This window comes from Triturus cristatus, chromosome 9 (genome assembly GCF_964204655.1).
Source record: "Triturus cristatus chromosome 9, aTriCri1.1, whole genome shotgun sequence".
In the NCBI taxonomy this organism is placed as follows: domain Eukaryota; kingdom Metazoa; phylum Chordata; class Amphibia; order Caudata; family Salamandridae; genus Triturus; species Triturus cristatus.
In genome coordinates this window covers 400,197,055-400,341,233 of record NC_140592.1, presented here as the reverse complement: position 1 = coordinate 400,341,233, position 144,179 = coordinate 400,197,055, and the positions used below count along the sequence as shown (strand labels likewise).

General features: G+C 45.3%; 1 protein-coding gene across 1 annotated transcript; it reads right to left on the bottom strand.

The window, feature by feature from the left end:
• Positions 1 to 36,757: 36,757 nt before the first annotated feature.
• LOC146798035 (protein FAM98A-like) lies at positions 36,758 to 138,303 on the bottom strand. Its single transcript, XM_085625269.1, has 8 exons — positions 138,109 to 138,303; positions 132,828 to 132,976; positions 130,326 to 130,460; positions 119,596 to 119,780; positions 78,479 to 78,559; positions 59,148 to 59,264; positions 41,874 to 42,044; positions 36,758 to 41,656 (listed from the first exon to the last, which is right to left on the bottom strand). Exons 1-8 carry the CDS (start codon positions 138,147 to 138,149, stop codon positions 41,504 to 41,506), a joined length of 1,032 nt encoding a protein of 343 aa, XP_085481395.1. The 5' UTR covers positions 138,150 to 138,303; the 3' UTR covers positions 36,758 to 41,503.
• Between the last annotated feature and the right edge of the window lie 5,876 nt (positions 138,304 to 144,179).

Below are 144,179 nucleotides of genomic sequence, written 5' to 3'. Positions count from 1 at the left end.
TTATGGTCTATATGACCGAAATAAAGAATTTTTGGAATTGGAATTGGATAACCATGAGAACAAAAGAACGGGGACATTCCGATAGATACATGGTCAGAATTATTGTATGCAAATTCTAAGGCCCACAAAAGTTCTGACCACTCTTGTTCACAACTATGTATCATACAACGTAAAAATTGCTCAATGGTTTGGTTAGTTCGTTCTGTTAAACCATCCGTTTGTGGATGATAACTGGATGATGAGCGAATGTCCATTTGTAGGTTTTTTCCCAATTGTTGCCAAAAATGGGAAATGAACTGGGGATCCCTATCTGAAATGACAACTGAGGGAATTCCATGTAATTTTACAACTTCTTTCATAAAGATGTGAGTAAAATCTTTAGCTGTGGGTAATTTCTTCAGTGGTATAAAATGAGCCATACGAGTGAACTGGTCAATAACAGTTAAAATAGTAGTATAACCAGCTGAAGTCTTTGGCAATTCTACAATAAAATCAAGAGATATGGTATGCCAAGGTTGTGGAGGTATTGGTAAAGGACGTAATAAACCACTAGGGGATTGATGTATAACCTTGTTCTGTTCACATACAGCACATGTTGTGACAAACTTTTTTACATCTTCAAAAACGGTTGGCCACCAAAAAGTTCGTTTGATTAACTGATAAGTTTTCGTGATACCAGGGTGTGCAGACAAGATGTTATCATGATGTATATGCATTACCTGATCTCGTAAAGATACATTTGGTACAAATATCTGATCACCCATATACAAAAGATCATTTCTAAACTGTAACATAGGATATTCAGATTTCAGCTCTTGCAAAGTCTTAGTTTTTAGTTCTTTCCTTATTTCAAATATGATGTCTTTATCAATTATGCCAACTTGAAAACATTAATCGGGTAAGATTTTTTGTGACATTTCTTGACTTTGAAGACAATCTTCTGTAATTCCGATTCTGGATAAAGCATCCGCTTTATTGTTTTCTTTTCCAGGACGATACGTAATGATAAAATTGTAATCATTGAAAAACAAAGTCCAACGTAACTGACGAGCAGAAAGGGCTTTGGCTGATCGTAACGATTGTAAATTACGATGATCAGTATATATTGTGACCGGGTGACGAGCACCCAACAAGTAATGGCGCCATTCTTCAAAAACAGCTTTTATTGCCAATAATTCTCTGTCAGCTATGGCATAGTTTTGTTCTGTAGAAGTTAATTTCCTAGAATAATAGGCTATTGGATGCATTTGGCCAGTTTCTTTATGTCGTTGTGACAAAATTCCTCCAATAGCAAATTGGGAAGCATCCGCTTCAACAATGAAGGGTTGGGATGGGTCAGGATGCATTAAAATTGGAGCTGTGGTGAATTGATTTTTCAATTTTTGAAACGCCTGCTCGGCAGAATGATCCCATTCAAATTTTGCATGTTTTCGTAATAATGTTGTGATTGGGGTTATAAGTTTTGAAAAATCTTGAATAAATCGTCTGTAAAAGTTGGCAAACCCTAAAAAACTTTGGATTTGCTTCACAGATGTTGGACTAGGCCAGGTGAGTATAGACTGTATTTTCTTTGGATCCATTTCGATTCCAGATGGGGTAATAATATAACCCAAAAAGTCAACTTTAGTAACATGAAACATGCTTTTCTCAAGTTTGACAAACAGGGAATTTTGTAAAAGTTGTTGAAGAATGGCCCTTACCTGTTTTACATGGTCTTCTTTGTTTTTTGAGTAAATCAAAATATCATCAATATACACCACGCGACAAATGTCTAAAAAATCTCGTAAGACTTCATTGATAAAAAACTGGAATGCTGCTGGGGCGTTGCAGAGTCCGAAGGGCATGACCTGATATTCGTATAGACCGAATTTAGTACGGAATGCGGTCTTCCATTCATCTCCCTCTCCGACTCGTACAAGGTGGTATGCCCCACGCAGATCCAGTTTTGTGTATATTGTGGCATCTTTTATCTGGTCCAATAAAGTGGGAATCAATGGTAAAGGGTATCTGTTTTTGATTGTCACATTATTCAAGGCGCGATAGTCTATGCACGTGCGCAAATCTCCCCCCTTCTTCGGTATGAAGAAAAGAGGCGAAGAGACTGGAGATTTAGAATGCCTAATAAAACCATTTTCCAAATATTCATCTAGATAGGTTCTCAAATGTTGATTTTCTGACTCGGTAAGCGCATATATGCGACTACAAGGGAGAGTTGCACCTGGCACGAGATCTATCCGACAATCGAAATCTCTATGAGGTGGTAACGTGTTAGCCTTTTTTTTTATCAAAAACGTCCAAAAGATCTGAATATTCAGATGGGACTCCTTGAATGGCCAACACAGTTTCAGATGTCTTAGGAAAATCATAACCATGAATTAATAATTCTGGGACATGATGTGGTAAACAATTGGCTTGACAATGTTCAGATTTAAATAACAAGGTTTTCTTTACCCAATCTATCTGAGGATTGTGTAGAGCTAACCACGGAATTCCCAAAATTAAGAGAAACTGTGGAGCATCGATTATGTCAAAGGATATATTCTCGGAGTGTGCTGAAGAAATCATGAGTAATGTGTCAGTCTGAAATTGTATGGGGCCTGATGTTAACTCTTTTCCATCTACTGCTCTTACTATTTCAGGGTTCTCTTTTTGCACTTTTAAAAATCCTAATTCACGTAAACATTTTGTGTCTATGAAGTTGCCCGTAGCTCCAGAATCAATTAAGGCGTCTATTGACCATATCACAGATTTATTGTCAGAAGATTGCAAAGTCACCTTGATACTAAGATGATTGAAGTCATAGTAGGAACAGTAGAGGCCAAACTTGCCTGCTTACTCGACAAAGCGGCCTCATCTTTTGTCGAGTATTCTAGTTTTCCGAATGATCTAGAAGAGCCACCTCGTTACTCTTCCCTTTTGCCTTATTAGGACGGGTAGGACATTCTTTGACGAAGTGTCCAGATTTTCCGCAATATAAGCATTGATTTAACTTTCTACGTTTCTCTTTTTCTTCTTTTGTGAGAGGGCCTCTCACAGTGCCAATCTGCATTGGTTCTCCCATATCTAGTTTGGGGGAAGATTCATTTCTCAGTGTAGATTTATCCTTAAAGACAAACAGTTTGGAGTCAGTCTTGGTCTTTTCTCCTTTTCGCTCACTCAGCCTGTGATTTAACTTAACTACCAGATCTATAAATTCCCCACAGTCTTCAGGTGGGTCTAAGATTTGAGTAACCATGTCCTTTAATTCATCTCTTAGTCCTCTGAAAAATAATGACACTCTTTTTTCTTCTGGCCATTCAGCTTCTATAACTAGCCGATTGAATAAAGAGATGTAATGAATTAAATCGGATGATCCTGGTTTTAAATTAAGAAGTGCATGATCGGCCGACTGAACAAAGACATGTTTAGCAAATAATTTTTTCATGGTTTCTTTAAACCGTCTGAGATCATATAGTAATGGATCATTCCTATCCACAAATGGTACTGACCATAATGCTGCATCTCCCCCTAGATAAGATAAAATGAAAGCCACCTTAGAGGAGTCGTCAGGAAAAGCTGTAGGTTTGGCTATAAAATGTAGGTGACATTGATTCATAAAAATAGTAAATTTTGCGCTGTCTCCAAAAAACCGTTCTGGAGGAGCCAATGGAACTGAAATTGGTGTTACTACTTGAATTTGCATAGGGGTAGAGGCTGAAGCACTATGCAAAGTTTGCATATTTGGAGTAAAACTAGATGGTTTTAAAATGGGCTTGTCTATAGAGGGACCCCTCCAAGGGTTTACACTAGGAGAAGCTGTGGCCTGCATATTTGTTTGTAAGACTGAAATATCTCTACGTAAGGCTGCATTTTCTGTTTTGATATCAGCTAACAGTGCAGCTATATCTTGTAATGAGATCTGCGGATTTTGATTCATAGCGTCCGGGCGAAATGTTTTACGTGGGCTTAGCCTTCTGTCAGGTTGTGCAAGCACTCTCTTACCTTCAGGAGCACTTGATTGTTTTCGCAGAGACGCTATGAGCCAACTTCCTAGAACTCTACTGGATAACCTATGAATTTTAATTTACACTAGGCTACTAAATAGAGCCCCGGGAGGAGGGCCGGATACTGGACGCACGTTGAAGTCCTGTTGTCGACCTGCGAGGCAACAGAATATATGTATAAACAATGCGATCCTAAGTTTCTGTTTTTTGCGCTAAGTGTTTATTCTAGTCTTTTAATCTTACTATTGTCTTTTAATTAACAGTACGTATTCCTACCTGCGATCTGGGGATGTCTTGATATTGCGTCCAGCAGTCTTGTGAAGGTGTTGGTATGCAGATTGATGAAGTGTAGTTGCGACTACGCGATGCAGCTTGATGTTGAAGTGCTTTTATCTAAATAAATAAACACAAAACCTTAAATTCTATTCTCACATTTAAATATCAGTAAATTCTTTCTTTACCAACTACCTCACTTACTCTTGTATGATTGCGCCAACAATTCTTTATGCCTTCACCAGACCTGTAAATACCAGGGCAAAAACATACTACACAAAATGCATGTACAATACTTTTCTTAACGTCTTTTTCTTTCAACTGAATGTCCAAGGTCTAGCCTATGCAAAACATAAGCAGAAAGTTCCAAAAATTATCGTTTTACTCAACATCTGTTAAGTGGCTTCAAGCTTTCTTGCGTTGGGCGCCAGAAACGAAAAATGGTTACTTAGCTCTTCTTTTCTCTGAATTTCTCTGTCCTAGATCCCTTGAGTGATGCTATGGTGCCCTCTTGTGGATGAAGACAGAAGACGCGGCAACAACGGAATCCAGGTGAGTTCTTCGTCGAAGTCAGGAGGCTAAGCGAAGGAAATGGCTGGGTGTGGCATTAAATACCCATGCCACACCCAGAACACCCAGAACGTTCCCTACGTTGCTCACGCACGTAGCGCGAGATGCATCATTCCGATCCCGGTTAAAGATCGGGTCGGACTTAATTGCAGTGCGCTTCACTTGCTGCGCCCTGGCTCTGCATTCAAGGCACCAGATTGGAAAACAATGCTGAAAATATCCAACCTATGCTAAAAACGGACTCCAAAAGCATTAACAAAGAAATTAGGCATATCAAATAAGAACACGAATATCACTAAGCATTGGTAACTGTTATGAAAACAACCATCACTAATCATTGGCAAATAGTAGTTTACATACATCGTGAGTCATATACCAATACAGTATTAAATCATACCATATGTTTACACCATGTCATAGGTCACACCTTAAGGAGTGCTGGTTGCACGGGACAGGGGCGGGTTTCAAAGGGGGATAAATCAAGGCGCTTTATGCGAAAGCGTGGCCTTGATTCTTGTATTTGCTTAGGCTTCATGACAATCCCTGCTTTGGAAAACATAAAAAGGCACCACCCATCGTTTTTATTTGACCCTCTCTAAAAACCGTGACGTGCTAAATTACCTAAAATCTGCTGGGACAACTGGTGAAATACCAGGACTCCTGGTCACTCTAGCTCAGACCCACTGAGCTGCCCTATCTTACACCCAGGATAACCACAAAGCCAGGACAGAGAATAGACAGATCATATCTAATGCAGGGACACCCCATTTCCCTGTCCACAGCTCTACTGCACTGACAAGCTCAGCACACACTGCAGTAACCCAAGTGATCCCCATAGGCAGACATGAGCACCCACCCAACCCTCTCTCAGTGCCAACTAGGTAGTAGAACACAGTACAAGTAGTGTAAAATACATACACAGTTCAGTTCAAATAACTTTATTCGATTCATGTGAATCATAAAAGTATGTCATTCATACATAAAATAATTAAACAAGACTTAAAACTTTCTATACAGCAATTGGGATGAGTACATATATTCATTTGCAGTTTAAAATGTTAAGACAGATTTTTATAATATTCAACATTTTCTCAGTCTATCACAGGTTTACAGAACAAATTTAAAACCTAAAATCACTTGAGGCCCAGGTCCCCTATCACAATTCACATTGTTTCCTAATTAATAAAGCAGTTCTAATGAAGTTGAGCACAGCGCTGCAAATAGCAGCGGTGGACAAAGAACGTAAATAATTACAACCTTCTTGATAAGAACAAAGGCAAATTTCCTTCAAGATAGGCTTAATAAAGTGTGCCTTTATGTCTTTAAATAGCGTGCAAAACAGCATAAAGTGCATTGTGCTTTGTTGGGCTAAATTATTGCAGGGACAGGAAGTCTGTCCCTCACACCAACTTGCCTGTTTAGGAAAAGCCACAAGAAAGTGCAATGGGCAAAGATGAAACCTGGTCAAGAGGAAACGTGATTGTGTATGAATAGTAAAAGACAAATTCTTAATTCATTATAATATGCATTTTTTATAGTTAATTTCATGTTAGATTGTATGCCATCAGGGTTATCATAGTAGTTTCCCAAGCCAATCTTATTAAAAGTATCTTTCACATAACAGAGCCAGGAATAGACAGGGTCTTTTCTAGACTCATACAATCTCTAATAATCACCCTTGTGAATGATAACTCCTCCGAAGTCCACACTTTCCCCCATAGAATCTGTGGGGCGAATGTTACTCTATCTTTAAAATAGTCCAATCCCACTTCAGAGTGACTACAGTTTGTGGGAGAACTAATGGGAACCATCAGCAATCTTTTTTAAGAATTTATTTTCCAGAATTTGTATCTGGCTGCATTTTTGATTGCCCAAATACCCCTGCCCCATAAGTTGCTACTGACAGGCATTTTGATTTATATAGAGTTAGCATTTCTGCCACCGGCTTATGTCCCAGCTTGCACGCAAAGCGGAACAGACCCTCTATTATTCTACTAGTGTGTTGAACCCTGGCTGCAATCAAATGGTCCCAATTCAGTTTGTTGTTAAAAACATTCCCCAAATATGTGAAATTAGGTACCTTATCAATAATCTTTTTCTTTTACCACAAATGTTCTTGTTTTTGTCTGTTTTGGACCACAAACCATGATAAAAGACTTACTGATCTTTACTTTAAGGTCCAGTGCCGTCATAAAATCAGTGAAGGCAATCAAAGCTTTTTGAAGGCTATCGGCTGTTAGAGCCATCAAAACTGTGTCATCAGCATATGACAATAAGGGAACCCGCTTACCTCCTATGTTCAGATAATCCAACTACTGTTCTAGTAAAAATGTCTCCACCCCATTTGTATATAAAAGAAATATATACATCCCTGTCATACGCCCTCTGTAGATACAATATGCCTGGTCTTCTATCCTCCTGGTCCAGAACGTATAGAGACAGTGGTTGACGCATGCAACCTACATAACAGGGTAATAAGGGCTTCCTCAAAGCCCATCATTTCCATAAGTGTCCACAGCTTCCCCCTGCTGACTGTGTCAAAAGCACTGTATAAATCCATGAAGGCCAGGTGGATTGATCCGCCCTTGGCCTTCATGTACTTACCCATGACTAGGGACAAATTAAGACATTCTTCGTTCATTCCCATTCCCCTTTTGAAACTGTATTTTGTGTGGGATATAAAACCAGAATCATTGGCGAGCAAGAATTACCCTCCCCAGGACTTTGCATGTAGCATCAATTAGGGATATAGGCCTGTAGCATACAGGATCATTCCTGTTACCTTACTTATACATCGGTACCACCACTGCCTCTTTCCATGAACTAGCGATACGGCCCACTATTATTGCTTTACAAACATTTACCATCAACGGTCCCCATAGTTGTGGGTTGCCTTTGAACATGTCATGGGGGACCCCATCTGGCCCTGGGGCTTTTGCCAGAATACCCCTTGTCAATGCGTCTTCAACCGCACCAAGGGAGATAGATAAACTGAGTTGGTTCACAGTTTCCGAATTAATAACTATTTTATCTCTTTGATCTTGCGGTGATACATCTTTTGGGTAGAATATATTTGAAAAATTAGCTACCCAAGCTTCCCCTTTTATTGTCAATTCCATGTTCCTTACATCATTTGTGAAAAGGGGACGATTTATGACTTCCCAGAAGCCCCTTAGAATCCTTGAGAGCGCTAGTTCTCTCCAGATCATTCCCGGCAAGTCTTCTTAATTCGTCCTTCCTATGCCCAATCGCTTGTTTATAAGTTGGTCTCGCAATCCTAATTAAATCCTTATCACGGGGGACCATATGCAAGGCTTTTTAAGATCTTTTTGGGCCCTGGAGCACTCAGCATTAAACCATCTTGTTTCCTGTGGTTCATTTCTTCTTATGGATCTTGTCAAATTATTGGCCACATCTTTACAGATTTCTTCGAAACACTGCATGACCGTCTCCGGGGTAGACTCATCGGGTAAGCATGTCATAATTTGACCAAAATTAGACTTCACAATGTTCTCCTCAAATTGTACAGCATTTATTTTGCTCCATTTTAGTCTCACCCCCTGGTTGGGATTATATTTCAATGGGTATTCATCACCGTTGCCCTTTCATGCCGTTCTATGCAAGCTAGGAACAAGAGGATTGTGATCACTAGTGGGGTTAGGTTCTACCACGAAGCTGTCTACCAGGTGAGAGAATTTTCTAGATATCAGCATAAAGTCGATAGTACTTGCCCTGCCACCACCCAGGAATGTTGGCTACTGTATGGGTGGGGTACAGACCAAGGTATCAACAAAGCATAGGTCATTAACTACAATGATGGTTTTTAATGCTTCACCCTGCGGAGTAGGTTTAAAATGGGAAAGCGGTTGGTTTTCAGTGTCTAGAATCCCACATACCATATGCGTACTATCCTGACATAAAGTACAATTAAAATCACCCACCCAGATTATACACACAGGAAAACATTTAGCCACAGCCATATCAATTTCCTCTTTGAGAGTATTAATGACCCCACAAACATTTTAATCAAAAATATTGTAGCACCAGTTAATCAGTAGTATTGAGGCATGAATCAAGTTAGAGATCAGAATGATCTGGTACCAGGGGGAATCCACTAAGTTATCTATCTTTATTGATCCATATTTAACAGAGATCAAGGTCACTAAACCTCCTTTTGCCCTCCCTGCAGTGGATGGAGTTGCCTGAACGTTAAATGAACGGAAACCATCAATAACATCATCCCTGCTCCATGTTTCCTGGGTGCAAATGATATCAAATGTCTCAACATATTGCAGCCAGGCCTCATCTGATATTCTAGATCTAATGCCCGCAATGATCCATGAAATCAATCTCAGTGAGTGAGCATTTTGATGGTGTGCAGCTGCCCCTACCCCACCAGTACTAACAGTGGGTTGCACTACTGGCACAATGTTTGTGTCCCTAGTAGCCCTCCCTTCACATTCTAAATGCAGGCGTAGTGGGTGGTTTAGGCTGCCCTCTAGATCAGATGAATGAGAAAAGTCCACCGTACCGTTTAATAGATTGGGGACTATCTCTTATTTGTTATTCGGGATATCCATTTTCCCTGGACCTCTCAAATTTGGGGCCAGTCCATCTATGTTACCGAGACCACTTAATGCCTTGTAACGATTTGGGTGATAACCAGCATTCCATTTACCCACCTTGGTATCTTGTCTAGATCTCTCCCTTTCTACACCAAACCACGGGGGTCTGGGTGGCTGTTAAAAGAAGCCCAGCGGTGGAATAGAAACCCCTCCTTGAACACATGGACCAAGTGTTTGTCCTTTCTAGGATTGTTTTAACTAGGCCTGGGGATCTAAAGGTTAGTACTATGCAGTCACCTGAAAATTTCTTGATGGATTTCCCCACCCACCCAATCCGGCGTGCCATTTTGAATCCCGCAAACAGCAAGTCATCAATCCCCATCCTATCACTCAAAAAATGTAGTGACTTGTTCCTCAATAATGACCAGTGCTCTGGAACACCGGGCAACAATAGGGGAACATTAGCTAATATTACGGTATAGGCAGTCGCTTCTGGTGGTAAATGAAGGTTAGTGTGTGGGTCCCCTGGGGTTCTTTGATCAGGTAACATACCTTCTATTATACTTGGGATCTGGGGTCTCATTTTCTGTGTAATTACCACTTGGAACATTTGCAATCTGGGCATATGTAAGGGTTGGATCCTTTACCTGAGAAGGGTTCTCAGCTCTATTCAGTATTTGGCCTGCCACCCTTGCACGTGACAGGTCATTCTGATTACCAGTTGTATTAGGAGGTTTGTGTTTGCCCATAATCCCATTCTTAACATTACTCTCTACCCCGTTACTTTTTGCCATATTTTGGCTACTGCTTATCACTGGTTTTTCAAGATTTGATAACCTGATCTCATTGTCAGTCAGCCATTGCATCAGTGGGTCTAAAAAAGCTGCAACCATGGTTTCTAGCTCTTTCCAAATATCAACCTCAATTGGGATTGTACCCCCCCTCAACCCCCCCCCCCCCCCGAGATCATTACAACATTGGCTAGAGCAGGCTCCTGAATATGCTCTATAACGGCAAGTTTGTTCCTGCGCCCTAGAGGCTTAGGCAGCAGAAAATTGTATTTTGACCCCGTGTAACGACATTTAGCCTGGTCGATTTTCCAGGATTATCTCATGTGTCAGGGACATCTATAAAATAGGAGCAATTCTGTTATTAGTATTTTGGGGTTCAAGGGATAGTCTCCGCTCTGCAAGTTCGATTTCATGAATGAGTGCTGACTCAGTCAAGGGAAAAAGAACAAGCTAATAACAAGCATGAATGTTTAGAATTATATTACGACATCCTACACTTAATCAAAGGACATAGTGCTTAAATATTATCCAAAAATATATTTTTATTTTGTTTTGCATAATATTTTATCATTTTTTTCAGAGTATCAAAAATATATCTGGGGGTTGCGTAACTAGTTAGCATGGAGGAGTCTCGATCGTTATCGGATTTAACCAAACAAATCGCTCCACCAACTAAGAACGGCCATGCACCACCAACCACAGAATCGAGAAAGAGCTATCAATCTGTCAATTGCTGACTCAGCCCTTAATAGAAAAGCGTCCAATGTCCCCAGTATACCCTGCCCATTTCCAGATTTAGGCCTACTCATGTTACCCTCACCCTAGGCAAGGCTACAGGGAGGCGTATTAGTATCACAGTTCAGCGTTGGTTTAATCCAATGCGTTGGTTAAATCCAATGCCGTTGGTGGAAGTTATTAACGTGGCCCAGCCTGGCCTCCTTCGGCCTCTGACGGGCGCAGACAGGAGCCCGCGCCTGGTTTTCAAACTCCTCCTGGCGCTCTGATTGGCTGAATTGTGGCTGGCAGCAAATTCGGCGGCTCCGGCCGCAGGAAACACCAGGCAAGGAGTAAGTATCAGCGGGACCCCTTGAACTTAAAATACACAAACAGTTAAATGGGTAATAAGCTTCTGTTTATAAGCAGCCTTTCCAATGATCAATATTCCTTCTGGTATTTTTCAATAACCGTAAAGGCTGTAGCCTCCCTCCAATGGAACACTGTGACCTTGTAGTTCAGGTACAGTGTCAGGGGGGAGAGGGGGAAAGATGGCGCAGGTAGCAGGCCGGTGCGTGCTCTCTCCAGTGAGGGCCCTCACCGCAGATCGAATCCGCCTCCACCTTGTTCTCTCAGCGCTGTCCGATATCCTCCACAGGCTCACCTGACCCAGCAAGACGCGGCAGTCTCTCGACACGGCGGAAGCAACCCACCCAGCTACCCAGCCTCAGTCTCTGCCTCCTCGTTATGGCTCCAATGCTCCAACACGAGCAGACAGCCTCAAAGCAGGGTATGGGAAGGCCGCATCGCCCCGGCCCGGCGTGAAGTGACTCCAGCAGCGGTGAGGGTCAGGCTGCTCCGGCAGTTTGGGAACTGCTCAGCATCCCGCCTGAGTCAGGAGGGGGCGCGGTTCGGTCCGAGTCGCCGCCTGCGGCCATAGCTGGCAGCCCTCTGGTTCCAATCAACGCAAGGGCAACAAGCACCTCCAACCAATTACTCACTACATACACAAAAAAAGTAAATATACATGTACAAAAATAGACATTTTGCAGGGAAAAGAGTTGACAACAAAATGTGATGAAGGAAACCAACAGGCGGGCTAAGCATACATATCTGACAGAACGACACAACAATCTCAATACATTGACAGAGGCAGAAGTGCTGTATACTGGGCATGGGAGCAAGCGGAGGAAGCACAGGATTTTCATCTCCTGTTCCATAACCCTCCCTTTCAGATTTCCCTGTGGACCATGCTTCTACTGCTCCACTGAAACACACCTAACTTTCAGTACATAAAAAACATGATGGTACACAGGGAAACCCAAACACAGCATCGTCCAAGCGCACATACTTTTTCGTAGGCCAGTCATCCAATTCCATCGTAGACTTGTTTTCACTAAGGCTAGGCACCCAGTAAAGCAGCAGCTTTCCACTCTTCTGTATCTCTGGATGTCAAATGAAACCTCAAAACCACTCAGCCATGCAACTTCTCCAATATTGATGAGTTAGGGTTTGATAGAGTTTGATGGAATTGAATTGCTAGTGGAAATTCAAAGTAAGTAGAGTCCGATGGCTGAATTTCCTTCACAATAGGAATAGGATGACGGAGGAAATATAGCCAGCAGAGTCTAATCCTTATTCGGAGTTTCCTCCTGAAATTGGAGGGTTATCAGTCCTCTCCAAACTCTAAATGCAGCCCTTAGTGTAATACAAACTTTCTTTTGAACACTGGGCAAGAGGGGACTGAGCAAGGGTGCGCTGTAAATCACAGCTGGAGTTACAGTGGGGGCTGGAGCCGCCATCACTGCCTCCTAATCAAAATCCTTCACCCTCAAAGTCTTGGCAAGCGTCTTCTGTTTCATTACTTGCTCCACTTCTCGTCTTCTGTTACCTCCCCTCTTATTCCTTTTCTTTTTGTTTACAGCTTCTCTCTGGCATTGTTCTCCTCCTTCTTGACCTTCTCTTTAAGAATCTCTAACTCATGATGTCTAATATCCAACAACTCTGAACTGCAGAAGATAATGGGTCTTAGATGTAAGGGCTTAGGAGGTGTTATTCATTGGGATGAATGGACTGTTACCCGCCACGTAAATAACAGAATTGAATCCATAAACTTGATCTTCATAGGTCTAATATCCGATATGCTGCGGGCCTTAGCTAAATTTGTGAGCTCTTCCACAATCCTTGGTCTTAAGGACCCAGATTTATCTACTATGTTAGAGTCTTTCATTGTGGTATAGGCTTCATTTTATAATAGTTTGGGACTTTGAGTTATGTTGCTAAATTTTATAAAGTGCAAACTGATATCCAAAGGGTGTCCTGGTGCTATGAGCCAAACTAAAAAGGATCATCAACAGCAGCTAGAAGGGTCAATGGAAGAGGAAGGTTTTAAGTGCTTTTCTAAAGGCAGGATGGTGATCGATGGCTTTGAGGGAATAAGGGAGATCGTTCCATAGCTTACTGTCTAACAGACTGAAAGCATGGCCTCCATGCGATTTCCTAAAAGCAGGTAATTTTCCATTATTTTATGAAGCAGAACTAATTAAGCGGGCAGGGAGATATTTATGAAAACTATCGTACAGACAGGCAGGCCTGAGGCTGTGCAAAATGAACCAGTCAGATGGTTTAAAAACGATTCTCCTCTACTGGAAGCCAGGCGAGTGCACATCTGTAAGGCATGGTGTGTGTCCTTCTGCCTATACAAACGAATAAACGAACAGCCAATTGTTTATGGGCACCAAGGTAAAGGCTGTTGAGGCAAGTTCTTACCCTTCATCGGGTAAATAGGGAAACATTTTCTTCAGCATTTTTAACTAGAAGCAGCACGTGGTTACAGTCTTATTTATCTGGGTGGACCATAAGAATATCATCTAGGTAGAAACCCAGGTTTTCACTACATTTGTGGAAGGTGGAGGATGCTCAAAGTTGGAAGGCCACCAGATGTTAGACCAAACCATATTGGAGTGCCCTAGGACTAGAATTTCTGTTTCATTCAGTGTTCATTTTTAAGGCACTGCCATGCATTCAGTTGACAACAACTGGTCAGCATTGTTTGAAGGATGTCAAAATATGATCCATCAGGCCATCTAGATGGTTGAAGAGCTGAGTATAATCAGCATACATCATAAAGAAAAGTCCAAAGAATTGTGTCAAGGAGCCACATAAATGCAAAAAGAGTGTGGGAGACCCAAAGAAGAGCTCTGAGGAATCCTAGGAGTATGTGGGAAAACCAATGATAGGAGGTAGATATTTAGAACACTTAAGAGCAGGTGAAAAGATAAGAAGCTAGCCATTTCAGGGCCACTACCCGCCCATACTAATGCCACGGAGAAGCTCTAAAAGGGCCAAGTGGGAAATGGTGTCAAAAGCGGCTGATCGGTTCAAACAGGGCTGCACTTCCACCTTGATCAAGAGAATGTTATCAATGTCTCATCAAATATCTCTTGAAATCAGTCCAAGTGATAATTTCTTTCTGCTGCTGGATTAAAAATTATTGTTCTAGCACTGGAGCTATTGGTGCTAGGAAAGGGTTTAGCACTGATATGTGATAACCTTAGCCTTTACCTCTTCAATGGCTGGCAAAATATTTTTAGTGGTTGGGCTACCCAAACAACCAGGCCAACCGAAAGGACCCAGTGGTACCTACTGGCAACTTGTGGTAAACTTCTCTGGGGCTAAGGTGCGATTTTGACTTTAACCACTGTATCTCAGGAACTGTATATTGCACATTGAGGTTCAATTGCATCCAAAATCACATGATCAGCCTCGGCAGGTGGGCTACATCTCAAGGATTTAGGTTTTGAGCAACAGCCATTAAGTCTCACTCTGATTTAGGAAGGAACAATAGGGATGCCACAATGTCAAGTGGTTCGAGGGCTGCAGAGGCCCACCAAACAATGCAGTCCTTCTATGGTACTAGTTTTTCCACGACCCGCAAGTGGCTCAGATGTCATGTGACTCAGTCATGAACTCCTGGCTGTGGGCTTCGAGGTTCCAGGAAAGGCTCCGTTCCTCGATTCATCCTTCATGCAGATCACCATTAGTAGGGCATTGCTCATGTCCTCCAGGCCAGAATAGCTTTTCTTCTTCACAGCTTCCTGTCATTTTGGAGTGGGCACACCCGCAAGGATTCTGTGCATCACGGGTATGATTCCAGTCTTGTGGGGGAACAGAAACTTCAAAACCCAAGTCGCGGTATACACACTTGACAGAAGCAAACATTACTCCATAGCTGAGCCTTCACATCTACTCACCACCGCATTCTCTTACTCCTAAAACCAAGAGACTACTACAACGGTTCTTTGAAGCCATCAGAGGTCCCCTAAATTTACATCTGAGATTGGTGCGAAATGGCTCATGACTATGACTATGGGCAGGTCTGGGATACAGCTGGGCAGCCATGTATGAGGGACCATTTGGACTGCCAGTGCCAGAAGCCACTACAATGTTGTGGTCCACCAAGTTGCATGACTAGCACTTTTACAAACAAGGCATGTTTGAATAGCCTGGACCAGCTAGGAAGCTCCTCCTAGCGGCAGATAAACTGCAGGGTTGACAGAGCTTCTGACACAACAAATAAAGTGCTGGCATCTATACAATAACAATTATTTACTAAAATTGCAATCTCCAAATACACAAGGTGATGGGATGTTAATCCCCTCTCCATGGATAGGTGTAACAGTATCACAGTAGTAATTAATTTGTGTTTTTACAATTATAGCGGCCATATAACAACTGGGTTGGCAAAACTGAAACCAATTAACACAGAAATCGTAACAACTTTCTTATAGTGCATGTAATTCCCTATTCCAACATACACAAAGAACACATTTGAGCTGTTTGTTCCTGCGATTTGCACAAACTGTCACCAGCTGTGAATTTGTGCCTAAAAACACGAGTGAGACTGAGAATCAACTGAGCCTTCCGAGGGTCTCCTGCTTCAATGACTATGTGATGTCAGAACTGAGATCTGATGTCAAGGGAGCATCCAAGTCCACCACTTTGTTTGAAGGTCACTACTCTCCCCTCTACCCGGACTATGGTTGGACCTCAGTGACTTCAATTTTAGTCCTGGTACAAGCCTTTTTAGTGGTTTCCCACGAGGGGACTTCCACTAGGTTCCACCAGATAAATTATGTTCAGTCTCTGGTAACCAGATATCCTTGGCTTTTATTGTGTCTGGGACATGGATGAAATATTTGTGTGTTTTGTTTGCTGGCCACTTCAATGCTGGGCTGCTTTTGTCCATCTTACACTGGGCCTCAAATATTGGGACCTGGAAATACATATCTAGTGTTCCTATTCCAAAAACCTTTTGTCTCAGTAGGGCAGGGGTGGTATCCAGCCAGATCCTGGATATAGCCGCAGTTCTACTGCCAGAGTGAGGCCCTGTCAATTCTACCAGTTCGTCATATGCATCCCTTTGAAGATGGCCTTCTTTACTGGGGAAATTCCATATTTCACCTCAGCCAACCTGAACCGTTCCATTCTTAGGAGGAGCAGCAGAGCTGCAACATTTGAAAATGAAGTGATGACAGCTTATCAATGCCCCTCCAAGATTGGAGGGGTGCCTAGAACTTCAAAAGCTGCCTACCACCTATCCGGCAATCAGGGAACTATAAATCCTGCCCTTTTGGCCAATCAAACATTTTGACTATATAAGGGAAGGACCTGTACTTCAGCACAGGAGAGAAAAAAACACAGATGTTCCAGGAGAGGACACGTGTTGTCTCCCTACTCTCCCTCCAGATTCAGCTCAGCTTAAGACTCTGAAATTCACAAAGACACCCTGCTGCTGCATCTGTGAAGAAAGGGAAGAACTAACCTGCCTGCATAAGGACCTAGAATTCCCATGGCAGGAGTGTATGATCTGATCCACCGACCACAGCCAATAGATCTTTGGTGAGACATGTTGCTGTGCGCAAGAGTCGCATGGTTTTCCCAGCCAACTACCCAGGAGCCTGAAATATCTTGGTCAAGAAGCTGCCCCATGCTGCCTTTACTACCTGGGTGATTCTACCTACCACTCCAGCTGTTTCTTGGAAGTCACGAGGAATTACGATCGAGACCCTTGCTGGCAGAACTATGACATTGCTGGAGGACACTTTCTTATCTAGAACCAGTGGATTTATTCTTTCTGCTACACCAGTTCTGGAAATGTTGCTGTCTCGATGTCTGGTCAAGGCTCTTCATCCAGTCCAGTAGACAGGACAGAAACCGGTGTGCCTGGGGCCCAAAACAAAATGTCTCACATGGACTAAGTTATAGTGGCCCCAAGAAAAGATCTCATGATGGCACACTTGGCAAGGTTCTTTAGAATCCTCACGGGCAAAGTTTGATTTCTGGGTCATGGACTACCAAATTCCATACTCCTTTCTTAATATGTCTGAGGCCTTGCTGGTTGATCGTGCATACTCTTGCTAAAAGCAAGTTCCTTTTAAAACATACACGGAGCCACTTTCTGCTGATCACTCAACTAGCCAACCTCGTAGCCCTCATATACAATAGAGACAACTCTGAATTGCATTCTTGCATGATTGGAGGATCAGAGAAACTCTTTCAGTGTAGGTGAGACATGGTGAAGCTTACACAACATGGAGAAAATCTGTCTACCTAGCTGTGGCAATGAAATTCATTGAAAACTCAGGGTAGAGATTTCACACACTTAATTTTGTCCAGCTGTAAGGGGTAGTGGCAGGATGTTTTTGGGAAGGGTAGCCTTGTCCTTGCAGAGGGAACCTTCTAGAAACATTGCGCTTAAGTGACATTTGGGGGTCACAAAGAACATACTGGAGGAGCAAGGGAGTCAGATGATGGACTTAATCCCACACTGATTATAAACGTCTGTGCAACTGTGTGTTGTCCGTGCAGTGTCATTGAGATGGAGAGGGGTGTAGGGATGTGGCCTAGATCTATTATGAACTGATGAAGTATTGCACTACCACATGATTTATGGGTTTAGATTGGGGTCCCTCTGGTTAGTGGGAGCATGGAGAAGTTGCGTCGATCCCTGCATGCCACATGAACCTTACTGATTTTCGCATGATAACATTCTCATGGTGTACTGATGTACAATCTGCATTGAATGTCACTTTGTTCTTTTGGAACTTAGATTGAAAAGTTCTATAAAAGAAATCCCAGGGTGAATAAGATTGTAACAAACTATGGATGCCATTTTGGAGGCTCATCGCAGCTCTAGGCGGTAGGCCTGATATAGAGTTTGTTGTACGGGGTACACTGTCACAAACGCAACAACTCTAGTCAACATTTGAACATATCAGGCTATTCAGAACATGTACTGATTACATAATTATAATTTTGGAAAGAGAAGAAAACTTGACACAGAAGTTTCTAGAATGAATGAACAAACAGGACAAACATTTCAAGCTCACCATGACAGTTGATAAACAATCTAGAGCTTTCCTGGATTTAATGATTACAGCAACAGATGGGAAAACTTGCCACCACCATGTAAAAAAAGCGCACATGCCATAATTCACTCTTAAGTTTCAAGAGTCACCACTTACGGGCATACAACAGACCTTTTTATTTCATTCCTTTAAGAGCCATGGATAAGTCTATCTTACATTAATAGGGTGATGGCGAAGGAAGCTCCTGTGATGAAGCATGTAACCAAGTGAGACTAAGCATATAAAACAAAGCTGAAGAACAAGTTACTTACCTTCGGAAACGCCTTATCTGGTAGAGACTTTTGAATTTCCCCAGCATCAGACTGCATTCCGATGATTTTACATGAGCAGCACTCCTGTGTGTCGGTAGGTGGCGTCAGTCGGCTCCCCATGGTGTTGTCTGCACCAGAAGTGAAGTCTGCATCATCTATATAGGCGCCACCTCAGCACGCTGATGGCAGTTACTTTTCACGAATTTACACACCAAAAGCACGGAGCCATGAAGTGCACTGCCACGGATGTGTCCAAACTAGGGCCCTAAAGGGGATCAGCTCTGACCCTAGAGACCTCTCCGCAGAGCAGGGAGGATGGGTGGGTCAGTAAGAAATCTGCAGATAGATATTGTCTCTATCAGACAAGGTGTTACACAGGTTAAGTAACGTATTCATCTGATAAGAGACTTCTAGCCGCAGATTCCTTACCTCTGAATAAAGATACCTAAGCAATATCATCTCCAGTGGAGGGTCTGTGGACTAATTTAAACGAGGAATTCCTGCAGGACTGAATTGGAAAGATAGCCCTTGAGAGTGCCCAGACCAGAACCCTGCTGGGCAAGGGAAAGAATGAATAAAAGTAACTCAGAAAGAGGGGCAGAAAGAGGATCAATTTGTTTGGATGAACACCATGCCACATAGTTTTTCCAACGGCAGGCGCATGCTGTCTTGGTGGAGGGACGCCTGGCTTCAAGATTTTGGGAGAAAGGTTGAAAGCGGTCAACTGCCCCTGCTCAATCTCCACACAAGAAGGCAGAGAGTAGACAGGTTTGGATGGACGACTCTTCCCTGCTGCTGCAACAGAAGATCCTCCCGAAGGGAGCTCAGGATACCAGACTCTCCGTGCCCAGTCCGGGGCCACAAGGATGACTTGGGCCCAGTCGTTTCTGATCTTCTTGAGAACTCTGGGCAGGAGTGGTATGGGGGGCAAAGGCATACAGGAGGCCTGAGCTCCACTAGAGACAAAAAATGTTTCCCAGCAAGAGCCACCTTGGAAACTTCAGCACGCAAAACTGCCGACATTACGCTTTCTCTGTGGAGGCAAACAGATCTAACCAAGGCTCTCCCCACTGCTGAAAGAGACCTTGCTCCTGCTCCGGGTGGAGATGCCTTTCGTGATCCGCTAGGCATCAACGGCTGAGTTTGTCTGCCCTGGCATTCAAGGAACCTGCCAGTTGTTGAAACACCAGGGATATGCCCTGCTGTTGCAGCCATGTACAGAGACCCAGGGCCTCTTGACATAGGGTTCACAACCCCTCCTCACCCTGTTTGGTGCAGTACCACATGGCAGTGGTGCTGTCTGTGAACACTTGCACTAGTACTTCCCTTGATGGAGGGTAGAAAGGCTTTTAATGCCAGTCGAATCACACAGGGCTCCAACATGTTGACGTGGAGTCCAGATCCTGCTGGAGACGAGAGTCCTCCGATCTCCACCTCTCCCAGGTAGCTGCCCCATCCCAGGAGTGATGAATCAGTCACTACTGTGAGATCTGGTTGGAGAAGGAAAGGGGTCTGCCTCTGATCCAATCGCGGTTCGTTAGCCACCACTGTAGGTCCTTTGCGGTTCGCTCTGAGATCTGATCCATGTTAGAGAGATTCCCCTGATGCTGTGCGCACTGGAACTTTAGGTCCCACTGCAGAGCTTGCATATGTCATCTGGCATGTGTAACCAGCAGGATGCAGGGGGCCATGAGGCCCAGCTGCCTCAGTCAGTTACACTGAAACTCAAGATAGTGGCTGAAACATCGGTACAATAGCCTAGGTATCCTGGACTCGCAGCTGGGGAGGATAAGCCAGAAACTGCACTGTGTCTAGAAAAGCTCTGATGAAAAGGAGCGTCGGTGAGGGAGTCTGGTGTGACTTTGGCATGTTTAAAGTGAATCCCCGCGAATGCAGGAGGTTTGCTGTAGCCTGGAGGTGGGAGATGACAGCCTGCCTTCAGAAGCCAGTCGTTGAGATAGGGGAAGACTGGCACCCCTGACCTGCACAGATGAGCTGCAGCCACTGCCATCACCTTGGTGAACACCCGAGGGGTGCTGGCAAGGCAAAAGTGAGCACGGTGAACTGAAAATACTTGTGGCCTACCATAAACCGCCTGTAGTGCCAATTGACAGGCAGAAAGGGGATGTGAAAATATGGGTTCTGCAATTCTAATGCTACTATTAGTCTCCTAGGTCCAGGGCAGACAAGACCCGAGCCAATGTGAGCATCTTTAACTTCTTTTTGAGGAAGTAGTTGAGGGCTCGGAGATCTAAGATAGGGCGAAGACCCTTGTTCTTTTATGGGAACCAGAGAGTAGCAGGAATAGCAACAACAACCTACTTCTGGTACCGGAACCCCCTCTATGGCTCACTTGGCCAAGAGAGCCATGACTTCCTCGCAGTACAAGGACAAGTGATCCTCCGTCAGCCGGTTGTAATCGGTGGCATGAGGGATGGGTAATCTCAAAGGGGAGGGAGTAGCCCCTTTGGACGATCTGCAAAACCCACCTGTCCAATGTTAGGGACTGCCAGTGGTGGAGGTGATGGAAGATCCTGCCACCAACTAGACACCCATGATCTAAAAGGGCAATATTAGGAAGGTTTATAGGCTGCAGGTGCTGGGGGAGGGCTGGACCAGTCCGCTGGCTACCCGACCCACGAGGCCACTAGGAACCATGACCTTGTCCACACAGAGGCTAGGAAGCTTGCACGGCTGGGATAGGGTTTTTGCAGTTGAAAACCCCTTCCGTGGCCATGAAAGGCGCAAAAGGTAGACAGGGGATGATGTGAGGCAGTTGAGAGGCCCAAGGACGCAGAGTCTGCCTCATCTACAAAGAGATGACTGCCATCGAAGGGCATGTTCAAGAGGTAAGCCTGGGCATTCAGCGAAAAGCCAGATGTTATCAGCCAGGCGTGGTGTCTGCCGGTCACTGTCGATGAAACCACACTGGCCAGCATGTCAATCGGGTCCAATCCACAGCGTATAGTGAACTTTGCTGCGTCTCTCCTGCTTGTGACTGCTTGGGACAGAATGGCCCAGGCCTCCTCTGGGGCCTGTGGCAACACTTGTGCAACCATTTCCCACAGCGTGTGGAATTAACAGGCCAATAAGTGGTGTTCACTGACCTCAATGCAAGACTGACGGAAGAAAACATTTTCTTGCCAAGCAGTCCGGTGTCCTGTATTGCCAGGGGTAGCGGCAAGGAACGTGCCATGGAAGTGGAAGATTGGACCACCAAGCTCTCTGGGGTAGGGTGCTGTGTGAGGAAATGTGGGTCTCCTGGAGCAGGGCGGTGGCGGCGGGCAATCGTCCTATTCAACAGGATCCTCTGTGCTGGGTTTGGACCAGGTCCCCAGAAGGATGTTGGTGAGGGCTTTGTTGAACGGGAGTAGGGGTTCAGAGAAGGAGACCCCAGGTTGCAGGACGTCTATCAAGATGTTGGCATTGACTGCCACCGAAGGTCGACGACCTCAGCTGCCCTCAATACCACAGTTGCGTATGTAGCTCCCTCCTCTGTAGCCACTGTAGGGGGAGAAAGCATGCCGGTTTCTGCAGACGTATCCAGTCCGCTGGCATCACCCAGTTCCTCACACCAGTCCATACCCTGATCATAAGGCTGGTATTCTAAAGGGTCCAGTGACCCCTCCCATTCCTCCTGAGGCCTGGTCCTAGCCTACGATCTAGGACACGGTGTACTGTCGACCCAGAATTTGCATCGGTTGACGCAGCTCCAGCTCTGTATCGGATTCGGGGATCATATTGGGGCTGGCGCCGCCTCGAGCATTGGCAATGTGGCTTAGGAAGGTCGGAGTGGCACGACCGGTGCCAGTCAGGACCCATGACAGGATACATGGGAGCCCATCGGGGCCGGAGCTGCCAGCGCAGAACCAGACGGGGCTCCCTCCGACCCCACGGGGCCCAGGGCGCGCCAGAGGGGTCGGGCCACTTAAATGTGGGATGCATGGCCACATAAGTCTTTAATTTGAGCAAGGGTCCCTCCCCCTCCCAGAAAACTAGGGAGACTCTGAGCCGGCCCAAGCACAGGGTCTGATGAACCAGGCCTCGAATGCCAATATTCCTTCATAGCGTTGGTTGACGGACAAGGAGAAGTCGAAGCACGATTCAAAGTCTTGTGTTTTTTGTACCTCTTACCTGAATGCCTTGAAGATTTTAAGCAGGAAGAAGAGGACTTCAAAATCCTGGAATGGTTCTGGGACCTTCCTTATGACCAAGACTCCTGCAGAGTCGCATGCTGGGCCGCTAGCAGCTTCAGGGACTGCTCCCTCAAAGCCTTTGACACCATGGCCTAGTAATTGAAGCAAGACTTGGAGTCGTGGTCACGCTCCAGACACCACAAACAAGGTGTGGGTCCATCACCAACATGGCATGGTGACAGGTGCCACAGGGTTTGAAACCGGTTTCCCTATATGTCATCGTCGAGAACACCAGGATGAAGAAAATCTCAAAAAACGTCGACAAAATGTAAAAAAAATTCTGTCAAAAACTGACAGAGGGATAGCTCTTCTCTCGGATCAGCGCTGGCTGGCAAGGAAAGAAAAGAACTGACGTCAGCATACCGAGGTGGCACCTATATAGGTGACGGGGATATCCCTTTTAGCGCAGACAACACTGCATGGAGCTGACAGACGCCACCTACCAGCGCAGGAGTACTGCTAGAAGTCTCTATAAGATTATGAGTTTACTGTGATTAAGGGTCGCCCTTGAAGAGGAAGAGATGTATAAACTAACAGGAATAATCATATTCAAAATTTTGCATGAGCTCCCCAATCTTTCCGTGAACAAATTGTGTTAGGATGTGTGGAAGTACTGGCAGTGGGCTTTGTTAATATCCTCTCTTTCTATTCCTAATTAGATGTGTTGAGTCTAAGAAATTGCCTTAATAGTTGGAGTCTATCAATGTGGGATACCAGCAGAAACCTTGCCTTGGTGGAGGTCGGCACCCACTGTTATACTGCTAGCTGCGGACCAAAGTATGCTCTTGGATCACAATTACACAAGGATGGGCCTGACCAATGGAAGGAAATCCTTCAGGACCAGACACCCGCTGTGGGAGCCACACGTTTAGAAGAAGGAATGTATGCAGTTTCTCCTGCAAAGCACCAATAGAAATACCCCACCGTCAGCAGCCAACAAATCTGATAGGAGAAATGGGTGACCAGAGAGCAAGTTTGGAACAACTTTCCAACATCTTCACGGGAGTATATGTAGAGTGGTAAGTGAGCGACCATTCCAACCCACGGTGACTGCAGTCACAGAAACCTCTGGGGCCAATTGAGCGACGAGGTTTTCTCCAGGAATAGTGTGCATTAAAATACGTCTTGGAGTGCATAGTCTTCGAACTGGCTGGAACTGTGCGCAATTGGCTGCTGGGGCTACGGTTTCTATTGGACTTAGGGCTTAGGGTTTCATGCCTGATTGACCGCTGGGACTAGGGCTGTGATTGGCTGTAAGAGGCTGGTGTCCTATTGGTTCTAGGGCTTAGGGCTAGTGTTGTTATTGGTTAGGGCGAGGGTTACTATTGGCCAAAGGCTCATCTAATTACTATGGCTATATAAGGTTAGAGTTCAGGGATCTCAGCCCGGGTGTCAAGGCTAAGGGCGGAGAGGACCAGACCGGTTGCCTGTTTGAGCCTGTTCGGAACTGGTGGGGCTTAGGGCCAGAAATGCTGCCCACTAGGGTGACCAACTGGCATTGGTGCAAATTCAGGACGGTGAGTGTGAAAATTCAGGACAAAGGGTCAAAATTCAGGACACAATTCAGGACAGGAGGTCAAAATTCAGGACAAAACTTCAGGACAATGGGTACGTTTTACAGACACATCAGAGGAGGTCGCGCAATAGTATATAAGTAAGCCCAGCCATATCCAAACATATTCAACCATTTGCAAACCTATCAATCATGTATCCTTCCATCTATCATTTCACTCATCCATCCCTTCATCCATCCTTTCACTCATCTATCCATTATCCATCCATCCACACTTTCACCCTATCCATCTGTACACTCATCCATCCACTCTTCTACCCATCCATCCATCCACTCATCCATCCAGCCATTTACCCTTTCACCCATCCTGCCATCCTTTCACTTACTCATCCATCCATCCACCCAGTCACTCATCCTTTTACCCATTCACCCTTTCAGTCATCCATCCATCCTCCCTTTCTCTCTCCATCGACCCTTTCTCTTAGCCATCCTTCCTTCTATCCACCCACCCATCCATCTACTCATCCACTCATGAATCCATCCATTGACCCTATCACTCATCCATCCTTTCTCTCATCCATTTATCCTTTCACTCCTTCACTCATCTATTCATCCTTTTGTCCATCTACCCTCCCTTTCACTCACTCATCCATCCTTACATCCATCATTTCACTCATCCATCCACCCACTCAATCATCCACCTTTTCACTCCTCTATCCTTTTACTCATCCATCCACCCTTTTACCCATCCAGCTACCCTTCCACCCATACATCCAGCTATTTACCTTTTCTCTCATTCATCCTTCCACTCACTCATCAATCCATCCATCCTCTCTCATTATTCATCTATTCATTCATCCATTCACCCTTTCACTAATTCATCCAGCCATCCACCCATCCCTTCACTTACTCACTCGCCCACTTTTTCATATTACTTTTGAGCTGAGCCTTTTTGAGAAGAGGCCCATCAAGAACTTCACCCTCGCTGCAGGAGCCATTCCAGGACTGGGACAGAAGCCAGCCAGGGCAGAGACAAGAACAACCACAGGGGGGACAGGAGCCATCACAGGTAGGGGAGTGCAGGAGCCATCACAGGAGGGAGAACAGGATCCACCAGGGTGGGCACAGGGGTGGGCTTGCAGTATTCTAGTATCATCTTGGTCTCTTCCAGGGTGGGGTAGGGCTCCTCACCCCCTCCTGGACAAGAGAGGCTCACTTTCCAGAATGTTAGTTTTGCCATCCCCCACTGTGATGTACAGTACTTAAAGGAGATACTCCAAGAGAACTGATTTAACTGATTGTCCTCCATACTTTGTTAATCAGCGTGGGTGCTATTGTGCCATTTCTTTATTTTATTACATTATAGACTGCATGTTTGAAGAACCGAGGTTTGCTTACAATTTAGTGACAGTAATTAAGCTCTGTGAAGAGAACCACGTGCTGCCTCGGGGTAATCAGGGCCGGTTCTAGGATGTTTGGGGCCCTGGGCAGAAAGGGAATGTGTGAGGCCCCTCTAAATTGCAGAGACATGACGCATTCAGGGTTGTTTGCATCTGAATAGATGCCCCTGCTCCTGAAGCTGCAGCCCTCCCTCTCAGTCACCTTCAAGCACCTCTTAACAGCTCATCAAGGGCGGAAGGTGTGAGGGTTGCCATCCCGCTGTGCCTCTCCAATGCTGCTGGGTATCTGAGCTTTGGTACTGCATCGGAGTCTGTTACACGCGACCTCAACAGCATCGGAGTCAAGAAGGGAGGTGGGTGGAAGCTGTGCCGGCATTAGGGTGGTGCGACCAGTGCCTGGTTAAAATTACGGACAAATGGCGTCCGCTAAAGAATCCTTCACGGACAACAGACAGACAGCCGAAATTACGGACTGTCCGTGAAATTTACAGACGGTTGGTCACCCTACTGCCCACATACACCAGCACCCACCGTACCCCATCCACAGCCAGATTAACACACTAATAGCAAATGTACTCCACTCATTTACTACAAACCAACCTGGACAAAGTTCAATGTCTCAGCACCCACTACAAAACCCCAGAAACCACACCTATACACCCTTCTATCCCAGCGATCACACATTTGCAACATCACTTACAAACAATACACAACTCTATCCTATACCACTAACCAATCCACTCAACACTAACAAAACCCAATTCCATTCCCAATCCCATCCAGACACACACTCCCTACTATAATTACTCCTAACAGCCTCCTTTTTGTCACCAAGAAACCTATAATCAGCCTTCTATCTTTTCAGCCACCAGCATCCGCCTCTTCTTTCTGCCACAATAACACAACCGCACAAAACATACACTCCACTGCAAAACACATATTACCTCTTTCAGCAATCAAATCTAACAGTCTTAACTCTAGTTTATCCCCTCTTACACACAACATACACTCTATTCACAAACACATCCTCACCCCCTAACCTTACAACTTCCACTCACCAACAATATTTTACATACAAATCTTTCTCAGAAAACAAATACATCAGCACCTCCTTTCACAACCCCTCAAACACAAAACATAACACACACACCAGCACATCAAAATCTCTCACATACAGCACATCCTAATACTTTCCATCACAAACTACAAACATACACCCAATACCACCTTCCAGACTGCACAAATGATACAATCCATGAATAAACTCCAATGCCAAGCTTTCTCTCTTCGCTCATACCTAACACATACACAGTAACTCTCTTTTAACCGCCTCTCATCCATCTGACAATTTAGAACCTTTCTACGTGACCCACATGCTGCGCCACCACCCCTAACTTATACACCTTCCGTCCTAAACTGACGTAAACAAAATAAGCAACATGCCACTCCTCACAACTTCCCTTTTCCGTGTCTACTGCACAACAAGGTTACACTGCAAAAACAACACAGCTCACCAACTCACTCTCAACCACCATCTCTACCACCAACACACACAGACCCATCCAAATTCCTTCTTAGCCTGGTGGACGAGGAACACAATACAGAATAGCTACACTATTGCTATCCTCATACAGCTAATACCAGCACTAAGGACACAGCTGCTATAAGCCCACAAAATACTGCTCACTCTTCCACAAAACAAAGTCACACTATCACCAAAGCACATTCTCTAAACTGCCTACGAATGAATGCTAGATAGTGGTCTAATAACAAACATCACATCTACAACCTCATTGACACAAAACCTGATATAGCACGCTCTGAAAGTGCAGCTCTTTTAAATTGTTGTGTTTGGAATTAAAGCGCTCTGAAAGCAATGCGTTTTAAAACTGTAGTGTAGTGTTTTTAAAACTGTGGAAATTAATGTAATCGGTTTTAAAATCTTCCCCAAATACTTGCACTTAACCTGACCAAGGTGGACGCCGCATGTAAGAACGGGTCACCGAGCACACGCCATCTTCGTCAGCGCTCTAGCTGTTTTCTTTTTTTTTAAATGTCTTTATTATCAAAGAGCACAGGCTGACATACATCATAATGCGCCTACAACCCTGAGGCCGGCTGCTCTTCCACATACCTTCACAGAAGTCCGGCAAGCGCTCTAGCTGTTTTTAGTGAAGAGGTTTCCCACCCAACTTAAGGAGATGAAAACGCGAGCGCGCAGGGAACAGTAAGATTACCCCTCTGCACGAATTTAACCGCAACTCTGATTGGAATTAGCACGCTCTGAAAGCGAAGCGCTTTAAAATTGTTGTGTTTGGAATTAACGCGCTCTGAATGCGAAGTTTTTTAAAACAGTAGTGTAGTGTTTTTAAAACGGTTTAAATTAATGTAATCAGTTTTAAAATCTTCCCCAAATACTTGCACTTAACCTGACCAAGGTGAGCTGGTGTACGCCTCATGTAAGAGCGGGTCACTGAGCACAAGCCATCTTGGTCAGCACTCTTTTAGTGAAGAGGTTTTCCTCGCTACTTAAGGAGATGGAATTGCGAGCGCGCAGCAGAAGCGCGCAGAGGGCACGGCGAAGGCAAGCCAGTCTGCGCTGTCCGCACACTGGCCACACACAGCGACAGCCATGCTGCCGGTTTGGGACACCGTCCGACCGGAAATGTCAGCTACCTCTACTCAAAGGAACAACTTCTGTTAATAGGTGAGCGGGGGGGGGGGTATAGTTCGGCTTCCAAATTTATATAACTAGGAGAAATGAGTGCGACCCCTGTGAAAAATATAGCAGAAAACCTCAAATGTGTCCTAGCTAATGCAAGATCCCCGGTTAAACATCACCAGGAGATATATATTATGTTACAAGATCACAATTTGGACGCCACTATTCTAACCAAAACCTGGACACGACCAGACTCAGAGGTGGAGTTGGGGTTAGCACGCCCTCTGGGCTATAAAGCCTTTCACAATCCACAGCTTACTGGAAGAGGAGGGGGCTGGGAGTTATCTATAGAGACAAATATAATGTTGCTCCTATGGATGTTGATGAGGTGGAGGGCATTGAACTCTTAGGGTTCTCCCTCAAGGATGTCAAAGGACAATTGCTTACCGCCATAGTCTGCTATAGACCCCCTGGATCAATGAGTCTTAGCATCAAGCACTAATCGACACTTTCTACAATATGCCACTCACTCATTCCAGAATGATCATTCTGGGAGATTTTAATCTCTGGGAAAATGTGAATCTAGGCCCAGCCTTGAAAGATTTACTTCAAGCCTGTGAGAATATATAAATAAGCAACAGCTGGTGCTGCATCCAACACACCAGGGTGGCCATGTATTAGACTTAATATATGCAGATAAGAGTGAAAGGTGGAAAATGTACTGCCTCTATGCTGGACTGATCATTTCCTTATCCAATTTTCAGTAGTGATTCCTAGAACAAATAATAAAACTGTTCTTATGGGAAACAATCAACGTGGAAGACAATGGAACAAATTGTTGAAAACAAAACACTCCACGATATTTACAGAGAATAATTCCTTTGATGCTAGTAAATCGGTGGAGGAAAACTATCTTAGATTTTTGTGATCAAATAAACCATACTCTCGATCAGCTGGCCCTAGTGAAAGATCTAAAAAAATAGGCATAAACCATCAGCCCCCTGGTATAATGAGGAGATAAAAATACTAAGGAAAAGCTGTAAACAAGTCAAACTATAATGGAGGAAACTCCATGAGGAAGAGAATAAAATAGACTTGAAAGCAGCATTGGGCATATACAAAGGAACAATTGACAAGTCAAAAGCGGAGTACTATGCATAAATCATTCTAAAGGCGTCTAATAATGCCAGCACTATATTCAAAATAGTGAATGACCTCTCCAAACCGGACTGTATGAAAAACAAAATCACTGCAACCCAAGACCTATGTGATGGTCTAGCAGCTTACTTCGAGGAGAAGATCACTAAAATCATTGGTGGTCTGGAAATAAACAAGGGGAAGGAGACAGACAGTGGAATCGGATTATCTGAACCGATGACGTCGGGGAAGCAGGAGGGAGTAGATAAGGACAAGCCGGCAATTCTGGATCACTTCCAGATTCCCACTGAGGAAGATTTTAATAAACTTGCTCTGAGTGTTTCATCCGGGTCTCCATTGGACCCTCTCCCACACAGAGTGTGGAGAGAATTTAAGAAAGAGTTATTTCCCCAGCTCTGTCAAATCTGTTGCCAATCTGTTGGAAACGGGCAATGGTGACACCTCTACTGAAGAAAACCACGCTTGACCCCCCCCCATGTCCATCCAATTCCAGACCCATTTCCCTGCTCCCCTACCCGGTAAAAATTCTAGAGCGGTTAGTCAGCAAAACTATCTTCCAATTTCTAGAAGATAACCATAAGTTAAAACATGTACAATTTGGGTTTTGTCCAGCCCATGGAACAGAAACCGCTCTAGTAACAGTCCTAGATGAACTATGAATGCGAGCAGACACAGGCCAGTCAGTCATACTAGTGTTACTAGATATGTCAGCCGCATTCGACACGGTTAATCATAACATCCTTCTGAAAAGACTTATTATTATGTTGGAATTAAGGGTAAAGTACTGAATGGGTATCAATCATACCTGTCGGGTAGATAACAGGCAGTGGCTCTACCTCCCTTTCTATCTAAATATAATCCCATCCAGCATGGTGTCTCTCAGGGATCTGCAATCAGTCCGATTCTATTCAATATATACTTGAGCCCACTAATTTCCATCATCAAATCATATGGAATTGAATTGGCTAACTATGCAAACAACACACAACTTATTTTCTCACTGGAAGGAAATCAATCAGTATCACTTGACAGATTCCAAAATTGTATGCGAAGAACGGCAAGCTGGCTTAGGGACAATTCCTTACAGTTCAACGGTGATCAGACGGAAATCTTGACTGTACAGCAAATAAAGTCCATTGTCCACTCTCGGCCAACTTTTGCCCAACTCCAACAGATAAACCACTAATTCCCTCTAAGACAGTGTGTAATCTGGGGGTGATGTTTGATGATAATCTAAAGTTAGACTCCCAAGTAGATAAAACAGTTGAAACCTGTTTCTCTCTGATCAGAGCATTATGGAAAATACATCCTATGCTACCGATTTCAGCCAGAGCGCTGGTGGTGAGAGGTGTTATCCTATGCCGGCTCGACTAAAACCTACACAACAGAACAAAAGAAAACAGGCTCCTTGGAGAAATATAGAGATAAAAGAGATAAAACAACAAATTAGAAAGCTCCATGTGCCTGGATCAAAACAAACACCAATCAAGACAAACTTTGCCTACAGAAACGTAACAGATTATTCAAGTCGGCTAACAAAAAAGCTAAGAAAAGGTACTATTCAGACAGAATTCAAAATGCTAAATGTGCAAATACAGATTTCTATAAAATTCTCACTGAATTTTGTAAACCAAATTGCCTAGAAGGAGCTCATCCCATTAGTCAAGATTTCGCAGACAAACTGGCAAATCATTACATGGCCAAAGCAGACATATTGGAGTCCTATTTAAAACAAAGAAAAAGCACCAGCACCAATCCTTTTCCAAAACAACAATTCAAGAATACTCTAACCCAGCCACTCCATTCCTTCCAACAAATTTCACACAATGAATTTATGGACTTGGTCAAAGCAAGCAGGCCTACCGGCAGCCCTTCTGACCGGTGTCCATCACAAACCTTCAAGAGAATTCTTCTAACAACCTCTGATGCCACGCCAGTAAGAAGAATCATCAAAAAATCCTTAACTACATGAATTTTTACAAAAAGAACTAAAAAAGTCATGAATATGCTCATTAATAAAGAAAACAAACCTGGACCCACTGAACCCCGACAACTACAGACTGATTACAAATGGTCCTTTCCTGGGCAAACTGATAGAAAGAGCAGAATTTGCCCAAATGTCACAATTCATTGAAGATAATGCCATACTTTCGAACTTCCAAATGGGATTCCGTCCAGGAAGAGGCACAGAATCTGACCTCGTTCTCATCTGGGATGACCTTAATAATACAGTTGACCAGATCGGGGTTGCTGAAGTAATTCTTTTGGACCTCTCAGCTGCCTTTGTCGCAGTTGACCATGACACTCTGACCCAAAGACTCTACGAATGTTCTAGACTGGATCACATCCTTCTTTCACAACAGAACTAATGTCATCCATACCCCCCTTTCTCTTCCAAACCAATACTTCACAAAAGCCGGGGTCCCTTTAGGCTCTATCATCTCACCCATGCTTTTCAACATCTTCATCAAGTCATTACCGGCACTGATCAATCAATTTCACTTCACGTGCTATAACTATGGGGATGACACACACATACTCCTTCATCTGGAATGCCCCAATGACATTGGAAACTCACCGATTTTCAGTTGTCTCAGAACCGTGGCTCAATGAATGACATGGAGTCATCTCATATTGAATGCTTCCAAAACGGAAATACTCATGTGTGGAGATTGGAAAAAGTATGACCACCTCGAAAAATGGCCTGATGATCAGGGAACACCGCCTAAAGTACCAAAGGAAGTTAGAGTGATTACCCAGGTAAAAATTAGATAGGCCAGCTAAGAGGTTCTTCTGATCTTGTTGCCTTTTCTCCCCCTCCTCTTGGGCCTCAAAGTAACTGGGGGACACCTTGTTGTATAACAGAAACCTTGGAGTTGCCATAGACTCCAACCTATCAATGAATGGCCAAGTGGACAAGCTAGCAAGATCAAGCTTTGTTACTATAAAAACTCTGCAACGCATCTTCCCCCACCTGAAATTTCCACACAAGGTCCAGGCTACCATCTCTCTTGTTCTGTCCAAACTCTAATATGCAAATAGCCTCTACCATGGATCAACTATGAAAAGACTACAGCAGATTCAAAACTTCGCTGCCAGACTACTCTTCTATATAAAGCCACAGGCCCACATCTCCCCTGCCTTGAAAGTCCTACATTGGTTAGCGGTTGCCACAAGATCCACATTCAAGCTGCTTTGTATCAACCACAAAGGCGATACATGGAAAAGGACCGCTCTTCATTAGGAATTAAATCACAAAATACATTCAACAAAGGAACCTCCACTCTAGAGTGGCACCTCGCCTCAAAATTCCACCATACAAGAAAAAAACATGGGTGGATCATCCTTCTCTGTTCAAGCTGGCAAACTATGAAACTCTTTACCCCCAAACATAAGAGCCACAGATAACCACCTTATCTTCAAAAGACTACTCAAGAGTTGGCTCTTCCCCACATAACCACCATACGCAAACATAAATATATAGCTTATCCCTCAGTATAGAAGCATTTATTTGGACTACAGATCTGTACCTACATATGGGTATTGCTTTGTATAAACGTGTAAAATAATTATGTTTTTAAAGATATAGCTAATCCTAAGTTCTGCTTAAACAATGTACATATTATAGTTATGTTACTCTATGTTTAACATGTATATAATTGACTGCATAAAAAAGTACATCTTTTATCATAACTATTGATCTACAATTGCTTCACTATTGAATTACAAAAAATAAAAACAAATACATTCATTTAAAGTTCAACACTTGAAAGTCTGAGTTTATTAAATGCAACTTTAATCTACATATATTACCTACCTTGTGCATATATATACCTAACATGTACTTATGTACTTTATTGGTATTACTTTGCTTCTAATTCAGCATATCCAATGCCCTACCCTATATCTCTTGCAATATATCCTCTACCTCAACTCTGACTAATTTCAAACCTCATTCTACTACTCTCTCCAATGCACTGCCCTATTTCTCACCCTATACCGCTCTCAATATATCCTTGTTGGAAGGCGTTCCCCGGGGAGGCTGCAGAATGCGTTCCTGACCACCCGGAGGCCCACCTTACCCAGAGTTAGGCCGAGCAAAAGCAGGGAGGCCCTTCCTGGAAGGGTCTCGTACCTAGGATCGCACACACTACGCTTACTCTCTTCTTCGGATAGAGGGACACCACACAGTAATTCGTTGTAAGATAATATGCTTTTATTGGTGGTTATCAGGGATCTTTATGATCCGGCAGGCAGGTGCAGAATTAATGCCACAAGCGCCAGCGATCTTGTGATGGGGGGAAAAGGGGTAGCGGGACAGTCTTTCAACCAGTATCTCAGCGAGGTATCCGGCGCCCAGCTCTCAATCCTCGAGCGGAGGGGATGTTGCTTTTCTCGGCGATCTCTGCCGATTCTCTTGGAGGAGCGGGCCGCGAGTCACTCAGCAGGCACCGGAGGTTCTTAGTTCAGGGAGCCGCGACGGCGTCAGCAGGGCTCAGATGGTTCAGAGTTTGGGGAGCAGCGTCAGCAGGGCTCAGATGGTTCAGAGTTCGGGGAGCCGCGACAGCGTCAGCAGGGCTCCGATGGTTCAGAGTTCGGGGAGCCGCGACAGCGTCCGCAGGGCTCAGATGGTTCAGAGTTCGGGGAGCCTCGACAGCGTCAGCAGGGCTCCGATGGTTCAGAGTTCGGGGAGCCGCGACAGCGTCCGCAGGGCTCAGGTGGTTCAGAGTTCGGGTAGCGTTCTTCTGTTCGGGGAGCGATCGAGCCGCGACCAAGTCCGCAGGCTCTCGTCAGCCCAGGTCTTCTCTGCCTCCCGCCCCTTCAGCACCCCTTGTTATACTCCCCCTCCTCTTTGAAGTCCGGAGTCCTCGCAGAGAGGGGTCTGGTGCCTGGGGGCGGTGTGTGGGGGTTTCCTGTCGCTCGGCCCCTTGATCTGTTCAGGTGTGTCCGGGAGGGACTCCAGACGTCCAGCAGGCGAGGCGCCCGCTCACCGGGGGCCTGGTGGTCGATCGAAACCTCCCTCGGGGAAGAGACCAGAGGTGTGACAGGGTCGGCGCCTCTCGGTCTGGTCTGGGTTGGGGGGTTTCGCTCTCCCTCGGTCAGGCATGTGTGTTGGGGATCTGGTCGGCCCTCGGGATGTTGGTCCACGGAAGCCGGAAGGCCGTGTCCACGAGGTTCGGCGTGGTTGTAGTGCAACTTGCTGGTCGGGAGGGCCCACGCCACGAGGCCGGTCTCACAATCCTCTACCTCAACTCTGACTAATTTCAAACCTCATTCTTCTACTCGTCAATGCACTACCCTTTCTCTCACCCTATACCTCTCTCAATAGATCCTCTACCTCCACTCTCATTTATCACAAACCCCATACCACTACTATGATCCCCAAAATAACCCTTTCTAGACTCTTGCCTCCTCTACCCCCTTGCATCATCTCATACCTCATTTACTATTCAGATCTCCCAAAGAAGCCTTTCTAAGCCCTTCCCTCTGACTCTTCCCCCTCCACCTCCCCTTTACTCACCCTCAAACCCTCTCCTACTGCTATAAACTTAAAACAAGCATTGGCATAGCCAACAGGTCTCGCTTTTGGGACCTTATAAGTGTTTAGCCATGTAACAGTTGCATAACTAAATACTTATAAGGTCCCAAAAGCGAGAACTATTGGCTATGCCAATGCTAGTTTCTGTTTATTACTGCTCTGTAGTAATGGCGGCGCACGAGTGCCACCATTACTACATAGAAGTAATAAACAGGAGAAAAAAAACCTGGCTCACGGAGAACATCAAAGCGGCCGTGAAAGTGATCGCGATCAAACATCAAAGCGGCCGTGCGGCCTTGAAAGTGAGGCGCGCGCGCCCGTGCACATGCACTGTAGCTCTAGGCTACAGTGGTAGCACTTTTTTGAGCCCTCACAAAAAGTCTTGCCAGACCAGCGCATGCGCTGGGTCAGGCAAGACCTAAAAAGTGGGGGGGGGGGGGGAAATTTTTTAGACCCTTCCCTCTTCTATCCCCTCCACTATTCCCTTTCAATCCAAATACCAGACTAACACATCCACCACTCAAATTGCTTTCATATTTTCCTCTACTAATTCCCCACTAATCCTGTTTGGGATCCAGAGTAGCGTGCTACCTGACAAAAAGCGCTTCAACACTTCATCAGGGATAGCAAGCACTATATAAATGCAAACCCTTACCTCTTCCATCTCTCCACTGTCCTCTTCAATCCAAACAACAGACTAACATTTCCACCGCTCAAATTAATTTCATATACTATAGACTAATATACCTCTAATCCTTTTTTAGTTCCAGTGTAGCGTCCTACTTGCTGAAAAGCACTTTAACACCTCATAAGGGGTAGCAAGCGCTATATAAATGTAACCCTTTTCCCTCTTCTATCACTCCTCTATCCTTCTCAATCCAAATAACAGACTAACATAACCACCGCTCAAATTCATTTCATTTTTCACTATAATAATTCACCACTAATCCATTATGGGTTCCGGAGAAGTGTGCTACTCACCGAAAAAGCGCTTTGACGCCTCATCAGGGGTAGTAAGCACTATATAAATGCAATTACAATCACCCATACACATCTTCATTACACTAACTCATATAACACAACCATAGGTAAGGTCCACACAGAAGAGAGAATAAAAACCAGCTCAATGGCAAAGATAACCTAAGGGCAAACAGGGATGATAATTAAAGCGCATTCCTAAAAGTAACCAGACAGGATGCATCTCGGAGGGATACTAGAGAGGTCCAGTATCCAGTAGTTGGCTGTCGCTACTGAGAAGGCCCCGCCTCCATGTCGGACTATTCTTGATTTGGAAACAGAGTAGCATCTGTCGATTTGAGCACAGAGCCAGTTCTGGGATATGCGACTTACATCTAAATGTCCAAAAATCCAGATCCGTTTCATAAAAACCCTATAGCTTCAAAGATCACTTCGCTACACATTGGCAACCAATTTAATCAAGTGAAGGTAAAAACAGTTAACATACTTGCTACGTTCAATGTCTCGTTGTCCGACATGTACGCCCCCAAAGAGCTCGTTTTTTTGCTGATCGTGCCGGTGCCCCAATGTTTGAACGTCATAAATAAGCAACTTGAAAAATAATTGTATACAAATCTGTGTGTTGCAAGATGAATGGCTTTTCGAGTCAGCCCGAACACAAGTGAAATCCATATCTAGATCGGCGCGCATTTCACGCGTTCACAGAACTTGAAAGGAGAGTCGACATCAAATTGTACAGAGAGTACAGTTATTTTTTTATTATGTTTTAGAACATTTTCCCTTCCCAGAGGCTTAACTAAATAAGTCATGCATCGCTTCGCAATAATGAAAGCATTTATTTTTGCGATTAAAGTGTACACATAAAGAAACACAACAAACTGTTTTTTATCCAAATTTCAGTCAAATAAAAGGAAATGCGAAAATGAACACAATATCCCCGACTTTGCCTCCGCCCTCCTCCTCATTAGCTTTCGTACTAGTGCGTACATATTTACAGTCGTCGCACAAATTTAGAAAAATAAATTAACACAATCTTTTTTTCTTTTAGAAAAAGTAAACAATAGCGCCACCTCCTGGTAGAAGGCAGTAGGTTCATTATTCAGTAAACTATCGACATCTTTATTAAGGTGAAAACTCTGAGGGTGCGGAAGGAGGTGGTTCACGAACCCCGCTTTTCCGTACTTTAATGAAAAAAAAACGCCTCCTGTTACTCCTGTGAACGGATGACGTCACACAGCACTTGGTGGTTCTGGAGTAAAAAAAACATGGGGGCTGGCTCGAATCTGTTCTAATGTTCGAAGTGACAGATAAAGGGAATATTTTTTATTGCTTTCTTTTCACTGAATCTCACAATCCGTTGCTAACAAATCCCTGTTCCGTTTCATCTTTAAATCGACTCCACAGTGTTTTAAGGAGCAAGCTTATTAGACATAGCACAATAAAACCGCTTTGCCTTCGCACAGCAGTACGAGCCTTGTCCAAAAGATGTCAGTGTTGTCCATCTACACCACATCAAGGTGTCCTTTCCAAGGAATTATTTTAAGACCTTTGTACCTTATTTGCGAAGTTACACTGTGGCGAGCAGGTCACTTACACGGTGCCAGCTCTTTGAAACATTTGGGGCTCTCTTTCAAATAATACTATATAGGCAAGTGCGTTGTATGGAAGGAAGGATCAATCGCTAGGCATCGGCCCGGTTCAAGGACGAAAAAGGACACGGTGGTAAGTTTCCCAGACTTGATACCGTATTGACTTAAGGAGGCATGTTACTTTATGATGAAAAAAGTATAGTTTTTGTCAATGGCAAGAAACGGAAATCGGTTGTTGGAGGGACGAAAATCATGCCCTAACAGCACCAGCGGTGCAAGGGGTTCCTTTCAGGGACCCCCTTTTCAGCACAAGGCCTTTACATATCTCGAAGATATGGAAGGAACCCCGAGGGGCCCTCACTACCTTCGCGGTGGGCATCAGTTTGCATTACACCAGTGAATAGGGATCCTCGGGTCTTTTCCATCGTACCCCTCTGGCGTTCAAAACCGAAATGTCACTCTGTGAAGCAACCTCCTGCTTCTCACGTTCCAAGAGAGACCTCACCTCTCAACACTTCCATTCAATATATGATACCAAGCTGCTGTACATTAAATCAGATCTACACCCTTAAAACGTACTCCCCATAAATATATACCATTGCTAAACCACCCTCTTTACAACAGCCATCATGAGCAGGAGGCCTCTCGCCGGAGCCAACGTGCAAATAAGGGGGGTAGCCTTCCAAATAAGACAAATAAGACGGGACCAGTGAGAAGTCTCCGGTGGATCTGGGCACCAAGATCGGAGAAGAAACTTTTGCTCTCCGCGATTATCTTTTAATCAAGTCTGTCCCAATTTGTAATTCTTAGGTCCTCCCCAAACTGCGAACATTTTAATCTATGTGATTAAAAGATCGGACAGGAGCCTGGGCCAAGTTATTGTGTCCTGCAGGCCTTTTTCTGCAGACTCCCCATTCCATTTCATACGTCCCATGTTTATGCATGCCAGGAAACAATGGGGCATATCAGCAAGGAACGGCGATGAATAACGCAAAGCGCTCTTAGCGCTTTGTTATTCATCGCCATCTATCTCTGTAATTTATCGCCCTGGTAGCACGTTATCAACAACGCATTGCTCCAGGGCGACAAAAATTCCAGACGTAGGAGGGAAATCGCCATTTTGCCGGGAACATCGCTGGTTTTCACTGCAAAAGGGCGATAACCTTGCTGATACGACCCTGTGGTCGTAGTAGCATAATCCACCCCCTATGTTAGAGATGGGTAAATCAGGATTTTAGCAGACGTTCGTTTTTAGAGAAAACAGCGGTTTTCTCCAAAAACTAACGTCTGCTAAAATGCTGGGGCAGCCTTGTAAATATCGCGATGTGCACATCAGCGATATTTGCAAGGCTGTACTGCCCAGTGACGCCCACTTTGCACTTCATTAGAGATGCAAAGGGATGCATCGGGACAAAGGGTGCTAACATGCGATTATGCATGTTAGCACTCTCTTGTAAATAGGGTGAAAGTTTTATCTCTGCATTTTTGGCTTTTAAAGCCAAAATAGCAGAGATAAAGCCCTTGTTAATATGCCTGAATGTTTGGAGCCAGCTTCCAGCTTTATGAAACGTCAGGACAGGGCATGGGGGGCATTTAAATGTACACAACAAATCAGGTTCTGCCTGCCATGCTGGACAGCTCTGAATCAGGCAGGTAAGAGCGAGGAGCAGCTCTCTTCTGTAGTTAGGCATGCTGAGCAGCAAATACCATGTTCCCTGTTAGTATTTGGGAATTGTATTCATCAAGGTTCATTACCTTTGATGCACTTTAGTCTGCATATGAAATATTATGTGGAATATTTAGTCTTTTGGTCGACACTGCACTGACATACATGATGACACAACTTGCACTTTGCCACGTTGAAGGGAACCCAAGGATGTCAAATGAGGGAAAGGAAGTTTCAAAAAGCCATTTTCGTTTTGAATGCTGGCTGGACTGAGGAGGCTACCTACATTAAATATTACATGGACTAGGGTTTCATGTGCTTTAATGGATGATATCATTATTGCTGAAGACGCGCACGTTCTTGCACACGTTGTGCCACACCACTATATATGAATTTGTACAGGCAGAATTCATAAACTTTTTTATAAACTGCTGGTGGTTGAGATGTTTAGTGAATGGCCTCTGATAATCTTGCAAGAGTTTTAAAAAAAAAGTATATTTTAAGGTTGTTGCTCCTGCTAGGTCAGAGCTTTCTTAGTCTTTCGCGAAGGGGAACCTTAAGGAATTTAGGTGGAATATGAATGGATGGGTGCATGCCTTGCCTTATGCCTTGTATATGAGTGACCGTGGAGGATTGATGCACTTATAAATGTCTTAATATAAATGTTAGAGTGTAAATATAGGAAACTGATGTAGGTATTGAACAATAATATTGTATAACAATGAATGAATAGAAGGTTTTAAAAAAAATATCTAGTTATGTACAACCGATATAGTTTTAAAGTAGACATTATTTTTTAATTTGGTTCCACATTCGAGGTGTATTGTATATATAAACACATACATATTTTAAAGTTGGATTGATTTTCATGCAGTGACATGTTCATTGTTATGTTTTTCATTTAGGTATGATACTACAGATCTGTGTATATGAGTTTTTAACTTTGAAGGAGAAAGAATGTTCATGTCCTGAAGAAGGTGGTCTTATTGAGAGTATACCACCGAAACGCGTCGACGCTTATGAATAGAGGGGTGTTCAAATTGGGCAAGAGCCAGCACCAAATTAGAGACAGGAAATTTGTATCTATGCTGTCTACATGTTTTGGCCTAATTAGCACATGAAAGACATAGTTTATTGTCTTTATAGATTCTCCTTTTTAATTGTTTTTAACAATTGATTAATACTGTTGATGTATAATATGTATTTGTTCTTTATGAATAAAATTGTGAAACATAATTTGATTGATATCATTAATGAGTTTATAAGTGCCTTAATTCTTAATCTTTAGAGCACGAGTGAAAGAGAGGTCTGTGAGTAGTGTGAGTGGATTCATTTATATCCCATCCAAAGGGAACCTCGTTTTTTTGAACGAGAATAAAAAAATGTGCCATGAGGAACAGCTCGCAAATCAAGGTACAACAAGTGAGTACATTTTGAGTGAATTAAGGAAGAGACAAATTAAACTATGTTCATAAATGGGCGGGCAGCTATATTGGATGTGGTGTGCAAGTGTCTACACTGTGATGTGATTTTATAAATTGCGCTGTGTAAGGTTACTTGTCTTATACTTATGATTAAGTGAACCTTGATTAAGCTCCAGATTAGTCCCGCCTCTATATATCACGGCATTCTAAAGTGACATCTAAACAAAACAAAGATATTAACCTTTGGAAATCACGTAAACAGAATTTTTTGGGATGAAAAATATGTAAACATATTAAACTCTGGAAACAAAACTTGATTTGAATGCGAGTTATGGGGGATATGAACAAGAAACCAGTCGAAGATAACATTAAGGTTGAATGCAGCTTATAAATCTACGATTCCATGTTTCGGCATAGTGTTACGGTTGAAAGAGGAAAGAGTAGCCCCACATTACTTTGAGGATGATTATTTGGACTTTGAATTCCATTTAAAAAGGCCTGGCCATTTTGAGGAGCCCTAATCCCGCAGGATTTGTGGCACTGAAACACACCAAGTTCTTAATAAAGGGTACAGGATTATAAATTCTATGAAGCCGACACAATGCCCAGAAGTCTATTACTGACTGAATCCATGTCAATGGCTAAGCTTAAGAACATTGTACAGTGCTGATCAAACCATCACCCATCATATTTCACACCGCACAAAGTTCAAAACCAGCTGCACCCACCCCAATCATGCAAGGTTTTCAGTCATTGGCATGTTGGCCCTCCATGAAATGAGCTCTGCCCAGACACCAGGTGTTAACGCTTCTTCTTATTGTGCTTGCCCGAATACTTCTGGCGGCCTCCACCTCCACCATGGCCTCCACCTTCTCGCCGTTTCTCCCATGTTGGCATCGGGGGCTCAATTTCACTGGGCCTGCCCCCTCGGTCGGGCACACTGCCCATAATGACCTACCAAGGTAATGCAGATAGACAAAATATTATTTTCATTCACTTGGTGGAACAGTGGCAAGCTATATGCAATTTAGCAATCATTTACACTAGGAGCTCACAAGCTATCAGTCTCATCTCATCTACCAGCAAGTAGCTTCCTCCAAGTACTGTAAATCAGAGCATTTCTATGGCAGTAATTTGTGATGGCATTGACTAGCCTTACCCAGATGCTCACCTTGTTGACAGAGCTGCTGGTGTTAACGCGAGATGAGCCGCTGCTGGTTTTGACGATACGTGACAGATCCTCGCGGGCAGCTAGCAGGTGGGCCAGAGTGACCTGTGACTTGGTGTTCATCAGTTGTCTAAGGGGACTGAAGAGCTTCTCCATGGTTGCTTCCTTTCCCTGCTGGGCTTCCAAGAGAGAAAATTAACCAACACAGTGGGTAGTGAGCTACATTGGAAATTCTTTATAATCCTCAGGTTGCTTCCAGTATCATGAAACCGAACTATTGATAGGACTACTCTGCAAGTCCGTGTAGGAAATCAACAATTAAGGTTCCTATCCCCGGAAGCTGATTTTTACAACAAATATAATACAGTTTATCTCATGTGCATGTAATAACTGAATTGTGACCCAAGTTGGAGTCCTGTAGTCACTGAGCGATGCAGCGTGGCATAGCCCAAGAGCATAGAAGCCAGACACTTCAGAGCAATTATGCAGTACTACATATTTATATGAGGAGACACCTACAGCAGCAACATGCCAGAAAGTAACCCCCATTAATTTTCCTTACGAAGAAACCCACATTGCATGTACAGAACAACAGAAGTAGGCTTCATAGAAACTTAGTAAAGCCATTTAACACAGCCATTCACTTTGTAGCCTGCATCAAGACGTCACGCAGCTGAGACATAACCAAGCTAAAGCTTAATGCAAGAACGGAAGTAATTTACCCAGATGCGATTGATTCTACTTTATTAATCTATAGCAGATAGCCACATCAACTGGTGGATTTACATTGTTGAGCAAGCACTATTCCAGACTAACTGCAGGAGTAAATCTCATTGCTTTTAGTTACAGAGCAGCAAAACCCAAGAGGAAAAGGATCTGAAGTAAGGCCGATAAGGTCCAACTCCTCTGACTTTAATCTAGATAGGCCCTGATACCATTTTACACTAAGGAGGCCGTTATTTTAGATCATGGAGGTCACCATCTATATCCATTCATGTAGAATCATTGCCTTGTCTGCCATTTGATGCAGATGTCATCTAACCGTAATCTTTTCAAGAACTGTAAAAAGTGTCAGGTCGTCCGACTGATGACATAGATATAACACCTGAAGCGACATAAGTCTGGGTCAAGGGTCGCCATGTCACCATGTCTAGGTCAAAAAAGAACAAAGTCTAGCCACAAAGTCAAAATAATGTAGTCTGAATTGACGCCATCTTTTGTCAAAAAATCCAATCACGTTTAAGATTGAATATATAAAGATAGCCATTTGATCTTTTAGACAAGAAGTCCTTCACCCAGATTATCGCCCAAGATTCTGCCAGAAGAGGGTCTCCCACACTGCCGACGCACTTGGAACATGTGACATCTCGCTCAGTTCTGACAGAGCCTAGTCCTGGAGGAAGGGTGCTACCGCAGTGTGAGTATGCCTTTTGCATGGAACACTACCTTCATGCCTTCGCTGATAACAGCTTTAGCAGTCAACAAGGTATATGCAGTACCTCACTTCACTCAAAGAACCTTCAGACTCCAAGCTGCTCTGCTTTCCAAGCGCTCTCAGTGTACCAAATTTTTTTTATGTTTTACGATGTTAGATTTCAGATTACATTTTACCATCTTAGAAATTTTAATTTTATATTCATTACTGTAGGACTTGGCCTTTTTTGGCTAAAGTTCCCTAAACTTTTTGCTTTCCTCCTAGACTTTGTTTCTGACATGGTTTTGCCAACTTAGATGCTTTGGACACTTTGCCATGCTAAACAGTGTCAAAGTGCAAGTGCTCCCTGTATAAAGTGTAATGGTGATTGGTTCTCCATGATTGGTATGTTTGCCTTACAAGTAAAGTCCCTAGTAAAGTGCACTATGTGTGCCAGGGCTGGAAATGCAAAATGCTACTAGTGGGCCTGCAGCACTAATTTTGCCACCCACACAAGTAGCCTTAAAAAAGGAACTCAGGCCTGCCATTGCAGTGCCTGCACGCAGTTTGTTAAACTGCCATGTTGTTCTGACAAGTGCACCCACTTGCCAGACCTTACCCTTCCCTTTATATGCACATCAGACACCCCTATTGTAGGTCCAGGGTACCCCCTGGGCAGGGTGCAGTGCATGTGAAAGGTAGGACATATACTAAGGTGTGTACTAGGTTCTGACAGTGAAATAATCTCCATTTCGTTTTTCACTGCTGAAAGCCCATCTTGCCCATAGAATAGAATGGGAAGGCTGTGTAATATGTTTTGCAGCCTATCTTCCTAAAGGCTTAAGAAGGAGAGGTGACGTTTAGTATGCCTGAACTCGCAATGTAATAACATCTTTTTATGAAGATGGTTTTTGCATTGTGTGTTTATAAGCCACTCTTTTAGAAGTGGCTGGGTTTTTGTGCTCGAACATTTCTGTGTGTCTCTGCCTGGTTGTGGATTGACTGTCTGGACTTGAAAGCGATAGGATCTGGGGAATGTCTTGACCCAGGGGAGGAGATGAGACAGCAACAGGCTGACCTGCATCTGGAGTGCAGGGGGAGGATTAGCCCCTAGAGGTGGAGAGGCCTGGGTTGCTGCTATAAAATAATTGTCCCATCTCCTGCGGAGTGATTGAGAATCCAGACCCCCACTAATCAAAGGAAGAAGGCTTCACTGGCAGGGAGGCACCCAGAACTGGTTTGAACAGGGGTCAGTGCCCCCTGGAACACAAAGACTTCAAAGCCATTGAGGGGTATAACTATGAGAGCTCAAGAGGGGCGTGGCCTGATAGCATGGCCGGCTAGACGTGTTTCTGTGGTGTTCCTTGCCAGAGTAGCGTTAATCCTGAAAAATCCTGGCGTTATGGTAACCCTCATAGCGCATAATAGTAGCGGACCCTCCCCCTGACTCTGCGGTGCCCGGTGGTATTAGCCAACAGTGGAGGACCATTGATACGGGCCGCGGCAAACCCGGGGGAATCCTGATCCCCGAAATGGCGGCCGTCGTCGGACTCTGAGCGGAGTGAATCGGCGGGCAGTGGTGGAGGCCCCGGTCCCCGGGGGGTCCTGTCGAGTGGCTGATGCAGAGCTAAGTCCCCAGGAGGGGGGTAAAACACTGGGTGATGGCGACCGCAGTGTGAGACCGGCATGCGGGTCTCCACGGACTGGGGTCAAATGCTGGGAAAGGCCGCGGTGGTGAGGCCTACCTGCACACTGGGGGTCGCGAGAACCTTGGCAGACTCCTGATCCCTGTGTTGGCGGCCTCTTGACGGCGCTGAGAGGAAGATGTCCGGGGACAGCGGGGGAGCCCCTGGGGCCTCGGTGAGTCCAGCCGCACGACTACATCCACTGTAAGGCCCCAGGAGGGAGTACACAAGCCGCGAGAGGGAGGCGATGGCAGGCGGGACCCCACAGGCTGGAGGAGGGATCTACGCGAGGCAGCTACGGTGTGGCCTGTCTGCATCCTGGCGGCCATGCCTGAATACAACGAAGAGACCGCCTGGGGGCCCGGGCCTGTAATGCCTGGGGCCTGCATCTAGAGCCCGGTGGCGGGGTTGATCAGCCCCACATGCCCACAATGACTGACCTGCCCCCCTGTATTGTTGCAATAACGCATCTGGAGGCCAGAGACAGGCCCTAACTGAGGCTGCGAGGTGTGGCCTACCTGCGCGCCGACTGGTGGGTCTGGAACAAGGCCTTTCCACTACTTGGGGGCCAAACAGTGGTGCATAGTGCCAGAGGCCGGGGGATGTATCCCGGGTGTGGAGGTGAGGGCTCCCCCTCGGATTAACGTTCCCCCTGGAGAGAGGCAATAGGTCGGAGGCGTTCGATCCGCGGTTCGGCGGAAGGCCGCGCTCACGAGGGCACTGCACTGGAACTGTCCAGTGAGACGGGTGAAGAGTGACGAAAGGCCGGGTAACTGCGCAGAGCGGCGGACGAAGGGCTTGCCTGACATAGACAACGCTGAAGCCCCCGAGGGGAGGTGGACTGTCAGAGGGAACCCCTCCCCTGGACTGTTTACGCCACTACTAGTTTTTGGACTGAGGGGCCTCTGAGAGATACCCTAGGACGGCCTAGCTGATAATGGGTAAGGACCGACCCCTAAGAGGCGCCCAAACGAATAAAATCGTGCAATACACGGTTCCAGGGCTGACTGCGACGGACTGCCCTCGTGCAGACATGGAGCAGGGGGCGCACCAGGACTCGGTCGCTCGGGATAAGGTAGACATTTTGGAAGTGATTCGAGACTCTAGGGTGGCATTGGAAACCAAAATGGATGGGATGGCCATTGACAATCACCTGCGCCTGGATCTCAAGAAGGTGGCAGACAGGGTTACCATCACGGAGGGAGACCTGAACGCTCTGCAGACGGAGGTCCGGCAGCTGCGGGAGACGGTGACGACACTCCAGGTCCATACGGCCCGGCTGGAGGACAGAGCGGAAGACGCGAAAGGATGATATCGAAGGAACAACCTCCGCTTTTTGGGATTCCCTGAAAAGGCGGAGGGGCCGGCAGCAGACCTATTTCTGGAGGACTGGATTGGCAAAGCGTTCCCTAACCTCAGGCTCTCCAAATTGTTTGTGGTGGAAAGGGCACATAGATCTCCTGGGCCACCACCACGACCGGGATCCCCGCCCAGAGCCTTGATTGCCCGGATGTTCAATTTCAGGGACCGAGACATGATCTTACAGCACATCCGTGCCAATGGCCCGCCTAGATTCGAAAACCAAGACATTCACATATAACCTGACTATACTAAAAAAGTGCAAGACCTGCGGAATGACTGAGTGTTAAACGCCGGCTGCGTAGCCGCAACATCAAATACAGCCTGAAGTTCCCGGCCAGGCTCCGAGTGCAGTTCGCAGACAAAGTACACTTCTATGGTACCCCATCGGAGGCAGCAGATTGGATGGACTCGCTGGGCCTGGATGGCCTGGACCAAAACCAGGGACAGCAGGGTCAGAGACGCCGGAGCAATCGACAGAGGAACCTGCAGCGTCGTGAGAAATGACGACAGTGGCGGGAACAAGATCGGGCAGATGGAGGACGCATCGTGGTGGGACCGGATGGCACTTTCCTTACGGAGCGAGAGCAGATCCCGATGCAGAACCAGTTCTCTCCACTCTGTTTGGTGCAGGAAACACAGTCGGACGTGGACGGTGCTACTGGCCCGGCTGTAGAGGGCTCTGGAAACAAGTGAATGAGAAACTGGACGCTGAGATTGGGAGGTTCGAAACCATAGACACTAAGTACCGGGTTTGGCCCATGGGGCGCTTGACTTTACCGTGAGACTCGTATGAACGGGCATTGAGCCCAATGGATTTGAGGGGAGGGGGGTTCGATAAATGATGGAGGAGGGTACACTATTTCACCTATATACTGGTTAGATTCGCCAGCTGTGGAGTGCCGAGGCAACCTCGGTCGGGCGGGGCTGCGCAGTGCCAATCAGTCGGCTGATTCACAGAGTCTAAGTGGGAGGGAGGTTTATACGAACTTGGGTAGGTCAGTGTGGTTGTAATTGTACTTTTGAAGTTGAGAGGGGTATTCTAAGGGGTGGGTGGAGCTTTCGGGCGGGGTTCGGAGTCCTCAAACCAGGACAAATGTGAGAATGAAGGGCTACCGCCTGTGGGTGGGGGGAGTTGGGGTTTCCAGTTGCGGGTTTGTAGGAGTTGCTGCCGGGTCTGGTCTATGTTGTCACACAGAAGATCGAAGATGTCCTCCTCTTGCGGGGGCAAGCTATGACACTACTGGGGGGTCCCCACACCACAGACGGGGGACTGCGATACCGAAAATAGCTCAATCATGCCAGGGGATAGCCAGAATTACAAACTGATAACGTGGAATGTTCGGGGGCTTAATAATAGGGTGAAGCGAATCTGGGTGGCATCATACCTTAGGCAATATGGGGTCAGTATAGCATTACTCCAGGAAACGCACCTATGGCGAGATTGTATTAAATTTGTCCAACGCAGATGGAGGGGTCAGTTTTTTGCCACATCCTACTCTGGGTTTGCTAGGGGAGCGCTTATTTGGTTGGCACCGGGAGTCCTCTTTAAGGCGTTGCATGTTAAACAGGATCCTGATGAGAGGTTTGTGGTGGTGGAGGGGACCCTTGATGGGTGCAGTATATGCCTCGTAAATGTTTATGCCCCGAATAGCGATGATGATGGGTTTTTGAGCCGAGTTATGGGACAGCTAGATCTGGACCCGGATACAGAATTGGTGGTGGCAGGTGACTTTCATTGTGCCCTGGATGGGGAGCTCGACCGATTCCCCCCAAAACTGGATGCCAAACCTAGAGTCCGAGAAGCGATAGTGTGGAAATTTAGTTCGTATCTGAACATTATCTGCGCCATCTTGTCTCTCCCCAAGCGCCACACGCAGAAGACGCGCGACAGCCATTTTAGGCACCATGGTCTCATTGCCGATCGCCAGCGCGTCCCTCAGGCGCTGCAAACGTCCCCCGCGCACCGGCCACCCCCGCTCTCTCATACATGGGCCATAAACCCTCTCCTTCTGCGCGACCCTGCCATGGAACCACATCCCGCGCCTGACCAACACCTCCTTTCATCCCATACATGGTCATACATCCTTTTGATAACCCCCTTCCTCTGCGCCCGATTGTCCGAACCGATCCCAGGCCATCACCTAGCCCTGCGGATGCAGTTTATTGCCCCTACTGTAAGGGAAACACCTCACATCAAAGGGATTACCGTAGATCAAGGCCCCCACCCCCTGAGACCCGACCAGTCGCACACACCCCCGGGAATTGGCGGAATGTCCAGCTGTGTGATAGCCATCTCCTACTGTGGGTGGGGTGGGGACTTCCACTGTAGATATGTGTGGGAACGAGCTTGAAGTGGGGATTCCAAGAATGTCTTTCCGTACATCAAAGTCTCAACAAGAATGTGTCACGTGTAATAAAGCAATCAACTTGTGTATAAGAGGCCAGGCCTCAGAGATGTGGTTAGAGCACCTCGAGACGATACCTTGTTGTCCGATCTGATGTGTTCTGCGCCGACGGAATAAAACTTGTTTCCTGCCTTCCAGTCTCCGGCGCCTGCCTCTTTTGTTGGTTAATCATCGAATGGTATAAGAGGCGATTACCGCCGGGCAATACTTGAAAGGTTATCGACTGAAACTGCCGCTACCATTTAACAATAGGCCAACTGCTTCACAATTGTGGCTTGTTGGACGTGTGGCGCCACCGTAATCCTAGTTGTAGAGTGTACTCGTGTCACACACCTGCTGCCAATACCTATAGTCGATTAGACTACTTCTTCATTCAAAAGACGGCGGTATATCGGGTAGCTGAGACGCAATACCTAGCCCACTATTTGTCTGATCATTCCCCGCTCCTAATTGCTTACTTGCTGGCCCGCCGAGACCTAAGGTACCGCTCTGGCAGCTCAATATTGAATCTTTTGGCAACCCGATCTATAAAGACGCCATATTGAATGGGCTGGACGATTATATGGAGGTCAACTGGGGCTCGGCTAGCACTAGGTCGACCGAGTGGGACGCAATGAAGGTGGTGGTACAGGGGATATGTATGTCCACGGAGGTGGGGGTTAAAAAAGTGTTGGAGCATGATCTGCGGAAGCAGGAGGAACAATTAGCGACTTTGGAAAAGGAACTTGCCACGAACAGGGAGAGGTCGGCTGAATGGGATGAAGTGCGGAGGCAGATAGGGGACATATGGGACTCTCTAGGCAAATATGCTAGAACTGAGAGTAGGCGTCGCTGGTATACAGAAGGGGATAAGGCGGGGCGGCTGCTGGCACGCCTGATTAGGACGGAGACTCAGCCTCACCCAATCCTGGCACTTAAAAATGACCTTGGACAGATGGTGTATGCTCAACATGAAATAAATAACGTATTCCTGACCCACCTACGTAAAATATACTCCGAGACCCAGTCACCTGCGACCCCTGAGGCTGTGGAGGCCTATCTGGCAGGGGTGGAATTGCCTAGTATAGACGCGGATAGTCAGGAGGCAGTGGGGGAGGAAATAAGAGAGACAATCACCCACCTAAAGACAGCAAAGTCCCCAGGAATGGATGGTATAGCAGCCGAACTCTATAAAGAGTACGGCGAAGTCCTGATCCCCAAACTACTAGAGATCGCAGTGGAGGCCAAGGAACGCAGTATGCTCCCAGATTTCATGCGGGAAGCACTGATCGTGATGATCTCCAAGCCTGGGAGGGACCCCCTACTCCCCGGCTCATATAGGCCCATTTCTATGCTGAATGTCGATCTTAAAATTATCAGCCAGGTGTTGGCGTCTAGGCTCCTCCCCCATCTTCGGCAGCTGTTCCATGATGACCAGTCTGGGTTTATACCGGGCAGAAATACGTTGCGGAATATTCGCCGCCTGGCGCACAATATGCAATCCTTGGAGGGACGGGCCCAACAGAGCACCTTGGTGTTCCTCGATATCGAACAGGCGTTCGATTCGATCAGATGGGATTATCTATGGCAGGTACTACTTAAAATGGGCCTAGGGGAGGGGTTTGTAAATTGGATCAAATTACTATATGCTCGTCCGATGGCGAGGGTCCGTACTGGACATTACGTGTCAGACAATTCCTATAGCAAGGGGGACGCGACAGGGTTGCCCGCTCTCCCCCTTGCTATTTGCCCTAGCAATGGAACCGTTGGCATGTCATCTGCGCAAGATACTTGTAGGACAGGGCATATGTGTGGGGGGTTTGGAGCATATGGTGTCAATGTACGCCGATGACGCGTTAATATACCTGAATAGACCGACCCAGTCATTGCCGACATTGATAACGGCGCTGGCCCAATTTGCTGATGCCTCCGGGTTCTACATTAACAGAACAAAGTCACTGCTCTACGCGATTGGAACAGAGAGCGACTGGGGGGGGGGTGAACAACGCCCGGAGATGGGGCTTCCGGGGGAGGAGAACACGGTCCGATACCTAGGGATTCGGATCGGTAGGACTGAGGCAGAGTTTTATCAGCACAAATGGGGAGGATAATCCGGGGGCTGCAGGGTAGTATTACATTTTGGAACACACTTAGCCTCTCCCTGATGGGAAAGATTGCATTAATAAAGATGGTGGTCCTACCCTGATGTCTCTACACCATGCAAGGCTCCTTCTTTGAAATTCCGCACCGGGTATTCAGGGAACTCGATACACTGCTGGTCCAATTATTATAGAACGGAAAGCGATGCAGGATTAGTTTAGAAGTCATGAAACGCAGTTGGGGTAGAGGGAGTTTGGAGATCCCAGACTTGGAACTTTATTATTTTACATCGCAATTGCAACATGCCATTGCCTGGTTGGACGCGGATCCATCCTGGGAGAGGTCCCTGCTGGCAGGTACGTACGGGGACCGCAGATAGGGCCGTTGTTATGGTGGGTCGGGGGGCTCAAGGTGGACAGTCCTCCTTTGGTGCGGCTTGGGGCTGCAATTTGGCATCGAGTGGTCCGTAGAATAATCCAGGAACAACCTTTCGACCCGGAGGCGGATTTCTGGCTGATGCCGCCCTTTGCTCAAATTGACCAGGTGATGTCAACAGAGGCTTGGAAGGCGGGGGGATGCCTGATGTTGTCTGACCTCTACCCGGACGGTAAATTTATCACTTACCAGGAGGCGGTGACCACCTTTGAGTTGGGGGCAGGGCAGTTTTTGCAATATGAAAAATAGCGGCAACGGCGCGACAATTATGGCCCACCTTTCCGGAAGCCCCGGGGCACACCTACACCCTGGTCACTTTGATTGCTATGGCGGGAGGGCGAAGGTGTGTTACTCACCTCTATAGGGCGTTGAGGGATGATAAAAAAATTACGGCCCCCTAAAAATAGAAGAAAAATGGCAGCAGGTGTGTCCACAGGAGGTCATGGCGCGCGACTGGGAAAAGATATACGGGAGTGTAAGGAAGGAGTCGGTGAGAAATCGCTTTAAGCAAATCCCGTACAATATAATACATATGACATACCTCTCACCCAGGAGGCTGCACGCCATTGATGGCTCCAGAGACCCACACTGCCCCAGATGTCGCTATGATCAGGCAGATTTTGTACATATGGTATGGACGTGAACATCATGTGCAGACTAAACCTCAGAGCACAGCAAAGAACTTGCAAGGTAGGCAGTTCTCATGTGAAAAGGGGCACAAACAAAGTCTTGTGAAAATATATGCTTGCAGTGTCGTGCGCAAAAGCAGCCTCATGGCAGCGAAGCGCATGCTAACTTAGCAAATGCCGACAATGGACCTATAAGCCTTACTACACCCCCTGCTTGAAAGGACTTTGCTGTGCTGTGTCCTGAAGTAACTTATTCCCAAGGGCCCGAGGTGAGCTGGCTCCCAGTTGCGAAAACTCAGGAACACAAAAGTTTCCAGGAGGGTCTCAGTGGCGCTGTTTGCAGCATGCTTGTTGCAGCCTGAGACCCTTGTAAGCAGTGCCCTGTGATCGTGGGCACATGGAGTCCAAGCGAGAATCAGCGACGCTGTGTGCCTGTGCTTTTTGCAGCCTGAACCTTTGTTGCGGATTGTCCAGTTATTGTGTACACAGGAATCCAAGTGAGTCTCTACGACGCTGTGTGTGTGTGCTTTGTGCAGCGGGAGACCTTCGTGAGGATTATCTTGTATCGTGCACCCGGGATCCAAGTGAGTCTCCACGACACTGTGTGCGCGTGCTTTGTGCAGCGGGAGACGTTCGTGAGGATTATCTTGTATCGGGCACCCGGGATCCAAGTGAGTCTCCACGACGCTGTGTGTGTGCGCTTTGTGCAGCGGGAGACCTTCGTGAGGATTATCTTGTATCGTGCACCCGGGATCCAAGTGAGTCTCCACGACGCTGTGTGCGCGTGCTTTGTGCAGCGGGAGACGTTCGTGAGGACTGCCTTGTTATCTTGCACCTGGAGTTAAAGTGAGTCTCAGTGAGGCTGCGTGCGTGTCCATCGTGCAGGATGAGACCTTCGTGTGGAGTGCCCGGTGATCGCGCACCCGAAGCTCAAGGAAGTCTCAGCTACGCTGTGTGTGTGTGCCCTGTGGCAGCCTGAAATCTTCGTAGCAGTAGCGGCCCAGACCGGCAGCCCCGGAGCAGCTGAGCCGCTGGCCCGAGCCCGCCGTTGCCAAGTCCCAAAGTTTGCATCGGAGGCCCAAGTCGCTGGAAGAGGAGAGGAGAGTGCGTTCGTGCCCCCGAGGTGACGTGTGTCGACTCCTGGGGCGGGGCGCTGGCTCGGAGGGAGACGCTCTTGGCCTCTTTCTCATTTCAGCAGCGCGAGCCTCTGCTTAGGCTCGTATCGCGGCCTGTATTGCCAAGTGAGTGGCAGTACAGGAGCCGGAGTGCAAAGCTGCACTTTTGTGTTATACCATACCTGTGTGGGGGGCAACTGTTGTCAGAGGCTACCTGCGAATCAGCACGAGTGGTGGAGAGACCGCCTGAGGCACCGTGATCGGTGCCGAAGTGTATTACGGATTACTCTATTTCTGCATAACAGTGTACATGATTGTCGTATTACACATAGCATCATTTCTGCATAACAAACTACCTGATTAGAGTATTACGCATTGCATTATTCCTGCATAACGAACTACCCGATTAGTGTATGACGCATGGCATTATTTCTGCATAACGACGTACCTGGTGATTGTATTACGCATTGCATTATTTTTACATTGCAAAGTACCTGATTGTTGTGTTACGCATTGCATTATTTGTACATTACAAAAGTGCCTGATTCTAGCATTACAATCTGCATAACATGGTGTTAGGATTACAGTAGACTGTTTAGAAGGGTTCATTAATATCGCCAGAGCTTACAAGTGTTGGCCGGCCTAACAACCGTCCAGAAGGAATATTACAAATACGCATATGTTGGATTTATATTGTGTGGTCTTATTGTATATCTTTTTACATAAAGTTTATACTCGTTTTTATAAAACTCGTGTGGAGTCTATTTGTAGTATCATCATTGGGTTGCTGTGAGCGTGGTTGCAAATACTTGACAAATTTGCCTTGAAGATAAGCCTGGCTGCTCGTGCCAAGCTACAAAGGGGGTGAGGTGACCTTCCTTTGCCCGACGTGGAACCGCGGGTCCCTATTTGGCCTAAGGTACCTACCTCAGCCAACCAGGGATCCCGGGTCTAAACTTTTGGTGGTAGCAGTGTGGGATTTGAATGTGTGTTAGCAAATTCACTCACAGTGATTGGTGTACACCACAAGTTAGCGCAGACCACGACGCAACCACATATTGTGTTCTTGATTTGCTGGTTTCATTTTTGAGCAACCTTTAAGCCACACAACATGTCACAGAGGAGTCAAGGATCCAGTGAGGCTGCAGAATTAGAGTTCGACATTGAGGCATTGCTTACCTACAAAGTTCATCAATTGAGGCAATTCTGCAGGGCTTTGGGATGTCCCATGAAAAGTAGCGCCAAGAAGGAGGAACTGCAAATGGCCTTGAGGGCCAGGTGGGAAGCCAAAGGGACTCAGGAGGCGGGTGATGTTGAGGTGGATGAGGATGACCCTGGGAATGGGTTTGGTCCACAGGATTTGCCAGTGGAGTGACCAGCTTCAGGGGCTGGTAGTAGCCATTCAGGGAGAAATGTTTTACCAGAGAAGCTGGAGGAAAACCAAAGGGTCAGAGAGCACGAGTTGGAGGTTTTAAAAATTAAGGGCCATTTGTAGGTAGCATACAAGTTACCACTTCTTAAATACCGAACTTTACCGATTCGGTATTTAAGAAGTGGTAACTCGTATGTAGGTAATCATTCGGTAAATATTACCGAATCGGAGAAATTCGGTAAATACCGAATCGGTATTTACCGATTCGGTAATGAGGCATACATTCCCATTGATTGAATCAATGGGAAGGTATGCCTCATTACCGAATTGGTAAATACCGATTCGGTAATGGGGGGAGCACATTCAAGGTTGGCAGGGTGTCACATTGACACCCTGTTGCACCCCTGATTCCTGCATGTGTGCACATGTGGCGCACATACATGCCCTAAGGGCATGTATGTCTGCCACATGGCACTGTTAGTCCAGCAAAATATTGCTTTTTGCAATGAATTCGGTATTTAGCACCAACATATATTTGGTGCTAAATACCGAATTATTTTCCCTACACATCACTCATTTGAGTGTCACCTACATCTCATTTCAGGATTCGGTTTTTACCGAATCGGTAAAATTACCGATTCAGTAATTTTACCGATTCGGTAAATTACCGAATCCTGAAATGTTCCCCCTACATAGCAAAAGCCTAAATACCGGTCGGTAACGGTATATTTACCGAAAATCGGCCGTTACCGACCGGTATTAGGCTACCTACATATGGCCCTAAAACTCAAGCAGAGGAGAAGAAGCTGCTCATTGAAAGTGAAAAGCGAGCATAGGAGAGCAGGAAAGCTCTCGCCCTGGAAGAGAAAAAGATTCTCTTAGCTCATGAGTTAAACATGAGGAAACTGGACATTAAGGTTAAACAGGCAGAGTCCAGTTTGAACAGGCAGAGTCCAGTTTGAATGGTGGCAGCGTACAGCCAGTGCCAAGTGTGGATGAGTAAAAGCGTGCGCTGGATGACTGGGTGTTGGTGAGCATGGCAAATGATTTGAAGGGGGTGCTCAACCTTACCCCTAGGGAGCCTAGGCTCCATAATTGTTTTCCATGATTGCGCCAACCAGTGTTAGGGTGCAAGCTCTTTGATTACCGGAGCTGGCACAAGAGCCGGACCCCTGGTCATGGGTCCAAGGGCCTGAAAGAGCCCTAGAGAGGGAAGAGAGGTGAAGTAGAACCGTTAGGTCCCAGAGTAGTGGGGGGGGGGGGGGGGATGCAGGCTAGCGCCCTGTCTCAGAAGAGAGGGAGGGAGTGTGAGCAATGTCCACAGGGGTTCACCACCCCAACCCAGAGACTGGAGGGATCCTTACAGGAGCATCCGGTGGGAGGCCTACCGCCTACTTGCCAGCTGTGCGAGGAAGAACACCTAGCATCAGGAGGGCGTGGGGCGTCTGTCACTAGCACTCCAGCGGTCCTGAAGTTTGTGGGTGGCATTCCTAAATGGCAGGTACAGAAATCTAAATGGAAGGTTAAAGGAGGATGGTGTCCCCCTGTGGGAAAACCCATGGGACCGTGTCCATCCAGTAGGGCTGGGTCCCCTAGGAGTGACCAGGGTACACCCACATGTAACCTGGAGGACAGGATAACTGGGAACAGTGTCCTGACTGATGGGTCTTTCAGGGATACCACTCTAGGTGAGGGTTGGCAAGGGATCAGCACCCCTAGAGAGGCCCCAACTATCTGGAAGCAACCATGGAGCGGCATAGTTCGCCCAGGGAGTAGTGACCAAGAGAATCCCCTGGGGTCAGGAAGACATAGAACCGCAGGGTGTCCCTGTGGTAGCGGGCTTGCGTCCGTGTTCTATCGCCCTAAGCAGGGAAGTCCATCAAGGTAGTCGATTGGACTACCCTGACTTTTGGCTGGGAGGGGGTTGTGTAGGACTTGGCCCTTTTTGGCTAAAGTTCCCTAAACGTTTTGCTTTCTCCCTAGACTTGTTTCTGACATGGTTTTGCCAACTTAGATGCTTTGGACACTTTGCCAATGCTAAACAGCATCAAAGTGCAAGTGCTCCCTGTATAAAGTGTAATGGTGATTGGTTGTCCATGATTGGTATGTTTGCCTTACTAGTAAAGCCCCTAGTAAAGTGCACTATGTGTGCCATGGTTGGTAATGCAAATGCTACTAGTGGGCCTGCAGCACTAATTGTGCCACCCAAACAAGTAGCCTTAAAAAGGGAACTCAGGCCTGCCATTGCAGTGCCTGCGCGCAGTTTGTTAAGCTGCCATGTTGTTCTGACAAGTGCACCCACTTGCCAGACCTTACCCGTCCCTTTTTAAGCACATCATACACCCCTATGGTAGGTCCAGGGTACCCCCTGGGCAGGGTGCAGTGCATGTGAAAGGTAGGATATTTACTAAGGTGTGTACTATGTCCTGACAGTGAAATAATCTCCATTTCGTTTTTCACTGCAGAAGGGCCATCTTGCCCATAGAATAGAATGGGAAGGCTGTGTAATATGTTTTCCAGCCTATCGTCCTAAAGGCTTAAGATGGAGAGGTGAAGTTTAGTATGCCTGAACTCGCAATGCAATAACATCTTTTTATGAAGATGGTTTTTGCATTGTGTGTTTATAAGCCACTGTTTTAGAAGTGGCTGGGTTTTTGTGCTCTTAACATTTCTGTGTGTCTCTGCCTGGTTGTGAATTGACTGTCTGGATTTGAAAGCAATAGCATCTGAGGAACGTCTTGACCCAGGGGAGGAGGTGACACAGCAACAGGCTGACCTGCATCTGGAGTGTAGGAGGAGGAGTAGCCCCTAGAGGTGAAGAGGCCTGGGTTGCTGCTATAAAACAACTGTTCCATCTCCTGCTGAGTGATTGAGAATCCAGACCCCCACTAATGAAAGGAAGAAAGTGTCACTGGCAGGAAGGCACCCAGAACTGGTTTGAACAGGGGTCAGTGCCCCCTGGAACACAAAGACTTCAAAGCCATTGAGGCCCTTGAACTTTGGAGAATGGCTTGATCAAGATTGGAGCTACTTTGTGATCAACAGGAACCTTTGCCAAGGAAGAAACAACTGAATAGACTGAAGGATAGGACTGACCCTTGCTGTGTGTTCTGGGGCTGGCCTGCAGTATGCTGTGTTTACCAAGGAAAGGCTAAAGGGAATATTCTGTGTGCTGTGTCCCCCTGCTTGAAAGGACTTTGCTGTGCTGTGTCCTGAAGTAACTTATCCCCAAGGGCCAGAGGTGAGCTGGCTCCCTGTTGCAGAAACTCAGGAACACAAAAGTTTCCAGGAGAGTCTCAGCAGCGCTGTGTGCCCGTGCTTGTTTCAGCCTGAGACACTCGTAAGCAGTGCCCTGTGATCGAGGGCACCTGGAGTCCAAGCGAGGATCAGTGACGGTGTGTGCGTGTGCTTTTTGCAGCCTGAACCTTTGGTGAGAATTGTCCAGTTATTGTGTGCACTGAATCCAAGTAAGTCTCCATGACGCTGTGTGCGTGTGCTCTTTGCAGCACGAGACCTTCGTGAGGACTGCCTTGTATCGTGCACCAGGGTTAGAAGCGAGTCTCCACAACGCTCTGTGTGTGTGCTTTGTGCAGCGGGAGACCTTCGTGAGGATTGCCTTGTTATCGCGCACCCATTAAAGTGAGTCTCAGTGAGGCTGCGTGTGTGTCCATCGTGCAGCCTGAGACCATCCAACATGGAGAGGCTGTCGGAAAATGACTTTGGAGACCCCTAGTAGGATCCCCTTACCTCCAGCCCTCCACTAAGGGGCCTGCAGGGAAGCTATGGTGCTTCTCTAAACATCACTGCACCGTGTGGCAGGCATCCGTGTTGCCTGCCACATGGTGCAGGAATGTTCACAAACATCCATTTTACAATGGCAGCTTGTGATGCAGGCCTTTTCCGCCTGCCCCACAAGCTCCCATTGTAAACTGGATGTTTCCGACCGCCCACCGGGCAGTCGCATTCTAATTTTGCAGTGAGAATCGCCAGCCTATGGTCGGGCGGTTCCAATCTGCAACAGTGTCAGTTGGACACAAGTACGCCCGACATCGTAATAAGGCCCATAGTGATCTGCTGACCTTTTCAGGCCACCATGCCTGTGATGACTGTGATTCCCAGAAGGTCGTAATTTGTTACCTACCTCATTAATATTCATGAGGTAGGTCAAATTGCAACTCGCTAGGAATTAATATTTTGTAAAGCAATCTATTAAAACATAAGTTGGTTTGCAAAAACGCACACTGGTCACTAAAATACCAGTCACAAATTAAGACCAACGCTACGTACATATGGCTCTTAGTTCTCAGAGCTACAGAGCCCATGGCCGGTATACCACAGGTCACTAATGACCAGTGGAACACTTGCAGTTACAAAATTAACAGTGAAAAAAGAAGGGCAGCCCCAAAATTGCACATTATTCATAGAAATAATAACCCATAACAATTGCTAAACATTATGCAATAGAAATACTGAGGGGCTTGCAACATTCAAGATGGAAAATACAAGGACAACTAAAACCCTCCTAAATGTAATCACATTATGGGCATTTGCACAGTACAAGATGAATCGATTGGATGATAGGAGCTATGGGACAATACACTCATACTACTGCCCGGTGAAAAAAGTAAGACTCTACTTCTTGTTGAAAAAAAGACAGATCAACACACTTTCTGAATAAAGAAACAAGGTGGTGCTTCTTACTAGAATTGCCATCACAACAATGCCAATTACTGTCGCACTCTGGCCCAAACACAAAATGCATCCCTTTGAAGACCACTTACCTTGGCCCTTTCTGACCAATGGAAGGAGGTCACAGTGACATCTATGCGAGTGACCAACATCCGCATTCGGCATTCATATTCATTTAGCAGGGTCCAACTGATCCGTGCGAGCTCCTCCTGCACATGACAGAGGAAAGAAAACAAGGTGGTAAAGGACAATAAAGCCAAGAAAGGTACAAGAACCGTAACAGTTTCCTGCTAGAGACTTTTTACCACTGCCTTTGAGGAATCAGTACCATTTCCAAGGTTTGCGACTGAAAGTGAAGTTGCAAACCATTGGAACATACCATTCCAAACCGCAATTAGGAGGGAATGATCCTTTCATGCCCCTTCTTAATTGTGTTTCTGAATGAGTTGTTAAACCCATTTTGTGAGTCGGAAATACTTTTCAAAATTTTGTACTCCTCATTGCTACAGTTTGATGGAGCAGGAAAATCTAGTCAGAATGGCTTTTTGGTATATCGCCTGTCTTGTCAATTTCATGAAACAAATAGAACATTTTGCCCAGTACTGCTAACAGAAGGGAAAGAGTTCTTAAAGTCAACGAAAGAGACAGGAAGACATACGATTGTAGAGGCTGTTAAACTATGTAACCAGAGTTCAACAGATAAGGACATCAGCGGAATGGTTGAATTTATGTCTGTTGTGGAAAAGCAAAAACAAAGCCATTCTGTAAATTCAACTAAACCACTTTATAAGCTAGTTCCTTGGGATGCTTTTAAGAGCATACTGTTTTGTAATAAAACATTTTTTTAATAAAAAGCCCTAATCCCGTACCATAATTTAGGTTTTTTAGTAATACTATTGTAACTTACTGAGTGATCAAATGTATAAACAAATGTACTGCATACAATTATTTTTTATCTAAACAAATTATTTCACTTAGTTACACAGTGACGTATAATTCGAATCTTACGTTTAGAGCACGAATGGAGTATTATGTACGCATAAAAAAAGTATTGAGAAAAGTTGAGATCTTGGAGGAACCACACTGTTGACTTTGGATAAGAATTAACTAGGTGCCACTAGCTGAACGGTCTTTCGGTAATTAACTATGAAAGACTGGTAATCATGCAGACCAGATCATAACTCCACTGGCACTGTGAAAGTCAGGAAGGCCACACATTTCAATGCTATACCAAGGTTAAACCACAGCCACAAGGGTATCGCCCCTTTGCCGGAATTCTCTAGTATGTCATCACAAATGACAGAAAAGTACGTTCTGCACCAAGTAATTTTCCAAAAAGAAACTGGAAAAGGTCCTACAATTCATGACCCACACAACTCTGCCACCAAGAAACTACTACCCTTTCCGAGCCTTTGGAAGAAGTTGGTAACCCAGTAGTGATCTGTAAGTGGTATAATCAAAAGGGCAGCAAGGATTAATCCAAAACCAGGCAAACTAAAGACATTTTGAGTGACAGTAGCATTTGTCCTACGTAAAGAGAGAAGCTGATGATCACGGTGACCCCCAGAGAGAAACTCTCAGGACAAATATGAAAATAAACTGAGAGGAGCTTAGCTTTGGGGTGTCTTTAGTTTTGATTAGTTTCTAATTAACAGAAGAGATCCCATGAAAATTCTAGTATAAATGGAGAGCAGTATAGTGGTGAACAGATTCCTTGTGTTGCGCAGACAATGTATTCTCCATGTAGTGAATTTTACAGGCAAGTCTGGCTGTGCTATATGTTTAGTGCTTATTTGCATTCATTATATGTGACCTATATTCTAAATGTGTTTCTTGTTGTTTGGCTTATACTTTCAGTTTTTAAGTTCTAATATTCAGAATGGAATGCTGTGTATTGGTATTCTGTATATTCTTCAATGCTATAGGATCTAAGCTATACAACAATCCTCGAAAATATTCCATTAATCAATGCTTGCAGCATGAAAGTGCAGTGATTACGTTTTCTAGATCTCCCTGGATATTTAGATGGCACTCCTTGAGGTGACCAAGGACCATTTCTGGATCTCTGTTGTGAATTAATGATCTCTGTTGTGCATATTGACAAGACCGCTGTTGCCATGCTGCCACTTGCCACACCTCGCACGCACGTGAGTCAGCTGACGCAACGCGAAACGCTGGCAGGAGGAGAAACCGCAGGACTGCGGGACACAGTAGAAAACGCTGGAGAAACTGTGGGAAGCCTAAGGGCAGCCCAGAATCGCGGGAGCCGCGGCACCGCCGCCATTGGAACACAGAAGAACGCGTTTGAAGGAGGGGGGGGGGGGGGTATGAGTATCGCCCTCCAGACGCCGGCCCTCAGCTGGGAAGAAGGCCGGGAGATAGTGAGTGACAGCAAGGGGCAGGAGATTTGTGGTGACCCCAGGTTCCACCCCCTTGGGATCCAGGCATTGGGCATTTGGTATTGCCCATTTGGCTACAAGCATCCCACCGCCCTGGCCATACGCTAGATTCCTGTTAGACCTGGCATCATTGGCGTGGGTCTCCTTTCCCCTCTCCTCTTCCTATTTTTATGTTGGCTGGATTTAGATGCTCTGGGCGCCGTGCCACTGCTAATCAGTGCCACAGCGCGAATGCTCCCTGTATATAAATGACTGTATGACTTAGGATAACCATAATGCCTAGATCTGTGCAGCATATCCACTAGTGAGTTACACACCATTTCACTGTCGCTATTGGAACACGATCCGTTCTCATGGGCCAGGGTGGGCCGATTGAGGATTACTTTCTATCATCCTATCTGGCCCCAGGAACCTGATAGGAACTTCGAGTTTGATATGTTTGTGCTCAGGACATTGAGAGGCACCTTTTAGTGAGGACCGTTTATATATCCCATGTTTATAAATGCCTCTTCTGAAAATGCGGTAGTTTCTTGCCTAAACTTTACTGTAGGCTTTGCGAGTATGTGTATTGGCCGTCTGGTTTTGGAGCAGTTGGGTCAGACCTGGCTGGAGAGAGAGATCGGTATTCAGAGCCTGGGGAGGGGTGACTCTTTGATCCGAGCAGGGCCGTGCCTGGCAAGGTGTATGATGGCTCCACCTCCCACTGGGCATCTGATAGCAGACCCCTCATTCTGAAAGGGCAGGATGTCACCTCGTAAACCAAGAGCTCCCTGACCCCACCGAACTGGTTCTGACTGGAGTCGGTGATATGCGACCTTAGAGAACAAAGACTTTTTAGGAATAAAATGCTGCGCTGGAACTTTGTCCGGGTGTGTTCCTTCTGGATGTCAAGACGAAACTCTGTTGGAGTGAACAGAGGAAAGGACTTTGAAACTTTCACCAAGCTTGCCGAAGAAACTACCGAGGGCCTGAATTGAGAGCGCCTCCTGCAGAAGTCTCAGGGACATTAGACTTCCCCCCGTCAGCCGTCAGAATTCTGGTGCAAGGAATTCTGCTGGCAGGTGAGCCCTCCGTCGAGTAATCCGGAGCCTCTAGTTCTACTGTGAGGACCGCGGAATGGGCACCTTTGAAACTTTCACTGGATCCGTGTGGGCCGCTTCAGATAAAAGAGAGAGCTGCCGCCGCTGAGTGCCCGCACCCTTGCAAACGCTTGCATCATCATGATTCGTTCTGAGGGCCGCCGCAGCTAAGAGAGAGCTGCTGCCGCTGAGTGCCCGCACCCTTTGCCACTTTGCACCATCGTGATTTGTCCTGTGGGCTGCCGCAGCTAAGAGAGCTGCTGCCGCTGAGTGCACACACCCTTGTCAACTTTTGCATCATCGTGATTTGTCCTGTGGGCCGCCGCAGCTAAGAGAGAGCTGTGGCCGCTGAGTGCCTGCACCTTTATCAACTTTGCATCCTTGGGATTTGTCCTGTGGGCCGCCGCAGCTAAGAGAGAACTGCTGCCGCTGTGTGCCCGCACCTTGTTCACCCTTGTCGAGGATTGTTGCGATCGTCTCGTGGGCCGCCGCAGCTAAGAGAGAGCTTCTGGCGCTGTGAGCCCACCACGGAGCTGCATGACGAGAGTCATCGCCACCCCCAGCCCGGGCCGCCGCAGCTGCGTGCTGCTGCCGCTGAGAGCCCGCCTGTCCCCAAGTGCTGAATCATTGTGGGTGCACGCTACGGACCTCTGCAGCCCGGGCTTGTGGTCACTGGGAGTCCTCCTGTCATCGTCTCCGCTTCTTCAAGAAGCTGCGTGCTGTGTCCGACAGGTATCTGGTGAGCAGCGGGTCGCGTAGGCCCTGGCCTTGAACTTAGTCAGTGTCACGTTCTGGCAAATAAGTAATTGCCTTTTGGAGTCCCTACGGGTTGACGTGAATTGTAGTTATTGAAACGCTTTGAGAATTTCGAGTTAAACAGTTAGATAAAGATATTATTTTTCTATTCCTACCTGAGTTGTGTCCTTTTGTGGTGTTGTTGCTGCCTTATTGTACATGGTCATAAATGCTTCACACACTGCCTCTGAGATAGGCCTAACTGCTCGTGCTACGTTACCACAGGGTTGAGCAGGGGTTGTCAAAGGGGGTAGCCCGTTTGCCCTGACTTAGGAAGAAGGGTCCCTATTTGCACATTGGCGCCCGCCATTGCCAACTGGAGGCCCCCATTTCTAACAGTTTATGTTATAGTGAAAGTATTAAGGAACCTGTGATTGAAGAAAGGCGCTGGTTCTTATGTGGCAGTGTAGAAGCCCTAAATAAGGAATCGTGGTGGCACCGTAACGGCACGGCACAGGTCAAGGTCAATCATCTTGTGGCACAACAGAGGTAAGTGTTCGTGTTTGGTACTTACTGTTTTGGCGCCCCCTGATGCAGCTAATTGAATAGCAGGGTTCCAGCAGTAATAATTTAGTAATAGTGGCTTAAAAAGACTGGGAAGCCGCCTGGAAGGACGGTGGTGGCATAATAAGCATATCCTATGGTGGGTCTAGGCTGACTGATACAGGACTTTGTCGCTCAATAACGAACCCAGAAAGACATTACAAGCACACACTGTCCAGTGATGGCCCAAAGAAAGAATAAAGCTTGTAAAGAGAATATTGAGCATGAATTTGTGTCTAATGAGCCCCCTAAACAAAATAGGGCTGCAAGGGAGAGCATGGAAAGCCCCAGAGAAAGGGTAAAAAAAAAAGTACCTACGAGAGGAGCAAATAAGGAAGCAGCTAAGGGAGCTGCACAGGGAACAAAAGGGGGCACGTTAGCCTCAAAGTCAATAAAGGACTTTGTGGGCAAACACTTTAAAAGGATATGTTCACCAATGAAGCTGTAGAGATTGAACAGCAGAAAGAGAATGATTCAACTGAACATTGTGCCCAAACATTGGGCTCATCTTTTTTGACAGATCAATAATTCTTAAGACACAACGACCTTATTACGGAACCTCGGCTGTCCTCGTCCCCACAGATTGTTTTGTCGCAGGATCAAGGAGCGGTGGCATCAGATCCGATGGTGAACAACACAGAGAGTCCAGGGATTGGCTGGGGGGACGTTTCAGATACGGCCACATTTGAATAAGAGCTTAGAGCAGCCCGGCATCCAGAGAACAGAAATGACAGAAGGATCTATACGAAACACCACACTAGACCTAGACATTTCAGCAACCCCCTCGGCCTCAATGTTGGACATAATGGTGTTGTTGCTAAGAACTTTACAAGCCACAGGGCTCATGTTTGAGCCCCACCTTAACATATATGTCGCTCCCTTGGCTGATCTCCTGAGGTCCTCCGGGTTTACGCCTATCGCATAGGCTGACGATACGCAGCTTATCTTCTCTTTCAATAAATCTACTCTCTCGGCCCAGGCTACCTTCTCTTCGGGCATGATAGCAATTTCTAATTGTATGAGGAGTAACTTCCTCCAACTTAACGTAGGGAAGATCGAGATCATGATTTTTGGTGAGGCCTTATTGTTATGGTCACAAAACTGGTAGCCACCGGATCTCGGTTCTCGCCCTTCACCTAAGAAAGTTGTAAAAAATCTCGGTGTCCGCCTAGATCAGGCGCTAACCTTGAAGGAACATGCGGCCCAAACTGTCAGCTCGTTTCCATGTACTGAGTCTGCTGAGACGTGTCTTTCCCTTTCTTCCAGACTCCTCAAGGAAAACCCTCAACCAGACTCTGCTACTAAGCAGACTGGATTACTGCAACGCTCTGCTGGTATCAGCTAATGAGTCTTCTCTGGATCGGTTGCAGGTAGTCCAGAACACCGCGGCACGTCTGGTCTTAAACGTACCTTCTAGAACTGCCTCTACCCCATTGCTTCAACAGCTCCACTGGCTACCGGTGCGCAAACGTATCAAGTTTAAAATTTGCTGCACCATCCATAAAGCTGTATTTGGGAAGGGCCCTGCTTACCTTGCTGAGAAATTCATTCATTATGCCCCCGTTAGGGATCTACGCTCAGGAACTAAATCTCTTCTTGCAGTTCCCCGGGTCAAGCAGTCTAGAAAGGGGGAAAGCCTTTTCGCATCTTGCACCTTGGCACTGGAATGAGCTCCCTATTGCGTTGAGACAATGTCCAGATCATCTTCAATTCAGAAGACTCCTTAAAACAGCCTTGTTCTAATTGTTTACATCTCAGCTTTCTCCTGCACGCTTCGCAGCGCAGAGATACCCGTTCGGGGGTGATTCAGGCGCTATTTACATCTATAAATAAATAAATATCAGAAGTCACAATGTTAAATAATAATATTTAAAAAACCCAAAAAATGCAACTCCAGAAGACTGTGGGTGAGCTATAAGGAATTAGGGGCCACATGCCAACTATAATACGACGAGTCCCCGACCAGCAGCCTCCGGATTCCGCTGGGGTCACAGTGAAACCAAAAGACTCACAGAATGTATATATTTCAAGATGTCCAATGTTGATAAGGAGATGGGGTGAATACTCGAGATATAGGCCTATTAACTACGCGAGACGAATAGGAAGGAAAGTGCGAAAGAGAAGGGGGGGGGAATAAGGAAATAAGGAAGATCTTACCCCTAAACAGGTCTTAACCCTTATATTCATTCTCAAAATACCAGAGTTTGAGGGGAATTGGAACTAAAGACCTGCGTCACGTGGGTTTTAGATACAACTCTAATGGGAAGGAAATTACCAAGGTGTTAGTTTACTCCGATCTGGTGAAGAGGGCAATTGGGAAAGCTGAAAATGAGGTACTGAAGGAAAGGATAAGGATAATCCCAGATGGGTAGTCAACCAGGTGGAGGGTTCCTAAAGTGTCACGCAGGATTAGGTAAGAGGCAGGTGAGGCTGCTAGAGGAAGAAGGGGAAGATAATGAAGATTTTAATATAGAAGTCAATAATTCAGACATTTGTAAACAATGGGGGAATTGGAACCAAGGAAGCAGCCTCGCAGGCCCCTCCCAGTGGTACAATGGGGAAGATGATTGTCTAAATGAAATGGAATAGAATAATGGGTTGTCGCATAGCCTTAATGTTGGACAGGCCACATGAAGGGCTCGCTCCCTCCCCGCATGACAGGGCCCAAGCCCCGGACTCCCAGGTGTTACCCACAAGAGCAACCCGCACCCCGTCTCCCGACGGAACTCCTGCCCCCGGACATCCATGTATCATGGGGCCGAACCACTACCGGCTCCCCCGGCCGGATCAGCCGCCATCTTGGACACTGCACCACGAGGCCGCGTGGCCTCAGCTCGACCCTAACCCTGGGCCTGGCCCGGCCCCGACATCCCGGCACCACCCTCCACCCAGGAGGTGAACAGACCACTTGGCAGGTCAATGGGAGAAAGAGGTGTCGATGGCTCTCCCCCGCCGGGTGCCGATCGCCCTCCAGCTCCCCCGGGCGCTGGCTCCACCCCCTGCTGGGTGTCTGGACTCCCTCATCCCGGACCCCCCGACCTCCAAGTGCGAGGGTCCGGACATCAAAGGGCGCCAGACCTATAACTAGGGCAGCTCCAGAGCAGGAAGGCAGTTGTATCCTGGAGTCGAGAGACACCGAGAAGAACTCAGCCTTAACGGACTACCGGCGCTGCCGTAGCCCTGCCTTGTGAACTATCGTCCTGCCTGCTGGCGCTGCCGCGGCCTTCTGCATCCTCCATCCTCGTCGGGACCTGCTGGCGCTGCCGCGGACCGTTGTAACGACCACCTTCATCGGGACCTGCTGGCGCTGCCGCGGACCGTGTAACGACCACCTTCATCGGGACCTGCTGGCGCTGCCGCGGACCGTGTAAAGACCACCTTCACCGGGACCTGCTGGCGCTGCCGCGGCCCGTCCAAGCTAGAACATCGAGCTCGAGGATTGTGAGCTATCCATCAGACCATCTCAGCTACCAGATTGGTAACCAGACTGTCCCGCTACCCCCTTTCCCAAACCAAGAGACTAGAATCGAGGGGACCCCTGAGTCCAGACCTCCTTGTACCATTCCATCGTACCTTAAGAAATCGCTTATAAAGAACGTTAAATCCTATCCTTGTGTGGTGTATATCTGTGGGGGGGAAGTTGCTCATCTGTACGATCGCTGGAGACGGCTCTCCCCGGAAACCTCTCCCCTTGTCCTCGGCCGACCCTCCCGGTCCGTCTAACACTTAAGATCATATCTTAGAACATAAATGGGCTCGGAGGATCGGTAAAACAAGAAAGTATAAAAGAACTAGCCCAGAGTGCTGAGATTATATGTCTACAGGAAACTTGGCTATGCGAGAAAACCCCAGCAATTGATGGCTTTGTTCAACTCCACAGACCCGCAAAGAAAAAAAAGATTTAGATGCCCAGCAGGCAGGATTATGACCCTTTTATCTACTAGAGTTGTGAAGGATGTGATGCCCCAAAGCATAAAATGTAAATGGTTGCTTGTATGTAGGATATCCCTGCTAGTCACAGACAAAAAGTGTGAAAACCTGGTCCTTACAAATGTTTATGTGCAATAGGGTTGCCCAGAGGAATATGGGGTGGAGATGAGGCATTTTAAAGAAGATGTGGATACTTTAAGTGATAAGTACGGCACAGATAGGTTTTTAATAATGGGTTATTTCAACCATAAATTGGATCCCAGTAAGTTAGACCCTTGGTTTATGGAAATATTGGAAGCTTACGATATAAGGATGGCTAGCTTCCCTGATTGTGTTCCCTCAAGGCAAGACATAAACTTAGGAAAGTATTTGGGGATAAAGGGCCTAATCTACCTGAATGGAAGGACAGAAAAAGATTGCCCAGCCAAGAAAACTTTTAAAATAGGTACACAGTATTGCCCAATAGACTATGCTTTTACTTTTGCTTGGAACTTTGCACTAATAAAGGGTTTCTGGGTATGTCAAAGGAAAGGTAGCGACCATAACCCCTTGCAGATTGAGGTCCTGAGGATGAATCTGAGTCCACGAGACTCAGTAATTCCACAACAAGTTAAGTACCCCAGGTGAGTGACGATGAGACTAACGGATGAATATACAGCAAAGTTGGTAAAATTACAACAGAAGTTAGACTTAGGAAGTGTCAGAGGGCAGAATCTGGAATGGTTTGAGAGAAAAATAGAACAGGTAGTGCAATGCCTTAGAGTTGAATTAAAAAATAAGAAAACTAGGGCTAAAAACCATCATAAAATTCCGACAAGGCAAGCTAAGTGGTTTTCTGAAGAATGCTTAAAGAAGAAGAGGGAGATCAGGAGAGAAGCACAAATCCTCAGGGTTAAATATGACCTGGGTAGATTTATAAAACTCAAAAAACTGAGAAGGGAATACAAAATGTTAGTTAGAAGATTGAAATGAGTTTATAAAGAAAAGTGTTGGGAAAACCTGCTGGAAACCATTGAAACGAAAAATATACGGCAGTTCTGGAAGCTGATACAGGCAGCAGCAGAACAACCTGTTAGGGCCATGAACTGCGTGGTAGAAGGGGCTATATGGGAGGAATATTTGAAGGAACTGTGTGGCACACGTAGTGCACCTGAAGTAGGAGAATTGCTGTATTGGAGCGGGTTAGTGGAAGATTTAAAAATAGACTTCTCAGTAGTAAATGTGAAGAACACCATAAACAAGTTAAAGCTAACCAGATCAGCAGGACCCGATAACCTCCCAGCAATTATAAAGTCTTAGTTAGATTGTTGGGCTGAACTTCTGTCACACACGTTTTTAGCCATTTTAGATACTGGAAGAATCCCTAAGAACTGGAAGGGAGCAGTAATTAGACCCGTGCACAAGAAGGGCGACATGAAAGCCCCGAAAAATTACAGATTAATCAATCTTCTGGACATTGGGGAAAAAGTATTTGCAAAAATAATATTAGGTAGACTGAAGGATTGGGTGGAGCAGTGGTCGATTGTGCCGGCAGAACCAGGGGGCTTCAAGGAAAGCCACTCCACTGTCGACCATTGTTTCGCCCTATGGGCAGTGGCATGGAAGTCAATTGAGCAAAGAGGGAAGCTATTCTGCTGCTTTGTTGACTTCCGTGCAGCGTTTGATTTAGTGGATCGAAAATGCCTCTGGGAGACCTTGAAAAAATATAACATTCCGGAAGGCATGTTGGCTATAATTCAAGAGCTACATAGAGGGAATTGGGCGCAGATCATAAAGGATACGGTGGGGTCCTTGACACCGAAAATAGCAATTGAGAATGGTCTTAGAAAGGGCTGTGTGTTGGCCCACTTACTTTTTGCCATATTTATAGCAGATTTGCCCTTGGAAGTCGATTGAAATGCCAGTCTGAAACTGAATGGTAAACAATTGTCTTGTCTGTTATTTGCAGACGATCTGGTAATTTTTGATCAGACCGAGTTAGGCCTCCAAATGAAGTTAAGTGCCTTTAAAGAGTACTGTGTGGCAAAGTTTTTAACTGTAAATATAGATAAAACAAAAATGTTATGCTTTGGGAAAAGAGACCCCACGTTTAACTGGTTCTTGGGTCCATTAAAATTGGAAATTGTGAGAGAGTACAGATACCTTGGGCTCTAGTTTGATAGTACTCTAAAGTGGCACACGCACTTAGAAGCCCAGAAAGCAAAGGCCTTTACATCGGTATGTGGGCTGAAAAATTTAACCGGGACTACGGAGCAATGTTCCACAGACCACTGTTAAAGGCCTACAGTGCAATGAACCCCCCCCCCCCCCCAAGTACTGTATGGTGCAGTAGTCCTTTATCTAAATGGTAAAAGTGACTGGGACCTGGAGGAAAGGAAGTGTTTAAAACCTCCACTGTCGTTACCTGGCTCAGCAATGATCCAGACTATTAGAATTGAGCTAGGAACAACATCATGGAGTATACAGGCTCAAGCAGCTTTGTTAAGGTTCTGGAAACTACAGGATCCCGGGATGGTACAGAAGGTCTCACAATGGTGCAGAAATGAAATTCAGCTTAGTAGTTTAAAATGGGCCAAGGAGACTAGAAAGAAATTGCACACAGTTGGCGAGAACTTAAACGTGAGAATCTTTCAAAAATCACTGCAAGTAGAATTTACTAAGAGTACACTCAGATCCCAAGGGCAGGAATTGTCCAGGAGGGCAGATGTGGAGTACTTGAGTAAGAAAAAAAAAAAAAAAATCGGTACACTTCATGAGGGATTCCTGGTTGAATGAAGCCTGGTACCCATACCTGGACACACTACCCAATTATTGGCCCAGATGTGAAATTTTAAGACTGCGAATTGGCATTAATCCTTGGATGGCAAACGAGAAAATAAAAGCAGAAATGATACAGCCCGAGGGAAATTGTAAATGTATGCTGGGAATAAAGTGTGACATTTTGCATATATTAGTAGACTGTGTATTAGTCTTAGCCCAGCATAAACTATTTTTACGTCCCGTTTTAAAAAAAAATATGGTACTGTGCTTTAGGCCCATACTGTAGAGGTATTAACAGACATGTCTAATCTTGAGATTGCAATCGCTATTGGAAGTTATATGAAGGCCGTAAAAAGTTTTTTGTGGAAAAATTGAAGGGTTTTTAGCGATTTTAAAGGGTGAATGTTATTAAAATGCACTTATTTAGTAACACAAAATTTTAAATTAACTTTTAACTTTTACTTAGCTCAGAGGGGCTGTGCTGATACTGTTTACATTAAGAACGTATATTATTATGTCACTCATTGTTAGGATATTTGTGTCGTTTTCTTCTGCCCATAGGTTACCTACTTTTATGGAACCATTGATGAAATTGTAATGACTTTGGGTATTTATAAACATCGTTTTACTGCTGTTTAAAGATAATGGTCTAAATAAACGTTGCCTTTGAATTTCTGGTACTATGTCTATTCTAGATTAGTCAATTTGTATGGTCTTGTATTCTTTTATCTGAGTACTCTTAATATAAGTGACCTGGAAAAATGCTCCTATTCTGATGTGAAGTGGACAGTTTGCAGCTTCAAAATTCCACAGAGAACAAATATGGGAGGCCAGAGAGGGACAGCTCACGGATATTTTTCCCTCTTTCATGTAAAAACACGCTGTCTAATCATAATAAGGCAACAACAACTGTGGATTCCAGAATAGGCATTTGCCAGGATCTAGTGATGAAACCCAGATTGTGGTAGAAATTGTCTAGTAGACTGCATTTTCGGTCAAGGTTTGTTTGCATTTAATAAAGCAATAGGATCTGTATGCCCACCTCTGGTAATCTCCATTATTCATGCCTTCAATACCTTTGGGACATTTTATGCTGGTGTATTAACTAGTTTCCTTATACTGTCAATTCATCTTCTGAGGCGGTCTTCAATTCTAAGGGAAAAGGGAGAGAAGCTTCATAAGAAGTATTTTTCTACTTTCTCCTTTCCTTGTCACCTTATTGTGTGCCTCACTGTTTTACCACATCTTTGTGTTTTTTTGTATCCCCTGATCTTGGCAACCCAATTTTTTTTAAGATACAGAGTTCACTCAAATCTGTCATCTCATTTTCTGTAGCATAGGTCTTCACAATGCAGGTATTACCAACTATTCCCTGGTTACAGCATATGCAGGTTTTATAAAAATTACTTCTTTGTCTTAATTTCCATACTTCACTCCGGAATACTAGGGACTTCCCTGATACTTCTGGTTGTCAATTGCTTAAAAGTCACATCACTGTTTCCTTTACATTCCTGATTACATTTACTTCTGTTATTTTCCCCACGTAATACATCTGACATTCATCTATTAGTGGCTTATTAAGAATACATGAAGAAGAGTTTTGTCCAAGTAGATGCCACATTCACAAGAATCATCTTTTAGCTCTCCCAGAAACTCCTTAATTTCCTTTACTGGTAATGTATTCTGTTGCCCTTACATAAGACTCTTTTCTCATCTTGTGTAGCTATCTGTGCATAAAATGGTTGTCTACATAATGAATCTAACTTCTTAATGTTGCAATGTTTATTTACTCATACTGTGTATATCATTCTTTCACTTTGGCCAAAACCCTCTTCATGTCTTCTACATTTCTAGCAAATCTTCATGATTGATTGACACTGCTTCGTTCGACATGGCCATGTTGTGAAAAGAGCTGTAACTTTACACAAAATCATACCAACGCTGACATACGAGTTTTTACCCTTCGCTCTCAAATCGCTAGAGAGCAAAAACCATCAGGGCGCTCTATGCACATCTGCCTATTTTCAAACCTTTCAATCTGAAGGTGGAAGCTGCCAGAGGGCCAGCAACACGCAAAAGTAGTACATGGACACAGATATTCAGCTCTAAACCTAAAGGCAATTCTCAGTTTCAGAGTAGTTAGCCCCTTAATAGAACCAGACAAAAGAGCCACAAACTCTTCCTCTGAGTAGGAAAGAAAGACATTTTTTAAATGAATGAGTGATAACTTTTGCAACCTGTTTTATGTCGTCCTAAAGTGGGGCTCACCGAATTAGGCATTTGGTGCTAACATCTGTTCTGACCTGATGCTCGTGAGTTTGGATCCCTGCAAGTCCAAAGCATTCTTTCATGCTTCCGAGGTTGAGAAACTGAGCACCATTACATTAATTAAAAGTAAACCTGCTACTTGAAGCACTCAGAAATAGCTAAAACTGTGGTATTGGGCACAATATAAAAGCAAATTATTATTATTTTACAAAAGCAAAAGACATAAAATTTACAAGACAGTGTTGTTTGTGTTCTGTTTAGATTCTTTTGAGTATTTTGTTCCATTTGCCTCTTATTGCATTAATACTTTCTTCTACGAGTCGCCTATCAAAACAACCTATATTTTTCATATAGTTATTAATCCTATTATAACTTAAATTAAGAATATTGTTGTTAAATTCCAAAACTCATACCACGCATTTTTTGTTACAATGCTAACACAGCAACATTGCCTCTTTATGTAATCCTCTGAACAGGTTATTCCTTTCCAATTATTGATTGGATTTTCATCCTCAAAATCAAATGGTCAACTGTCCTGTATAAAGCTCTCAGTCACCCTAAGTGTGTAGTCCATGCTATATAAACATGCTAATAACTTACATAAATCGATACATATGTATTTTGTACTACAGAGCAATAATAGTCAACCAAATCTAAACCTGGCCTCTGACACAGATCTAATTGACCCCGTGGGGCAAAAAGATTGTAACAATGCTCAAGGGTTTTTTAAATATTTACAAAAAAGACAGTTTTGAAAGCCAAAAAGATTGCTTTTCTGACCAGATTGGCAAAGCATTTAACTAAATCAAGGTTGTTTTCAACCCACAAAATATTCATTTTTAAATCACAAATTACAAATCCAGAGTTGTGTTTTAATTAGAGGGGTAAAGTGCACGTGGCACTTACAGCTTGTAAATTGATTCAGATGCTTGATCAATTAGCATATCATATCTACATTTTATTTTAGCAACGTTTTACTTTGCACACTATTAAGTACAAAATACAAAAAGAGTTGCCCGTAGGTGGGATGCACTCCCAGGTGGAGATTACGCCAAAGCAAGGGCACACGCCATGAACAAAGTCCTTTTGTGGTTTTCTGCCAGACGCGTTTCGGGCCAACACCCTCTTCAGAGGCAGACCATGTGACGTGACGGCGTGCAGCAACCGCCAGTAAATCCCCGCAATAATTATGCTCAGGTGAACCACCTGAAGCAATGCTTTCTGGGACTGGTGGTTCAGTAAAACCCAAGTGGGTCGCCGCCGGCACTCACATTAAAAAATGTCTTTAAAAGGATTGGCGATGTTCGCGCCGGCCCCCCTGCATATAACAGGCACCTCCTGTTCCACAGTTAGCTGCCCCAATAAAGCAGCCGCGGACCCACAAGTGTTTTGCGGTGGTGCAATCCCGCGACCAAGCTGGCCGCTAAACAACCACCATTCCCAGAAAGCATTGCTTCGGGTGGTTCACCTGAGCATAATTATCACGGGGATTTACTGACGGTTGACGCACACCGTCACGTCACATGGTCTGCCACTGAAGAGGGCGTTTGCCCGAAACGCGTCTGGCAGGAAACCACAAAAGGACATTGTTCATGGCGTGTGCCCTTGCTTTGGCGTAATCTCCATCTGGGAGTGCATCCCACCTAGAGGCAACTCTTTTTGTAAACTATTAAGTACAATTGTTACTGTACTTGGTCACATGGAAAGATGGTTATGTATATGTAAATTACATCATGATAGATTGGGTTTTATCTCCTATGGGCTGATCTAGTGAGGGGAAGTAATAGCAACACTGCTGAAGTTATACAGGAGCAACAGTGTATACATACGCCTTATTTTTAGTTGCTCAGTGGAAATTCAAAGAATGTGTCGGCCAGTTGAGCACCCAGTACTAGGACTATGGACAATGATTAGGGCTCACGGATTTCTGTTTTTTACTAATTTTACAGATGCATACAGACAGAAAACATTGGGTTTCCTGTCTGTATTTATTTTTAAAAGCAGAAAAATGCAGATAATTTGACTTCTTTTGAATTACTCCCCATGCCAAGATTGATGATTTTCAGGCTGTACATACCGGCAGCATGGCCAATAGCTGTACATATTGGCAGCATAGGGAGTTACAAAGATCAATGAGATTTGCTTGAATTACTGCATATCTCAACGTGTACTTGTGCTATTATGCCAATTTTAAATGTGGGTTTATTTTTTTAGGCTGTCTAATATGCTAAAACCTAACAGGCATCAAAGTATGAGTGCACGTTTATCCGTTAAAAAAAAGTGGAAATATGAGTTATCACCTCATTTTTTCACAAAACTCAAAATAAATATGGACAAATACCAATAAGATGTTCAAAAAATAAACATGGATAAATACAGATAGAAATGATGAAAAAAAGAGGTACCATAAAAACGGGAGCCTTAAGAATGATTTACCTGAGGGTAAACTGCCTGAACTAAGGTGGAGGTATGTAGAAGGTGGATGGATAGGTTTTTATAATGTAAATACAGCATGAGATATAGGTTTATTGTTTAAAATGTTGGAAGTATTCTTTTTATTCATATTACTAAATGATTGGCTGTGCTAATGTTGGGCTCATATTCACTATAATTACAGCTCCAGTTGTGAGGGGACAATATTCTGGTCAAAGATAAAAAAATAAAATAATGGAGTGTACTTTGACGAGCTGCTTTCCATGGACGATCTGGTAAACAATCTTATCATGATGTCAAGGAAAATGTGTGAGTAAATAATTTCCAGTCACTGCCAGCTTTATGTGTAATGCTTTTCAGGATGGCCATAGGCAGGTACACCAACCATGACCATTCAGAAAAAGTTTAAACAACCCATATTTGGGTAATTATCCTTACCATCAACAGTGCCTAGCCACGCCTCTAGAGTTTTCAGCTTTATATAAATAAGCTGATTGATTGATGCAACATGAATTTAAGCACTGTATTTTTAGCGTGGAAGTTCTGTAATGTGAACTTTAATACAATGCGAGTATTCCTTTCCAGAATATTTTCAGTTTCTTGGTTTGTTGAATAAATTAAGTTGTATTCCTTGGCGGATTGTGCCAGTAAAAGAGTCCTCTTGTTGTAAAAGTGAACATACAGGTTAGATGTGTAACAGATCGGAAAGTTTATAATTCTTTCAATAGGATAGCCATCCCCAGTGGTCTATTGTTCTCTTTTAAATATGGTGGACCTCACGAAACAGCTGCAGAAATGTTCTCTTGGTTTGCATTCTAGATGTACCTTAATAATACAATGTACATATATATAATATTACAATATAGACAGTTTAAAAATGTTACTACATATATGGTGCTAGATGATAAATTTCTGTACCCCTAAATGTTAATGTCAGAGGGGATGTCTTATAGAGAAGGGGCGCCAAGGGTTCACACTGTGCAGCTTGAAAGCTCAAAGTACTTCAAACATGACAGTTGGCAGTGGTAGGAGGCATAAGTCATTGGTGGTCTAGTGTTCATTTATAAAATGGCTGCAGATATCTGAAACAACGGGCATGCCTTATGTCGTCTTGTCTGAATTCTTATATTTTCATCAATATGATGACCATCATGTATGCCATGCAGTCTCTCGGTTATATAGGTTGGTGCAGTAGTGAAACTGCGAGTCAGAGGACTGAGGCTAGCAAATTAGTGCATTTGCTCAAAGCAGCTCTGCCTTAATGCAAATAGGCACTGTACTCCTGAGAGGAATACTCTACTGTATGTGGGTGTGTGAGGCCCTAGTTGAGTAAGGAGGAATCAGACTGCACTAACCAGAGCTCAGAGGACCTGCAGAGCTGGTCTTCAGATTTCAGACTGCCAGAATCCCAGTAAGCTTGCTTGGCTTTTCGCAGAAGGGTTGACTGAAGGCCTGGTCTACACCGAGGCTCTACTTTCTTTTTTCATTGAATTGTTTAATGGACTGGCGGTTCCAAAATTTCATCTGCAGAACCAAACTTCTCAGCCTGGTACCACAAGCCCAGGGCAAGGTTCACGGATCCGTGATGTAGTCATGATTCGTGAACCAAAATACATCAATGGCCAACAAAGTCCTGCAAAGCAGGCCTTGGAATTGTGGTAGAAAGATAAGATGCTTGTCCTAAATTTGAGGTTCCCAGTCGGGGATTGCCAAACCTGGAGAATCACTGGAAACCACTGCTCCAGCCTCTGGAGCCACAAATCGGTGGCAAAATTATGTATTTTTAATTTTAAACCAGGCGGTCCTCTTTGGACCCCTCCCTCCGTCCTCCCACATGGACCTGTGGGTCAGGGTATGCGCAAGTCCCTGCGTCCTGTGCAATGGAGTCTGCACATTTTCTTCATATACATCATGGCCAGTCAATCAGATCATTTTTGTCCAGTGGACTTATCCTTGCACCCATGATAAAGAAACGGCGAACAGGAGTAAAATCCACCATAGCCAATTACATGAGAGTATTTTCTTTTTCATTTTGGGCTGAGGACTGGTAACAGTCCACATATCTCTAAATGTAACCTCTTGATGCCAAACTCAAGCATCTTTATAAATGCAAGTTTCTCAAAAACGACTGTACAGTTTTAGACCAAACCAAGAAAGATACATCCCCTGGGAAAAGATTTACACTCATGTCACATTTCTTGTAATTAATTCTGTTCATCCTTTTTGTCTGTATCAAGGAGCAAATAATCCTATGGCAATTAAAAAAGTGAATGGCACTTTTTGACACTCATTTTTTTTTTTGTTATAGCACGAAAACGTAGCGATATATCGGACTGCAGTATACCGTGATATTTTTGCTGTACACCGCGGTACATGCTGATGACAAGGCAGTATATTATTTGGTAATCAAAGCCCTTACAAAATTTAAAACAGCCATCTTGTTTAGCCCACACCTATTGTGGAGTTTAGGTGGAAATATTGTGTACTAGTGTTTTATAAGTGCATAGGAAGGATTGAGACACTTTAGCGAACTCTGTAAAGGTAGAGAAAAATAGTATATATATTTTTGAAAATGTACGCAGTGCTATCTAGAAAATTCGGAGTTGGTGTGTAAAATATAAATTTAAGATATAACTATAATTTTAGAATTTCTAATGTTTGTGTAGTTTAAGTTTGGTTCGTAGGTGTGGGGTAAATGGGTGGGGGTGATAGAAGACTAACGCTCTCTTTGGACAATCGCGAGATGTGGTGGGTGTTAATCTGCTTCTTATTGTCCATCAAGATCATGTATAACACCTTAAGGACACTATGTTCCTCATAAGCGCTGAGATCTGCACTTGCTGTTGGTCTTTTGTCTTTTCACGAAAGTCTCTTACAAAAGTCAATAAAGTTGGTTATCAAAAAAAAAGTTTGGTTTGTATTGAAAGAATAAATACATTTTTCCTAACTATAACTAAGCTTTAACCTTTATTTTGATCTCTCTCTCTCTTGGTTTTTCCTTGCTTAAGAGTCTTAAAAGGACAATATAGATTAAAAATCTTAGAGGGAAAACAAATTAGGATAATATCTATTACAAGTAGGTAACCTTCTTTATTGACGTCATTTTTAAATGTGCTGGAAAACCTTAACTGTGAAGAAACAGAACATTTAGTTAGACAAGACAGTACAGCAGCCAAAGTAAAAACAGAAGTAAAAATATGCCCGCTCCCCTTGTACCCATTGCCGAGGCTCCAGCGGTGTTTTCAGCAGTGGGTTTAGCACTGGACTTTGTGGCTCAATGGGCAGTACCTCGGATATCTAAGGGGAAGATGCACATTTTAGCTGTTGCTGCAAAGGAAAAGAAAACACAAAACAGAAAAAAGAATACTTTTAAAAGTCACAAAGTAAAAAAGCAAACACATTTTTCAGAAAATCTAAGCAGGAAGGAATGGAGTTTTCTTTTCAGAAACGCAAACAAAGCCACTATTTCTGGGATTAACTTATGTTCCCAGAGACAGGAAAAAAACTGCTGTAGTATCTAACACTAGACCATAAATGGTTGTGTTATTGCTAGCCTTCTGTTCAGGAATTCCAGCTGGCTGCCCTCCCCAACCCCACCAATCAGAAAAAGTGACTATGGTTAGACTATTCTGATTGCCTGTTCTGAAGCCATTAAGACAAACATTGACATCTACTCCTCTCCTGACATTTTGCAATCGAGGGAGGAGTGGGTAGCTCAAAATCACTGGATTTCCCGAATTCAGGCACGAAATCTGTCCTTTTCTTTAATGAAAACACAGAGCTCATAGTGACAATTTTTGTAACCAAACTTGCTGTGCATGGAAACAAAATAATCACTGGTAAAAGCCAATAGGTCCCTCCTATGCCAGATCTATTGTCTTTCTCAGTATTTTTTTTTTGCCATGTTGAACAGCAGCACAGCTGCAAGAAAAAATAAAGTGCAATGATGCGGTCAACGCTGGCTATGCCAGAGTTTTTTTTTTTTAACTTTCAACCATGCTGGACAGCAGCCATGCTGCTGTACAACATAGCTAAAAAAATGACAAAGTATGTGAGAGCTATTTGGCTTTGTCAATTATTTTTAGTGCTGGGAGGGCTAGAGGGGGTCCCATCATACAACAAACATTACGTAAAATATGATAAAGTCTATTCAAAATTAAAAAAAATATATATTTCTTTAACATTTGGAAGCTTTGACATTATAGGGCACATTATAGCACTGCACTGAGAAGTACTTGTTCAAAGTGATAATTGTGCACAACTGGTAGTCTGAACTCACGTATTTGAAAGTGCTTTCAAGCACAAGAAATGAAGAAAAACAAGCGTTGGGGAAATAAAATATTTATCAAGGATCACTCGATTTAAGTAGGGAAGCCGCGATTCATCGATGGTTTCGGATTTCACTTTGCACAAATCAGCCAGTAAATGAGTATCTATTATAACTAGGCTTTATTTTTACCTCTTAATGCATTTTTCAGCAGTTTTTAAAACTCAACCCAAAAGTATTGGAGCGTGTTACATAAGCGACAGTTACATTACACAACAGCACATGTACTATTTAGAGGCACAGAGAGGTTAAGTGATTTATCCAGAATCACAGGATATTGAACAAAACGCTGAGACTACCGTAACACCATATCTTGGAGAGAGGAAGACAGGCAAAAGACGCATAAAAGCTTGGCTTGTTATGGGCTCGAGGTTCCAACAGGACCTTGAGCTGAGCCAGAACCAGGCTTCAGGTTCGAGTTTGGCTCGTGCTTTCAATGGCATGCCCACCTCTAGTGTATGATGGGCAGAACCAACGACATAAGATGAGAGGCTGGAGAGGCTCGGGAGAGGTGACAAGTTAAAGAGTAGGGCATTGAAGGGAGAGAAGGATATAGAAGAGTTTATAACAAGGAGGAAAAAATAAAGAGAGAGGTAGATGTAAGAGTGGCGGAACCAGCAGGAGAAGAGAAGCTGGTGGGAGGAGAGAGGTAGATGGAGAAGAGGGGAGATGAGAAGTGAATGTAAGGGGGACAGAACCAGCATGTTAAGGAAAGAGGCTCTGCAGAGAGAGGCCAGAGGAATACTGTATAGACTCTTGCCTGAGACACCTCCTCGTCCGCGGCAAGAATCTCTTTGGGAAAGAAGCAAAGGGCGTTATTCTTGCAACTGCGTGAAGATTGGTCATCACCTTACAAACACTGCTGCAAAGAAAGTGAGGTTCTGCTATTGTACCAAAGACTGCTGTATGACTACAATGATGATAGTGCAATCTGGTACACCGTGAGGCTTATAAATGATAGCCACATATGTTACTGCAGGAGCTGCACACGGACACTGGATACTGTGACAGAGCACAATATTTATACCCAAGTCCTACTTAGTTCTACTCAGTTGGACGGACACACAGAATCTTGGTATTACGATTGTCACCAAGAGCATTAATCACACCTATAATTGCTAAACTGATAAACTATGGCGACAGGCGTCATTCTGCAAAAAAGTGTGAGGCATGAACATCTTATGCCCAACACCCAAGGATCTCCTGCCTCACTACCAGCCAGCACCAGTAGGCGTGGTAGAGAGGCCATGACAAGTCGCATGAATCGCCATAGCCCTCATCTGTGCCTCGTCCTTCTGACTTCCCCGTTGTTAGTCTTGCTGGCTGAATGTCACTTTGTTTAAAACAGAGGTACAAATGTTTGAAATAAAAAGGTGTATTTTGGATTTCTTCATTTAAGCACACTTGATTACTTCACTGCACTGAGTGGCCTTCATTGGATTTGATAGTCAACACCCCCCCCCTTCTGAAAGGGTAATTTTATTAATGACTCAAGAGCAAAGTAATTGGCCTTGTGCCTTCTGTATAAATCTTTACCGTTCTAGAGTGAACAACATTATTGTCTACCAATCAATGTACAATTGGAATATTTGTACAGTGTGCATCCTGTACTGATTTATTTCAAGGCACTCTCATATGATATGCTAATGAAAAAGGAAGCCCAGAGAGAAAATTAAATGCCTAGGTCACATAGTTTGGTTAAGCTGCGAAGTTGGAATTGAAACTGGTTTTCATTATTGCACATTGTCCAATTATGGCACTGCACGGCTATCACATTTTTTCATCTTTTGCTTTGATGACATTTTTAGAATTGACCCAAGAAGCAAGTCTGTTGTCCTGTGCCTCCTGTATAAGGATTTCACTGTTGCCATAGCAGGAGAAACATTATGGTCTATTAAACCATATACAAGCACGGATTTGTACAGAGAACATTCTGAACTGAATGATCTCAAGGTTACTCTTAAATGTGATGATAATGGAAAAGGAATAACAATAAAGAAAATACATTTTCAGGGTCACAGAGTTTGGTCAAGCTGGGAAACCAGAACCTGTTGGCCAGGGCACCACAACTAGTTCTTGCCTTGGGGCCCCCGCAAAACCTTTTGACTAACTTGGATTGCTTACACAATTGGCGATGCAGAAGTACCGATTTTTCCTGATAACTGGCGATACAACAACAAAAGAGAATATTTAAGGAAGTTAAGAAATTACTTCTTTAAATCAGACCTCAAGTATGTGTTACAATTGCCATGAAACCTGAAAGTCCTGTACATTAGGATATCTCACTTCTTCACAGATGCATCAGAAGAGTGGACATGGGCTGAAGCACTGACAAACTGTGAAAGACCTATGTATTAATCCCATTGCAGGCCAAAAATGTGATCACAATAAAAGGAGAAAAACACAGTAACTTGGCAGACCATCCTCTACTCTGCACAAGGTGAAAGGGTTGCTGCGGCAGTGGTCGCACTTCATGAATCCTTGAGCTTGACTGGCACCAGTGATTCAGGAGACAGCTCATTGGCTACTGGTGATGACTAAGACATGCCGGAAAAATTCCCTGCAGATGAGGCTAGTGGCTATAGCAGGGTACTTATGACAAACCATATCAGACCATTGCCTGCTCTTCGTTACTTTAGCCTGTGGTATGTACCCAGTATTCACACATGGAAACTGATGGCGGCAGAGCTGCAAGGTGCAGCTATTCGGTATGGGTGGGTGTCAAATTCCATTCCGCTCGCGGAATTTGCGATATTTTGACATTTTCGCATTGTGTGGCGAGTGCGAAAATGCCAAAATTTCCGCTATTTGCCACGTTGCGAAGATTTTTTTCATGTTCGCGCTTTGAAAATGCGTTGTTGCGCGCGCAATCGCCTTACCGGGATCCCTGCGTTCGCCGACGAGTTTTCCAATCCGTTCACGTGCTCCACGAGATGTTGATAGCCGGTCGCGCTATCCCGTGAGTGTTCGCAATTGCGATCACGTCATTCGCCTCGCCATCAGACACCGCGAGAGTCTGAGATCGCGAACACGTCATTTTCCACCGCGAGAGAGAGCGTGAGGTTGCAAACATGTCAATCTCCAAAGCGACAGAGAGCATGAGATCGCGAACACGTCATTTTGGACGCCCCTTCGACATCCGGCGGAAGTGTGGCGAAGGTCACGATCGCGAACACACCAAATTTTCAATTTGGAGAAGAATATTAACTCTAGCTGCATAAAACCTTCTGTAAATGATGATTTGGATGGAAAAAACTCCTCAGATTGACATTTGGCTGTCCTTTTTTGAGCAAGGAGTCCTTTTAAAAAAAGAAAAACTTTTTGGGGGGAGAGGGAGGAAGTGCCACAGAGTCTCCAACTTCCTGTTCCTGTCCAGCAGGCTCCTCCCAGTGCTTTGTCCATCTCCTGTTCATTCTGCCTTTGGATTTGAGCTGGAAGGATCACTCTTTGTGTCTGCTGCATCATTATCATTGGATTTGAGGACTTTTGAATTTGATATTTTACAAGTAAGTTGGTGTTGTTTGATTGGGGGCATTGCAGTTGCTGCAACAACAATTTTGGTACTTATCATTCTTTTTTTATTTTTTATTGTTGGGGGTAGCCAGTAGGCCCAGAGCTAGTCATGGGCGGGTGCATGATGAAGCAACTGTTCCTTTGGTGTGTGTTGAATGTTTTTCAAACATCATTTAGGGCATGGATGGCATTGGATTGAGTTGGAAAATGTTTTTTGGGGGGGTATTTCTGTTTTTGGTGTGTGTTAAAGAAATGCCTTTGTTGTGTGTGCCTGGTGTGTTGGTGTGCACCCTGCAGACCTTGTTTTGCCCTGTGGATTTTCGTTTTTGCATTTTATCGCATTAAAAAGGCACAGCAGTGTGGTTTAGCATGCATCTTTTGCCTGGCTTCTTTTATAGGCCTTTTGTCAGTTCATTGTTTCCCAGGCCTCCTGCTTGTTGCGTGTGATTTGTGAGTGTCCATGTGGCTGGTGGGAGTTATTAGTGTGCTGCTTTTGTCATATATAGGTATAGGCCTGCATGGTATTCCTGTGTGGCCTAGGCTTCTTGTTGTGGGCCTGGCAATGAGGCTGGCGGCCATTGTGAAGGCAGGCAGTGTGTTTTTTGCAACAGGTCTGCATTGTCAGTCTTCTGTTTTTTGTAGTTAGGTGGGCCTGGCCATGGCTGGTGGCCATTTTGAAGCCTAGGCCTGCAAGCTTGTGTGGCCTCGTCTGCCCACGGGCCTGCTTTCATCCAGTAGGCTCAGAGCAGGTAGCCACAGGTGCATTAAACAAGTGTTCCCCTGTGTGTTCTGTTGAATTTAAACATCATTTAGGGCATGGATGGCATTGGATTGAGTTGGAAAATGTGTTTTTTGGGGGGTATTTCTGTTTTTGGGTGTGTGTTAAAGAAATGCCTTTGCTGTGTGTGCCTGGTGTGTTGGTGTGCACCCTGCAGATCTTGTTTTGCCCTGTGGATTTTCGTTTTTGCATTTTATTGCATTGAAAAGGCACAGCAGTGTGGTTTAGCATGCATCTTTTGCCTGGCTTCTTTTATAGGCCATTTTTAAGTTCATAGTTTCCCAGGCCTCCTGCTTGTGAGTGCCCGTATGGCTGGTGGCCTTTTCTGGTGGAAGTTATTATTAGTGTGCTGCTTTTGCCATATGGGCCTGCATGGTTTTCCTATTGGCTTACTGCTTCCATCCATCCCCTTTGTCAGCAGCAGCTCCCTTCCATTACATTTGTATTTTGGTTGTTGTTCTTATTCTTTCCTATCCTTCCTGAGAGTGTAGTGTGTACACTGTACACAGTAAGTAGTATACCATAGGCCTTGTTGCCAAAGTCTCACAAATGGCTACACTATACACTATATCTTTTATTGGTTTGTTTGTACTAGTAGTAATGAACCACAACAACAAATGCAACATTTCACTGATGTTCTTCTCCTGGCTTATTTGCTTTTAGGTGCACAAAAAGGCAGAGGAGGAGGTAACTATCAAAATCATCCGTCGTACTGCCAGACAGAAGTCCTGCTGCGCACCACATCACGTCCTCGTGTGACCACAGACATCTCTGCAACTTGTGCACCTGCGTCCTGTCTGACCTCTGAAGAAGATGGCCCCAAAGAAAGGTACCAGAGCCTCCAGTACCAAGAAAGTTGCCGGTGAGAAGAAGAAGGAACAAACAAAGCAAGAGGCACTAACCACGACTGGTGTGCCTGCAAATGTGTTTTTTGGGACCAAAAAACACACGCCTGCAGCGGCGTTGTCCAGCGGGAACCAAGCTGGGAGCAGCACATCCGCACCAGCGGGCCAACCCCACCAACCTAGGCCCAAGCCCATGAGTGTCGCAGAGGTAGCCAGTCTACTAACAAGCAGCAATGTTGAAATGTCATTATCGCAAAGTAGTACACAATCAACGCAGGCGGAAACTCAGCAGATAAGTCTGCAGCAGCAGGCGCAGCCGCAAGAACAGCAGCAGCCGCAAGAACAGCCGCAAGAAAAGCAGCCGCCACAAGAACAGCAGCCGCCACAAGAACAGCAGCCGCCACAAGAACAGCAGCCGCCACAAGAACAGCAGCCGCCACAAGAACAGCCACAACAAATCGAGCTTCCTGCAGACAAAGAGGGGCAAGCCACTGTTTCAGAAGATCGATTGTCTTCCAGACCCCCAGCAAGGAAAAGGAGAGTTAGTCCATCATCTTCTTCTTCAAGCCCCGTTTCTGATCATCTTGGTGCCACTTGGAAGCCAACAGCTCAGTCTGAGAGTGATGCACGCTGCAAGACAAGGCTAGTGAAAAGGAAGGTTCCAGAAAGCCTTAGAGTTATGGAGGTAGATGTACAAGAGGGGGATGATGATGAGCCAGTCATCACGGACATCACTGCCGCCCAAAGGATATGGAGACCAACATTATTACCCTATCCAAAATGGCTGCAAGGGATGTAGCACGGATGCTACCAACCAGGTAACACCACCACGACCTCTAGATTCCATATTTTCATTTGCAAAGGAAAGGCAGGGACCTACATCCAGCTCAACCACCACCTCAGTAGGTAGTGGTAGAAGTCACAGTGTAGCTGCACAGAGTCACATTCCAAGCACACCTTCCAGTTCATCTGGTATTGAAAGTGGCACATCCAGCAGCACCAGAAAGTTCTCCTCCCAAAGGACTTCTTTTTGGTTAGCAGTAAGGAGGAGAACATTGCCATATGCTCAATTTCTCGACATGCTGTTAGGCGGGGTAAGCTTGGTACAAACTATGGTACCGGAGGCCAAACAAGTCATTTCAAAATAAACCACACTATCGTGTGGGAGGCTCACCTACTTCGCTTAGAACAAAGTAAAACTCAACCCATTGTTGTTGGGCATGAAGAATCAGGGGACGATATTATCGCGGTGGAAGGTAAACAAGAGGGAGACATTTCTAGCCCTATCCCCAGTAGTGTAGTGGTACCGCCCACATCCTCCTCAGCAACATCTCAGTGGCACCGCAGTAAGAGTCAGAGTCAGGCTGAGACACCAAGGCGACCGAGTAGCACTGCAATGAAACAAAGTGCGTCGTTGAGCCTAACTGGGTTAAAGAAAACAACTGCACCACAAAGGAAAATAATCCAGCCTACCATTGACAGCATGCTTAGGTTGGAGGAGCAGTACCGACGCAACCACCCAACGGCACGGTTGTACAACGGGAAGCTGGCTAAAATGTTAGCGCTGGAACTTCTCCCTTTTTCATTTGTGGAAGGGGTGGGTTTCCTTGAAATTGTGTCAACCATCTGCCCTAAATGGAAGGTTTCCAGCCGGTCCTATTTCGCAAGAGTTGCTGTTCCAGCACTACATCATGAGGTGCTGGAATTGGTTGGACAAGCTTTGCAGCAGAGTGCTGTTCACAATATCCACCTAACAACAGACATGTGGACCAGTTGCCAAGCCACTGATTACATGTGCATCACTGCACACTGGGTCTCATTTGTGGGGGTTAGAGATAAGCTATCTGAAGTAGGTGCTGTTGACACAGCTAAGATTTTTAAAGCTACTCGGAAACATGCAACTGTATCCATGTTCGCCATGGAGAAATCTTATACTGCTGTAAACACATTGGAAGAGTTTCACAGCAAGGTTTTTGAATAGCTGCGCCCAAGAGGGCTTAAGATTGGTTTTGTTTCCACAGATAATGGCAGTAATGTACTTAAGGCCATGGAGCTTGGTTCATATTTCAGGGTTCCGTGTTTGGCGCACTGCATTAACATTATTGTTAAAGACTTTCTGAAAAAAGAAGGCATAGTCAGCAACTTACTGACCACCTGCCGAAGAATATGCACTCATTTCAGCCATTCTTTTAAAGCTCGGAAGCAGCTGAGGATCATTCAACATGACTATAGAATGCCAGTCAAAGCACTCATCCAGGAGGTGGCAACACGTTGGAACTCAACTTATTACATGCTTGACCATCTGTTTGAGCAGTACAGGCCAATCAATGAATATGTCTTGCGAAGAGGGGATGCTACTGTGAAAGGCATGACCCCTCAGATGGACCAATGGTACCTAGTTAAATGCCTGACTGAGATGCTTCTTCCTTTCGAGGTCTTCACACGTGAAGTCAGCAAGGAGGAATGTACTATGGGCCAAGCTATCCCATTGTTGCAAATGCTAGAGCATCAGCTGAAGGAGGTGTCTGAAGCATACAAAGATGTAGAGGAAAAAAAAGAAGCATATGAGTTGGTGGAGAGCTTAGCCCGTCGCTTAGCTGACAATACAAGGGTGCAAAATAAGATTTTGTCACAAAAACATTACATTTGTGCCACAATTCTGGATCCACTGATAAAATGGGCAATGAAAACATTAATTCCTTTTTCAGAAATGGATGTTGCTCGGTACAAAACTTGGGTAGCTGACTCAGCGAGTAAGTTGGAAAATGAACGGCTGCTAATTAAAAGCCCGCTAGATAAACCCACAACACGTACTGCAGCAGGGCATCCGGCTTCAAGTTCAACTTCGGAGCCTGAGGGCAGTGCGTTTGGCTCAGAACACTCACTAACACTATCGACAACAGCAAGAACTGGATCATTAGGCCCAGTAAAATCGTTACAGGATTGGCATTTACAGCAAGGCATTGGTAAGTCAAGTGCTGATGCAACGAGAAAAGAGCCCGAAAAAAGTTTAGCACCCCTGAACGTTGAGCCTATCTAGACGAACCTACAGAGGTGTACATTGATCAAAACCCATTGCGGTATTGGTATGGGAAAAGGGGCCAATGGCCACTGCTCAGCAGGCTGGCGATAAACTATCCGGCTTGCCCTGTCGCAAGTGTCTCTTCTGAATGGGTTTTCAGTGCTGCTGGTTCCATTGTAACAGTGAGAAGGACCAGTCTCTCGCCCAAAAACGTGGAGATGTTAACCATGATCAAAATGAATCAGCACTTTATACCACCGAATTACACAATACATGAATCAAGGGAGGAAGAGGAGGACAGCGGCTCAGGTGACGAAAGTGGTGTGTTCGATGATGATTACCTACTTCTGGTTGAACCCCCAGAGCTTGAGGGCGACCTATACTTCCCTGACAATTAGGCTTGCACTTCCAGTTCTGTCTTCCTCCCTTATTTTCTTTTATTTGTGTGTCTGTCTTTCTGGTTAGAAACTTCGAATCACAACAAATCCATCACCACCGTCTTCTAATTGTTTTATTGCCATATACACGTTTCGGCTGTATGCATATCCCAGTACACTCCTTCGAATCCTGCTCCTCCATCCTCCTGAATCTCCCTAAATCCATTGCCCTCAGGAAGACAGATGATGATTGGATGATGCAAAATAGAAGAAAAAAAGAAAACATTTCCTGGTCCTAAAAGAAGTAGAACTTGATTGATGATGACTACTATAGCCATCCTTTCTGATCCGAGAGAGACTGCCCATTAACTGAAGATGAGAAGGAACAGGTAATGAATGATGCCATGCATTGGACGCTGACTGAGTGATTTTGTTGTTGTTTGTTGTGCATGAAGTTACTTCCTTGTGTATTGAATGTAATAATCTACACACTAAAAGTAACTCAAGTCCCTTTTCCCTTTCTTGTATTTTTTTTAACAAATGTGTACTTCTACTGCAGGCCCATTTGACCAGGATAACACTGTAACAGTATCAACTTTCATCATTTTTTAAATATTTAGATTAATTTTTTGTCTACAATCATTATAACAGTGTGTTCTTGTTGTTATTATCATTAGGTTTGCTCTCTGTCTATAATTCATCCCTACAGATATTTTAAAATTTTCTTTGCCATCTGTAAAAGTAAGCCCGGTAACACTGAACACAAACTGTATGTAATCCGGGTCTCCTTATCATCATCATCATATATGCATTTCCTTTTTCTCCCTTAACATATTGATATGAATATGGTAGTCTACAAAGATTCTGTCATTTGATGTTTGTCCATGCGTACTGTTTTTCTTTCTCAAACCTTTCCCCAAACCCCCCTTCCCAACCATTCAACAAACCCTAACCCTCCTCCCCCGGGCTGTGTGACTTATTGAGGTATGACTACATTAAATGTACACCAATAATTTATCACACGCTTGCTGGGGCGGATGTGGCAAAAGCAACAGTACTTCAATTTTAAGGTAGGGCGGGGATCTTCTTCTGCTTGCCCACCCATGAGCAGTATATTTGTGATGTAATTTTTTTACCAATTTTACCAAAGGAACCTAATACATCAGCATTAATTGCCGGCATTGATTGGATTAATGGATTTCATTTGTTGTCATCCTCCTACACAGCATTAACAGTTACGCTTGTGTCTAGTGTACTGTAAGCCTAGTCAAGTGACTCGACACAACTAGTTTATAACTCTGCGTACTACTAGGCTATCCCCACCACCATTATGTTTTGTTGTATTTTTGCATATTATTGTTTGGCAGTAAGTTCTGTACTGTACTACATTCTACTACTCCTCGAAGAGCCTCTCAGGCTACTGACGGTCTCATTTTCTTTATTTGCAAATGCTGCTGCCAGTGTCTACTACTACTAATACCACCACCACAACCATGGCATGTTAGGAAAGAAAACCATCACCACCATGTAGCCATCGCTGTGCCCAAGTTAAACAGTTTTCCTATTACCCTGCCACCAACTCACTCACTGTTTTATTACTTTTCTCACTATTTACAGTAATTTTTTAGTTATTTTTGCATTGTCTTTAAACATAAAACCCAATTTTTCATTGAACTAATTGTGGCACTTTAATTTACTTGAATTGAATGGGACCACTGTTCCTTTATAATTACAAGTTAAACATCAAGCAAAGGTGAGAGAAGTTTGGGGGAGGCAGAATTAATAATGGACATGTTTTCATTAATTCAATTTCACACACCCCTTTAAGTCCAGTTGCAGAGTGCCTAGAGTAGAAGAGACTGACAGTACTAGTAGGACAAGTCACTCAGTGAGGGGTGCCACATCTATCTGTTTCTCTCTTACAAAGTCATCCAATTATTAAAATCAAACACTGGCTGTGGGCGGCCCTGCACCAGCAAGGAAAGAAGGATACAGTGTGAGGTAAAACAGTAACCACACCCAGAAAACATTAACAACATCGTATGTAAAGTAGAAATATATTATTTAATACCCTAACAAAAATAAACTATGTAAAAAAATCCCACAACACCTGATCCACCCCTCTCCCTAACCCCAACCAATGTGCGTAAAGAAAATGTCCAATTGTCCAATGAAAAGAGAAAACCCGACGCCCGATTCCCACCCACCCAAAGAATAATTAAAAAAGGGGCAATAAACAGGGTCTAAGTTCGGCGGGCTTGACTCTGGAGGACACAAACTTGCTCCTCCAGGCGGGCAACACGGCGCTTCAATGCGCGGCAGTTGCATCCACAGGAGGGGGGGCAGCACTGATGGAGGGGCGGCGGCGGGTAGCTGCCAGACGGTGGCTCCGTACCACTGGAGGGTGGTGGCTGGGGCCCGGGGTATTGGAAGAGGCTGCAGCTGCTGCCGCCTCCTCCTCTTCCAGAACCACCAGCCGACGATATTCAGTCTGTATGGCTTCCGGCACCGGGCCTTGGCTGCCAACTCCTTCCTGTCAGGTTTCCCCTTGGAAGAGTAGCTATATATGAAGAAGAAAAAACAAGACTATTGTAAAATATACTCTTAGCAAAGCAGTAAGACAAATTATTTCTACACATAGTGTCATGGTAGCACTAGCAAGCACAGTACATAACATTTGTGGTATGTATGTATCCTCCCACTTTCTTGGACTTTAACAATTGTGGGAGTTTCAGGCATTCAACCAACCATGCATCTGATTCCTATCAGCCACCTATGCATGCTGCATGCATCCCACAAGTCCTTCTCTGCCAGTCATAAAAATTAAATCTCGCCCATCCTTCTTCCTTCCACTTTTCTTTCCCTTTTCAATCAACCCAACTCATCTGATCTGACTTTTAGTCTTCTCCATAAAACTTTCCCAGCTGAGTTGAAATCAGATAGAAGAGGCCATTGGTTACTTATTACTCCCGCCGCTAATGCTTTTGCTAATGGTTGTCTTCAACCGTTCACAACAACTTCTTACTTAGTAAGTCTCAACTGTACAGTATTATACAGTACACCCCTGCAGTGAGTGTAATGTCAATAAGTAAGGACTAGGAATCTAACTTACCACCGCCCGCCACTGCTGCTGGCTCACCCCCTGCCTCTCCTCCTGCAACTGCCACATCCTCTCTGTCAGCAGCCGCGTCGACATTGCCGCTGGCCCCGGCACTGGTGGTTGGTAGTGCGCCTTGAAAAACATTACACATTTTTTAGGTGTCAAATACACCTCCCCCTATTTTTCACTAGAAAGATTGAAAAATGAGTTAATAGTAATGCATACATATACAACATACATCACTAGCACAAATCAGGTAGTAGTAGAGTAGACACTAGTAGTTATATGGTCCCTAGGGTCATTCTAGTCTTTGCTTATTTAGCCCGAGCCATGCAACCATTTTACCTTTGTGTCTTTTATTTTTGCACACGTGTCGTTACCTCGCAGCTTGTTGTATAAAGAGTGACGCCTTTGAGCCCACATGAGTTCATACTGCTACTGTCTAAGCGCTGCGTACAAGGTCAAACAAAACAAGCCACTTTGTTATGGAGTTCTGGTGTTAGTCCATATTGCTTATTCAAAATGCTACACTTTTTGGCACAATTGAGAAATGCTTGCAATATACTAACGCGCACCATTTTTCTCCTAACAAGACAGAAGATTCCCTTCTACGAACCAGAGCTTTGCAGAGCTTATGATGTAACCAGTACTAGGTTCTTCTAAGGTGAGGGGTCCACAGAATTCGCTCGGAGAGCTTCATTTATAATTTTATATAAACTATATTCCTACAAAGGGGATGGTGGTGCTTCCACCACTGTTCAGTTATCATGATGTGCATTTTATTTCTTCGTTCTATGGACTTGTAGTTGTTGTAAGTGTAACTAAGTGTAACAATGTTTATAGTTTTAATCTTATGCATTTTGCGGTTGGTGCTGCATTATAGAACAACGTACAGAGCTTGTCAGAAAGGAAGGGTGTGCAAACTGTGCATTGCTTCCACGACTCAGAGGTCGGGAGTGTTATGTTCTGGGTTGTCTACTCATTGGGTATCTTGGGGGGGGGGGTGTTCGGAGAGCTAATAGTAATGAAACACTATTATAACTAGTCGGGCAGGGGATTGTGGAGGGGTCTGTTCTGATTGAGGTGTGAGGAAGGTCCAACCTCCCATCACCAACATCCTATTTTCTTGTGCAAAGTTCTGTATGTGGAAAATCCCTACAACAGTAGTAGTATGTCCTATTCTATCAAAATAGTAACATCTGGTTGGGCATTTTGTTGGTGGGAATTGTCGAAAAACATCAAGATTAATAAAGCCTCAAAGATTAAGAAGAATAGAAGGAGTACAAGAGGACAACCCAAAGGACTGGACTCAATGGCTAGAGCTACTGGTGAATCTGAGTTTTATTTAAAAACCTTTTAAATAAAGAGTGGCCAACTGGGCATGCTTAGCTACAGAGAGACTAATAGTAGTAGTACAGAGAGTCATAGCAGAGGCAGTTAGAGGCAGGGATAACAAGAATTTAGAAACAGATAGTCTAGATCGAAAGATAATTGTTGGTAAAAAATAGCATTAGGAAACAATAGTTCGGAAAAAAAATATGGTGCAGTAAAAGTTAGTGAATAAGAATTATTAATATTAAAAACAGGAAAACTTACTGGGGCCAGCAGAAGAGCCCTCGTTCTGGTCCTCCTGTCCATGGGGTTCTGGAACTGCTCCCGTCGACTCTGCCCCCATCTTCTTGCTCCTGGGTGCTGATCATGAAAGATATAAGAAAGAAAGAGACAAACATTGATGATTGGTGTGAAACAAATAAAATATTTTTATAAGACAGTCAAAAAAACATTTGTGTAAACAACAATTGCAATAAAATTGACCTATCTAATCTGGTCGACAAGTAGTATCGGGGGATTCGCGGACCGACTAGTTATTATTTATCTACACTAATCCAGCGTTCCATTCTGATTCCAGAATACTAACTAAGCCTAAGTAGTACGTACCACCTGACCTAGCCCACCTATTCCAGGCGTGCCAATTGTACATTAAGTAAGCATTTCCACTTCTTTTAGTCCTCAAAAATGCATAAATGGAGGACACATGCCTGCATTTTTGCATACACCAAATTGTTGGTTGGTTGATGCTGATGTTCTGCTAGTGCTAAGCCTATTACCGCTCACTGAACAAACTACAAAAGGTTCTATTAAGGACTGGGGTAAGCACTAGCAGCACTCAGCAGCACGTGACGTAACAGAGGGGGCGTCACGCGTCGCAGACCGCTAAAAAACTACAAACTCATAATAAGTACCTAAACCTAAGTATCAATCCACCCCTATCTCTTAGTGACAGGACAAAGGAATGACTAGAGTCACTGTAGCATTACCTAACTTAAGTTTTCTAAAATAAACTCTTACATAATCACGCAAAACGAGCGCAAACGCAAAGTTGCAAACAACAAGATTAGTAGCGCAGAGCACCTGTGTCATAACAATCACAGAAGACTTTTAAACGTAAATTACCTGTAATGTAAGCAGCAGCATTCTAGCTGGTCGGAAAAAATATATATTCGCAAAATATAAGAGCAGAAGAACAGACACAAAAGTAGTAATAATCAAATAGCTATTCACCAAGACTCGGGACCTCCACTCCTAGCAGGTCCAGCAGGTCCTGCTCCCGGTCCAGGATATCGGACCACCGGAACGTCAACTGGTTCTGGCTGCGCCAGACACCAGAGCAGCGAAACACTGCCCGGCGCACCTTTCCCCACTGCTGTCGACGCTCCCGGAGCCTGCACCCGGACCCAGGCCTGCCGCCAGGGTTAAGGGGAGGTGGCGCTGCACAAAAAAAAAAAAAAAACAGTGCAGCCAACTCCACCTCCCCAAATAAAGCCTGTGCCTGCACCCCTTGTGGGTGCCGCCATCCGCAAGGAAGGCGGTCGGGGCTCTGGCTGCGATGCGCCCTGTGGCCCATTGCCATGGTTCCTGGGTAGGCGGGGGGGGCGAAAAGAAAAGGTAAAAATTAAAAAAGTAAGTAAAAGACATGAAAAAAGCAGGTAATAGAAAAAGAGTGAAAAGGTAGTTAAATAACACACAAAAAGTAGACAAAAACAAAAAATATAGAATCAGGAAAATAGAGAGAGATAATAAATAAAAAAGATCAAAAAAAAGTTTTCAGAAACAAAGGATTGAAAAGATAGAGGGAGGATTGAAAAGCAGGCCCCAGAACCATAGCAATAGAGTGAAAAACAAGATGGCCGTGCCCATTGCGACCGCATGGGCAAGTTCGCGAGATATTCCCCCCCCCCGAGCACGCATAAAGCATCGCGAACACGTAATACGCGTTCCCGAACAGGAAACACCCATCGCGAACGAGCACGAGCATGCATTGCGCGACCCGGAACAGGAAATAACATCGCGAGCAGGCAGGACAAGTGAAAACAAGATGGCCGCGCCCATTAGCGACCGCATGAGCAAGTTGGCGACACATTTCCAACGCGATCAAGCAAAAAACATTGTGAACAGGTGGGACAAAAACTATCGCGTCTTTGCCATATTTCCGCATGTTCGAAGGAGATTTTTTACGTTTTCGCGAAGATTTGCGTAACGCGATTACACAAATTCCGCCCACCCCTACTATTCGAGGGAGTGTAAGCCAAATGAGACTATTATAGAGAAAACTAAGAAAAATCATGAAGCGTGCTGACCGACTAAGAAGTGTTATAATTTGTCATCAATTGTTGATGAAATTAAAATTAGAACCAGAAATGCCACATCATACTAGCGAAACCTGTTTAATGTGTAGTCAAATACAACATTTACCATCTTTCTGCTAAAATTCCTTGAATCTTCCAGTACGATTTGTTAGAGGTCCAGTGTGCTTTAAAATGCACAATCTGCCATGTATTAGCCACAAAATGACCCCATGAACATTTGTACAATAACTATTACAAGGAGAGGATGTGGCATTAAGGCCAGAGCTGCTGACTTAGGAGCTGGGGAACCAGGTTCAAGTCTCGGCATCAGCTCAACATCATGTGATCCTGGGCAAATCACTTAAGCCTATATATATCATGGGTTTGCATTGCGCTTGCGCCGCACAATGGTGGCGCAAAACCTTTAATGATATTTACCAAGCCTTGCATGGCCCTGCGTGGCTTGGTAAATGTGGAGTAACGCAAGGCAGCGCAAATTGTTGCCTTGTGTTACTCCGCCCCAGGGAGGCATTACAAGGGTGGAGAGGTGGTGTTCCCACACATTTACCCATGTATTTTGGGGCATTCCCAGATTTACAAATAGTGGTAAACCTGGGAATGCTTAAAAATCCTACAACTCTCTAGGGGAGGCTTAACGAGGAGCTATGTGTCTATTTCGCCTTGTTTGTTCCTCTTTCGAAATGTGCTGCTTTCTGCAGCACACATTGAAAGAGGAAAATGCCTTTCTCGATTGTTTCTGTGAAGGATGGTACCCCTTCCTGCACTAAAACAATCCTGCCTACAATGCCGGCACCCTTGCACCATGGCGCAAGGCTGTCTGCGTTGCTGCTAGGCAGTCAAAAGTGCACCAGAGCTAGGAAAGATAAGAATGTGTCGTACAATGTTAAATAGGTCTTATTCCTGTCCTTTCACGCAGTGCAGTGAGAGGACTTGCTGCGTTGCGTGAATTTATGGAAAATGGGGCCCTCAGTCTCCTCTTGCTTCAAACAAAAAATAAATATGAATGTGACCTTGTGTAATGTAACTGGTGATCATGTAAAGTGCTCCAATACCTTTAGGTCGAGTTTGGGCTAATTAAAACTGTAAAAAACAGGAGCCTAGCGCGCAACCAAGATGGCCGCGTAGGTGCGAGGCTCCCGAGGACCTCCGTGACCTCCTGCATAAATCCTGACAATATCCTGTCCTAGATGAAGGGACTGTGTTGGTGAGCCCGAGCTGAGGTGTTCCCCGTTTTCCGCTTCCAAATTGGACCTCGGACACCGGCGGGAGCACCGATTGAGGTTTGCGGCCTTCTCCACGCCGGCCCCCCGGATTGGAGTTGTGGGGCGATCCGGAGACAAAGTGAACAACAGCGGCGGGCAGGGCTGGGCGACTCGCGTACCCCGTACTTTCACTTTCGCTTTTGCACCCTCCTTGCTGCCTAGGCGAGGTTGGGTTGCGGGGCGGTGTGCGGTGGTGTGGCCTCGTTGGGGTGCCCTGCCGGCCCGCCGGCTGTGATTCGTCCTGCGGACCTGTGGTTGCCCCCCCCCGGAGCCCGTGAACTGGTTTGTTGGCCCTTTCCGAGGTGATTGGCACGATTTGGGGACTGAAACCATGTCCACAAAGCAAGATGGCGACCGGGCAAAGGTGAAATCGACCCGCCGTGGCGCAGCCCATCAGTCCAACAACATGGACCGCTACACCCTCCAGAAGGGATCTCCCGAGGTGCCGTGTAGGTCCCCTGAGGGCCCGACTGATGCTCCTGCTCTGCCAGCGGATCTGACCCTCCGAGACGTCATGGGCGCTATCGCCGAGATGAAGGCCTCGGTGGACCAGCGCTTTGACACACTGGCGCAGAAGATTGACTCGGTCCTCGTGGATGTTGGCCTGGTGAGGGCCGATCTATCCAAGACGAATGACCGGGTTGATTCTTTGGCCCACACCACCTCGGGCCTCACAACGGACGTGGCGGCCCTCCAAAAGGAGGTGCGCCGGCTTGGCCAGGCGAGCGCCCTGATGGATCGTCGACTGGAGGATTCCGAGGGTCGGGCCCGGAGGAACAATGTCCGCATTGTCGGGGTGCCGGAGGGACGTGAGGAGGCGGCGGCGGACCTGATTGTGGAGGACCTGATTCTCACCCATCTCCAGCCCCGGGGGCTGAGTAAATTCTTTGCGGTGGAACGTGCCCACAGGGTTCCCGGAGGAAGACCTAAGGCCGGAGCCCCTCCGAGGCCTCTCATCGCCCGGATTTTCAACTTTCGGGACAGAGACGCTATCCTGCAGACTTCTAGGCTACAAGGACCGGTCAGACTCGACAATATGGACGTAAACTTCTATCCTGATTTCCCCCCAGCGGTCCAAAAGCAGAGACTGAGTTTTCTCGGAGTCAAACGTCGTCTACGGGACCTGAACCTCAAGTATGCGATGCTTTTTCCAGCCAAGTTGAGGGTGGAGGTGGATGGCCGCACGCACTTTTTTGATCGCCCCGAGGCGGCCGGGGACTGGTTGGACACTTTGCCCGGGGATCGGGGCCGGGGGGGTGGGGGGGGCGCGGTTGGTGGGGAGGGCTCGCCGGATCAGGACTGAGGGACTAATAGTAGGCCTCGCTCTGGACAACATTATCGTCACTTTTGGACTGTTCGTGTAAGTTCCCCTCCTGTGGAGGTCGTACGGGGTCTCTTGGGGGCTCTCCCTCCTCCTCTGGGGGACTAGTTAGTTTAATTATCTATGGGGCGACAGGCACACTGCACTTTGGGGGGGCTGTTTGGGCTCATGCAGGGGTGCAGGGAGGGGGGAGTTCTGTTGGGATGGGTGGGTTGGGGTGGGGTGTTGTTCGTTTTTACCGCAAGGCAAACCCTTTATTGTCTTGGTGTTTTTAAGGTGCTCTCGGGGGGACGAATGATGGCTTCTGTATGTGATGGGGGGTAGGGACCTGACTTTGTTGTCTTGGAACGTTAATGGCCTGGGGGATAGGATTAAGCGAGGTGTGGTCCTGCAGTATCTGAAACGAATTTCGCCAGATGTGGTCTTTCTGCAGGAGACACACCTTATTGGTAATTCTTTTTGTGCCATGAATCGGCGTGGCTATCGTTTGGTGGCCCACTCGGGCTTCACGTCGGGCTCGCGGGGGGTGGGCATCATGGTGAAGAACTCGCTCCCGTTGGAAATAGACGAGGTGCGCCATGATGAGAGGGGACGCTACACTGTCTTGGTGGGGAGAATGGAGGGCAAAGTAGTTGTCTTTGTATCAGTGTACGTCCCACCGGGGTTACAGTCTACCACTTTTGCGGACCTGGGGCGCCTCCTCCTTGACCTTCCGGGGGGGCTTCTGGTGGTTGGGGGGGGGACTTCAATGCGGTGGTTTCTGGGACCGTGGATCATCACCCCCCTAGGGACCTCCCCCGGGCACAGGCGTGGCTGTCCGGCTTCTTAGATACACTGGGATTGGTGGACTGCTGGCGTTTAAAACATCCCACGCAGCTGCAGTACACTTTCCACTCGGGTGCCCATGGTAGCCTCTCGCGGCTTGATTATGTCCTTGTCCCTGCGGCCTATGTTGGGAGGGTAGGAGAGGTGCGCCATTTGGCGCGGGGTATCTCAGATCACTCCCCGCTCCTGTTGCACTTTGATGTCTTCCCGAGGGGGGAGGGCAGGGTAGCTCCAATCAATGCCTGGTACCTGCGCGACCCCACTATTCGCGCTGATTTGATTAAATCCTTGCAGCGGTATTTTGATGAGAATGTGGGGTCTGTTCCTTCGGCTATCTCCCTGTGGGAAGCCTTCAAGACAGTTCTTAGAGGGGAGGCCCTCTCCTTTATCTCCCATGCCCGGAGGCGCGAGCAGGAGGAGGTGACCCGGGTAGAGGCCGAAATTGCTGAATTGGAGGGTGATCTAGAGAGTGGGGTGACGGATGCTGCCCTACATGTCCTACAACTTAAGCAGGCGGCCTACAGGGCCCTCGTCACGGAGGCGGCCAGGGGCCTCAGTAGAGAGCAACAGGGGCGACTGTATGATGTGGGTGATAAGGCTGGTAAATTGCTTGCGTGGTTGGATAAAAAGGAGAGAGCGAGTCGTGTGGTCCCGCTGATTGAGAGGATGGATGGTGTACGTGTCACCGAGCCAGAAGACATTGTCTCTTGTTTCGCGGATTATTTCCGCGAGGTGTATTCCCCGGTTTCTCCCTGCTCGGAGGAGGATTCCCATGCCCTGCTTAGGGATATCGCGCTGCCTTCCCTTTCGGTGGAGGACAGGGTGTCGTTAGATGCCGCTCCCACCTCCGACGAAATTGCCCTCGCCATACGCTCGGTCGCATCCGGCAAGGCCATGGGCCCGAACGGCATCCTTATCGAGCTGTATAAGCTGCGACCGGATGTACTGGCACCCCACCTCCGCGCGATGTTCCTGGCGGCCCACTCGCGGGGCTCCCTCCCGCCGGACCAGCGTCTGGCTACAATCGTGGTGATCCACAAGGAGGGGAGACCTCGAAACCGGGTTACATCCTATCGGCCTATCTCGCTCTTGAATGCGGAACCCAAAATCCTCGCCAAGGTGCTAGCCAACCGGCTGGTCGGCGTGGTGGGCGATTTGGTCCACCAAGACCAGTCCGGCTTTATTCCCCATCGCAACACGGCCCTTAATCTGCGGCGCTTGCACGGGGTGCTCGCGCGTGTCCCGTTTGTGCGGGAGCCGGCCATATTGGCGTCCTTAGACGCCACCATGGCGTTTGACACGCTCGAGTGGCCATACATTTGGGCGATGCTGGCGAAGTTTGGATTTGGCCCGGGGTTCATCAGCTGGTCAAATTGTTGTATTCGGGCCCATTGGCGCAGGTGGTGGTGAATGGAAGAGTATCGGTCCCATTCGAGCTGGGACGGGGCACGCGACAGGGCTGCCCCTTGTCGCCGCTCCTGTTTGCGCTGGCCTTGGAACCCCTGGCGGAGTGGCTGCGGTGGCACCCTTCCATCCGTGGTCTCCGTTGGACCCCCGAGTATGAGGACCGCATGTCCCTATACGCTGACGATATCCTTTTGTACCTAGCCTCCCCGCGTAAATCACTGATTGTCCTGGTTGATGTTTTGCGCTCATTCGGCCGCAACTCAGGCCTTGTCATCAACTGGGCTAAATCATGTGTGTATGTGCTTTCCGGGGAGGCTCCCGTCCTCCCGCGGGGTTGTCCGATCCAGATTGCCTCTCAGGGGTTTCGGTACCTGGGTGTCTATATTACTCTGGACCCGGAGGGCCGCTACGAGCGGAATTTGCTTCCCCCCCTCCAGCGCTTGAAGGAGGACGTCGCGCGCTGGTCGGCGCCTGCCGCTTTCGCCGCTCGGCCGGGCGGCATTGTTTAAGATGATGTCGTTGCCACGCTTCCTGTACGCTCTCCAGAACACTATGGACTTAGTCCCGGCGCGCTACTTCCGTGAGGTGGAGAGTCTACAGCGCCGCCTGTTCTGGGACGGGAGGCCGCGTATAGCCCTGGCGAAGTTGACGCTCCCGTGGTACGACGGGGGGATTGCCCTCCCGGATATTAAACGGTATTACTGGGCCTCCCAGCTAGCTGCAATTAATCACGGCCTCTACGGGCCCGCCTTAAACCCGGCATTTGAAATGGACAAGATGCTCCTGCCCGGTGGCGACTACAATCGAGCGCTCTATTCTGGCGCGCCCGACCCCCGCTTGACGGGACCTACGCGTGTCATGGTGCGAGTATGGCACGCGGCTAACGCAGCTATGGGGTGGAAAGACCGTTTGACCCGGGCATTGCCGTTGTATGCGTCTGAGAGGTTGGGCTCCCTGTGGACCTCGAAGGGCTTCGGGAAGTGGGACACGATAGGCATCAGTAAAGTGGGGGATCTCTGGACGAGGGGGGGATTTAAACCATTTGAGACGCTGCAGACGGAGTTTCAGCTGCAGGGCAGTGAATACTTTCGGTACTTGCAGGTCCGTCACGCACTGGGCTCCGTCTTCCCAGACGTCGCCTCCATCCCGGAGTCTTCCCCCCTGGAGGATAGAGTGTTGGATGGCCATGTTCCGGACAGCACGATCTCCCTTATTTACAAAAAATTGATTAATGACCGCTCGGGTTTGCTGACTGGCCTCCGTGAAGCTTGGGTTGCCGATGGGCTGGAGTTGGACGACGAGGACTGGATTTCCGCGGTGGCCTCTCCGAAGGAGGTGGCCATACCGGCTCGCCTTCGCTTCGTCCAGCTTAAGATACTCCACCGGGTTTACATGACGGGGCCAAGGCTTCTGCGTATGGGCTATGCTGAGGATGGGTTGTGTAAGCGTGGGTGTGGTGCTTTGGCGACTTTTTTGCATATTTTGTGGGAGTGCCCGAAGGTGGAGCGATTCTGGCGTGGTGTGCATGAGGTCCTGCGAGTGGTTACGCATGTCGCGCTGCTGCCTGAAGCGAGGAGATGCCTGCTGAATGTGTGGGAACCAACTGACTACTCGGTTCCGCAGACGCGATGGGTGACTCTGGGATATATGATAGCTAAGCGTGACATTGCTCAACTGTGGGGATCCCAGAGGCCCCCGGCGGTGTCGGCCTGGAAAGAACACATGGATTGGTGCATGTTCCGAGAAAAGGTGGTGTATGTGGCGAGGGGTAAGCCTGGGACATGGGTGATAGTATGAAGCCCCTGGAACGCCTACCGCGGGGGTATCTGCGCGCCACCACTGCTGCCTGCTGCCTCACCAGCCCCGTCCCCTTAGTTGACTCCTTTCCCCAGCCCCGGGCACAGGGTTCCCCCAGCCCTCGATCTGTTCCCCTTCCCCTCGTTAGACTCCTGTGGATGGCTGGGGTCCCCCATCTGGGGAGCACGTGCTGTTACTTTCGATTGCGGGTTGCCTTGCGGGTGTGGTTTTTTGTGTTTGTATAAAATGAAACCGTATTGTGGGGTCAGAGTGATGTGGCCCACGACGTTGATGCCTCCTGATTTTGCTACTCTGCAACGCCAAGTGTTTTTTTGAACGTATGTCATATACTCCTGTCATTCTAGCGGCCGGCCGGAAGGTTGTAGGCCCATACTTGTATATTCTTGAGATTGCAATAAACGGTTTCAAAAAAAAAAAAAAAAAAACTGTAAAAAACGCAATGGGGTCACCCCCAAACTATTTTAAGCCCGAGCTGAATTTGGCTTCGCCTCCAGCGTTTGAAGTGTCAACCCTCCCACACCCCTAAGAAAATGTGGGTCTTGTTGCGCCTCTGTTGGGGAGCCTGGCTCACTCCAGGAAGCTACCTAAATGTAACCTCGAAGGGGAAATTGGGGCTTGGTCTGCGCCCAGCAAGATGGCAGCTTAGGTGTAGAGCTTCTAGGTGACGGGCGCCCCAGTTTGGAACAGCTTTGAATTCATAATCCAACTTTAGCTTTTTCATGCACTGTTTGGCCATGTCACTGACAGTGCACAGTCACACTCGTCCAAATTCTAAAAGTGCTCACATCTAATATTCAGGGATATGGACGTGTGTTTTCAATATTGTAAAGCAGCAGCAGCTCTCCATTACTGCAAGTAATCTCTGTGACACCCTCCCATTTCTCATATGTGAGGTCCCGCTTCAATCTAAAAGATTTGTTTTTATGGCTGTTGCATGAAACAAACATGACGTTTCTCTGCAATATCTCTGTAATAGACTCTCACGCATCACCAATATTCAAAGTAAATTAAAGGAAAACGGTATTTAAAACAATCTGTTTAAGAATTATTCAAGGTCATCCGGGCAAGACTCTCTGCAGAGCAGAGCTACCTCTATCTGGGGCCTTTTGAAAGGCTGGAGTCCTGGACCAGAGCCCACTTTGCCCATTCCTTCCAAAGTCTCGGCAGGAAGCTACCCAATTGTAAACTCGTAACGCCGTCTGCCTGTATCCTTGCCGGCATCACTTGGCCCAGTGCAAAAAACAAAAGACGCATTTGGCTCTTTGACGCCGAGCTTAATCTGGGACGTACCACACTCAGGTGCGCGGGGGAAACGTATTCAAGTAATGGTAAGCTGATTGGTATTGCGATGATACGCTGGTCACCAGATCTGGAGGCCATAGTTTTTTAAGTGAGCCTCGGCAGCGGCCACTGATTTTTCTGGGCCGAATCTTAAATCTGACTCGCCATTAGAATATTTTCATGCATGCTGTTCGGCAAACTGCACCTACGCTCTTTCTGCATCGAGCTGATACTGTGTAGGACTCCGTGAGTAGATGTTCAGCAGTTCCTAATGATCTGTCCATATGCCATTTCACCCCCTGACTGTTGCTGGATGCCTTATTGTTATGTATATGCTGTGACTCTGTCCTTTAAAGTCGTTGCATTCATTCCCCCATTGAACTTTACGACTTGCAATAAATATAAGGTGTCTGTTTATGGCCTGGGTTAAGCTGGAGGATAGCTAGTGGCAATTCAGATGACCCCATTTTATTCAATTTACCCTGGCAATACTCTTTGAATCAGCAAAATGGCTGAACCCAGAGACAACTGATGAAAAGAATGGTAACAAGAGAACCAAACAGGAGCTGCCCATCATTGATTTACCTCAAATGCAAGTCAGACTTTGATACGAAAAAGGAACTTATCATGCGAAGCCTGAACGACCTACATGACATTACACAAGGCAAGAAATCGAACACTGAATTTCTCCAAACTAAATAATAGGTCAGAGGTGCGATACCAAAGTGCCAGTGGGCACTAAGTACTGATGAGGCTAAAGCAAGAATAAGTAAAACAGAGGATTCTCAGCTGGCTTTTAAAAAGACAACGGACATACATGCAAAGAAGGCGGAGGTTGTGGAAAGAGGTCACTGCACTAGAGGGCAGAAATTGATACGGTAACCTTATAATTTTTGGCTTACCAGAAAATTCAAAATCTGATAAGTACTGTATAGGTTTCTTACTAACTTGGATCCAGCGTGCTTTGACAATGTTTTTCAGATTGAACATGCTCACAGGAAACTTACTAGGCTAATACCAAACTCTAAAAACCCTAGGCCCTTACATTCCAACCATGCTGATTCTAACATTTGGAACTCATTCTCGAACAGACGAGGAAGATACTTACTTAGCTATGCCTACTACCCCTTCCTGGGTATAGGCCACCCTAGGACTCTCTAGCCACTTCTGTCCTGGGCCTTTCTTTCAATCTGACTCCAGGTGTAATTCAGTTCCATACAGTCAGCATCACGGCCTGAGCGCCAGGTATTTCTTGGTCTTCTTTTTTTCCCTTTTACTTGAGGGTTCCAGGTCATGGCTTGCATGGTGGTGTTTGATGCAGGCTTGCAGAGGGTGACACCTATCCATCCTCAGTGTATTTTCATGATTTCTTCATGAGCAGGGAGGTGGAAAGTCTACTGCCATAGGTAATTGCTGCTCATTGTGTTTGGCCAGTGAATGTGGAAGATTTTCCTCAGGCAGGTGTTGATGAAGGTTTGGACTTTGTTGGTGGTAGTCACTGTTCTCAAAGTTTCTGCTCCATACAGAAGGACCGAATTTACTTTGATGTTAAAAAGCCAGATCTTGGTTTGCATCGTTAGGTCCTTGGAGCTCCAGATCTTTAGCTGATTGAAGGCAGGCCTTGCTTTGCCGATTCTGTATTTGTATTTCTTCCTTGGTTGGTTTGCGGCAGTCGACTAGCAAGTCCTTGTCAGTTGCCTGTAGGTCTAGTGCAGACTGTGGCACGGGCTGGTTCAGCAGTTCCTCAAAGTGCACAACCCATCTTGTTGGCCTTTGCTACCCACAATCGTCTTCCCAGCTTGGTCTTAACAGGTCTTTCTGGCTTTCTGTATCTGCTGGAGAGTTTCCTTGTTATGTTGTAGAGTTCTTTCAAGTTTCCATGGCTTGCAGCTTCCTGGGCTTTTGTGGCAAGACCGCTGATGAATCTTCGCTGCTCTGCTCTTAAGCTTCTCTTCATTTCCTTGTTGGTTTTGGTGTATTTGCCTTTAGCTTTTGCTTTTTCTGTCCGTGTACGGATAGTGTTGACTGCAGATTTCCTTTCCTTTCTCTTGGATTTTGTGGAGAGTTTCGGTGAGGATCTTTTCTTTTTGCTGGTGTTCCTTGGGACCCAGTACCTCCTGGCAGGTTGATGTTGTTGTTAATTTGATCTTCTCCCACTAACTTTCTACTGAGTCTGTCATCCTCTAGTTCTCGCACGAAGCGGAAATAACTGACGATGACTGAGTATTCTGTTTCTGTCCATCTTTGAGGAGGGTGGAGTTATAGTGCTGGTGTTGGTTTGTCCGTTCCATCCACGCTTTTTTCAGCTACAGCCTGGCCACGACAAGGTGACGGTCTGAAGCCACGTCCGCTCCACTCATCTCACACACATCCTGCAAGAACCTCCAGAACTTCTTGGCAATGCATCCATGCTCGATTTGAAGGGTCAGATGACAGCCATGTTGCCTAGTATATTCTTTTGTGTGGGAATACACTACCGCCTATCACCAGACTGTGCATGGCACAGAGATCACCGAGCCGTTCACCATTCTCATCCATGTCGCCAAGGCTATGGTTGCCTATTACTTCTTCGTATCTACTGCTGTAGCTTCCAATCTTGGCACTGAGGTCCCCCATTAGTATGGTGATGTCTCTCTCAAGGCATTTCTTTAAGATGGACTGGATTCTGTTGTAAAATTGTTCTTTTTCCTCTTCTTTACTGTCATTTGTAGGTACATAGCACTGGATAACATTCATGTTAATCCTATTTTTCTTTGTGCAGAAGCTCTGTTGGCTACTGGCATTAGCATCAGTACTACTCCCCGAGTATGTGGGGTGTTCTCTGCCTTGTGTGCAGGATACAGAAGCATTCCTCCTGGAGCCAGAATTTTCTGTCCAGACTGTGTCCATCTGGTCTCCATGGTGCCAAGCAGGGCAAGGTTGTGTTTTTTCATCTTCGCTGCCACTTGGGCTGTCTTGCCTCTCTCGTACATGTTCCTCACGTTCCATGTTTCTGATGGTGATGCACTTGGTCAAAAGCAGGAGGATTGACTTGGTAGCTTCCAGGGATATCTGGCTTTCACCACAAGGCATCCCAGCTCTCCGTGAGGGAGATTCCCTTCTCCCCAAGGCCTGGATGTCTTTCTGTCTTTTTGGTTGGTGTTTCTATAGCTATAATTGGTTTTACCTGGTGGAGTAGCTAGCCCCACACATAACCCTCCTTCTTGTGAAGCTGGGCTTGGGACCAGTCATGGCAGAGTTAGACGAGGAACACACACCACTTTAGACAAGGAAGATAGCATCAATCAATTGAATGGTGTGAAAATAGGAATTTCTCAAGACTTTGCCACCAATTAATCTTGGTCCCTAATTTTAAAGGCATTCAGTTTTGCTTCACAGTTCACCCTTTAACTCTCCTGCTGTTTTCATGTTATTTCTGAAAACCACATGGGTGAAGCACCCACCAATAACATTTTTGTCTAAATTACAATTTAAAAAAATCTTTAACATGTTGCAAATCTGTTTCCGACCAAGCACATCTCTGGAATATGACAGTTAAATGTATCAACATTACTACACGGTTGTGCATTACTGCAATCTCCAGTCTCACAAACCTGTGAAGTGAATGTTCAAAGTGAAATTGTGGAGCTATCAGGAAGGGAAGTTTAGATTCTATTAAGAACATGAGGGTGATGATTATCCATTCTCTTCTTTCATTTCATTCAATCCCAAACGTTTCCAAGTTTCCTTTTCTAACATAACACAGGGAAAAGTTAAACACTAAAGTATCCAATATTCCACCAGTCATGTTCCAGCGTCCATAATAAACTCCTGTTCAAACTCTTCTTCCTCCTCACTCTGCGCCTGAGATCACCACATCTCTCGGTCAGTCACTGTTCATTCTCGTGCAACCAATAATTTAAACTATTTCAAAACCACAAGCATCATCAGCAATAATTAAACTATACATTATTTGCTTTCCATTTACCACTTTGAACAACCTTCAATAAAACCAAATACTGAGACCAATTTATATCTTGGCGAAGAAGGAACTCTATCATAATGGACGATTTAAGTGCAGGCGGACCACAGTTTGACGACGGCGGAGATTACTCCATCTCTGCCGTGGTCAAACCTCAAAGCCCCCCTCGCCATGTGAGGACTGCCGTGGTCAAACCTCAAAGCCCCCCTCGCCATGTGAGGAATCTCCAATGGCGAGAGGGCTTTTTTTTTCAATTGTCAAAAATAAATCTGGCTTTGGGATTTTATTTTTGAATATTTAAATAATGTTGTAAATTTGCCGTACAGTTACGTCTCATACAGCAACATTGCAATGCATTGGCAGGAACGGCCGTGACAGCGGTTCCTGTCAATGCTAGAAATGTCTGCTGTGCCAGAGGGCATTTTTTTAAATCTGGCAGGCAGTACCTCTGTCAGGAAATGGAGTAATTGACTCAGTCGCCCTGGCGAAGAACAGGCAGCCCTCCCAGAATTAAACCAGGTCTACTGACATGAATGACTCACTCCAAAAAGATATATTCCAGTGGGAGGATCTGACCTATCTCCAAAGATCCCTGGGTGGTACAATCCTCGCCTATGTGTCCTTAATAAAATCTAAACTTTCCTTCTTGTTAACTAGGAAATTTTACATTGTATATTAGGATCGGGAGAGGTTTATGCATGTTCTAAGCTTAGTTACCATAAAAGATGCTACTACCAAAGTGAGTGTAGAATAGTACTTCTCGTAAGTCGATTTGGATGACCATTTTGTAGCATTAATTTTATCCTCAAGGCACCCCCCACCCCGAAGAGTAAATGTGTTCGAAGACACTGCACCTCTAGCTGAGTGTTCTGCAAAACTTTACACATGTACCCCTGCTTCCTACATGATCTACTTTACCCGCCTAGCGAATGAGGAGAAAAGCTGCCTCAAAAGGTTCCCTGAAAGCAATTAACATTTGGGTTTCCCCTGCAGGTCTCAAATCTGCTATAATTTCTTCACAAGCTTTAATACAGATGACTTATTTGTTTTGGTCCTTCTGGTGATAGTAAAGGTGACCCTCATCCGAAGTAAGCACAGGACCAACGTGTCCAATACACTAGCATCAGCTATGCGTCTGCAAGACATTAGGCATAATAATATCACCAGTTTAGCTGACAACGCCTTTCAAGATAAGAAATCATTGTTCTACCATAAAAGTAAAAAGTTAAGAACTTTATTAACATTCCAATTATTGGAATATCTAGACTTTGGTCGTCTATGAGCTGGATATCCCTCATTAGCCTAAAGAACCAAAGTTGTGTTCTCCCACCAGCGAGTTGTTCACTGGAAGGTGCTACGCATGCACAGATGATATGAAAGTGTTAACAGGTCTGTATTCCAAACTATTAGTTATCAGTGGCAACAAAAAAATACAGGACATGAACAACTCCTAACCCCACCAGATCCATTTGTCTTTCCACACATCAATATACCCATCTCCTCCATTCAGACCTGTATCTTTTTGCAATGCCTTCTGCCCAGGCCGGCTGGGTGAGTGAGTGCTCCAGCACAATCTGAAAGGCCCTAGGCCGTTCAGCGTTCCCTTACAATCCTCCTCACGATTAGTCTCAGAAAAAACCTCCTAAAACCAAAGGGTGTAATTGCTAATCTGTCAGAATGTTTGGGAGGATGGAGAAGGGCTACAAGAAAATCCCACAACAGCTCCAGCAACATCTGGGGGAAAAAAGCATGTGATCTACATATGAGAGTCTCAATAATCAGATTGAATATCTGACGTGTCATTTGGGCAGACAGCTTGGCTATCAGGGTGAATGGGGGGGGGGGGCACACCTCTGAGCCCCAATCCAATCTTCTAGGAAAGCATCCACTGTTCTTGCTCCTGGATCTGTTTTTCAACTGAAGTACTCTACTGTTTGATTGTTCAATCTGGAAGTAAAGAGGTCTGTTTTGCAGGGACCCCCTCCTCTGCATCAGTGCCTTCATGGTTCAGCATCCATTTGCTTACATTTTGGATTAATCTGGAATTTAAGTCTGCCACTACATTCTGACCTAGTAGGTACTCTGCTGAGATAGAAAGTTGCTTCTCAATGTACAAATGCCTAAATATTTTTCCATTCAGTTGATGCACTTCACTACAGAAATGTGGTCCATCCTTAACACCACACAACAGGACACTTTGTCCTTTATCAAATACCTGATTTCCAATGTCAGTAACTCCAAACATTTGATGTGCAGTTCGCATCTCTCAAACTTCCCACATGGAGATGTTGCTGCATCCAGTCCCCTTGCCTGACTGGCATCCGATTTCATCACTTTGTCTGTATACGAGCCAAAGATTGCCCTTCCAATCCAGGCACCCATATGCTCCAGCCACCACTGAATCTCTGGGCTAACCTTCTGCAACAGTTGTATCCTCTCCAAGTACCTCATGGCCCTTCTAAGATGAGCTGCCTTCACCTCGGAAGGGCCCTGTAGTGAATGGGGCATGGAAAAATGGCTGGAATGGAACACTCCAGAATCCCAATAACCCTGGCCAGTCACCTGAGGGGCACTATTGTTCTACTGAGAACTTTCCTCAAATCCCTCTTGATTTTCATCCATCTTCTTCACAGGATGGCGGATATTGTCTGCCACCGAAAAGTTATGGATCACTTCGGAATTAGGTCTGACTTCAGATTTATTAATATTCCCAGGTCCTGAAGCAATGCAATAGTGCAGTTCAGATTGTACTTTAATTGCCGTGGGCATTGATCCATGAGAAGGATGTCGTCCAGGAGAACAATGAACCGGATGCCTCTCATCCTCAAGTATTCTACCCCCAGTCGGAGGAGGTTAGTGAAGCACCACAGGGCCGATTACAGTCCAGAAGGAACAAACAGACAATTGTATATCCGATCGCTCGGCGCAAACTGAAGAAAATGTGTAGGTGGAGCAAAGATGGGAACAGCTAGGTAGGTGTCCTTCAGTTTCAGCCTGGCTCTGAAGTTCCGAGGAGTACATTTCATAAGAGATGAATTCCCTTCATCTTGAAACAGAAGTTTGTCAGCCTCTCTCACATTTATAACTGGTTTACACCATTCATCTTTGTTCTTTGAGAAGATATGGCTCAAAACCCTCGGCAGTGCAATACCCATGTGCAAATGGCTCATTTGGTCTCCATTTCTGGTTTCTCCCCGTCAGTCTCCTTTCTAATATTGGCAGGGAAAAATGCATAATCTTTACCTGTATAACCTGTTGGGAGTTTTTGCTCCTCTTTTGAATCCTTGCCTGTTGCTTCTGCCTCTGGCATGACCACCTAGGAAGAGTGCTGAACTGCAGTTTGCCTTCCCATTCTTTGTACTGCCCAGATTGTCCTCTTAGCAGACTTTGATGGAAGGGACAACTGGAGAAGAATCCCCTGCCTCTTATGGCCTTGGTGAAACCTTCTCTCTAAAGACGTTTGTTATTCAGGTCTGGGCATTCTCCAAGGCTGAGAAGGTTGCCATGAACTTTCCAACTTCAAGGGATCTCCAAACACACTACCTTAGGCTATGGAGCCAGCCTCTGATGCAGCTAGGTATACCTTGATTAGGTGGAACTGTCTACTCTCCATGGATATAGTGCAACTAGCATTCCACGACATCAGACTTCTCTTTGAGCATATCCTGACACTATGTCTGCAGGCATGGTATGCTCTGAGGACATGGACATCAGCTAGTTCTAGAATCTTCGTGAGAGGCCATCCTACATCCAGAAGCCTGTCCTGGCAGGCCCTCTTTGAACGATTGATCTCTTTTTTTGGGTTTCTTTCGTGTACTTTACCAGAAAAGTGCACATTTTGTTGTTGATGCATGGTGTCGAGGTCAGTTTGTCCTCCAATGATGGTCTGGGGCATTTAGCTCGAATTTGTGTTCTGACATTATTATCCAGGGGTTGCCTAATCTTTTTTGCCCATTCCTCTGCAACTTTTGAAATCTGGGTCCACTCCAAGGATCTTCGTTGGTACAGCTGGTTCAAACATGTCCAAAGTGTTATTATAATTAACCTCAGCCTCTCCAGCTGGGGGAAGTCCCGCACACCAAAATATGGTGTGCGGGACGTCACATCTGTGGGTGCAGTGTATCCCTAAAATCTTACAACTCAAAAGTTACCTCAACTGAACACCCACCATGGGTAGACCAGGGACAGCGTTAACCTCAATTACAGGGACAGTGTGCCCCAAGATAAGGTGCAAAATCGGCATATCAAAAAATACAGTAAAATACAAAATGGACAGACTCAATAAGTGAGTTCTAGAGCAGAATTAGACATTTATAAGGATTCCTTGAATTCAAAGTACAATACAGGTTAAATAAAATGCTGGTGCATAAAATAAATACCATGAAGACTCTCTGTAATAGGACAATGTAGAATAACAGGTAAAACCAAAACTAGAATAAAGTCCCCAATTTGCAGCAAAATTAGCAAGAAATTGGACAGCATCCCTATTAGCACCCGAAATCTTCACACTCATACCCAAATTCGAGAGTTTATGTAGGAAATTTCCTCATAGATTTGATTTGAATTTTTACTTATTGAGCGCACGAATGCCGAGGCGTCTTGGCACTGACTGTGATACATAGCTACTCAAGGCATCCTGACTCTGGTTGATTAGATCTTGGAGAACAACCAGGTTTTCAACTCCTTCCTAAACCTCAGCCGATGCCGCCCCTCCCCCCCCCCCCCCATCTTGCCTTGCAAATTTTTGGAATACAGACAAAGCCCTTCATAGAGGATGTAAGTGTTCTGACTGGAGAGTACATGGAAAATAATTTCCGTATCTCCCCAGATATTCCTCCATAGAGGGCCTTTTGTACTAGACAAAGAGATTTAAAATTAGCTCTTTGCTGGACAGGAAGCCAATGTAAGACTCTAATGGCCTCTGAGGTGGGACGACCCTTAGGGATATTCATGAGCAGTCTGGCAGCGGCGTTTTGCAGAGATTGCAGCTTCATCTCCTGCACCTTATCAATCCCCACAAAGAGCGGGTTGCAGTAGTCTAGTTTAGATTTAAAAAGTGCCACTACAACGGTCTTTTGGAGTTCATGCGCAATAAAGGGAAAACATTTCATCAGTGTTTTTAAGAGGAAAAAGCAGGAGGAGGTTAGCTGGTTGACTTGAGCCGAAAGATTGAGCTGATCATCAAGAATCACTCCCAAATTCCTGACCTTGGTAACCGGGCAAGGACAGACTCCCGCCTCCATTGGCCACCAGTTGTTCTTCGATAACAAAGGTCCCTTACCAAATTCTAGGACCACGGTTTTATCATTACTTATTTCCAGGAAATTTTGGCTCATCCAGGTCATGATGTCTTTCAGACACGCATGAAAACTGTAAGTCACTAGCTCTGATGGTTTAGACACCGAGATTATAAGCTGCAAATCATCTGCATACATGATCAGCGTGAACCCATGCTTCCTGACTAGGTTAGCCAGCGAAGACACATAAATGTTGAAGAGGGTCGGTAACAAAGCAGAACCCTGCGGGACGCCGCATGGGAGCTCAAATGTTCCAGACTGTAGATTCTCCCAATGAATATTTTGTTCCCAGTTTTCTAGGAAGGAGGGGAGGAGGCTCAGAGCGGTATCCTCTATTCCCACATCTCTCAGTCGCTGCACCAGCACTGTATGGTTCACAGTATCAAATGCCGCCGAGAGATCCAGGAGAATCAGGACCACTCTGCACCCCCCCCCCCCCCATCAACTATCCTCCGAATCCCCTCAGTGGCTAGTACCAAGGCTGTCTCTGTTGGATGACAAGGTCTAAAGCCATGCTGTGTAAGGTCCAGCAAGGAGTTGTCTTCTAGATATTTTATAAGCTCGGTGTTCAAGGCTTTTCCCAGTATTTTTGCTGTCAAAGGCAGCCTGGAAATTGGCCGATAGTTTTTAGGCTCTAAGGGATCAAGGGCTGGCTTTTTAAGAATTGGCCTTATACAGGTCTTTTTCCAAGCACTAGGACATTTACCTGTTTCTAGAACTTGGTTCAAAAGAGGAGTTAGATGTTAACTGATAGTTTTTGATACTAGTTTAAAAATAGCTGGAGGGCAGGGATCATTTGGCGAACCTGATTTTACTAATATCATGAGATTATGAACCTCCTCCAAGGTAAGTGCCCTGAAGCGTAAAAGCCTCCCATGTGCTGCCCCTACATTAAGGTTTGGAGGGCTGCTAACTGGCGTGGTAATAACTGAATTTAAAAGATCGTTATAGATCAATTGTGCTTTACTCTGAAAAAATGTAGCCATTTCATTACAAACAAGCATTGGCATAGCCAATAGGTCTCGCCTTTGGGACCTTATAAGTGTTTAGCCATGCAACAGTTAATGTTGTTGCAGTACGGATATTGTGCCACATAACTGGCGGTGGTGGAGGGTGGGGGTTTGCGATGTGTAGTGAGTGTCAGCTTGGGGTTTGTTTGTATGTATGTGTGGTCAGAGAGTCTTGTTAGGTCTCGCCTGACCCAGCGCATGCGCTGGTCTGGCGAGACTTATTGAGAGGGATCCAAAAAGTTCTACCAGGCCAGCCTAGAGCTACAGTGCATGTGCGCGCGTGCTTTACCACGATTACTTGCACTTTCGTGGCCGCAAGGCCGCTTTGATGTTTGATCGCGATCACTTAGGTCTCGCTTTTGAGACCTTATAAGTATTTAGTTATGCAACTGTTGCATGGCTAAATACTTATAAGGTCAAAAAAGGCGAGACCTATTGGCTATGCCAATGCTTGTATATACAATGTGACTGATCTTGGGTGTGGTGATCATCCTGGTGTTGGTGTCAGATGCGTGTAAATGCCTATAAACAGTGTTTTTGCGTGTAATATTTCTTGAGGGCTGATGTTCAGCACTGACTGTGGCGATTCCTCTGTTGTCATGCAGTTTATATTGTGAAGAGATTGGAGCTGTTTTTTGGGGGGTATTTGCATTCATATGTAGTGGTGTAAGTACGGTTTGTGGCTTACACAGACGGGGCTAAAGCAGCAAGAAATGTAAATGTGGTGGGTGCTTAGGGCAGCAGGTTGCTGGTTGGTTGTTCTTTGGTGTTTGTGATTCATGTTGGGAGGGTGCGCTTGATAGGTAGAAATGTGGTTTGATCAGGCAAGAAGTGGTGACAAACGGGGAAAAAGAATGTTTTGTCGAAAGCATAACATTGGTAGTTTGTGCTTCTTCTGTGCTTGGAGTAGTAGAGAAACGAATGACATTCAAAAGAGACGTGGTAATATATTTAGTAGTTTGGGGTCGCTCGCCAAGAGCATGACGAGCCAATGCTGCGCCTAAGCTGTAGCTGTAAAAACGGAACTTTGACCCATATTGTTTTTATGCTATTCGTGGTACTTTTTAATTTAAAACGCCTTGTGTTGTGATAATTTACCACATCCTTCTCTCCACGGAAGAGGATGAATGAAAATAAGATTGAAAGAAACGATCACAAAAAAATGCCAATATGCTTGATTGACAGTCGAATGGGAAACTGTGCTGTGGTGAACTCTGTGGCGTGTACTACTCACCCACTTCCCTTCAGCTGAAAGGGTGCCATGAAACTAACAGCAGTGGGAAAAGGGCTGCCCCGAAAGAAGCTCACAACGTTTTAAATCTATCCATAATCCTTTGCGGAGAAGTGGGCGGTTTATTCAGTCCACCGGTTCTGGTCGTGAATTTCTTCACAGAGTAACCGGGGAACACAAGTTAAACACATAATTTTGATGGATTGCAGCCGAATTGTGAAATCATGTTGCTGTGGAAGAGGCAGCCACAGAGAAAGGGTGCTAAGGCCTAGTAGCGACATTTTTGTGTCACGAGATCAGAACGGCACATTTTTAGGTCATTGAGACTTATACTGATTGGCCACACGCACTAATTCTTTTAAAAGCAGTCCAGGCTTTATGTATCGCCTCAAATAGCCTCTTATTCTTTGGAGACAGGCAGGCTTTTTTCTCTTTTAGTGCTCATTGGAGAATACGGGAATGTATTTTAATCAAAAAAGGCAATGTTAAAGAAAGGCGAGGCGCGGGAGAGCCGAATGCCGCATATAACGGGATTAATGGAATCAGTGATTGCATTAAATGTCTTACCGGAAGAGCGGATCAATACACCCATCAGTGCAGCTGGACGGTAACCATGATTAATGGCGTTCGTGCAAAAACGCGCAGTTTCCGTCGAACCGGAGCGGTTGTAGCGGGTCACTGAGTGAGCACAGCAAGCGAGTGACACCTTTACAACAGTATAGCAGCTGAGCAGGCATTAACTCGTAGTGACAACAACAAACAAGCATTAAAAGCGTGTGTCATCGCGATCGCTCTGAAAGTGAAAGTGATCGCGATGACGCACGAGTTTTCAAAGTGCTGCTGAAGGCTAGCGGTTCGCGCGTGCAAGGTCGCGTGAACGCAAGCGCTAGGCCAGCCAGCAGCACTTTGAAAACTCACATACAAAATGTCTCTCCGAGCCAGCGCATGCGCTGGGCTCAGCGAGACCTAAAAACTTGATCTGGCCTGAACTGAGCAGTATGCTGAGGTTTATCTAGTGTGTACACAGTTTTAAAAAGTTCATTAGAGGAATGTGCAGCATCTCCAACTTTAGTGATGAAATATACCCGTTTAGCTTCAATAATTGCTTGCTTGTATTCTTCTAAGTTTACATTGTAGGCTAACTTATGCTTAATACTGTAATCAGTCCTCCAGGCCCGTTCACTTCTTCTACATTTCAATTTTATGATTTTTAATTCGGGACTATACCAAGGTGCAGTTGCTGATGCTCTTTTGACTGTTTTATTTATTTCAGGGGCAATGCCCTGTACAGTTGCCCTAATCCAATTGTCAAACTGGTTGGCTGCTGTATCATTGTCACTATCTAAACTGGGCAGACCAGAATTCAAAGCATGTTCCAGGTCCTCCCTTTTTATATTGTTCCATTTACGGACACTCTCCTTTATAGCAGGAATGAGTCACGATTGACTAGGCATTGTTTTAGCCACCTCAAAGTATATAGCTCTGTGGTCCGTCCAGGGTAGCGGTAAGGTGTTTGTCATAGTTATATCAGGTTCATTTGTGAAGATGCCGTCCAAAGTATGACCTGCCAAATGTGTGGGTTCAGATACTATTTGGGAGAGACCGTATGCAGCTAAATTATCTACAAGTCGAGATGATAATTAAAACCGCTCATAATGGTAAAGAAATCCGACTCCAAACTTAATTATAAAAAATTCAGAAAGGCCTGCGAAAAAGCGGTTCTGTGCCCAGGGTGCCGGTAGACGAGAAGACTTTGAAACGTGGAGCGGTCATTTAGTTTAAAAGAAAACAGTAGCACCTCTGCCGGGAGCAACGTCGAGGCCTCATGGTGCAGTTTTATGTAGTCTCAGTAAATCAAAGCTTTGCTCCCGCCTCTACCCTCCGCCCTGTCCTGTTGTACCACTGCATATCCCGAAGGAAGGGCCACATTCCAATCAGGGTCAGAACTGCCGTCTGTCCAAGTCTCAGTTAAGAAGACAATATCTGGCTTGTCTGATTGTAGAAGGCATTCAAATTGATATTTGCGTTTTACGAGTGATCGCGTATTTAAGAACATACATAATAGAGTATGTTTTTGCACTTGTGTCGCAACTTTACTTTTCTGACTGCAATTTACACCTAATTTATATGGAGGGGCTTGTCTGAGATCATGGCCTTTATTGCATTTTGAGGTGCCCTTACTCCCCGTGTAAGATGTAGTTAGTTTGATTAGTTCACTCCACTCAGCCCCGGTTAATGGAGGAAAACAGAAACCACAACCAAGGCATTTATATATTTCAGGCTTTATTCCCCCCCCCCCCCCCCCCCTGCCAGCGGTTACATGCCTGGCACTCACCATTCTTAATATCACGGAATTGTTGCTGGCTATATTTATGAACAGGAAACTGACCAGGGGTTCTGGCGCTGGGCGCGCTCCGGGTGCCGATGGGCGCCTTCGGTGCACCGGCAGCGTGCCCGCTGCACGGTCGAGCCAGCGTGATCTTTATAGTGCTAGGAGGTGAGTCAACTAGACCGCTGACCCTCAAGATGGCGGGCTCGCTCTAACAGGCGGCACCGCGGGTCGGCGGATAATCAAGTTTAGATCAGACAGTCAATTTTAAAACAATTCTATCAACAATTTAAAACCAAAGTTTGTGCAAAATAACGCTAACAGCAGCAGGAGAGTAATCATGCAGTAGCTTGCGGTAGCTCCATATCACAGACAAGCATAGAAAGTGCAGATTCATCATGGTGTGGGCAAAAGAAAAACATTTTCAACAAATCAGAAATAAGACTTTTGAATCATCATACAGCCTTACTACCTAAGCGCTAACCCACTATATGGATATTGATTCAGCCCCCTCTGACCTAATATCATCCGGAGGTGCCAGAGCAAACTAGTTACATAAACAATAGTGAATCACTGTGAATGAATGCAATATTGCATGCAAGCAGAAGGCTCCTGAAGAAAAAATACAATACTGAACACATGTTAGAGAGTCTTCTTTGCGAACAGTGTCCATTGGAATTAAACAAACATGACTTGCTTGACTACGTCCAACAGAAATAAAAACAGGACACATAAGTGACGAGACACCCACTTTGAACAAGATGGCAAAGTGGCCTAGCTGAGGCCTAGTTAGAATAGACCAGGAAAATGCACTTCAACAGGTAATGGCAAAACTGTTCTATAGGCAATAGTATAATCGCATTGTACACTTGTTAATAAAAGTGTAGATTAACATTGTGCACTCCATTAATGATGTAGAAATCTGATTAATGCTCAAAAGCTCCCTCAACTTTAACCTGGTTCCACGCCGGATGTCACATCCACATCCTCGCTGGTTGGGGACCCCATCATTAGGTGGGTGTTTAGGACAACCCGGTTGTCATTTTCCCTGGTTTTATCATCCTCTCAGGAGAAAGATATATATTTAAGCATGCATGGGCTCTTATGGAATGTTTCCTTGAGTTTGCCGAACTCTTCCGGGAGCTCCGCTTAGTGTTTTCGGTTGCCTTTTCAGGGTGTGAACCTTCCTGCTGATCCTTATCCCTACTGCCTGAATCAGCAGTTTATCATTGATAGGCTTGAGAGTCTCCAAAACTGCTCATGATAGGGACCATTCTATTTCTTCTGGGCGAGATAGCCCCGCTAGGCACAATTTTGCCACCCCCTCTTCCTGGCATTGGAAATATTAATGGTCCCTGAAAGAAGCCATTTTAGAACTAGTAGGATATTCACCTATTAATATCAGTCATTTAAAGATTTACTGAGGTCGTCCTTCATTAAAAAAGTTTAGCCATTTAAATCCACTGAGCAGCTCAATTTTCTGCTGCCCAAATGCAGAACCTTAAGATTAACCTTACTGTGCAAGCGTTGTCATCTGGAGTAGAATCCGTTTAATTAAACTAGTTACTGAGAGTTGGGTGACTGCCAGAAGATTTCTTTCCTTTTCTAAATATTGGAGAACTCTGCTCCGGTGCACATGGGACGCCTGACTGCATGAGGAGGACCACCCCTCACACCTACACATTGAGCATGGAGCTGGCGGTCACCAACAGGGAAAAGACATCGAGAGTCTGTTCTACAGTGCGCCCTACTAACTCATGGGATATTAAGCCAGAGCTCTCAGGCTTCCTTGCGATGGGAGCCTGTCATGCTAGTCTCACCGCTCAATCGGATGCCCCACACACATTTTAGTGCCCAAAAAAACAGTCACTTAATACAGTCCACAGTGTGAAAAAAGAGTAACAAGGCACAGCACACAGACCGAACTACAAATCTCTCTTGAATAGCAGCAAAGAAAGAGGAGGAGTTTGAAAATGGGTGTATTATGGACAGAGGAACATGATTGGAGGACTGTTTGGTACTTTGTTTTTTAACTCTTCCCCATGTTATTTGGGAATGTATTTAGGATTATGTTCGAAACGTGATCTTTGGAACAACTGCTGTTTAAACAAGTGAAGGAAGAAAATGCATAATCCTTGCCTCCAGTCCTGGTATAGAATGTACCTCTAGCAATGAACAACAGTGAAGTGTGGCTGTATATCCAGGCTCAAACAGGAGTAAAGTGTGACCGTTGACTGCATCTCCAGCGATATAGAAATGTAAAGAGTGGCGTTATCTTCAACCACGCACAAAATGGAAGTGTAACTGTTGACTGAATCTCCAGACATTCACGTCACATAAATGCGAATGTATCTCCAACTACACACAACAGTGAAGATTGGCTGCTGAATATATCGGCCTGAATTAAGTGCGACTGTTGCTGGATGGTTGATATTAACATTAGGAAGAAAATATTTCTCTCTATATATAAATATATAAGTAAGAGGTATCAATCTTAGACATTATCTTACACCTTAGGCTACACCTCACCAGTTATATCGGCGGTAGCTTATGGGACTCCAATAAAAATTATTGCTCAACTCCTTCTGTCACCGGATGTGACATGACCCACAGAAAAACCCATTTCAACGTATTGACTACACCCCTTTAGTAAGTAACAAACAACCTCTATGAGTTCTGGGCAATATGATTATTCATAAAAATACATCAAAACATATTGGAGCTTATGAATCTTTGAATGTTTTATTAAAACATGAGCTTAGTTGAACAAATAAGGGAAATTCTTGCTTGGGCGCTGCGGGTAGGAGCACTCCCTATTTTTTTTTTTAATGACTGGAGTTCCTTTTTAAGGACAGTGCATTTCTCGTAAGTAGTTCCTATTGGCACTACTTCAGAGCCCTTGCAAATATTATAATTTCGATTTTAAGTTTATTACAAACTATTCATTCACAATCTTTGCTTTACAGATTCTACTTTTCTTACCTTGGCTTCCACCTCACTGAGCTGTTGTAGTTCAGGAGTGTCTGGGGCTGCTGGCATACCCAGAGCCTCTCGGATTAGCCGTAGTTCTTCATGGACAACATCATTTTTCTCCTCTGATTGTTTGGGTGGAGTATCCTGTCGACTGTACAGCAGCCTGGCAGCTTGCAGTTCTGAACAGAGAAAGGCTGAAGAGAGAATGCACTGTGAAACCCGTTATGCAGCTGTTGGGAAGCTTGCATTACTGCATTAATTCACCTTATACAGGACTAAAGTGGAGCAAGGAAAACTTATTATTCTCTTCCAGTGTACTCACAAAATATTGGGTCCATGCCCACTACTGATAAAGGTTTGTGTGCCAGAGAGGCGCCCAGGCATTCACGCGCAGAGACGCTCATGACATAGCTCATTCAGTGCCCCTGAATAAAATGTTTTTCAATGTTAAAAGAATATTTTAAAGATCTCCCAAGGCATCAAGCTCAAGAGCTAGGATAAAGGAAACAATACCTAGCTGAAAGAGTCAAACATTACATAACTCAGGGTATGGATCTGCTGCAACGAGAACATGAAAAGGTATCCGAAATACTCACACCTGCATGTTTCACAGAAACATGGCAGTCAGTATATGTGTAAGGATCTTACCAGAAACCGATTCTGCAGGAGCGCCGTGAAGAGCAGCGAAGTTGTTGCTAAGTCCCAGCTTTCCACCACCACCTGATGCCCCTATCAAACTCTAGAGAGCACCGGTAATAGGGGAAAACAGGGAAACAAAACAAGGAAGGAGGGGAAGAAATCCCTGGAGCGGCGGCCTGTAACTTCTTCTGGGTATCAGAGGGAATGTAGATAATGTATTGTCTCTGCTGTGCTCTCGGGTAACAGTGGATAATGTATCTGAAAGGAATATAAAGGGAAAAATGAGAAGTCAGGCAATAAGGGAGGTGCAGCGTAGATCTATCTAACAAGAATGGGGTCTTAATGAATCTATACCTAGCTTCTAACTCAGGATGATCTTGAAGGAGGTTCCATACAGCTAACCGATAAGCAAGCACGTCACTAGTGGGGCTGAGAAGTGTGCGAGTCTTGGAGAAGCCCTTCTTGTCTACCAGAACATATATCCTAAAGACAGCGAACATTAGGCATGAGATACATATTGGCAAAACACTTCCCCCTCCCTTTCTTAACCCCGTTACCAGCTCTTCATACAGAAGATATCCGATGATCGTCGTTGTAATTGGGGGTTTCAGTGGTCTGGAAGGAGCGTACTTCTCAGTTTCTGCAGATGAAGAAGCAAACTCCAGGATCCCTTAGGAGAATAGGAGAAGCACCCAGCCTGCCTACAAGAAAGAGTCCGGAAAGGTGGGTGGAGCGCTCGTAATCTGCAAGAGGAACTCCAGTACAGTCAAAAGCGGGAGCGTCCAGGGATGAGAGCGGAGCACGCCAACGCGCCCGGCCGGCCCACGGGAAATGATCCTGTAAGGCGGGCGGAGCACACTGGGCGAACTGGGGTCCAATAATAGTTCACGAGTTCCTGTGTGAAATGTTGCACGGGAAAAAAAAAGGGGGAGGAATACCGAAACAGAGCTCTGAAAAACCAGGTAGCAATGTCCCAAGCACGGAACGCCAATACGGCGTAAGGGACGCGAGAGTCCAAAGCGGAAACAGGAAACCGGAAATGCCAGACAAGTCTGCGGAGCAACACTAGAATGCGAAGCCCCGAGGTCATCGGACTGCCGGCTTTTCTACTGGGTTGCTGCTATCCCGCATGCGCGATATCGAGTCGCCGATTTCGGTGTTCTGAACTCGGCAATCATGACAGTACACGCCCCCAAAACACCCCCCACAGGTTTGGGCTTGTGAGGGTGTCTTCTATGAAACTGGCGCACCAATCGAGGAGAATGTACCTGACTTGCGGGTTCCCAGGTGCGTTCTTCTACCCCGTAACCCTTCCAATGTATTAAGTACTGTAAACGGCGTCTACTCCTTCGGGAGTCCACAATGGCTTCAACTTCATATTCTTCGTCTCCATTCACTGATACCGGTACTGGAGTCGGAGGGAGATGAGTGCCAGGTTCCACAGGTTTTAACAGGGATACATGGAATATTGGGTGCACCTTTATCGTCACCGGAAGTTCCAATTCCATAGCTACAGGGTTAATCACTCTTATGATCTTGTAGGGTCCTAGGTACTTAGGCTTGAATTTACAAGACCCCCGTAGAGGTATGTATTTGGAGGATAACCACACCTCATCCCCTGGTTCATATCGTGGTTCTGCTTGTCTATGGAGATCAGCCCCTCTTTTGTAACTAATCTTAGCTTGGTTTAAATTGGTCTGTGTGAGTTGATGGATAGTTTGAAGGTCCTGAATATATTCACTGACAGCTGGGGCGGTGCACTCCGATGTAGAGGTAGACAGAAAGGTTTTAGGATGGAAACCATATGAACAGAAGAAAGGAGTGTACTTGGTGGATGAGTGTTGACTGTTATTGTACGCGAATTCTGCTATCCACACCATGTTGTCCCATTCTGCACGTGAGTGTAATGTTTGGCTCCTTATATACTGTTCAAAACATTGATTTACCCTCTCTGTCTGACCATCGGTCTGTGGGTGGTGACTAGATGACAGTCTCACATCTATTTGCAACAGGGAACATAATTTTCTCCAGAACCTGGAAACAAATTGGGCATCCCTATCTGAAATCACGACAGAGGGGAAACCATGTAATTTTACCACGTGTTGTAGGAAAATGGTGGCGAGTTCGACAGCTGAAGGTAGACTCTTTAGCGGGATGAAATGCGCTGTCTTTGTAAACAAGTCTACTACCACTAACAGAGTGTTGTTTCCTTTGGTAGTGAGTGGTAGTTCCACAATAAAATCAAGAGACACAGTGTGCCAAGGGAGAGGAGGCGTGGGCAATGGTTGAAGCAACCCTGTGGGATTCTGATGAGAAACCTTACTTTGAGCGCACACGTGACACATTTTGACATAGTGCTCAGCATCCTTTCTTAAGGTCGGCCACCAAAACCATCTCTTTAGGAGTTCGATGGTCTTTTTAATCCCAGGATGTCCAGCCAAGGGGTGTGCATGACACCATTCTAACGCTTGTCCCTGAAGATCAGAGGTAGTTAGAACTATACCCCCTTGGACGTAGACGAGTCCAGCCTTCAGACTATGTTCTGTAGACTTTATCAGTTCTTGCCCCTTGCCCGTTTGTTGTTCTGTCTGTATTTTCGTAAGAAACTCCTCTTCAGACGTCCCTCCCACGATCTTGTCTTGAGGAATAATAAGAGGAGGTTCTACCTGTTCTTCGGGAAGGTCATATCCAAGTCTAGACAATGCGTCTGCCTTACCATTCTTTCTTCCTGCCCGGTACTGAATTGTGAACTCGTATTCGCTAAAAAATTGAGACCAACGTAATTGTCTCATGGACAAGGCCTTGGCAGATTTTAAGAATTGCAAATTACGGTGGTCCGTATACACAGTTACAATGTGTCTAGCACCCAATAAATACTGCCTCCACTCCTCAAATGCCATTTTAATGGCCAATAATTCTTTGTCCCCTACAGCGTAATTCAATTCTGCGGGTGTCAGTTTGTGGGAAAAAAGAGCCACTGGGTGTAATTCCCCTGTAATTTTGTCTGCCTGAGATAGCACCCCTCCCACCGCAGCTTGTGATGCGTCCGCTTCTAGCACAAAAGGATAGCTAGGATCCGGATGTTGTAACACCGGAGCTTGGGTGAATGCCTCCTTCAATGCATGGAACGCCTGGTCAGCCTCTTTGGTCCACCCAAAAGGAGTACCCTTCTTTAACAGTTTTGTAATAGGCGCCACCAACCCTGAAAAGCCCTTAATGAACCGCCTATAAAAGTTGGCGAAGCCTATGAAACTTTGTATCTCTTTTACTTTCTGGGGAGCAGGCCAGCAATGAATGGCATCCACCTTCTGTGGATCCATGCTTAATCCCTGGGGAGAAATGATGAAACCCAAAAAGGGGACTGTTTGTACATGAAAGGTACATTTCTCTGGTTTGCAATATAAATGATTGTTTTGTAGACGTTCTAAGACCTGTCTTACGTGAAGTATGTGTTCTTGTAGGGACGATGAGTAAATCAACAGATCATCTATATAGGCTATAACAAAGATATCTAGCATCTCTTTTAGTACCTCGTTGATGAAGAATTGAAACGCCGAAGGGGCATTACAAAGCCCCAAAGGCATTACAAGGTACTCAAAAAGCCCGTACTTTGTACAGAAAGCAGTCTTCCACTCATCTCCCTCTGCAACCCGCACCAGATGGTACGCCCCACGTAGGTCCAACTTTGTAAAGATCTGGGCGTCTCTTACTCTATCAAGAAGAGAGGAGATGAGTGGGAGAGGGTATCCGTTCTTGATAGTGATCTTGTTTAGGTTTCTGTAGTCTATGCAACAGCGCAGGCCACCCTCGCGTTTGGGTATAAAAGACAAAGAAGAGGAAACAGGAGATTTGGATGGGCGAATAAACCCCAAATCTAACATGGTGTCCAAATACTCCCGTAGGTAAAGATTTTCCTTCTCGGTCAGGGAATAAACCCCACTGAAAGGTAACTTAGCTCCAGCTTGTAGATCAATTCTGCAATCAAACGATCTGTGAGGTGGTAACGAAGTAGCCTCTTTTGGGTCAAAGATGGTTCTTAGGTCGTGATATACTTCAGGTAATACTTCTTTGTCCTCGGTGTCCTTTTCATTAATAAGCTGGCTGGCAGCTAGGGTATGTGTTTTGCAGCACTCTGGTCGAAACTGTAATGTGGCCTTCTTCCAGTCAATGAGGGGATTATGAAACTTTAACCACGGTAGACCCAATAGGATCGGAAACTGAGGAGACTGGATCAAGTCAAATTCAATTTGCTCTAAGTGATCTGGTTCTAGGAGAACTGTAATGGATTCTGTCTTATGCGTGATGGGCCCTGATTTCAGTATACTTCCATCAATGGTAGTTACGGTCTCTCCGTAATCTTTCTCTTGTTCTTGTATTTGATGATCCCGAGCCCACGCCCTATCCAAGAAATTTCCTGTAGCTCCTGAATCGATCATGATTGGGATATTGGCCCTTCCTTCCCTCCAAACCAGATCGGCTGAAACAAAGAAATGGCCAAACGAAGACGCATTCCGGTCAGAAGAGGAGACACTCAAACCAGAATAACCCGGAGTTCTCGTCTCACAGGGCTCCAGGTTTCCTAGTTTTCCGACCTCCTTGTCTGCATGGGCTTGGTAGGACAAGTCTTAAGGAAATGTCCCGCTTTACCACAGTACAGGCATAACCTATTCTCCCGTCTGCGCCGTCTTTCTTCGGGTGTTAAAGGCCCTCTCAAGGTACCTATCTGCATGGGTTCCCCCTCTTCTCCTCCATGGACCGGGTCAGACTTCTTCTCTCTTACTGTAACTACCCTAACGTCTGTTTTTCCTCTTTCCCTCTTGCGTTCCTGCATACGATGATCGATCCTTACTACTAACTCCATGAGTTCTTTACATGAACTGGGAAGATCCACTATTTGAGACAAAGCATCCTTGATCTCGTCTCTAAGTCCTCTATAGAACAGGGTGCTGTGTTTCTCCTCAGGCCACCCTGCCTCAACTACCAACCGTTGGAAGGAAGTGATATAAGAAGCAAGATCAGTGGTTCCCTGCTTTAGGGAGAGCAATTCGGTATCTGCAGACTGGGTATAGGTATGCTTGTCGAATAGTTTTCTAAAGTCTGCTTTAAAAGCCCCATAATCTTGTATTAACGGATCGTCTCTTTCGATTAATGGAATTGCCCAATTGGCTGCAGATCCCCCCAAATACGAAATCACAAAGGCCACCTTTGCTTGGTCAGTGGGGAAACAATGAGCTTTACATGTGAAGTGTAGCTGACACTGACTGATGAAGGCTGCAAACTTGGAGGACTAACCAGAGAACCTTTCTGGCGGAGCAAGAGGGATAGAGGGAGGTGTGGTAACGTGTATAACTTGCGTGGGGTCCCTAGAACCGCCTTCCCCGTGTCTCTCCCTCTGTAAGGCATTAACCCGAGTAGCCAATGCCCGAGTCTCAACTTGGAGGTTCCCAATTAGGTCTGCTAAGGTTACCTGTTGCATGTCCATGGCGCTCGGGCAGAATATCTTACTTGGGCTTCACGTTCTGTAAGGATCTTACCAGAAACCGATTCTGCAGGAGCACCGTGAAGAGCAGCGAAGTTGTTGCTAAGTCCCAGCTTTCCACCACCACCTGATGCCCCTATCAAACTCTAGAGAGCACCGGTAATAGGGGAAAACAGGGAAACAAAACAAGGAAGGAAGGGAAGAAATCCCTGGAGCGGCGGCCTGTAACTTCTTCTGGGTATCAGAGGGAATGTAGATAATGTATTGTCTCTGCTGTGCTCTCGGGTAACAGTGGATAATGTATCTGAAAGGAATATAAAGGGAAAAATGAGAAGTCAGGCAATAAGGGAGGTGCAGCGTAGATCTATCTAACAAGAATGGGGTCTTAATGAATCTATACCTAGCTTCTAACTCAGGATGATCTTGAAGGAGGTTCCATACAGCTAACCGATAAGCAAGCACGTCACTAGTGGGGCTGAGAAGTGTGCGAGTCTTGGAGAAGCCCTTCTTGTCTACCAGAACATATATCCTAAAGACAGCAAACATTAGGCATGAGATACATATTGGCAAAACACTTCCCCCTCCCTTTCTTAACCCTGTTACCAGCTCTTCATACAGAAGATATCCGATGATCGTCGTTGTAATTGGGGGTTTCAGTGGTCTGGAAGGAGCGTACTTCTCAGTTACTGCAGATGAAGAAGCAAACTCCAGGATCCCTTAGGAGAATAGGAGAAGCACCCAGCCTGCCTACGAGAAAGAGTCCGGAAAGGTGGGTGGAGCACTCGTAATCTGCAAGAGGAACTCCAGTACAGTCAAAAGCGGGAGCGTCCAGGGATGAGAGCGGAGCATGCCAACGCGCCCGGCCGGCCCACGGGAAATGATCCTGTAAGGCGGGCGGAGCACACTGGGCGAACTGGGGTCCAATAATAGTTCACGAGTTCCTGTGTGAAATGTTGCACGGGAAAAAAAAAAGGGGGAGAAATACCGAAAACAGAGCTCTGAAAAACCAGGTAGCAATGTCCCAAGCACGGAACGCCAATACGGCGTAAGGGACGCGAGAGTCAAAAGCGGAAACAGGAAATGCCAGACAAGTCTGCGGAGCAACACTAGAACGCGAAGCCCCGAGCTCATCGGACTGCTGGCTTTTCTACTGGGTTGCTGCTATCGCGCATGCGCGATAGCGAGTCGCCGATTTCGGTGTTCTGAACTCGTCAATCATGACAATATGTTCATGTAACACGGACAGCCACTTTTTACAATGACTTGGTCTTTTTCAAGGACTGCAGAAACCCAATACATACAGCACACATCCTCAAAGGACCTTAAAATGAAATCTTTAAATTGCTAAACAGTCCTCACCAGATTACAGCTGCCATTTAACATAAGAAACAGATGAACTTTACATCAAGCAACATCACAGAAGAAGTGCCATTTAATTAGTCCACATTTATTTTGTTCTAATATATACACTTTTCACTCATCACCTTCAGAGCCAAACCTCACCTGTGGTCCACAATCTTCCCACATATATGCCTGTGCCCCTTAACGACACTGTTTGGGGCATTTAAACCCTATCCAAAGCCACCATCGGAGAGGTATCTGCCCCATGTTTGACTGTAGTGTTTTGGGTGAATCAACATCAAGTGTACTTCATATTTTGGGAAATCCACACCCTGATTGCAGTCAAAGTCTGAGGAACACTAAATGAACTCAGCTATAGTCTTGGTTTCAATCATAACAGTTGGCTCTACACAGGTCACCATGAACTTTGGACGGTGATGGGGACATACTTTTGATGGTCGCTCATGACATCCCCCAGAATTTATTACCACATTATCAAAATCTGCATGCTAAAATAAAAGCAAATAGTTGGGAGAGAGGAGACTACCCTTTTCTACTAAAACAGTCTACTATTAAATAATAACAACATCCAACCCATCATAAAAGCCACCTGACTGTTATGATTGACTGAGATTTGGCTATTCAAACTATCAGCAAACTGCAATAGAGGCCATCTAGCTAGGGTCCCTGTCATAAGCTCCAACTAATAAGTAGTGCATCATAAATTTCAAATCCCCCACAGTCGGAAATGCCTCTAAATAACACGTTTGGGATTCATCCCGGGCAAGTTAATTTCCATGGGCTGATATAGATGCATTGATGCCCACCTCCATGGTTACAAATAAGAAAGATAGGTGCTTTTCTCAGTGCGAGTACTGCAGCTGTTTAGACATTCAAAGGTAAACTCACAGTGATCAAGGCTTTACACACAGACACTTTTATAAGAAAGCAACAGTATGAAGCAATAGCCTCAACAATACCCTCATAGGCACTATGCTCTACATTGATGTATGTGTTAATACAAACCTACCTTTAACATAATTTGAAAGACCTAAACGTAGGAACTAGCATCCAACTACCCTTTGAGGGCTTCCAAATCCATTTGTAAGTTACTTGCACATATTAAGGAATAAAGTTTAAAATTAAAAAAAGCTGTGCTGTGGTAGCTTTAAGGCTTACAATTATTTTAAACACACCTTTCTTTATGTATAACTTGTACATTTAACATAAATATGCCATCCTGAACCTGGTTGGCATTGGGGCTGTGTACCAAGATTCCTTTACTGCTATCTATAGTTTCTGGATTATTGGAGGTTTATGTTTTTTTTAATCAAAGAGGTTTCAGGGTTATGGGGTCCCCCAGCTAACCTTCTCAATCTTGCATTTTGGACAGCTTTACATTGCTATTTATGCAGTTTTCAGTAGTACTTTTAATAACATTTGAAACATCTTTAAAGCGCTAGGTTCAAGAATAACCTAAATTAATAGAATGCTAACATAACTACTACTTGTTGATGGTTTTCAAGTGTCAATATCTTTGTGTACACAATTGCTGAATTAGTGTCAAATGCATCTCTGCACAAGAATGAAAGTATTTCTTATGCAATATTAACATGTTTGTTTATCTGAATGTGACGAGCATGTTTAGAATACAATGCAACAGCATTTTGAAGCCTAGCGCCCTTGTCTAAAATGCCAGACAAAAGGTCCTTAAAGACATTTTTTACTCGCCTGGTGCACTTATCAAATACAGAAATATTGGACCTCCAGCCCAAGAGGGACCAAGGTGTAATACAGTTCCAAACTGAGGTGCTCAAGTTCATGCTAAGAATGGATGAGGTGGAGTGCCCAAAATGTGCTTTGTGATTCAGATCCGATAAATATAACTTATATTTGAGTGACTCAAGAGCACACCAAAGCCATTGTCTGAAACATGTAAAATGTCCTTCTGCCGAATATGCGACGTTACATCGCTGTGTGTACACCGCGATACCTTTACAGCACAGGTATTACAACGCAAGTGGCTACAACGACTTGCGCTGTAGGGCGCTGGACTTAGGAATAGTATGATCTACTATTTCAACTCCAGTCTACGTACAGTAGGGAAGGTGTTGGAATAGTAAATCATACTATTCCTTAGGTTAGAGCGCCATCCAACGCAAGTCATTGTTATGACTTGCATTGTAATACTCGCATTGCAATACTCGCGTTGTAAAGGTATTATGGTGTAAACACCGCGATGTAACCGAGGTTTCCCCCTTCTGCCTGAAAGAAAAAAACTGTATGGGATTTCATACATTTGCTGGCAATAGTTCTGCTATGTACCAGTACTTAAGAGGATGCCATAGAATTAAATGAACTACATTATTAAGTCTGTGCAAGACTGACAATCTGATAGTTTTCTTGTCCTTAACGCTAAATAAATTGAACTGCTAATAATCAGCTTCTGGTATATCATTTCCAAATCAGTATGTGACTGTGACATGTAATAAAAAGAGAAACGCCCAATTAGATTTCTCAGAAAGTGAAGACAATGGGATTTTGGCTTTACCCTCAGCCCAGCAGATATGTAACTCAACTGAGCAAGAACTGTAACTTTTATATAAAGGCACTGGTGAAGTTACATACTATTCTCACTACAGTTATTTTGGGTTCGGGCTTATAATACTGCAACTCTCTCTTCAATGCAGCAAACATAATGAGAGACACATGCCTCTAAAGAATCCAAAACTAGTTAACAAGGGAGGTAACGTGGATAATGCATTACACATATATCAGTCGCATACGATGAAGACTCCACTGGTTGCCTAATGGCACCCATATAGATTTCAAAGTCTTGTCATTGGGACACAAAGCCGCTCTTCACAACTGCAGAGAACATTACAGGTACATATTTAATTGATTTTATCCTCAGACAGTGCTGAGGTGTAATATGAAGAGGCTCTGCCCGGAGGTGGGAGAGTCTCAAAATGTTCCTTTAGACAACAACTAAAAAAAAGGATTGAAAACCTTACTATTTGGTTCCATGTATAGAGAGCAATATTTGACTAAGGAACTTGTTAGGGCCTGGAAACCACTTTAGTTTAGGTGGATTTGGAACTGGGTGTGACAGAAAGCTCACATGGAGATTCAAAATATCAGTAAATGATAAAACTCATAATAATTTTCTAGGAAAGTGCCATGTGCCCTTGCAATTATTTTTGTTGTTTAATATTTTCCTACACCCCCCTCCCCTCGCCACACCGGTTTTGTTACAGTAAAGAGGCTAAGTTTCACCTACTCAGCAGTATGTGACAGTTCTCCATAGTGGTGAGCCTGGAAGTAACACTCCCTGTGGTCAACGTGGGGTACGGGCAGCACAACTCACTGAGTACCCCACTCATTTCCAATTGGAAGGTATCCGCATCCTCTGGACCTGTTGGGAGAAGGCAGATTACTTTCAAGACCGTGCAAGAAACGTTCAAAACGTGAAGGCACTCTCACTCTCTAGAATATATAATCCATACAATACTTCAACTGAATGAGATAGTGTGAGAAATGTATTAAATCTGTACAAAGTAGAAGTGAACAAGATTGGTCCGTGATGAGAGACCTCCACTGGGTAAGCTGTAAATTCCAAAAGTTACAATGGTGCTCACTTTTATTAGTACTTGGGCAGAGCTCATGATTTCTTACAGAAGATAGCAAGGATTCACAATTCGATAAAGTTTAAACCAGAATGATGCAAACTCAGGAGAGTATGTATTGAATAATAAATACATATTTAAAAAATTGAAGTACTTGTGGAAATGGATTAAGGATAACAGGCTTATATATACTGGAAAGTATGAGAGAATATTAATAAAATATCAGGATGCAGGTAAAAAGCAATAGTTGTAAAGAGCGACTGAAAATCCTAAACGCATACAATAATGCAAAATCTGATTTTGGCGAGTTATGAGGTACAAAACTCAAAAGTAGGATTCCTGAAAAAACCATCAAAATCCTAAAAGTGTTTTAAACGTTTTCAATCTGATAGCGGTGCCATCTTGGGAAATCGGCTTTTGTTAGTTACATAGACAAAAAAAACCTACACTAGTCACACAGAGGCATGCAAGACTGACAACTGGTTCACTTTTTAAAAAGTACATCTCCAAATTTTTGACATGGCTTGCACTGAAGATAACAGCCTGACTCATTGAGAACTAAACTATACAAAGAGTTCCTTGCATCAACTTACTTAGCTCATAAATAGAAACAAGGAACATTCTCAGATGGTAGTAGAAAGTGTTGCAGCCTGTTAAAACCAGTCAAACTTGTCAAGCTCTCGTAACTAGTGGCTCTGATTTAATCATACAGTCTGGCTCATATTTCCATACCTCGCACGCTGACTGTCCATTGGTGCCCTACTGAAAAGCTAACCTCAAGTCACAGATTCATGAAGGTCCGCAAGCAGATGATTTCAGTTGCTGGTCTGTGACATATCTGCAGAGTAGGAATTATTGATACAGATCTAGCCTGGTCTACTAGTTCAGTGGTACTCCTCTTGGTCCTCTTTATACTACCTCTTTGCTGAGGTATTGAATGCACTCTACCCTCAGATTTTGTAGGTGGAAAAGACAACATGATCAGTTTGCTCAAGTCCAGCATATTTAAATGAACTTGTGATAAACAGGACTAGACCTCAGATACTAGTAATGTGTGTACATAAAGTATTTTATTGATACAGAGCAAATCTGGTTGTGAGGTAATGGACATCAAATAGGGAGTCTACATATTTCTATTATACATTTCACATATTTACAATTCCATTTCACATACTTTGCAATTCTAGGCACCTGGAAATTACGTGTTCTGCTCAGAATTACATTATTTTAGTCAAAAGCCAAATACAAAAATCAGTACCCATGTCTCCAGGTATCTAACTCGGCAGCTCAGTTTCCAGATCACATCCATACTAATCCTAGGCTGCAGTCTTTCTTTTCTGGAAAGCCAAGAGGCCCTCAAGTGAAGCAAGATCTGACAGAGAATGGACCTGGTGTAGAAATAAAGTGTGCAAGCTATTTATAGTTTCCCCGTGAGGAAGGCAGGTATTTCCCAAACACCAAAACTAGAGGAATTCTCAAATATTTCCCTGCCATCACAAGGTTTCCTTCTGCTCTGGATACAATAGGAACAAACAAATTCAGCCTACTTGCACACTGTACCGTCAATATGACCAGCGGGGAAATCCCAAGAGAACACCACAAATTAACGAATTGTTGGACACCCTTTGTAACTAAGTGCAAACAATTGATTGTGAACTCTGACCTGTCTACCCTAGCTATGCAGATCAAGATTATTTAGATGATAGAATGATACTAGTGATGAATTTCTCTAATGCAGCAAAAATCAAATTTACACAAAAGCAAGAGGGTCCACAATAAAAATAATAATCTCACGAATACCCTCAAAGAAAAAATGCAGTGGAGGTCACACTAATTCTTCATGCTTCAGGTCCCTTCATCATGGGTGACACTGCCATGCAACATGTCTCACATGCACTACAACTCCACCAAATATCACTTCCTTCTCCATCTCTTGCTCTCTACTAGTCATTGTTTACTGTTTTCCTCATACATCCCCTGTTGTTTAGTTAGTTAGACTTTATTTATGTACGCCTAGAAGGAAAAGTTAATTGTATTAAAATATGGAGTCAATTGTATTGTTTTTGGGGTAGTGTCGTGTGGTGTTTAGGAGGTGAGTAGATGGCAGGCTATTCATAAAAATTCAGAAAAACAAATGTATTTTGTTCCATTCTCACCACTAGTTGGACTGACATCTTCCTCCAGCAGACAAACCGCTTTCATCTCCGATATTAGCCATACACACAAACTGGCAAAGTCCTGGCATGCGGCTCCGAGCGTCACTGCTCCATGAAGGTCAGCCTCCTCCAAAAGTGGTCCTTTGTATCTTTAGGGAAACATGGAAGTAAGAAAAAACATATGATAAACACAGGATGAACACGTGCGAGGGCCATGACAGTTGTGACTGTCTCACTGTAGGAATGTGTATGTAGAATGCGGATTACAAGATAGAATTGTAGCAGGGGCAGCTTGTAGCAGGGGCAGCTAAGCCTTAACTTCTTCTGATGTTGGTAAAAAAGAAATTGGTTCCAAGCACAAATAATTTCGTTTGTGGTGGGTTCTGTAAAAAGATCAATATTAGGATTATCAATCTTTTTACACCAGCCCATGTAATGAACTTGTAATCCAGTCCTTCTTCCTTTAGATTCCTGTGATATCCATACGGAAAAAAGGAGGAAGAGGAGCACATTTTGTGCAAAGTAAATGATTTTAACAATGATATGCCTGAGAATATTTGCAGCCTTGTCAAATCCCCACCCTCGTTCCGCAGTGGGCTTCCATGGCACAGTATTTGATCCCCGTTCAACATGAGATGTGAGTAACAGCATGCTCATTCTTTTTAATGGGTGCTTGTTAGACCTGTCAGCCCTAGGGTGGTCTCCCCCTCTATTTTTGATCGTGCCTCATTTTTTCCACCCTCATTTTTATGTTGGACTTAAGTCTCCGGGCGCCTTTTCATTGCCAATCAGTGTTAAGGTGCAGGTGCTCCCTTTTCCCAAGATGGCTGCCACAGGCCCCTGCTACTGCAGAGTGGTCTTTCTAGTAGCACCCTAGCTGCCAGGAGCTGGCTGGAACCCCACAACAATGTTGCGACACCAGCCCGCCTTTTTTGTCCCATAGGTAGAATGGGGAAGCTCCTGGAATGTGCTGGAACCTTCTAGAAGGGAGGTGGGGTTTTTACTTTTGCCGCCTTGGCTAGAGGTCACCTGACCTAGGGCTACTTAACAGAGGGAGGGAACATTTTCTAGTCAGTTGGCCAGTTGGGGTAAAGCAGACCTGGAGGATCCACGCAGGAGTTTTAGGCGGTAGGGCCTAGCCAGGGACTTATGCCTCTGAAAGTGACAGGACTTAGGTACTGCCTTTTAAGTGAGTGAGGGATCCTGTACAGCCCACTGATCTAGCCCAGCGGTAGGAGAACCCAGGGGCCATCTGCCAAACCTGACTAGGAGGGAACTATTCACCAACTCAATCCCTACCCCCAAGAAACAGAACCCCTAAGGGCGCCAGAGACATCTGCGCCAGAAAGATCGCTAGAACTTCATGCTGAAACTGAATGCTGAAACTAAACGCTAGAACTTCATGTTGAAACTGAATGCTGAAACTAAACGCTGGAACTTCATGCTGAAACTGAATGCTGAAACCTAATGCTGAAGCTCCCTATTGACACCTAAGCTGAAAGTGACTGCTGGACGGCTGGGGGATCAACCAGGTACTAGCGCTGTGACCCCTGCGCTCCCCGACCTTGCCTGGGATCCCCCCCGAGTCAGTCCCACATCGGGCGCGGATCGCTGAGCCCGCCGTTGCCCCTGCTTAATTTGTCACCCCCCTTCCCCCCGGTGCGGGGACCAGAAGCCTGCCCTCATCGAACTAGGGCCCGCGGAGAAGCCCGGGGCCCCGTCGCTGCCGTCGCAGCGTCTGCAGGAGTCGTGAGAGGCCGTGAAGCTGCCCCCCGGCACCCACGTGACGAGGGCGGACTGCGCGTCGCCGCCCCCGCCGCTGAGAGCACTGACTGCGGGACCAGACGAGGTGAGGAACCCCTGAGCGACTGCCCGACCCCAAGGACGCCGAGATCAAGGTAACCCCAGGGGCTGGGAGGTAGCGTGGCCGTGCGGAGGCCTGGGACTCACCCCCCTGCTCCCCGGGAGGCTGGTGGAGAACCCAGTGCGCCCCCTGTCGATCGGGAGCGGCACCGCACTCTGAGACTCTGGTTCCCCTCCGTGGGATTCCCCCACTTGCATCGGAGACTCTGATTCCCCTCCGTGGGATTGCCCCCTTGCTGCTAGACTGCCGCGTACAAGGGGACCAAGTGCTTACGGCCTGATTATTACGAGTAGCGCTGTATTCTTAAGTTCTGCTCTGAAATGCTTACGGCCTGATTATTACGAGTAGCACTGTATTCTTAAGTTCTGCTCTCAAGTGCTTAATGCTTGATTATTACGAGTAGTGCTGTATTCTTAAGTTCTGCTCTGAAGTGCTTAATGCTTTATTATTACGAGTAGCGCTGTGTTCTTAAGTTCTGCTCTGAAGTGCCTAATGCTTGATTATTACGAGTAGCGCTGTGTTCTTAAGTTATGCTCTGAAGTGCTTAATGCCTGTTTATTACGAGAAGCGCTGTGTTCTCAAGTCCTGCTCTTAAGTGCTTAGTGCCTGGTTATTACGAGTAGCGCTGGGTCCTCAAGTTCTGCGCTGAAGCGCTAGTCATGTCCTGAGTAGCGATATGTTTGCAAGTCCTGCCCTTAAGCGCTAGTAGTCTTCCAGGTGTGGCGCTACGTTTTCCAGTCCTATTTCAAAGCGCTGATAATCGCTAGATACCACGCGAGGTACCCACGGCAGATTGAAACGCTAGTGGTGGGAGGGGCGCAGCGCGCTGGTTAACCGCTGTGTTTACCGCTCCCCCAGGTTCGCCAGGTATTGCCAATGGAACTATCATTAATTGCTGACGAATCTGACGCTAATGTATTCAGGTACTGCATATTGCATCATAATGAATTGCTGGTGAATCTGACGCTAATGTATTCAGGTACTGCCTAGGGCACCATAATGAAATGCTGGTGAATCTAATGCTAATGTATTCAAGTAATGCCCATTGCCATCTCATGAACTGCATTTGCATCTAACTGCTTAGATAAACTTGAATGATTTTCATTGAACCTACTGTGTGGCGTCCATTATTGTGTGGGTTTCCTGCTTCAGGGGATGTGTGTGTTGTATGGTCGCTTTACACTTAAGCCTTCGGGTGCCCAACCGCTTGAGTCACGTTACCCCCTTAGGGCCCGGTGACCCCAGGTCTTACAGTGCTCGTGGAATATATTGCCAATGGGGTCTTCCTCCGCTCACCTTCTTCCTTGCACAGTACCCTCAGAAGCAGCACGTCACCAGTTTCAAAGTAAACTGAAAGTTTTCTTCAGCCCACTCGCAAGATTCCCTGTAATTGCAGATTCTTCAGAATAGACTTGGTTGGTGGATAGACAGCTTTCATAGCCGCCCCATGGGACTTGCATAAATTCAGCAGTTAAGAAAAAAAAGAAGATGAGACCAAGTAGTTTTTTTTCACAGGCTCTGTATTGTAGTTACTGGTTCTCTTCAGACGCGCCATTTCGTCGGAAAATCAAACATGAACCTCCTACAATATCTTGGATCTTTCCACAGTTTGCACACAGACAAACATCAGGTCTAGCTTTAAGGTGCCTACACAGCCAAGCACTAGTGCGTGACCTATAGGAACTTGAGACCAAATTAGAGGGGAGACTGCGATGCCTCAAAGACTTAATAGTGATGAGTGCAAGAAGGTACTGAAATGCACTATCAGAATGATGGGCCATGGTGGACACCCTAGGTGCAGAAAGAGTCGTATTCCACCAGCGTATCAGGTTTTGCTACACAGCATCATCTAAAATGGCACATACCACTCCAGCTACATTGATCATCCATTCCAACAAGTCAGAGGAACAGGCTCAAGTGTGTGGTCCCAGACAGAATATATTATCTCATTTGAGTAAATGGATCAGCAAACGTCTTACAGAACCGATAAGCAGCAGAAAATAAAAGCATGACATAGGTTGGTTTCCACATTCATTGTGGGCTATGCAGCATCTGTTTCCGCCTCTTTAGAGTATCAGGCTTCCTCTAAATTACAACGTGGCCCTTTCCTTTTCAGTGAACATGACAGAGAAGGCTGGTTGAACCCTCTTAGGGCTCCATTTTGCCTCATGTTCCGAGCAAAATGTTCCCTAACACCATGTTTTGGGAAACATATAGTTGAAAGAGTTTATAACATGGGATATGCAGTGCAGGCTACAAATGATTCAGTGTTTATGCTTCATATAACTTCACCCAAACAGAGAAGAGGCCCACTAGCCCACGACTAGTGAAGGTACTGTACAAAACCATAATAGCCAAGGAGACAACTTTCGTAAGTCAGTAAGGCTGCTACACCTGTAGCTTCATGACCGTGCCACATCTAACAATCTCAATATTAACCTAATAGCAGCCCCAGGGCCAGAATATTGTTCTCTACAGCACAGGAGAGAGCCTAAATATAATTACTCACTGATGTTATGACATACACTGATTAGAACTTGTTGATTGCTTCCAGATTAATGGTAGCCAATTCCCTTTGAAAGTTCCCTGTAAATTGTGTGTACATTGTTTTCCTTTGGCCCTCTACTTTTTCCTGAGTAGTAATGGTTGTATCCCGGATTTAGATACTTTCTTTTCTTAAGTCAAGCATTGACTGAACAATGATTTATTGATAGGTCTGGAACACTTTAATTAAGTTCATTATCATAGTTACGTTTCAATTAGCTGTATATAACGGGTGCGACCATAAAAGCTCGAATTTGTGCCCGTAATTTGGACCCTTTGTCGAGAATGGTTTAGCTAGTGTCCAGTTTATTACATGGTGGCAGATGATCTCACGAATGTCAATATTCGATGCTTATTAAACCACATAAATACGTTTAAATGTCAAGTATGCACTTGTACCAAATATGTTTTGCGCAATTATCTGCAGGTAAAAAAATCAACAAAATAGTTACAGAAAATGTTGCTTTTTAGCCACGCCTCTCACCCCACTAGCAGTGCTTTCTCAGTTCCCATATACTGCCTTTCGACCACTGTTTTAACATATGTGAGCAACGATTTTGAAGAACCAATGTGTGCATTATTGTATGCTTCCCGAAGACGTGCACTCTCTTTATCGTTGATTGACACTTTAAAAACAAGTGGCAGGCTCGCCGAAGAGTAGAATTCGAAACAGCTAGGTTGGGGCCCGGAGCGAAAGGACAGAGAAACCGTACAGGGACAGTTTGTTCCACGGTCTCTAGTAGTGAGTATGGAGTTTCTAAATGAAATAGAAAGGATTGACTTCTAGTGTAACGCTTTGGGGGCTGAGGGCTGCTGGCTATAAATGGTTTGCATAGTTTGGCAGGAAAATCTCTTTTACGAGGGGCTACTTACCCAAGGGATTTCAAGGCGCCCTGCAGTAGAGTGTCATCCATTGCTGATCAGATAAGCGAAATAAATCAATTACGACATCAGTTTGGAACTCGCAGACGTTGTTTCCTTGATACGGTAGTCTTTCTTTCTCCACCCCTTAATGAGCTGTCAGAGTCTTTCTTCGTTTTCTACTGCCATTAGGACGAACCGTACCATATGTTGGTTGTTCAGGTTTCATAACTTCCGCACTGAAATTTTAGCGATCTCCTAAGCAACAGCAGCGTGACGTCAGGGCGCGTGACACTTAAATCCAAATACAGTCAGGTTGTAGTCGAGAACAGTTCCGGTAAAAAAAAATTCTAGCAAGGTACACCGGCTCCTCTTTACATCATCGACTACCAAGTGAGGCCCTCCGTTGAGTCTGAACACAGTGCAAACAGAAAACAAGCATTTGCAATGCAATAGGTCTCGCATTTGTTGCAGTTGAAGCTACTGGCATTGGTCATGGCAGTGTTTTTTATCAATGTTTTTGTTTGCAGTGGAGTGATTATTTAAAAATGACACACTATACCATATTATAAGCTATTCTAGCAACTGTACAGTAAAGCTATGGCTATTTTAGCGTAAAGGAGTGTGAATGGGTCAATAAAAATACAAAAAACAGGATCTAAAAATTTACGATGGAATGTATAGCAGGGGACAGGGACTACCGATCACAACAAATGTACTTGAAGTGATTGGGGCATCATATGCAATAAAAAAATCGGTAGTACCGGGTGTCAGCGACGCTTGTGCAAATGTTGTTCAGCTGGTGAAGTGGTCAGCTCTGTTTGCAGATGCAAAGTGGTGAAAGGTGAAGTATTCAGCTCTGTTTGCAGGCACAAAAGGGATGAATGGTGAAGTGGTCACTCTCTTCAGCAGTGAACATGCTCTTTACTGTTGCTCATGGGCATCAAGAGACTCTGCCAGGGGGGCGTGGCTTGGCGCCCGCGAGTGATGGCGGCGCCCGAGTAACGCTCCGGAGCAGCACCGTGAGACCAGCCGGTTCCTGCTTCGCATTCCTGGGGGCTAACAGATGAGAATGTGTCGGATTGTGTCCTGATCGCACTCGACGAAGATTGAAGCCTTTTCGTGCCTTCGCGACGATGGAATTGCCGCTCGAACGCTCCCTCAGGTTTATTTCGTTGCGGCGGCCATCTTAGCTCTGCAGTCTAATGCGTGCTCTCCTGAGGTAACTGCTTCGCCAGCCCAGCGCTGTGAGCGCTTGATATTACACGCTCCTTATGGCCTATAATTCACTTTTTTTGACTATTTTTTTCATCTCTACACTGATTTTTGCAATGCCTCTCTTTTATTTGGAGCACTAGTCACGTATATTATATTTGAACAATGTTCCTTCACAAAGCGCTCTTCACACCTATATTTACCGCTGTGCTCTTTTTCAAGTTGTGACATTATCAACGCCATACTGGGATCTTCCCATGCCTTTTCCACTGTTACGTGCCTGGCTGTTCCTATATCATTCATGTTATTGGCTGATGTAGGTTTCTGTGAGGCGCTTGGGAAGCCATCCTGCTTCGTATCGCACTGATTTGCTTCAGAACACCTTGCACTGCGAAAAGGGATGACGCTGACATTCTGCAAAACAATGCCATACTAATAGCATTCTGATACCATCACAATTGGTTCTTCTGCTTCTTCCCATTAGCCCTGACAAATGATTGCGTCTGAGTACTATGGAGATGGTTGCTTTTTATGCTTGACGTGCTCACTACCCTCGTATGCCTGCTGTGTCTTCTCCTGAGCTCTCTTTGATCCAGCTTTTTGTGACCTTCAATGAGCCAACCATTCCACGGCTCTGTCATATGGGGAGACTCAAGTCAATGTCGCATTAGTCTCGCCCGCTCAAACCTCAGATTCTGAAGAATTCAAAGGTTTTTTCTGCTCTTTCACGACTGGAAGATTCTCTTAATTTGTCGAGCTCTGTTACGCCAATGCATCCCTCCAGGCACTCGCCGGATAACTCTAAATCCAACACGAAGAGGCTCAAGTCGGACTCCCTCTCGCCTCCAAAGCACTCTAGTCCAGTGTCCATGGAATTATTGTTAGAAGAAATAAGATCCTTGCGTCCTTTCATGGAAGAGACAAACAGTAAGCTCCAGGTTCTCACGGACAACTGGTCGCAAATGGAGACGAGGGTTACATCAGTCGAAAAATCTGTCCAGTCGTTCCAAGAAACGTCCTCTGTTGTCTCCAACCTGAAATCTCAAGTTTCAGACCTCCAACAACAAGTAGAGCAGTTGGAAAATAGAAACAGACGCAACAATCTTCGTATTTACGGCCTAGTTGAAGGTCTCGAAGGGTCTGACCCAATTACTTTCTTCAAGACGTTCCTTCCCAAGCTCTTGCATTTGCCACAAGACAAGGCCCTCAACATTCAACGGGCCCACAGACTGGGTCGGCCACCTTCCTCTGCTTCTTCCTCACAGAGACCTAGAGGGGTCATCATCTACTTTTTGGAATACTTAGATCTCTTGATGGTTTTGACAGCGGCCAAATCCTCTCCGAATTTGTCTTGGTCTGGCTCATCCCTATTCTTTGCACAGGACTATGCTAAGGCCACCGCCAATCGTCGCAAGGTGTTTCTGAGCCTAAGGGAAGATCTACGCGCGATGGGGGCACGATATGGCCTTTATCACCCATGTTTTTTCAAAGTTACTTATAATAACAAGACTACAACCTATGAAGATCCTGTGCGTTTACAAAGCTTCATTAATGCGCACAAATCATCTACCATGGATGTCGCCGGAGCATCATCCTCTGCTCCTGGTTGACTAGTGCTTATGTGACTATTTGAAGGCTCTCCCTATCTTGTTTTTGTTTAGGGTCCCTTGTTGGATTGCAGTTACCCTAAGTTCTTCTGTTTATTTATATATCCACTTGGCTGATGTTCTACTGTATATGTATGATGTTGTTCCTTGTTCTATTTGTTAGTCATGTTCTCGTCATAATCCCCTAGCATGATTTAATTCCTTGTTCTTCTTTTTCGCTTTACAGGAATTTTTTTCGTGTTCATTGGTGTCTCCCGGTCCATGCTTCGTTGCTCGTGGATGTGCTGCCTCACCCATGTGGTTCCTCCCCTCCCCCACCCTCTCTCGCACCCTTCCTCTGTAGGTACGTTCTTCCATTATTCCCTCAATTGTTCTCCCTGTGCATCCATTGTTCTTTCATTTTGTCTCTTCCTACTCTTTCTTCCCTTGTTCTCACTTTTGTCCATTTGTATCCATCTTGTCTTCTTACCTCTGATCGGAACTTTTAGATTGTGTAAAAGATGTATCCCTTGCTTCCTTGCTCATATTTGTTTCTCCGCTGTTTTCTTACTTATGACTTTCTGCTTAAACTTCTGTACTCCTCTCTTACACTTGTCCTTTCTTGACAGTAAGTATGCTCTTATTTGCACTCTTTTCTTCCTTTTTTTCAACACTTTCACGTTATTTTCTCCTCTTTCCTTATATCTTCTTTTCCTTTCATGGGTTTTTTATTCACTACTCAAGCCTATCATATTTTTTGTGGAATTACTATTCTTATGTCATTAAATGTATTGTCATGGAATGTGAAGGGTATTAATTCTCCGATTAAGCGTCAAAGGATTTTGTCACACCTAGCTAAGTTGAACGTTGATATTGCATTCCTTCAAGAAACGCATCTAACTGATACAGAATCTGTTAAACTCAAACGTGGATGGGTGGGCAAACTCTTTTATTCACAGGGTGACGGTAAACGCAATGGTGTGGCAGTTCTCTGCCGTAAATCTCTCCCCTTTCAGGTCCTCAGCCAAGAATCTGACGCTTCTGGTAGATGGGTCTATGCCAAGCTATCACTTAGGGGTGTTCCAATCTCTCTCCTTAACGTTTATGGCCCAACCACGGGTGAACCCTCTTTTTGGGCCATTTTCTCTCCACTTCTAACTAAATTTATGGACCACAATTTTATTTTGGCGGGAGATTGTAACCAACCGCTAGATCCCTTTATTGATAGAACATCTAAGACCCCTTATATTCCCAACAAACCCCACAAGCTATTTAGCCATGCTATCTCGCAACATAAGTTAGTAGATTCTTGGCGCCTATGTAACCCAAAATTACGGGAATACACTTTTTATTCTCCTTGTCACCGTTCCCAGTCACGATTAGATTACATTTTTGTTTCCCATAATCTCTCCCAGTCACTTTTACACTCCGAGATTGGCCCGATACTGCTTTCGGATCATGCTCCTGTTCTCACATGTGTCGATGTATTCCCTAAGATTGTTGGCCCCAGAAGATGGCGTTTTAATAACTCCCTCCTTGCCGATTCCAAGTTTACAGCCACCTTCACTTCCTTTTTTGCTGATTTTTTCTCGATTAATGATACCGATGCCCTCCCGGAGCATACTATTTGGGATGCCTTTAAAGCAGCAGCACGTGACTTTATCATTAGTTACGTCGCAAACAAACGTAAAACTGCTCGATGGTCCACCAAAAGCCTCCTTTCAGATATTAAGAGATTGGAACATGCCTATTTCACATCCCACTCTGCTGATAGCTTGACGGCCCTTGTTGCAGCAAAAATGAAATTTAATGAGAAATCTTCAGAAGATGCCTCCCTGTACCTGTTGAAGTCGACTGCTAAATTTTATGGGGGTAGAAACAAAGCAGGGAAGCTCTTAGCTAACTATTTGAAGATTAAGCACAATAAGTTAAATATTGAATCTATTTTTGACTCTGATGATAATTTGAAACATGTAGATGCTGACATTCTTGCTGAATTCTCTCGTTTTTATGAGACTTTGTACACACCTGGTACTCAACCCTCTCCTAGTTCCCTTGCCCGCTTTTTCTCTACCATTCACACACCAGCCAATTTCCCCCTTGACCTTTCTTCCTTAGAATCTGACATTACACAAAAAGAACTGCTCACTGCTCTGCAACTTCTCAAACTCAACAAGGCTCCTGGTCCAGACGGGTTTACCGTTGAATTTTACCTTCACTTTTCTAAGTTGTTGATCCCACGATTGCATTCCCTCCTTTATACTTTCATTGCCCAAGACGCTTCCTCAGGGACGTTTTCAGACGCTCATATTTGTTTGATACCCAAGCCTGGGAAGGACGTTAAATATTGCAAAAATTATAGGCCTATATCCTTAGTCAATATTGACTACAAGCTCTTCGCTAAAGCATTGGCGATTCGTCTAGACCACCTCCTTCCCGATCTTCTGGGTGAAGAGCAGTCCGGATTTGTCAAAGGTCGACATATTACGGACAACACCAGACTCCTATTCAATATATTGTCAAAGTCCTCCCGCTGTCAGCACTCCCTTGCAGCAGTAGCCCTTGACGCCGAAAAGGCGTTCGATCGGGTCGAATGGCGCTATCTTTTTCACACCCTCACTTGGTTTGGCTTTGGACCTAGATTTATTTCTTTAGTCTCCCTGCTGTACTCACACCCCAGAGCTGCAGTATTTGCAAATGGTCAAATCTCTTCTTATTTTGATTTAGGCAGGGGCGTCCGTCAGGGTTGCCCCCTTTCCCCCTTTCTTTTCAACCTTGCTTTAGAACCTTTTTTGTCCAAACTACGTCAGAATCCCGCTATTCATGGATTCCAGATTGCAGACTCTCAAATTAGGCTCGCTGCTTATGCAGATGACATTTTACTTTTTCTTACCAATCCTGCAGAATCCATCCCCGCTTTTCTAGACGAAGTCCGAAACTACTCCTCCATTTCCGGATATAAGCTTAATCATGATAAATGTGAGATCTTACCCTTGACTAAATTCACTTTCAAACAAGATTTTAGCGTCTCCCAGTTTACTTGGTGTCCCTCCCATATTAAATATCTGGGGTTATATATCACTTCTTCCATTTCAGACACTATCTCTTTATGCATGTCCAAATGCGCACAAAAGATCGCGGACCTCACTACAAGGTGGCATCCTCTATATCTGTCCTGGTGGGGTCGCTTGGAGACTATTAAAATGATGATTTCCCCCATTATTCTTTATACACTGTCCAACATTCCAGTATCAATCCCATCGCGATTCTTTAAAAAGTTCA

Excerpts from the sequence above, each read along its gene's own strand:
- LOC146798035 (XM_085625269.1), bottom strand. The coding sequence starts at position 138,149 with ATGGATGACACTCTACTGCAGGGCGCCTTGAAATCCCTTGG. Across the intron at positions 119,781-130,325 it reads GAACTGTCACATACTGCTGA|CCTTTCTCTGTTCAGAACTG; the intron begins GTAGGTGAAACT and ends TTCTCTCTTCAG. Across the intron at positions 59,265-78,478 it reads CGCTGGAGCCTCGGCAATGG|GAGGAGCTCGCACGGATCAG; the intron begins GTACAAGGGGAG and ends TGTCATGTGCAG.